The sequence below is a fragment of the Bos taurus genome, chromosome 15 (assembly GCF_002263795.3).
Source record: "Bos taurus isolate L1 Dominette 01449 registration number 42190680 breed Hereford chromosome 15, ARS-UCD2.0, whole genome shotgun sequence".
NCBI classification, from domain to species: Eukaryota; Metazoa; Chordata; class Mammalia; order Artiodactyla; family Bovidae; genus Bos; species Bos taurus.
Genome location: NC_037342.1, coordinates 46,475,474 through 46,617,102, shown reverse-complemented (window position 1 = coordinate 46,617,102; position 141,629 = coordinate 46,475,474). Strand labels below are relative to the sequence as shown.

The window sequence follows — 141,629 nt, the reverse complement described above, 5'->3', positions numbered from 1 at the left end:
CACGAGGCTGTGTGACATTCTGCAAATGTGTTTCATAGTGCCAGGCCCCAGAGTCAGTCCTTCTTCCATTTTCCCAGCTTCCTTCAGGCAGGTGAAACACTCATTTTTCATTCCGCTTGTTGTGCCTAACTCATAGCAACCAAGCCTCATCTGCTGTGATGCTGCCTGAACCCCCTGGACCTACAATTTGAGGACTGCCACAAGAAAGCTGAGCGCCAAAGAATTGATGCTTTTGAACTGTGGTGTTGGAGAAGACTCTTGAGAGTCCCTTGGACTGCAAGGAGATCCAACCAGTCCATTCTAAAGGAGATCAGCCCTGGGTGTTCTTTGGAAGGAATGATGCTAAAGCTGAAACTCCAGTACTTTGGCCACCTCATGAAAAGAGTTGACTCATTGGAAAAGACTCCGATGCTGGGAGGGATTGGGGGCTGGAGGAAAAGGGGACGACAGAGGATGAGATGGCTGGATGGCATCACCGACTCGATGGACGTGAGTTTGAGTGAACTCTGGGAGATGGTGATGGACAGGGAGGCCTGGCATGCTGCGATTCATAGGGTCTCAAAGAGTCAGACACGACTGAGCGACTGAACTGAACTGAACTGAACAGCCCTTCATGGCAGCCCTGGGCCAGTACACTTGGTGCATGCGTAGCCACTTCTAGCCATATTTCCCTATGTCCTGGGGCCAAGGTGTGGTCAGTTATTAGCAGGGCAGAGTCCCTGCTCTGCTTCTTACTTGCTGTGCAAACACAGGGGTTCCTTTCTCTACATTTTTCTCTGTTCCCCTCTTTTTTATAATATTGTTTTTCAATTGGAGGATAATTGCTTTACAATGTTGTGTTGATTTCTACCGTACAGCAATATAAATCAGTCATAATGAGATATATATGTATATATGTATATATATCCCCTCCCTCTGGAATCTCCCTCCCCTCTGTTTCCCTGTCTGGGATGATAGTCTGGAAGAAGCCAGTTTATGACTGGGATTCAGGAATCACCTGTGAAGAAATGAGGTTTGTCCTTCAGCCCTCCCCTCCCTTATCTCCTGTAGCTTTAAGAGCCTCAAAAAGAGAGGTTACAAGCTTCTCAACTCAAAGAAGTGAGATTGTTCCACAACCAGGGCCCTTTGATTCAGGTGAAGAAGCACTCTGGCTTTATTGTGAGGAAACTGGGAGGAGGAGCTGAGCCAAACTCGCATCAGGAGTGCTGGTGGGGAGCGCAGCCCAGGAGGCTGTTCATCCTCTGGGCCTGGGGAAGGTCCTTGGTCTTGCTCAATTCCTCCACATCTTTGTAGCAGTACAGATTGGGGCCTTGGACGAGGTACAAGCCCAGACCATTGGCAGAACACGAGTGGGGGCCCAGAGACTTCTCTGTACACAGGGCCCCATCGACTTTCGTATGGAGCCAAGGAAGCTCTGTCCACGTGGCTTGAGCTCCTAAGTTCAGGTCCAGCCTCCACAGCTTCTGGCCTGGGAAGAGACACCGGATGTAACATGGCTTCCGCGTCACTGGGATCTGCACCTGGCCTTTCTCACACCCTGATGGAGAAACACAGAACCAACCACCCCTCAGCACCCGACACCCCTCACCTGCCATGATGTAGAGCTGAGAAGATCCAGGACAGGTAAAGGCTGCATCCACAGAATGAAGGCAGACCCCATCAGGGCTCCCAAATTCCTTCTCCAGCTGCTTTGGATAATCTTTTACGAGAGTGTAGCCTGCCCTTGTCAGGAAGATATATACCTGGGTACCCTGGAGGACAAAGGACATTCATCAGCACGAGCAGGGTATTCTCCCCAGTCTCCACCTCAGGCCTCTCTCCCATCACACACCTGGATGAGGTAGAGCTTTTTATCCCAGAGAAAGGCAGCATCCACTGTTGAGGGACCTTGGGGCCACAGATGCTCAATGAGCCAGCTGTGCCACCCGTCCCGGCTGCTGTCCAGACGCCAGTAGTGGTTCTCTGTGGGGTAGCAGAGGTAGCTCTAGTGCTGGTGGTAAAAGGCCAGGCCGTGAAGAGGCAAGTGACAGATGCAGGGGTGAGTCCCGAGAAGGGGGAGAGAGTGCATCCAGAAGCCAAGAGGGAAGAGGCTAGGTGAGAAAGTAGAGCAAGCGTGTGGTTGGAAAAGTTAGGCATGGTGACCTGATTGGAACTGGAGGCAGTAGGGGCCTGATGGAAGGGCAAGCTTGGGGAAGAGTGGCCGGGTTGCTAGCTCAGGCCAGCGTAATGAGGTTTGGTGTGGGCTCCTTATGCATCTCAGATGTCCGTGTGAGGAGGTGCTACAATGAGATGGTGGCCAGAAGTTAAAAGGGAAGCAGCGTGTGTGACCATCCCACACTCACTAACTGTCCCTTCCCCCTGGCAACCATAAGTCCATTTTTTATGTCTGTGAGTCTCTTTCTGTTTTGTAAATAAGTTCATTTGCGTCATTTCTCTTTAGAAATGCTATATTTAAAATGGATAACCAACAAGGACCTACAACCTAAAACATTGCTATATTTAAAGTAGATAACCAACAAGGGCCTATTGTATAGCACATGGAACTCTGCTTAATGTTGTGTGGCAGCCTGGATGGGAGGGGAGGTTTGGGGGAGATGGATACATGTATATGTATGGCTGAGTCCCTTCGCTGTTCACCTGAATCTATCACAACATTGTTAATCAAACCCCAATACAAAATTAAAAGTTCAAAAAAAAGAAAAGGGAAGACCACAGCAAGCTCCCACTGGGTGTTCTCTAATCTCATGAGATGGCCAGAGACAGAGGAAGTAGCCAGACCAGCCCCCTTATTTTCCTCTCCCCTTTTCATAACAACTTCCTAAAAAAATTGTCTAAACTTTTATTTACCTTTCCTTCCTCAATCCACTTCACTTATGTTCCTGTTTCCCTCTGCCATTGAAATTTCTCTCTTCAGGGTTAAGTATCCTCTAGCTTGCCAAATCTAATGTCTTCTTCTTACTCTACCTCTTAGCAGCATTTGACTGCTCACAGCTCCCTTCTTTAAATTTTTTTTTTTTTAAATTTTGGCTCCTGTTATTCCAGACTCTTCCAGTGTTCTTACATTTTTGATGTCTCTTCAGCCTGGTATCCCACATTAGAATCCCCCGGTTTGGGCCTCCACTCTATCTGCCCTCATTCTCTAGTGATTTTACCTAGTCCAGGGTTTTAAACCCCATCTGCATACTGAAGACTTTTGATCTGTTCTTTTCACTTCTGATGGACCTTTTCTTTGAGTGTCAGGCTCAAACTCAGCTGCCTACCTGACGTGTCCATTTGGGGCTACTAGATACCAATACTCTAATGTGTCCAAACTCATTTCTGCTCCCAGCAAACACACACACCTTCTACCCTAGTCTTTTCCAATCTTAATAAAAGGAACCATTTGTCACCTAGTTGCCCAGTTCCCCAAAGCTAAGTCATTCTTGAAACCACTCTTTTCCCTTCCCGACTCTGACCAATATCCAAGGCATTGGTTAATGCTATGGACTCGACTTCCAGAATACATCATGATGATTGCCCACCACCTCTGTGCTGTTATCCCAATCCAAGTTGTCATCACCTCTAATCCAGACAGCTGCGAGAACTCTTCGCCTGATTCCCTGCTTATACAATTATAGCTCTGTGACTTACATTCCATAAGAAATAAGGATGATCTTTTAAAAAATTGAGTCAGAACAGATCATGGCCCAACTCAAGATCCCCTCCTGGCTTCCTTTTACAGTTGAAAATCCTTACCAGGCCCATGATATAATCTTTTTTCTTTTTTGGTTGGTCCATGCACAGCTTGCAGGATCTTAGTTCTCCGACCAAGGACAGAACCCTGGGCCCTCAGCAGTGAACACATAAGAGTCCTAACCACTGGACCACCAGGGAATTCCCAGACCCATGTGATCTGGCTCCTTTCTCCCTCTTTTCAAGCCACTCATCTGCTCTTTCCCAACACTCGAGTCATACTGGCCTCCTTTCTTGACTCCTCAAAGTATTTGCTGTTCACCTTCCCTAAAATGCTTCTCCTCCATTGCCTTATGGGGCTAATTTCTCTTTATCACTGAAATCTCAGCTCAAAAGTCATCTCTTCAGGATTTCTCTGGTGGTCTGGTGGCTAAGACTCCATGCTTCCTATGCAGGAACCCGGGTTTAATCGACCCCTGGTCAGGGAACAAGATCTTACATGCCGCAACTAAGGTTGGCGCAGACAAATAAATGCTGCTAAGTCACTTCAGTTGTGTCCGACTCTGTGCAATCCCATAGACGGCAGCCCACTAGGCTCCTCTGTCCCTGGGATTCTCCAGGCAAGAATACTGGAGTGGGTTGCCATTTCCTTCTCCAATGCATGAAAGTGAAAAGTGAAAAGTGAAAATGAAGTCTCTCAGTCGTCCCCGACTCTTAGCGACACCAAGGACTGCAGCCTACCATGCTCCTCTGTCCATGGGATTTTCCAGGCAAGAGTACTGGGGTGGGGTGCCATTGCCTTCTCTGAGACAAATAAATAATAAATAGAATAAATATTTTTTAAAAATCATCTCCCAGAGAAGGGGCCCATCATTCTCTTCATTTCTATCCAATTATTCTGTCCTATTTCCTTCACAGCTTTTTGACACTTAACATTTTTTATTTTATATTTTAAAATATCAACAACTCACAAATCCATTTATACTAGCTTCAAATGGTATTTGGGAATAAGAAATATTCTAATGTTCCCAGGACATTTCACAGCTATTAACACTGCCTGAAAGTATTCTCTTTTATTTTCTCTTTATCATCTCTCTCTCCAGCAGGTTCTGTGAGGGTAATTGTCTTGCCTGCCATGTTGATCACTGTATCCCAGTGCCTAGAACAATGCCCAGTGCCTATCAGGTGCTTGATAAATAGTCGGTGTTCCCCATGCAGCCACAAGCTCTCTTTATGTGTATTAACCAGGCAAGACTCAGTGACCACATGTCCACCTTTCTCTCCTGATGAAACTACCCTGCTCATGGCTCCTATTTTGAGAATCAGAGCTATGCTGCTCTTTGGGCAGAGGAAATAAGTGCTGAGCCCCCAGTCCATCAATAGCCAATGCAGAGACCAACCAGCAGCCACTTTAATGTGGTCTGGAATAAAACTATGGGGCTGGGCCAGTCCCATTCTCTCTCTGGAAAGCCAATAGGGAAAAGAGCAACCGAGGCAGTTATCGGTTGTATCTGAGGCTAAAAGATCATAACTAGAGAGAAAATCGGGAGGACATAATGGTCCATGTGTGAGCCAAAGTTGGGAAAGCAGAAAGAATAGATTAGAAACCGTGAGCTAGAGACAAGAGGTTTATCAATAAAGGAGAGGGGAGAACTGGCCCTTTGCTGAACAGCTGGGTCATACTGGTGTTTTTGCCAACATAGTGAGTTCCCACCTTGGCTGGGTATTTTTAACATAATGGTGTTCCCTCAACAGCTGTGGAACATCTCTAATACTCTTGACTTAGGATTTCAGCTGCATTCTGTTTATGCACACATGGCCTTGAGATTCCACGATCTCGCCATGGGTGAGTGTTCTCTGTCTATCTCTGTGTGGTCCCTGTAGCCCTAGTTTCTTAGTGTTTCTATCTCCATGTCTTTCTATCGATCTCTATCTCTATTTCCATAGCTATCTCACTTTGTGTGTGTGTTCTCCCAGTGGTGCCTTGCTCTCACCATAGCTGCGTATTCTCCTGAGACGTATGTGTTCTTACTCTGGCAGGTATTCTCAGTACAGGTCTACTTGTTCACTATAGGTGTGTGTTTCATCACGGATGTATGTTCTCATTACAGATGGGGATATGCTGCTATGTTCTATATCCCCCTTGATATGGGGATATGCTCTGCTTGTGGCTGTGTATTTTTCATTATAGCTTGGTAGTCACATCTGATCGGATTTGTTCAGGGGTTAGGAGTAAGGAAGGATTTTTCACTCTGCTGTATTCTAAACCACTGTTTCACACCTGTATCCTGTCATACATATGTCTTAGGTTGAGTGTAATGGGATAGGTCACTCTCTTAGAGCTGTCCTCAAGTATGGATCAAGACTTATCCTTAGGTACTATTAGATGGCTTTTACTAATTAATGGCACAGGTCTGGGGAGAGGGGTCTCCCCTAGTCACTCAGGGGAGAAATCTTATCAGGCTAGTGAAGCTATTGCCTAAAGATCTAAGGAACTGAACACTTCTTGGCTGATGCTCAGCAACGGGAACATCTTATTTCCAGGTAATGCTGGGCCCAGAGGCTGGACATAGGAACCAGGCACCTGGAAAAAGATGGAGCTCCTGGGGATAAGCTTGAGGTAGAGCAGTGTAGAGAGGGTCAGAGACATGCAGGAGCAAAGGGAGTATGAGGAGTCATAGGTTCAGGGGGTCCAGAGAAGATACAAACCTTGCATGGATAGTACTGAGAGGCAGATAGGTGGAAGAAGTTAGAGGCCTGGACAATGAGATAGGTTCCTCAGATATGCATCTGAGGAAATGAGAGGTGAAAAGGAGCATGCCAGGGTGAAAGGATGGGAGCCTTTCATAAGGGGCACAGTGATGAAAATGGAGGAAATATCTCAGAGATGAGAGGCACACATGAAAGAGTAGGGAGGTATGGAGGACAGAGACGGGGGGATTGGAGGACAGAGATGGGGGGATTGGAGGGCATCTCTTACCACTGAAAGCGTAGGTGGCACTATGGTTGTCAGAAAGCAATGCAGACAAGACTAGATGTGGGCTACAGCGCTTATCCATATGCTGGGTTGCATTCCTATGTGCATGGCCTTGGGGGAGAAATAAGCAAGGGAGAACACACAAAGGCAAGAAGTCAGAATGAGGTCTGAGGTGGAAGAAACAGCTGGGGGTATTGGGGGTGCAGGTCTTCCCCATATGAAGACAGTTGGGAAGAGCCGGAATGGAAGTGGGGCTGGGGCAAGGGCCAAGGTATCATTCCATAGGTGAGGGTAGGAGCTGGGGTGTATGGCGTTTGCAGACTCAGGAAAGGTGGACATGTCTCCAGAGGTCCCAGGGCTGGGGCTTTCTCACCTCTGTTAGGGCAGGACATAAAGTAATCTCGGACATCCCGAGGATAAGTGGAATTCACTTCTCCCGTGACGGGGTCGAAGCGCAGGAATTTGTTACCCCGGAAGCAGTAGTAGCGGTTGAGCCATCGTATGGCCGAGGAGCAGTTCCCAACGGCTGGCCAGGAACGTTTCTTTATGGTTTTTGTAGAGAAGTCCCAGAACCACGTGTGGTTGCCTTTGTCCAATCAACCAACAAGCATTCGGTGAGGCCAGACTGTGCCCTCCCTTGTGCTTGCACTGGGCCCCAGGATGGACCAGATGTGGCCCCCATCACACGGAGCTCACAGCCCAGCAGCGCAAGTTCCCAGTTGAGGAAAGTAGTCATATGACAAAATTCAGCAGCAAAGTACACATGATCAGTTCAGCAAGGGCAGTGGGAAGAGTCTGGGGAAACTTCCCAGAGAAGGTGATACTTAAACTAAAAACTGAAGGAGTTACAAAGCAGTCAAGAGTGGGAGATGGAAGCATGAAGCAAACTGGGTGTCTAGGAAATAGCAGAGAGTTTGGGGGGCTTCATATTCAAGGGAAGGATTGAGAGATTAAACACTGGAGGGTCAATAGGCTGGAGGGACTTGGAGAACCTTGTCTGTAAGGTCATGAAGAACTTTGTGAGACTAAAGAACATAGATTTGTCCTAAGGGTCATGGAGGACACGAAGGGCTTTTAGCAAAATTATATCCAGTTAACTTCCCCAGAATGACTTCCTCTTACTTCCCCTACTTAAACTGTGTAGACCTTAATTAGCTTCTCTATTTCTCTTTCTTGGGAAACCATATCATGGTTCTACCAGCACCACCCTCCCTATCTCTACCTCCCTCACCACCATCCCACCGCTACTCCACACTCTCTTATTCCAGCCTGCACTGACCTTGGAAGAAGAAGACACCCTCATGAGAGCATTCTCCGCGGTGACATTCCACAGCTGCATCCAGTGGGAATGGGATTCCAGGAAACTTCTCTTGGAGCAACTTTGGATATTCCTCCCCCTTCTCAGGAGGATATACCCAGAATTTGTCCCCCTACACACAAAAGCATGCTATTTTTAATATGCATGCCAGACACTGCCATTCTGCTCACACAGCACCTTTGATCTATCACACTTAACATAATATTCTTCTGCAGTCCCCCATACTCTCAATCCATCTGTGGACAACAATGTGCTGACCCCTTGCACAAATATACACCTTCAATTTGTGCAAATCCAATCACTGTTACTACACACACACATCTGACTATGTGCAACTAGCACGCCTATGGTACAATTATCTGCAACACCATTGGTTTTGGCAGGCACATCCATAGTCATCCTGCGATCATCCATCCATTCAAACATTCATTTGTTCATTTATTCACTCAAGAAACAGTTGCTGAATGACTACCATATGCCAGGTATTGTGAGAAGCACTGGTCATAAAGGGGTGACAAGACTCTATCTCTGCCTTCAAGGACTTCATTTTTTTTTTCACTGTACAAAAACAGAAAGTGAGCCCCTAGTGTGTCCTAGCCATGTGAGCCCCAAGGTGGAGGCATGTGAAGTGCATTGGGAATAAAGGAGAGGTGCCTAAGTCAACCTAGAGAATTCCTAGAAGGCTGCACAGAGGAGGGAACATTTGGGCCAGGTGTTCAAAACTGAGCAGGAATTTTCCAGGTAGACAAGTGTGGAAAGGGCATTACTAGCAGAGGGAGTAGCATGTACACCGTATACTCATGTGGCTGGCATACAGTGAATGTGGCTGGGGAAGAGATCAACCTGAAAAGATAAGCAAGGGCCAGGTCTCATGACCCGTGTGCCCCTGGCTTACAGGGTGCAGCACGTGGTGGTGCCATTTGCTGAAATAGGGGACTTGGGAGGAGAGGGATTTGTACAGAAGATACTGTGTTCTGTTTGTTGGGTGCTGTATTTGAGGTGTCTACAGAACATCTAAATTGAAGATGTCAGCCAGGAAATTGCAAAGAAATGTCTGGAGCTCTGGGGAAAGAGCCATATCTGGTGTCCACAACGTGGAGAGTCTCAGAGCCATGGCAGTAGTTGAGATCACCCAGGGAGGGTGAATGGAAAGGCTGGGAAGGATCCCCACGGAACATTCAGGGAGTGGCCCAGGATGAGAAGCTGAGAAGAGCAAGAAAAAAAGGCAGGAGGGAAAACAAACCCAGCAGTGAGGGCCACCCAGCCATGCGGCATCTTTGTGTGAGTCAGGAGAAGGTGCCCAGAAGGACCAGACACAAGCTGGGCCAGGACATGGGACCTGATGAGCACAGTGGGCTGGATTTCATCCTCCACTCACCCCTCGGCCAGGTACCGCTGTGCGGCGAACAACCTGGCAACCATAGGAAGAAGACCAGATGCGGGGTCATGGAAGCCAAGGAGGAATTTCTAGGAAGGAAAGGATGGTCAACAGCTTGAGGAGTAGCAGAGAGGTGTGGAGGCAGATTAGGACTGAAGAAGAGCCACTGGATGTGGCGCCTGTCAGGTCCGCATGCATACACACACACACCCCCCTAGCCTGACCTTGCTCAGGAAAGGAAGGCCCAGGAGGAGGAAACCTGGAACCTGTTGGCAAGGGCCACCTAGGGGAGGGTTTCTCATGTTGACTCCAGCATTTCTGGCCTGGCCCTGACCTGGGTCCAGTCGTACCTTGATCAGAAGGACACTGTTACGATCATAGCGGAATGCAGCATCCACGGGACTGGGGGCATCCTTCCACCTCTCTGAGATCAACTGCCGGGCCCAGGCATGACCCTTCCACACAAACTCCCCTGCAAAACACACAGTCACTGAAGGACCCAGAGCAAACTTTTGGCCTACTGAGATAGTTACAAAGAAGCCATGGGTGATGCTCTTAAATAATTCCTAATACCACCAGGATACATCCTGGTGAAGGCAACCAAGTCTGAGGTCCCAAATGCCCCAGTCCCAGCCCCTCCTACCTTTTAAAAACAGCATGTTCCCATGCTCATCCAGGGTGGTAGCATCAAAGCCCCAGCCATCCGAGCAGCGTTCTGGGGAGGAGGCAGGGAGGCAGCAGGTGAAAGATCAGTAAGAGGATACAATGCAGAAGCAGAGAGAGAGACACAGAGAGTCAGGGCCTCACCCGTCACTTCTGGATCCGGCTTGGCCACATTCCCACCTTCAACTCCGTGCCCAAGCTCAGGAGCTCTAGCCCTAGAGAGAAGACACAGAGCTGTCTGGCTCCACAGCAGCTAACCCCTCTTCCTTAGCTCCTGACCCTAGACTTGAAGAAGTGAAGTAAAGTCGCTCAGTTGCGTCTGACTCTTTGCAACCCCATGGACTGTAGCCTACCAGGCTCCTCTGTCCATGGGATTTTCCAGGCAAGGCTACTGGAGTGGGTTGCCATTTCCTTCTCCACAGGATCTTTCCAACCCAGGGATCAAACCCAGGTCTTCTGCATTTTAGGCAGATGCTTTACTGTCTGAGCCACCAGGGAAGTCCCAAGACCCCAGACTTACCCCAGACCTAAAAGCTGGCCCTATCCCACTCTAATCCCAACCCCGGTCCTCCTTCTCCAGCCTCAACTTTACTCACAGAGGGTGGGCTTTAGCCAAAGACCAGCACAAGCCCAACAGCCACAGTGCAACTGGCACTCTCAATGCCCGAGCCATGGTGAGCTGGAGAGGCCCCAGGACAGCGCTGGGCACCTGGCTGAACCCCCTATATAGAGAAGGCAACAGCACTACCCCCACTCCAAGCCTGCTGGGAACAAGATCTCTCAGGACTATGCCAATATTGGCTGATTACATCAGTGCAAATAAGGTCAGGGTCTGAACAGAAATCTGAATCCAAGACTAACTCTTCCCGGCAGGAGGCCCCATCCCCCTTCAGTGACTTTTTTTTAAACTTTTTATTTTATATTGGAGTATAGCCAATTAACAACGTTTGATAGTTTCAGGTGGACAGCAAAGCACTTTGGTGACTTTTGAGCGGTGACTGGCCCAGGCCATTGATGTTCAACATGACTCTTCACCTTGTTGATGCGTCTGGGTACCCATAAAGGGTAAGAAGGGGTTAGATTGATTGAGGACCACCTGACCGTGGTTGGACTTGCCTGAACAACGCAGGAGGAGAGAAGAGGAAAGTAACATTTTTGTGAACCGTGCCAAGCCCAGCTCTGAGACTCTTAAAAACACTAACACTTACATATACTTAATAACCACACACACATACAAACAAACTTAGAACTACTCAGAGAACAGTTTCTTCCAAGCTCCGTCAGGGACCTGTTGGGGGCATTCCCAAGTCTCTTTATCTTTGCCCTTGACAGGTCAATAATATTTCACCATTGCTGAAAGTCCAAGTTCCGCCCTTGCCCCCACCCCCACAGGCTTTGCAAAAATCACCTGGGATGGAAGGGCTGGAGGAGGTGTCTCTTTCAGAGAGACCTACTAGTAATCAGACTTTCTTCATAGTTTCTATCCTAAGGGGAAAGTGCTTTGTTTACCTATCACAGAATAAATAAAACTGTACTGGGGTTTCATAATATTTATAGCTGATTCTTGCTTAAATGCTATCTTTTCAATGAAGCCTTTCTTGTCCACCTCATCTAGCTATTTCAGAATCTCGCGGGTTTCCTTTATGTTACTTAATAAAACTTGAAAATATTTTATTTGTATATGCTTTTGCTTCTGCTTGTTTATGCATTTTTTCTTTGCTAGTTTTGATTTGCTTGTCTTATGTACCATTATATATTTTTCAAAAATTTTTTAAATGTTTTTTGGCTGTGCCATGTAGGATCTTAGTTCCTCGACCAGACATTGGAAGGGTAGAGTCTTAACCACTGGACCACCAGGGAAGTTCCTGACCCATTACATTTTCTCTACCTAAACTAGTACCGGGCATGTACAGGCATACCTCAAAGATATCTCGAGTTTGTTTCTAGACCCTTGCAATACAGTGAATATCGCAATAAAATGACTAACACAATTTTTTTGGTTTCTCAGTGCAAATAAAAAAGAAGTCACTGCAGTGAGAAGCCTGCACACCACCCCTAGAGAGTGGCCCCTGTTCACCACAACTAAGGAAAGCCAGTGTGCTGCAGTGAAGACCCAGAGCAACTAGAAATAAAATAAGTAAATTAGTTTAAGTTCAGTTTAGTTCAGTGGTTCAGTCGTGTCCGGCTTTTTGCGACCCCATGGACTGCAGCGTGCTAGGCTTCCCTGTCCATCACCAGCTCCTGAAGCTTGCTTAAACTCATGTCCATCGAGACAGTGATGCCATGCAACCATCTCATCCTCTGTGGTCCCCTTCTCCTCCTGCCTTCAATCTTTCCCAGAATCAGAGTCTTTTCCAATGAGTCAGTATTTCGTATCAGGTGGCCAAAGTATTGGAGTTTCAGTTATAACAACATTATATTGTAGTCTATTAAGTATGTAATAGCATTAGATTAAAAAAAAAGTACATATCTTAATTTAAAAAATAATTGTATTTGTTTCTCTTTGGCTGCACTGGGTCTCTGTTGCTGTGTGGGTTTTTCTCTAGCTGCAGAGGGTAGGACCTACTCTCTTGCTGTGGCGCATGGGCTCTGGAGCGTGTGGGCCTCAGCAGTTGCGGCCCACAGACTCCACAGTTGCGGGTTGCGGGCTCCAGAGCACAGGCTCAATAGTTGTGGTACAAGGGCTTAGTTGCTCCACAGCATGTGGGATTTTCTCAGGCCGGGGTCAGAACAGTGTCTCCTGCTTGGCAGGCAGATTCTTTACCACTGAGCCACCAGGGAAGCCTCTATACCTTAATTTAAAAACACTTTATTGCTAAAAATGTTAACCATCATCTGAGCCTTCAGGGGGTTGTATCTTTTTGCAATAGTAACATCATAGATTACTGGAACAAATATAATAAAACTGAAAAAGTTTGAAATATTTCAAGAATTACCAAAATGTGACACAGCAACATGAACTGAGCAAATGCTGTTGGAAAAAAATGTGCTAAAAGACTTGCTCAACCCAGGGTTGCAACAAACCTTCAATTTGTTACAAAAAAAAAAAAAAAGTACTATCTGTGAAGTGCAATAAAGCAAAGTGCAATAAACTAGGTACGCCTGTAATAGATGTTAAATAAATATTTGTTGAATGAAAAACATTAATTTCAAGTATTGAATAGTGTTACTAATGTTGCCAAATTTCTGACAGTTTTTCTCCTTTCCAGGTAAGGAGAATATCAGGATTGGGGGTGTTTTATTTTGGAGACACACTGATCTAGGGGTCATAGGTCTCTGTGGCACTGACCTTCATCTTGTGGTCTTGTTTCATTCTCCAGTGTCCAGCCCTACATTCCTCTCCTCCTCTCAGCTCCACCATCTCTAGTATCTGCTATCTTCAGCACTCACTGGGGTCTGCCTGTTTCTGAGACGTAGCTGCAGGAGACAACTATAAGGAGTTGTCTGTTCTGGGCCAGGCTGAGGTTCCAGGATCCCTGTTCCCCAATCCAGCCTGAAGGGCCCCTGATCCCTCTCAGATGCCCTCCACATCCCCTTAAATAACCTCAGCAAAGGCCTCAGATCCTTTATCTACTCTGCAAAGGTTCCTCCTGACAGGAAGACAGATTTCTGGGACCCCTGGAACGTGTTACCAGGCCTCTGCCGTCAGGTTTAGCGTCCTCTCCTGACTTACCATGAAAACATGTCATGTTAACATTGTTCCTCCCCTAAGGTTAGTGGACAAAGCTGGACTCCTCAGGCCCTTGGCAGCATGGGCAGCACCTCGACTCCCTCAGCAGATACCTGACACCCGTTTCTCCCACTGCAGGGTATCTCTGACTGGGCCCTCCTCCCAGCTGCTGGGCACTGGGGGCTGCTACTCCCAGACTCCCCTTCTCCTTGTCTTCAGCCTCTAAAGTCTTATATAACCTTCCTGGGACTAGCCCCCCTTGAGCACCCAGTCACCAACCCCTCAACAACCATCTCTAGCTTCAGAACTGTGTCCACGTGTCCTACAGGTTTCACTGAGCCTGCCTGGGGAGACTGAAGTGTTCACACCGAGCAGGAACATCCCCTGGAAAAGCCACTGTGAGGGTCTTCAGTAGTACTGGCAGGGCCCTGCATGGACCTTCTGGTCCAGGAGCAGCCCCCTGTGGCCTAGCAGGGCCCTCTGCTGGGAGACAGCACATGCACTGGATGGTGGTTTCTCAGCTTGGCCTCTTCTTTCCCACACAGCTCTGGTCCCCATCACAGCACCCCTGGATCTACCTATCACAGAAGACTGATCTGTGGCACTTTTCCACTATTGTTTCCTAATTTGTCTACTCTAAGGTGCTTTTGATGGTATTAGTAGAAGCCTTCCTCTTCCTCCGGTACACCCCCGACCCAACTGCCTCAGCGCCCCCGCCCCCCCAACCTCTCAGGGACTAGGCCAACAGTCTTCTGCACAGCAGGCAGCTTGCATGAAAGTTCACCTCCTGAGCAGGGGCTGAGAGGCCATTTGAGAACCCAGGTGTGGATATGTTGGCCATTTCTGCTTGTCCTGAGTTATTCCCAGCGCTGTGTCCTGGGCTGTGTCCAAACTTGGGCCTGAGCGCCCCCTGGAGGCCTCGGGGATCAGTGCACTCCCACCCAGCAACCAGAAGCCACAGCCCCAGTGATTTCGTCCCTGAAACCAGCTCCCCACACTTTTTCCCTTTCACTCTTCTCAGCCTCGCTGTGGGGCCTTAGTGCCTTGTCCCCTCTCTCTGAAAATCTCCGCTGCCCCGAACAGGTGTAGGAACCTTGGTCCCTTGCTTGATTTCTTGGGGATTTCAAGCCCGGAATTATCCAACCATCCCCTTTACCACGTTGTCTTTCTTCCCAACCCTCCTGACCAGCAGCTCTCTGACTTCCCCCTAAGGGAGTGTGAATATGTGCCTACAAACATCTTCATGGACAGAGCTTCCTCTGGCATCTCCAAGGGCTGCAGTTAGGCTGGACACTGCCCTACTGTCCCTTGGACTGGCTGTGTGCAGCCCGCTCTGCCACTGAGTTCTCTCATCCCAATTACTTCTCACTTCCATGAGTGCTGAGTGTGCTGAGCACTCCAGGCAGCAGAGATGGGATTCTCTCTTCTCTGGACTTAGAAGAATTGGGATGCAGCTCCAGGTACCCAAAGTGCTCGCTGCTCTCAATCAACTCCTTCAAGATTTTCCCTGTCTATAATTGGCCTTCCTGCATAGTCCACTCTTACTTCCCCTCTGAATGTGTGTCTGTGTGTGTGCTCAGTCATATCCAACTTTTGCAACACAAGGGACTGTAGCCCGCCAGGCTCCTCTGTCCATGGGATTTCCCAGGCAGGTATACTGGAGTGGGTTGCCATTTCCTCTTCCAGGGGATCTTTCCCACCAAGGGATCAAACCCAAGTCTCTTGCATTGGCTGACAGGTTCTTTACCACTGAGTCACCTCAGGTCCCTCCCTATGAATGACTATAATAATTTGCTTGTATTTATTGGGCATATGTATGTGCCTGGCATTGTGCTAAACACGTAATGTGATTATTTTATCAAATCATACATAACTGAGACTTCCTTATGGTCCACAAGGTGTCCCTTTGATCTCTGAAAAGCCCCTCTTGTCTTCCAGATGTCCATGAATAGGCCCTCCCACCCTAGATCCAGGAATCGTGCTCACTTCAGTTCAGTTCAGTCACTCAGTCATGTCTGACTCTGCGACCTCATGGACAGCAGCATGCCAGGCTTCCCTGTCCATCACCAGCTCCAGGAGGTTGCTCAAACTCATGTCCATTGAGTCAATGATGTCATCCAACCATCTCATCCTCTGTCATCCCCTTCTCCTCCTGCCCTCAATCTTTCCCTGTATTAGGGTCTTTTCCAATGAGTCAGTTCTCCGCATCAGGTGGCCAAAGTTTTAGAGCTTCAGCTTCATCATCAGTCCTTCCAATGAATATTCAGTACTGATTTCCTTTAGGATTGACTGATTTGATATCCTTTCAGTCCAAAGGGCTCTCAAGAGTCTTCTCTAACACCACAGTTCAAAAGCGTCAATTCTTCAGCACTCAGCTTTCTTTATGGTCCAACTCTCACATCCATATGTGACTACTGGAAAAACCATAGCTTTGACTAGATGGACCTTTGTTGGCAAAGTAATGTGTCTGTTTTTTAATACGCTAGGTTTGTCATAGCTTTTCTTCCAAGGAGCAAGCATCTTTTAATTTCATGGCTGAAGTAGTCACCATCTGCAGTGATTTTGGAGCCCAAGAAAATGGTCTGTCACTGTTTTCCATTGTTTCCCCATCTATTTGCCATGAAGCGATGGGACTGGATGCCATGATCTTAGTTTTTTGAATGTTGAGTTATAAGCCAGCTTTTTCACTCTCCTCTTTGACTTTCATCAAGAGGCTCTTTAGTTCCTCTTCGCTTTCTGCCATAAGGGTGGTGCTCCACCAGGGTAAAGTCTTGAGCTTCCCCATGACCTCTTATACTCAACCTTCCCAGAGCCATCACTCCCCAAATTCTGTTGAGTGCATTCTCTGCCAGCTACCATGCTGTGTGCAAGGGGTCTAAGAATGAATGAGCTGCTACAACTTACCAGTTAGGGGTATGACAGCTCCAGATTCAGGACTGGGCTCTGCTCTTACTTAGCAGTAAAAAGTAGCTTCAGCCTTTTGTAGAGAGGGAGAAATCATAGACCATACCTCCCAAAACACTGAGGGCTGCTGGTGTTGGAATTGGCAGCCAAACCTTGACAAATAGAGCTCAGGAGGGGGTGCCAGGACCCTTGTTCCACTGTAGGGAAAGGGCAGCAGTCTTGGCTCAAGAGCAGGAGGATGAAGCAGAGCTCAAAATCTTCGGGACTAAGTTTTCAAATGCCCCGAGTTTCCCATAGCCTCGGCTCGCCCAGGTCCCTAACCCAGGCCTGCGCCTCAAGGATTGCTGTCATCCTTACAACTGTTCTCCCCACAGCTACTGGTTGTGTTTGGGTAAGGGTCCTTTCTTAGCCCTAGAGCAGAGAACCAAAGACCTTCCTATTTCTGCAGGAGACGTGGGCCTAGGGACAGGCATTTAGAGGTGGCTTAGTTCTAGGGGCTCTACTCTCTTCTCCTGAAGCTTCAAAACATCAGGGCACATTTGGACTCTGGGTCTCCTAACCCAGCTGCTTGCCCCTCTTTTCATCAAGAGCTGGTTGTACCCTCATCTCCCCTTCCAAGCCCCATCCCACAAGAAAGCAACAAAACCATGGTGGTGAACACATTTATTTAATATGGGGGGTGGGGTATTGCTGCCTCTGTCAGTGTGTATAGGGTGGTAGGGAGACAACCAGAGGGACTTTCGCCCTGGAGTAAGAGGCTGTTCTGGCCCCAGGCTGGGGGGTGGGGAGCAGACTGAGGAGACGGGGAGGTGTGTAAGGTGGGGAGGGGAGGGTGAAGCTCTGCACACATCCTTGGGACCATGGTCCAGGCCCACCCAGTCACCAAAGCAAGAACCGAATAAATAAAGTGCAACCGTGGGGGGTTGGGAAGGGGGAGAGGGGGGGCACCGGGCACACCCACGCCCGCAGCCCACATTCAGTGCTGCCAGGTCTGGTCCATCTCCCGGCCAGACCATCTTGTCCAATCACCCCTATGTCCGTCCCTCCATGAGCCAGGCAGGCCCCCTGTGCAGCTACTGGAGGTAGCGATAGGCCTTAAAGCAGTGGTTGCCGGCGTCGGCCACCACCACATGGCCATCCGAGGTCAGTGCCAGGCCCTGGGGGCCATAGAGTGGCTCTGCAGATGTGTTGATATAGGACAGGAAGGAGCCAGAGCTGTCGAATACCTGGGGAGGGAGTGGAGATCAGAGGGAGAGGGAGAGGTGAGATCAGGCAGATGAGCGGCATTTGGGGAGGGGGGTGCATGGGGCCCAGTGGGAAACCTCAGCCTCATGCCACCCCTGGGCCTTCCTCACCTGGATGCGGCTGTTGCCCCAGTCGGCCACAATGATATTCCCATTGGAGTCCACGGCTACCCCCGTGGGAGCGTTGAACTGCCCGTTGCCCTCGCCATGGGAGCCAAACTTGAAGAGGAACTCCCCATCGGCACTGTACACCTGGCAGAGAAAAGGTCTGGGGGCTGGGGACCCGGCCTCGGGCAGAAGGCAGGGCCTTGGAGGAGGATGGGGTGAAGCCCCAGGGCGGAGGACCCCTGCATCTGCAGCTGTAAACCAGTTTCTTCTCCCTGGGCTTCACGTCCATGCATCCCACTGCCTACTGGACACCCCTGCTGATGTCCCTTGGGCAGCTCATCTTCCCCAGGAAGGCAGTTCATTCTATTTCCCAGTGACTGGCAACACCCTCGTGGCCACAAGTCACTCTAAACCCCACCTTCTCCTCTGCTTGACCTCTCGTTACTACCATAAGCCGCTGAGTCTGTGTCAAATTTGTACCTTGTGCATACACCGCCACTGCAATGGTGCTCAGCTGGATTACTGCAGAAGACTAATCTTTCTGCCTCTAGTCTCACCCCAGCCAGAGCGCTCTAAGACACATAAGATTGCATCACGTTCCTGCCTGCAATCCTTCAGTGACTCCTCATAACTCTTAGGAAGAGAGCAAGCCCCTTCAGGGAGTGAGCAAGCCTTGTTTCTTCAAACCATCTGAACTACCTGAACTACACGGGAAGAGTTTCCGCCTGCTTGGCTTCTCCTGTCCCCCTGTCTTCTGGTTAATTCCCAGTTGTGCTTCAGGTCATTCTCGGTCTCACCTAAATCAAGGGCTCCTGCTACACCCTCACAAGTTTACCTGCACTCCTGCAACACAGCATCTGCCACATCATATTACAATATCCTGGCACCTTTTTCTCAACCCCACTAGACCAAAATCAAGAAGACAGGGAACATTATTTGCTTTAACATAGTGATTATTCCCAGCTTTGAGCACAGTTCCTGGGACAATGCAGCCACGTCACAAATGTTTATTGAGCAAAGGAATGATCTTGGGGGAGAAAGCAGGGAGGTGACAGAGAGAGGGGTCTTGTGGAGGAGGAAAGGATGCTGGGACAGTGGCCATGGAGGGAGGGAGGGCACTGACCTTCACTGAATGGTTATGGAAATCCGTCACTACAATCTCATTCTTGTTGTTCACAGCCACAAAATGGGGCCCTGAAAATAAAAAGTGGGCTCTCTGGCAGTAAGCCAGGAGACTGAGCGGAGCGGGGAAGAACCTCTGTGATGACAAAGCTGGGCTGTGAGGAGATGGTGGGGTCTCTGGGATGATGGTGCTAGGGTACAGTAGGGACGGGGTCCCCTAGGGCCAAAATATAGGTGAAGGGGTCTTTAGAACTGGGGCATGTAAGGGAGTTCTCTGGGGCTGGGGTTTCAGGAACTAGGTCTCTAAATCCTCCTCCAATACCTGCAAAGTGGCGGTCAGTGGCCCCACGGCCCCCAAAACGGCCCACCAGCTTGCCATTGGGCTGGAAGGTGAAGACGCAGCAGGACTTGTTGTCGACCACAATGATATGTCCATTCCGGTCTACAGCCACTCCCTTGGGGCCCATGAGGCGGCCAGCTCCTATCTTGGTCTGCAGGAAGGGGTTACCTGTTAGGGGCTGCCTGGTGGGGTGAGCAGTCCCAACCTGGCGCCAAAACAGAACCTTAGGCTGAGGATGGATCACGCAGTCCAGGCCCTGACCACCAGGAGGCACTAGAATGGTCACTGCGGCTGGCCACCAAGGCTGCAGGGTAGAGTGACAGCAGGCCTCTCACCTTGAACTTGCCCTCAGGGGAGAAGATGCTGACCCAACGGTTGTCATAGTCTGCCACGATAATGTCTCCATTGGTGTCCACGGCCACACCCGTGGGGCGCTGCAGCTGCCCGGGCGAGCGCCCTCGGACCCCGAAGCGGAACTTGAACTGGCCTTCATTGGAGAAAACCTGGAGCAGAGGACCGAGGGAGGGAGAGGGCAGGAGGGGAGAGACTGTGGGCACAGAGGGAGCGGAGCAGGATCCTGAGGGAGGAGACCCCGCCCCATTCATTCATCACTCAACCAGCACTTCCTGACACCCTGCTTGGGGCACAGGGCAGAATCAGACATGGCAGACCTTAGGGGACATGCAGCAGAGGCGTGGCTGGGATCGTGAGGATGTGAAAGGGGTGAGGGGTGGTCAGGAAAGGCTCCAAGAGCAGGGGAAGTCTGAGTTAACAGCCTCATAATGACGCCAAGAGATGAGCCAGAGCTGGCGAGTAGAGAGAGAGGAGGAAGGTGTTTAAAAGAGTCAACAATATGCAAAAGGCACAGAGTCCAATATGCACACTACTTGAGCCCAGCATGGGCACTACTTGTCCAGTGCGGTTGGACTGCAATGGGCATTTCCGTAAACAACAGAAGAAGGCTTTATTCTGGATACGATGAGGAGTCACTGAAAAGCTCTGGGCAGGAGAATGACAAGATAAGATCTGACTCTGTGCTATAATATGAAATATATTTGGTCTTTGTCCCCAGTGCCTGGCACGGAGCTCTTCAAACCCTGAAAGAATTTCCTAATCAGTAGCAGTGTCTTTTGTCATTCACAAGGAGCCCCTTGTGGGTTTATGCTAATGAGGGACTTAGAGTGGGACCCCTGGATAGCTTCAGGATGAGGCTGGTCACCAGAAAGACCATCTGATTAAAGGGTCAGAACTTTCAGCTCTGCCCACCAACCTCCGAGAAGGAGAAGGGGTGGGGAGCACACATTAAGCTCTATGAATCCTCTTGAACAAGATTTGATGAGCTTCCGGGTTGGTGCCAGGAAGGTGTGTTCCCCAGTTCCAAAGGGACCAAAGCTCCTACACTAGGAGACCTCACCCTATGTACCTCTTTTCTGGCTGTTCACCTGTATCTTTTATAATACCCTTTATACTAATAAAGGATATGATAAACATAATTAAATGTTTCTCTGAATTCTGTGAGCTGCTGTAGCTAATTATTTGAACCCAAGGAGTGGGATGTAGGAGCTTCCAATTTACAGCTGGTGGGTCAGAGTACAGGCGACAACCTGAACTGTCGATTAGCCTCTGAAGAGGGCCATCTTACGGGGCTGAGCCTTTAACCTGTGGGTGTGATGCCATCTCCAGGTAGTATCAGAATTGAGGCAAATTCATAGGATCGCTGGTCAGTGTCCACTGAGAATTGAAGAATTGCTTAGTGGTGCTGGAAAAAGCCCATGGGAGCTTTTTACGAAACAGCACACTAGGGATTTCCCTGACACTCCAGGGGTTAAGGTGCTGCGCTTCCACTGCAGCGGGTGAGAGTTTGATCCCTGACTGGAGAACGAAGATCTTGCACGCCACATGGTATGGCCAAATTTTTTTGAAAAGGAGTAAAAAGAGCACTCTGGCTGCAGGGAGAAGTCAAGACTGGAAACTGCTGACTAGTCAGGTGCTGCAGTGATCCAGGGGAGAACTAATGCTGGCTTGGACCAGGGCACTTGCTGGAGGGAAGTAGATGGACTTAAGAGACATAAGGAGGAAGACTCACCAGGACTTGGTAGCAGACAAGAAAGGGTTAGGTGAGGGTCAGGGGAAAGGACCCTCCAGGTTATGAGGCTGATAAAGTAATCTGGACAGAATAAACCTTTCAACCTCTCACCCCTGCTTCTACCTCCCCCACCTTAGCAACATGGTCAGGTCTCCCCATCCTTAAAACACTACTTTAATGCTCTTCTTCTCTATAGCTAAGCCTTCCTGCTTATTCCTCACAGCCAAAACATCTCTCTCTCTGCCTAAGTCTTTGTTATAACTCTAGGGACACAAGGTAAATCAAAGCCAAGAGCAGCCTTGCAGAACTCAAGTTATAGACCTTGGTCTTGTTCTTGATCCAGACTTCTTCCCTCTTTAGTGGACTGAGGTCCCCACGCCTGCGACATCCCCATTTTTCAGGCCTGCTGGGATGCTTGAATTGGTCCCACCTATGGACATCACTTCTTCCTGAGATGGACCTTGCATCATGCCCTCCCTGTCTGACCAGAACAGCCTCTGGGTTCTGCCCTGGTCCCGTGCTTAGACAGCACTTGCCAGCACAAGAAGATAGGCAGTACGGGCTGAGAGAGACGAAAAGATGCAACCAGATCGGCAGTGAAGCAACACATCTGCGTCCTTCACTCCAAGCAGCTTCGTTTCTATCTCAACACTGAGGCTTTACGGGGGTCTTACTCTTCTCATCCTATCCTATCCCACCCCTTACAACTGGCCAACTCCAATTCACCTTCCAGTTCTCAGAATTCCCAGGTCACTTCTGCAGAGAAGCTTTTAATGGTCAATTCTACTACCTGAATCAACATATACAGTTAGGTCTCCATAATACACATTTTAGCTCTTTTTATAAGAACTGTCACTTCTGTAACTAAATAACTGCTAAGTAGCCTTGTTCCCCTCTAAGGATGTAAGCCCCAGGTGGGGCACGGACTGTGTCTGTTTCGTGTGCTGCTGCACTGCAGCACTGGTGTAGCAACTGGCGCACAGCAGACATTCAACAAACGGATGAATCCATCAGCTCACTCCCAGACCAGAACGGGGAGGACACCTCTCCTCGGGTACTGCACAGTTATCTCAAACTCACCACACATGAACGTGTGAGTTCATCAACTTATTCCCAGGCCCGTTCCTAAAAGGCAACACTACCTACCCAGAGCACCAAGCGCTGCAATTCTTGATCCCTCCCTCTCCTTTGATATCTGATGGCTCATCAAAACCTGTCATATTTGCTTACTTATCTCTAGAATCTACCAGTGCCCTAATTTGACCCTTAACATCTCTCTCTTATGCCACAGTAACAGTAAGCAACTTTAGGACCTGAGTCTACTTGGGCGAGAGGCTAAATAAAATAAAACAAGCAAACCAGTGATTCTAGTAAAGAATGAAAAGGGCCAGGGCCAAAGGCTGAGGGAGCTCAGAGGACAATGTGATTAATATTCTGCCTGCAAGAAATGAGGATGCTCTCACAAAAGAGCTGATAAAATTTCTGGACTCAGACAATTAATTACACAAGGATGTAATATAGCCAAATCAAACCCTTCATTCAAAAATCACAAAATGTTTTTTCTCTCCTGTCAGCTGATGCGGATTCAACACAAGGAGATTTGTCTTGGCCGTCACCATAGCCAGCTCCAAAGGAGGAAAAGTTCATGAGGACTCCAATCCTCATGGACCAAGGAGGGAGTCACAGTCCATCTGGAAGCCTGGCCCATACCAGACCTGAGGACCCCAGAGTGAAAGCAGCAGAAACCCAGCTTTAGAACTCAAAGCCAGGCTCCTAGCAGCTATGAGGTGTCTGTATGGGTGGGGGCAGGGGCCAGGAAGATTGCTGCAGGGGAAGGAAGTATTTGGAGTGAGGAGGGGGCTGCACTAGGCCCTCCCTCTTAAGTTCCCACCTGGCAACAACAGACAAGCACAATCCCTTGTTGGGGAGACAAAGTGACGTGTGTGTCCACCCCAGAAGAAGTTTCCCCAACCTCAACTTTTGTGCCAAAAAGCACCCTTGGCATACAGAGGAGGAACCGAGTTGGAAGGTGGAGGGTACGACAGCAGGCCTCATCACCAGCCCTACCCATCCACCTCGCTCCACTCCATGCTATGCAGGATGGACCCAAATGCCTCCCTGTGCTGACCTGAGCCTCTCCTTTCCTCTGCGCTTAGCAATAGGGTGGGAATAAAGGCAGGCTAAACAGGCTGGGGAATACACTCATGCGAGAGCCCCTGGCTCCTTCAGTCTGCTAGGAGGAAAGCAAGGGCCAGGTGGAGCTGAGCCTAAGGTAACAGACCTTTGCGAGAGCCGTATCTGTGACAGGGGTACTCAGGCAGAGGGTCGGGAAGAAGTTTAAACGTACACCGTGAAGTAAGGCTCAAGGACAAGTTTTGCTGTTTGACAAAACGTTTTCTAGAACTGAAAGTTTATAGTAGGTAGAAGCAATCCTGTGCAGTTATCAAAATCAAAATCCCATAGCTTCTGCTCCCAAACCATTTACAGCGTGACCTCAGATATTTCACTCCTAATATAGTCTCCCTCCAGCCCCTTTCTCCAGCTCCCTGAACAGCCCTCTCCAGCACCTTCCCACCTCCTGGCTTTTGTTTACAGCCCCCACCTGGACAATGATATTGTCAACAACAGCTAACGTTAGAAGGTTCACTCAGTGTCAAGCACAGTACATTATGTCAGACAGCTCTCTGAGGTACTCTTTTCCTAATTTTACACATGAGTTAACCAAAGATCAGAGGGGTCACATGACTTGTCAGTAAGTGGCAGAACTAGGATTCAAGTCCAGGTGTCTGGTTTCAGACCTTGAGCTTTGAACTGCACTGCTGCGTCTAGCACCCTGGTGATTGTCATAGGCTCTGCCCACTCCTAGGCTCACTATAAGGATCAGAGAGAGAAAACCACATTTTCTAGCTTTCTGGAGCCCAGAGTGCAGCAGAGACCACATCCTCTTGAGTGGTGGATGCTCCACTCAGGTGCACGAGGCACTAGGAGGGCCAGGGGCAGGACCGCCTATGAAATGCATTACGTTCTAGCCACTGGAAGGCACCGCTTTCACAAGTTACCCTTGTTTGGCCGTCTAGTCAACTGGACATTTGCAGAGACTAGCACAGATGATACACAGGCACGTTGGAAGATAGTAGGGGAGGGCGGAGCCTGCACCCTGGCCACACGGTGGTGAAAAGGGCAGATGTAAGCCAGCCAGTGGAGCCTCAGGTGGAGGCAGAGGGAAAGGAAGAATGAGCCAGATCTTCGGGGTCCAGGAGCCGGTCCGGCCTGACCACAGCCTGGGAGGTAGAGGCTGCTAGCTCAGTAAACCCTGGTGCCCAACTGTGAAGCTGCTGGTTACTGTTGTGGCCAGTGAGGTTGGGGTGGCAAGTGACTGGGTGAGGGGTGGTGCCATGATTCATTGTTCTTTAAGAAAAGGTACTCTCTGCAGGGTTTCACCTTTCCTTCCAGAGATACTCTGTTTCTGAGTAGGCTATAGCCTGAGAACCTCTATTTGCTGTTAGGGGAGAGCTTACCTGGATACATTGGTTGTTGCTGTCTGCTACGACTATGCGGCCGCTGCTGGCTGCGGACACACCCTGTAAATTGGTGAATTCACCCTTCTCCCTTCCACGACTCCCTGTGGGGAACAGAACAGATGGAACGCAAACAGACCAAAATTCACAGAGGTCATTTTGAGCCTCTGGCCCCACCCATCCCGCCCCGCCCCTTCTGGCTCAGCTCTCGGCCCCGCTGTACCAACTCGGAAGACTAGCTCATCCTCGATGGGGTTGTCCTTCCGTTTGCCGCCCGTGCTGTACATGGAGCTGGGCCTTCGCACAGCCTTCTGGCGCACGTGGCTACCCGGGCCGCCAGGAGACTTGACGCGGCGCTTGACGTCGTCCGGGGAAGGTGGCAGGTCCCCAGGGCGCAGGGCACGCACGCGGAAGGGGCTACCGCGCACCGGCTGTCCGTAGAGCAGCACCGAGAGGAGCAGCTCGCCTTCCGTACGCGCCGTGTACACCAGCTCGTACGTGCCATTCTTGTGGTCCACCACGGGAACCGGCAGGCGCGTGCCATCCGGGCCCGTGATCTCCGCACGCAGCTCAGCGCTGCCTGTGCGCACCAGCCGCCCATCCTTGTCTTTGGTAGTGACGGTGAGCGAGGCGGGCTGGCCCACCAGCGCCTGGCGCAAGCCCTCGCCCGTGGCTACTGTCTCGTGTGCAGTGGCACTGGTAGTGAGCAGTGCGCCCAGATTGAGCACCGATCTCCGCAGCCCGTCGACCTCGAGGACTAGTTCCAGCTGTGCGTTCTCATGGGGCCGCTCCGGAAAGGCCTGTGACGCCAAAGCCGCCAGCCGCTCTCGCATGTGCTTGCGCACCAGCAGCACCTCCGGGGCCGAGCCCAGGCGCAGTGCCTGCTCTGCGAAGCTGCAGCTACTGCCGATGTGTTCCTGACCCTGACGCAGTGTGTCTAGCTGGGTCTGCAACACCTGAGGAGGGGTTCCGGGAGGTCTGGGTGAGAAGACTGATGTGCTGGGGGTAAGGCTAGGGAGGGGGTGTTTCTTGTGATTCCTGATGAACTTGTACTATGGCATGAAAGAAATACAAGAGGGTGAGTATGGACAAAGGACACAGATGCCCGCAGCACCTACTGACCACGTGAGGAGGTGGAAAGCAGAGGCCAGGGGAAGGTGTGCACAGGTGTGGAAAGGCGGGGAAGGCAGCAGGCCGTCTCAGGATAGACAGCGGTGGGAAAGGGTGAGCAGACGCACCTTCTGCTTGGCCCCACAGATGGCCTCCAGGTCGCTGACCAGAGCCTGCTTGCGCTGCTGCAACGCTTGCTCCAGGTCCTCGAAGGCTGAGCTGATCTGGGCCAGGGCCTCTGCCTTGCGCTCCTGCAGCTGCTGGCTGATGCCCCCGACTAAGGCGATAGCTGCGGACAGCTGCGGCAGTCTGGGGAGGGGAAACATCTCACAGTGGGGCTGCTTGAGGGTGCCCGTGCCAAGCCATTCCTTCTCCCTGGGGACCCTACCGCTGTGCTGGGTGAATTCCCCTCCCTGCCACCTCCCTGTATCTCCACCCTCCCCAGGGTCTCTCTTCTGCCTCTGTGAAAGCACCACCCCACCAGCCCTCTTCCGCCAGGTGCCTACCGGCCGCGCACCGCCTCGAGCTGGCGCTGCAGGGCCGCCTTGTGCTGCTCCACCACGTCGCGCAGCAGCACCGTGCCATGCTCCCGGTGCTCGCCAGCTCGGCACTCCCCGCACATGGCCGTCTCACAGGCCTCACAGTAAAACTCCATCGTCTGGCAGCATAAGGACTCCAGTCAGGAATCCACTAGACACCAGACTTCTTTGTCCCCTCCCCTCCCCCACCTGCCCTCCTTGCCTCTCACCTACCAGGTGCATCCCCTTACCTGGACCACTTTACCCAGAGAAATACCCTCTCACCCACAGCCTCTCAGCCCCCTCCCCCGACCGCTCCTGCCCCTCCACCCCAAGTCCTGGCCTCACTGGGCCTGCTTGGGCCCACCTTGCCTTCATGGTTGGGGCAGGAGAGGGGGCGGCCAGCCACTGCGCTGAGGGGGTGGGGGTCCTCGGGGTCGTGGGCCCCATCAGGTGCCTGCTGCATGGCCTCCATGAGGCTGCTGATGAAGAAGTTGTTCTGCAGTGCGGAGACGCCCTGCTCGGGGAGGATGGACGTCTGCCGGCACACCGGACAGGACAGTGTCAAGCTCTGGGCAGGGATGTAGTTCTGGAGGCATCTGGCCAGGGAGGAGGGGGCGTCAGAGGAATGGAGGGGTGAGGTGGCGTCAGAATGCCCCCCCCCCCACCCGCTATGGGTGCCAGTCCCTCTCCTCTCAGGTGTGCTGTTACATTCATTTGGAAACCGCTCTGGCTGGCACACGCATCCTGTCCTGCCAGCAGGGGTAAGAGGCCTCTCTCTCTCACAACTGAGTGGGAACACACCCCTGACGTCTCAGAAGAGCAGACGTATTGGCATTCCTCACAGTGTGCACAAACACAGGTTCACCTTTCACAGGTGTTTACAAACCCTTCTCACAGAAAATGTGCGACTGCCTGTCCCCACCCCCCTGCCATTAACTCATTAAACATTTATTGACTGCCTACTCTTGCCAAATTTGTGCCAAGCTCTGGGAATACAAAGATAAACCACAGTGCTATCTCTAAAATACTTCCAGTTTATAGAGGAAAAAAAGTAACAAAATTAGAGTTTGTAGAAGTAAACAGTGTGATGATTAAAAGCAGGAGTCCTGAAGTTAGGCTGCCTGGGTTCAATTCCCAGGTCTGTCACCTATTACGCTATGTGACCCCTGAGAAGTTACTTAACTTTTTATGTACTAAGGACCCCTCCTTTGTAAGATGGAGACAGTACAGGCTTCACAAAGTATGAAGGATTAAATGTAAAGTGCTGACAACGCCTGACTCACACAAAGTGCTATATAATGTAGACTATTAGTATTTGTTTTTGTTCAGTCACTAAGTCGTGCCCGACTCTTTGTGTCCCCATTGACTGTACCACACCAGGCTTCTCTGTCCTCCATTATCTCCCAGAGTTTGCTCAAATTCATGTACGGGTATTAGTATTACTGATCATTAATATAAGGAACACAAGGACATCCCTGGTGGTCCAGTGGTTAATCCCTAGTGGTCCAGTGGTTAATGCCCCTCACTGTAGGGAGCCAGGGTTCAATCCCTAGTAAGGGAACTAAGACCCCATATACTGCAACTAACCATGGGCACTACAGCTACTGAGCCTGCATGCTCTAAAGCCTGCACGCCACAAGTGGAGAAGCCCATGTGCCAAAGACCCAGCACAGTCAAAACAAATAAATAAATATATGGAACACAGAATATGTAGTAATAAGGAAATTCACAGAAAGGGCATCTGGCCAAGGGTGGCTGGAGTAGGTAGCCAGGAAGCCAGAAGAGGAGGTGACTTAAGCAAAATCTTCAGGGACAAATAATTGTTTATCTGACCAGAGAAAGCAGGGAGAGGAGGAAGGGGGGTCCAGATACAGAAGGTGACCAGAAGCAGCACAGTATGACTAGGACATTATAAGCAGTTCGAGGTGGCTAGAGAGGACTCCAAGGCAAGGAATGGTAAGGGAAGTCTGGAGAGAGAGGCAGAGTCCAGCTCATGGAGGGCTCCTGGGCCACACCGAGGAGCTTAGAAGTTATCCCAACAGCAGGAGGGCGTTGCAGGAGCATGATAGAGCCAGGTTTACACTTTATCAAGCTCCTCTTCACTCTCTCTGTGTGGAAGGTAACTGTGAATATGATGAGACAGCAGCCAAGGGGTGGTAGCATCTTCCTCCCTAGCACCCAGCTACCATTTATTAGGTGCAATGTGCCACTCACTGTATATTTGATGCTTGTTAACAGACTCAGAAAAGTTAAGTGCTCCAAGATAACAAAGCTAGTGAAACACAAGAGGCAGATCCAAGGTAATGCATGTGCTTATGCAAGATATTCTTGTATAGTCTAGACAAGAGGTGAGGAAGACCTGGATTTAGGCACTAGCAATGTAGACCACGGAGAAGGCAATGGCACCCCACTCCAGTACTCTTGCTTGGAAAATCCCATGGACGGAGGAGCCTGTTAGGCTGCAATCCATGGGGTCGCTAAGAGTCGGACACGACTGAGCGACTTCACTTTCACTTTTCACTTTCATGCATTGGAGAAGGAAATGGCAGCCCACTCCAGTGTTCTTGCCTGGAGAATCCCAGGGACGGGGGAGCCTGGTGGGCTGCCATCTATGGGGTCGCACAAAGTCGGACACAACTGAAGTGACTTAGCATAGCAATGTAGACCAAAGGACAACAGAGGATGAGATGGTTGGATGGCATCATTGACTCAATGGATATGAGTTTGAGCAAGCTCCGGGAGATGGTAAAGGACAGAAAGCCTGGTATGCTGCAGTCCATGGGGTCAGAAAGAATCAGACATGACCTAGCAACAGAACAATAACAATGTAGACCAAAATGGAACAAATTTGACAAGTGTTTAAGAAGTGCAGCCAGTGGGAGGTGTTGTCTGATTAGATACAGGGAGTGAAAGATGAGCCTGGGTTGACTCCCAGGATCTTAGCTTAGATGACTAAGTGGATGGTGGTGCCATTCACCATGATGAGAAACACAGAAAGAGGACTAGTTTACAGGGAGGTTCAGCCTTGGCCTGGTTGAGTTTACTGTAACACTGGGACATCCAGGCAGAGGGAATCAGTAGACAGCTTGGGGAGAAGGCAGGTTAGAGAGGGAGGGAGGCCACCAACATTCAGATGGCTAAGGGGATTACAGTGCCAAGAGCAGGACCCAGAAAATACTGAATGAGGAGAGCAAAGAGGAACGGGCAGAGAGACAGAAGGAGAGACGGTGTCAGGGTAGCCGAGTGGAGCAATTCCAGAAGCAGGGAATGAGTAGTCATCAGTGTCAAAAGCAGCTGAGTCAGGGAAGGCAAGGATGGGAAAATGTTGCCAACTGAAGAGTGAATGGGAGGTTGGAAGTTTGAGTAAAAAGGAGATTGAGGGGTTGGATGGCAGCTGGGAAGGACAGAGGGACAAAGCAGAGTTCTTATCTGTAATGGGAGGCTTGAGCATGTATAAATTGATGAGCCAGCAGAGGAGGGAGGCAAGAGACTAGAAGACATGGGACAAGGTCTGGGGATGGGAGAGTGGCTCAGGTTGGCTTGAAGAGGAGGAGCAGATGGATAGAGGGAGGGGGAATGGAGGTGGCTGTACTTGAGCACCAGGGGACAAATTTAGGATGCCTAACTTGCTTCAAGGAGAAGGCAATGGCACCCCACTCCAGTACTCTCACCTGGAAAATCCCATGGACAGAGAAGCCTGGTAGGCTACAGTCCATGGGGTCCCTGAGAGTCGGACTCGACTGAGCGACTTCACTTTCACTTTTCACTTTCATGCATTGGAGAAGGAAATGGCAACCCACTCCAGTGTTCTTGCCTGGAGAATCCCAGGGACGGGGGAGCCTGGTGGGCTGCCGTCTCTGGGGTCGCACAGAGTCGGACACGACTGAAGCGACTTAGCAGCAGCAGCAGCAACTTGCTTCAGGCAAGGTTAGCGGCTGAAAGCAAATGAGTGGGTGAAGGCGGGTCCAGGAGGACAAGGAGGCTAGGATTCAGCACTGAAGGGAGGAGGAGAGGGGTCTTGCTAGAAACAGACTGATGGCGCTGTGTTTGCACACGTGCTAAGTCGCTTCCGTCGTGACTGACTGCTTGAGACTCTATGGACCATAGCCTGCCAGGCTCCTCTGTCCATAGACTTCTCCAGGCAAGAATACTGGAGTGAGCTGCAGTATCCTCCTCCAGGGCATCTTCCCAACCCAGGGATTAAACTGGCGTCTCTTAAGTCTCCTACATCGGCAGGCGGTCTCTTTACCACTAGAGCCACTGTGTTTGGAGACCACCAATTTGTGGAGGGAAGATCTGACTGGTGCAAAGTTTCCCATATCCTCAATCTCCCCTCTTAATGTTGTCTACACCTCTTGATCTGAATTAATTATCTTATTCATTTAACAAACACCACGTGCCAGGCACAGTTCTAAGTGCTTCACAAATATTAACTTATCGGTGACCTAGTTTCCCCTTCGGGTGGTTTTGGTCTCATACTCCACATTCCTCGGGGCCAGAAGGTGGGGTTGAGTCCTCCCCACCCCCAACTGGAACACTGCTAAACTCTCCTTCTTCAGCTCCTTGGAAGCTCAGGCCTTCTGTCTACAACACCCCACCTTGCTGTTGTCTCTGCTGACTTAATGGTTGCTTCCCCATAAGTCTTCCTCCTGGCTCACTCTCTTCTTCTATTACTCACCTCCCACCCTAACACACACTCCTGCCCTTATTCTCAATGACTCTGACATCCACAGAGTAACCCACCCACCATCAAGATTTCTTAGTTCCAGGGACTTCCCTGGTGGTCCACCGGTTATGACTTTGCATTCCCAATGTAGGGAGTATCAGTTCAATCCCTGGTCAGAGAACTAACATCACACATTTGTGCATGACGTGAGGAAAAAAAAAAAAAAAGATTTCTTAGTTCCTAAGCCTCTGTACCCCCTTATCCCCAGGATTTTTTTGTCTACTTAACCTCAACCATCTACTCCCATGTTCCCAGCACCACTATGTCTCATCAACTGTGAAGTCTGCATTTCAACCATTCCGTTTAGTTTCCCCTGTAGCTCTCTTCCAAGCTTGCTGAATCTGGGGTTTACCCTGCAGAATACCTTTGAACTCATCAAGAACCCCATCCTCTGTGTTGCTCATGCTTGGCTTACGAGCGCTTCCTAACTGGTTTCCTGTTTCCACTCTTGCTTCTGTAGAACCCACTCTTCCACAGCAGCCAGAATGAGCTTTGAAAAACCCAATTTATGTCACATTATTTCCCTGCTAAAGAAAATCCTCCAGGGTTTCCCATTGCATTTAGAACAAACTTCAAACACTTTCCTAAAACTGCCAAGCTCCCCCATGAACTGTTCTGACTCTTTCCTACCTCACTTCACCCCACTTTCCTCCTTATTCATGCACGATGGCTTCTCCTCCAGTCTCTGAACATGCCCCAATTACTCCTTCCTTAAGGCTTTTGCATGAAACAGTGCAAAGATGATCCCCATGCCTGGAACAATCTGCACGTGCCTGTTTCCTTCTCATCCTCAGGTCTTGGATCAAATGTCACTTCCTTGGAGAAGCCTTCCCTGATGACTCTCTGTAGACTAGCCCCTGGCCCAACCACCCTCACCTGCTCCCTATTTATTTCCTGGAAAACAGTCCAAACTGTGACTCTCCTGTTTGATTATTTGCTCGCCTACTGTCCATCGCTTCTCACTAGAGCATAAGTCTTTGAGAGCAGGGACCAAGGGATAAGTGAATGAGTGAGTGGTAGTTGGTAGAGAAGACTCTGCAGTCAAATCTGGATTCAGACCTTGACTATTTAACTTGCTGCAGAGCCTTGGAAATATTTCTTAATTACTTAATGACTCTGAACCCTAGTTTCCTCTTCTTTAAAAATGGGGATAATAAAGTATCTGTTGGAAGGATTAAGTAAATCAATACATGTAAATCACTTAGCCAGTCCCTGGCAAATAGTGAGCAATCAATACATGGTAGCTATTGTTATAATTTCTCAGGCACTGATTTTTTTCCAGGAGTGCTCAGTGATCTGGGTGTAGGAGAAGGTGTGGAGACATCTAATTACAGCTCAGATCCAGGATTGGGCTTCTGCCACATGGGTTTGGAAGAGGACAAAGGTGTATGGTCTGCATAGGATTCAGAATGGGTAGGAAAGACAGGGAGTCCAGGAAGGAGCGGGTAATTGGGAGAAGAGGGAGCCGTCAAGGGCATTAGATATCTACCCCCAGTCAAAGCTGGTGTACTGAAAGTGGAGTGATGGGAGCCAAGAGTGGGATGCTGGAGCTTGTGGCCACAGAAGAAGTGGCATTATTTTGGGTGATGGCAAGATCCAGGGTGTCTTTGGGAGGGTGTCTGACTGAAGTGGTATGGAGGGCATCCCTGGAGAAACAGTCAAGAACTAAGGGGCATAGGTAGGTAGTAAAGTCAGCCAGGTTGATGTAAGAATAGACAGGAAGGCTGAGACTGCTTCCAGCTGATGAAGAGGAGAGACAGCAGTAGAGCTGGAACCTGAAAGAGCAGGACTGGAAGGGAAGAGCATCCCTGGGGCAGAGCTGGGCTCAGTGAAGGGGCTGGGAGGGTGGGGTGGAGGCAATGGTGACAAGACCCAGGGATCTGGTAACTCACCGCAGAACAATAAGGGATAAGAGAGAGACAATACTGTCAAAATACAGATGTGATCATGCATGAAACCCTTCAAAGGCTTCACGTGGCTCTCAGGCTAAGAACAAAATTTCCCAAGTGGTCAACAAAGCCCCTCTCTGTCTGAGTTCCAGCTCTGTCCCAGGCCACTCGCAACTGCACTCACTATGCTCCAGCCTTGCCGGGCTTCCTCTAGAGCCTCTCACCCAATGCAGGTACCCATGCCACGTGGCCTCCCTGTGTTCTGCCTTCTGCCTGGAAGGCTTTGACCACTCCCTTCACTCAGTTAACTCCCATCCAGCCTCTGGATCAGACCTTAGGGAAGCCTTCTCTGATTCTCTAAATTCTAACAGATCCCATCTTAGCACTTTATTTGCAGCACTCATTCAGGGTGCAATATTACATTTATCTGTATCAATATTACATTTATCTGCAATATTACATTTATCAGTAGTCCGGCTGTATGATGATTTGATTACTATCTTCCTCTTTCACTATACTGTCAGCCCTTTAAGAGCAAGGATCATATCTGTTTTTGCTTATCACTGCTTGCCCAGCACCTGGGACAGGTCTGGTTCATAGTAGTTGCTCGATAAATAAATATTTGTTGAGTGAATGAATAATAGATAGAGGCCCAGAGGCTGGGAGGGGTTGCCTTCCACTCAGTACCTCAGGATGACAATGAGGATGGGCAGGGAGGATAGACCTAGCTTTGAACATCCTCCCACTGGTCAGAAATTTCTGGTGCCAGAGCTGGTTGAGAGCCTCAGTTCTGTTTGATTTCTCTGGTGATGTCGAAGGCTGCCTCAGGGTTTGGGCAGGGGCACAGAAGGCCCTGTTCTCGGCAGGAGGCGCCACCCAGTGTTAGGAAACCACTGGTCCTCTCGCAGGTCCAAACCTTCATCTTCTGTAGGTCAGGGTTCATCTGCTCCCCTCCACGTGTGCACACATCTCCCTCACCTCTTACAGGTTTACACACGCCACTCCCTTCTCCAGAGGGCCTGCAAGGTCCTCATCCCTCCCCAGTACACACCCCCTCACCTTTCACAGAAGGTGTGCAGACAAGGCAGGACCTTGGGGCACCGGTACCGATCCAGGCAGATGCTGCACACCAGAAACTGCTTGTCCATCGGCTGGACCTCCGGGCCAGGGCTGTCCTCCCTTTTCGCCATGGTGCCCACGGGTGGCTCCTGCCACTCACACCAGCCTGTACCCAGAGAGATGGTCAGCACCAGGGAAGCCAGCACTCCCTTCCTCCGCGTGATCCCCACCACCCACAGTCCCTGAAAAGCACTAGCCCCATTTCTTCCCTGCCGGGAATGGAGCAAGGTGAAGTAGCTGGACTGGGGACCCTCTGAGCCTACTGCTCTGGTCAAAAGCACAGGCATCAGGTTAGACTGGACTTCAAACCCAGCTCAGCCTCTTCCCAGCTGTGTGACCTTGGACAATTTATATATCCTCTTTGTGCTTCAGTTTCCATAATTTGCAGTTATGGGAATACTGATCCCTACTTGAAATGGTTGTTTTGAGGATTCACACTTGTGTCGGTCAAGTACAGTCAAGTGCACAGTACAGGGATGTACACTTTCACTGACACACCCGCCCTTTATCTCCTTTGCCTGCCCTAAACCCTCCCCCAGGAGGCTTTTCTGATAGAGTGTCTCTCCTCTGGCCACCTACAGCCCCTCTAGCAGTGCTCTGATCCACCTCCCAGCACAACTGCCCAGGGTCACATTCTTCTCCGCATCCAATCAGTATCCAGGTCTCATGGATTCTGCCTCCCCAATATCTTATCCCCTTTACTCCAAATGCACAGATACCACCCTCAATTCATGCTGTCACCAGTTCTCTCCAACAATACAGCAACAACCTAACTGGTGTCCTTGTCTCCTTGCCTGCTTGTCACCAATCCCCCTTGCAGCCAGAATGAAGCTTCTAAACACGGATTCCATCTAGTCACTAACTCCCTGTTTAAATTCTTTCAATGGTTCTCCATTGTCCAGAGGACAAAGTCCAAACTCCTTAAATTGGCCAACAAGGCTTAGCTTTGTCTGGCCCATACCTCCCTCTACAACCTCACATCTCATGATTCTGTGAGCAGTCACACTGGTTTCTTTTCAGTTCCTGGAAAACTCCTTGTTCTCTTTTGCTTCTGGGCAGTCACACATTCTGTTCCCTCTGCCTGAGATCCTCTTCTAACCCCTACTTCGTCTGACTAATTTCTTGCTTATCTTTCACGTCTGCGTGTAAATGTCACTTCCTCCAGAAGGCCTTCCCTGATTTCCTGAGGTCTGGATGAGGTGCTCCACCTTTGTGTCATTCTGCACCCTGTATTTCCTCCATCCTGGCCCTTATACACTACACTGTAATTTTCTTGTTGTTTCTTGGTTTCTTCCACTCTATACAGAGTTCTTGAAGAGAGGTATTATATTTTATTCATTTTTAATCCTAGCACTTAGCACAGAGTCTGACATAAGGATTGGTTTGTATTTATTGAAGAAATTCAGTAATTCAATAACTATTAAGTGCCTACTTTGTACAGGCACTGGGGATAGAGTGATAAATAGAACAGATATGGTCACTGTCCTTGTGGTGGGGAGGTGGTGACAGATATTTAAAAAGTAAATAAATGAATATATATATATATAATTACAAATTTGGGGAAGGGAGTGCTATACAGAAGAAAGGGTGCTATGAGAAAGTTATGAGGTTTCAGTTGGGTGATTGAGGAAGGCCTTTCCAAGCAGGTGATTTTTAAGCAGAGTTTTGAGGGGCTAGAAGGTAAATGGCAGGGATGAGGGTAGAGGCATTAGGGACTGAGGGAGGGAATTTATTCCAGGCTAAAGGAACAACATGAAGGAGAGCTCTTAGGCAAAATGGTCATTGAGAACCCGAAAGGACCACATGCTTAGAACAAAGGAATAAAAGACTGGAGGTGACTCTGGGAATGAGATGACAAAGGACCTTGATGTTAAGAATCTGGGTTTTATCCCAAATTGGGAGGGAAATGATCCAATTTATAAAAAAAAAATAAATTAATTAAAAAGCTATTCTGGTGGCCACGAGGATTGAAGAAGAGCCAGGTGGAAGCAGGAAGACCCCTTGGGAGGCTACCCCAGTTCTTTAGGTAGGCTGATGTTGGGTATTAGCAGTGTGTTAGTTGCTCAATCGTGTCTGACTCTTTGTGACCCCATAAACTGTAGCTCTCCAGGCTCCTCTATTCATAGGAGTTTCCAGGCAAGAATACTGGAGTGGGTTGCCATTTCCTTCTCTAGGGGATCTTCCTGACCCAGGGATCGAACCCAGGTCTCCCAGTTTGCAGGCAGACTTTTTACCATCTGAGCCACCAGCCTATAAGCAAAAAGGTGGACTGAGCTGAGAAATAACCATAAGGTTGAGTCAAAAGGATATCATGATTGACCAGATGTGGAGAGGAAAGGAATAAGGCAATAAGGACTCACAGGTTTCCCGCCTGAGCAGATGGTGGACTGTGCCCAGAGACAGTGAAGCTGAGGAACTGATTTGGGCCGTTCTATTTTAGCCACATTATGTCTGAGATGTGATAACCCAGGTAGAGTTGTCAAGTAAGGAATAGAATATAGGAGCTCAAGGGAGAGGTCTGGACTGGTTTTGGACTTGGAAGCACTGGCATATTAAGGATACTTAAGGCAATGGTGGGGCTTCCTAGGTGGCTCAGTGGGTATAGAATCTGCCTGCAACGCAGGAGATGCCAGAGACTCAGGTTTGATCCCTGGGTTGGGAAGATCCCCTGGAGAAGGGCATGGCAACCCACTCCAGTATTCTTTCCTGGAGAATCCCATGGAGAGAGGAGCCTGGCGGGCTACAGTCCATAGGGTCACAAAGAGTCAGACACAACTGAAGTGACTGAGCATGCATGCATGCACAGCAATGATAATGGATGGGACCATTTAGAGACAGAGAGTGAAGAGTGAAGGAGAACCCAGAGGGATGGGAGGAAGACCAAGAGTGTATGCTGCTGCTGCTACTAAGTCACTTCAGTCATGACTGACTCAGTGCGACCCCATAGACGACAGCCCACCAGGCTCCTCTGTCCATGGGATTTCCCAGGCAAGAGTACTGGAGTGGGTTGCAAGAGTGTATGGGATCAAGGAAATCCAGGAAAGAGATTGACTCAAGAAAGGAGGAGCAGTGGAAGAAGATAAAGACTGAGGGTATCCAACAGATTTGGATGTGGTGGAATGGAAAGGGCAGAAGCCAAGTCAGAGTGATGGAAGGATGACTGGAGATGAAGAGATTAACATAGTGGATGCAAACCATTTAAGAGAGAAACATGGGCATGCAAGGAGGCAGAAAGATAATCAGACTACTTCAAAACAGGCAGTGACGAGGGGCAGGCCATCCCTTTCTGTGCCCAGCTCAATGCAGCATGGGCCTCTCTAAAGACGAATGAATGAATGCAATGGGGCCAGTCCAGAGCCCTCTTCAGGTTTGTGGAGGGGCAGGAGAGAGGCTCGGCTGCATGTGTCTCATGTTTATGTGAGGGTGGGCATGGGCAGGGTGGAAGGCATCCCTGTGAGCATCCTCCCTGATGTGGGCACTGGGATTCTGAGGTTCCTTCTCCAGAAATGATGGGTTCTGAATCTGGAGATTTAATACAAAGACAATAACCCAGCAGGAAGAGGACAGATTGAGGGTTGGCGGAAGGAACAGGAGGCCAGGGCCAAGCTGATGCTTCTGTTTGGCAAAGGGCAGGGCTGGGAGGAAGAGTAGGAGTGGTCCACCCGGCCCTTCTTGGGCAGCTGGAAGTCAGGCTCCGCCTCTCTCCAAGCCCAAGGGGCTCTCCCAGCCTGTCACACAGGGGCGGGGATTGGGCTCCATCCAGGCACTGACAGCTCCTCCCTCCCTTCCCCTTCCTGCTTCAGTTCCCCACCCAGACATGCTGGGCACGCAGCCGCTTAGGTCATACCCACTCCCCAACTCCCTCATCCCCCGCCCTCGCCTAAATCACTAGGCTCCCTTCCTCTCCTGGGCTTCTGCTCCCACCACTCCCATCTCATTGCCCCCAAGGTCCTATAGGCCATGGTTTAAATGAACTGTTTATCACAGCAGACATTTGGAAGATCTTGAACTCAGAGCTGAGATTTCACCCTGCTTCCTCAGGCTGCCTACTGCCATCTCTGCATCCCTTATCCTTCCCATCTTTTAACTGAGGTTCTAAAGGTTTCCTCTTTCAGCATTCATTCAGCACCTCTGCTAGGTCTGGGGATACAAAGATAAATAGTCACAGCTTAGCCTTCATGGATTCCACAATCTAATAAATAAGAGTAGGTAGCGGTTCCTTTCTCCAGGGGATCTTCCCAACCCAGGGATCAAACCCAGGTCTCCAGCATTGCAGGTGGATTCTTTACCGTCTGAACCTCCAGGGAAACCCAATAAATAGATTACTGCAGTGCAATATGGTGAGGGCTATGATGGGGAAGGACAGATTGCTAAGAGTCACCTAACCTAGATCCTGGGCAGGGGAAGAGGGTACTAAAGGTTGGAGGTCAAGGGAATTCTCCAGAAGAAAAGGCCATTCAAGAGCTCCAGGATGGGTAAGAGTTACACAGAGCATGTCTTTTGCAACAGGAGACTGAATCAAACACTGTGACAGGGGAGGGCTAAGAAATGAGATGGAGTAAGCAGCAGTTAGATCACAATGTTTTGTTGGTCTTATTAAGGAATTTAGACTTGACTCTACACTGGTAGGGGGTTAAGCCTTTATCCAAAGAGCAAAGGAAACCTTTTAGGGGCAGGGTGGGGAGGTGGAGAGAGTTTAAGTACAGGGTGAGGGAGAGAGGAGAGTAAATTTTTGACTGCAGTGTGGAAAAAAGATGAAGGGTGTCACAAGTAGAAAGTTAAGAGACTGCCATGATATTCTAGAGGAGAGATGAGAGTGACCTTCATTAGTGGAGTAGCAAAAGGGAGGTGACAGAAGTGGATTTCATAGCAAGAAATCCCAGAACTTGGTGACCAGTTATTAGATATGAAGAGCAGAGGGAGAAGAAAGAATTAGAGATGATTCATAGTTTTCTAGCTTGGAAACTCTGAAAGACAAGCAGTTTGAATGGGAGGGTGACAGGCTCAGTGTTTAGTAAAAGGAATCTGAGGTGCCTACAGGACTTTTGAGTGGAGAGATCCAGCTGGCAATTGGAAAGATAAGCTGGAGCCTAGGAAAGAGGTCTGGCCTGGAGATAATGAATTTGGAGTCCTTGGTGTAGACATGGTGCCTGAAGCTATCGAAGTGGATGACATCATCCAGAGAGGGTATAAGATGAGAAAGGAAAGCCTGTGACTGTGCCCCAAGGAACTTCAACATTTAAGGAAGCAAAGCCTGCAAACAAGCTGAAAAGATGTAGCCAAAGAGGCAGGAGAATCAGGAAAGATATCCTGAAAGCAAAGGGAGAAGACAGCTTCATGGATAAGAGAACAGTCTTCACTGTGAAATGCTGCAAAGAGTTCCCATGATCTAAAGCTCTAAAAGAGCTGGTATTAACCCCAGGGAGTGTGGTTTCTAAGGGCTGGAGGAAAGGATGCCAGATCCAGGGGGCTGAAGAGGAAGTTGATTGTGAGCAAATGAAGACAGCCAGTGCTGATTCCACTAGATCTCTGACATCTGCAAAGGATGTATTTCAAGGCTTTTCAGTTTCTCCAAATTCTCAAGCAGCATCTAATTTCCTCCAGGACTTCCCCCTACAACCTCACAGGAGTCCCAGTATAACATTACTTATACAGCTATGAGTAAAGGTGGGTGACCAAGGCATTGTTAAACAGTGGCTGCAAGAGGCCAGTTAGGTTCACTCACTTCTGAAAATGACTTTCTCCTGTTCACTAGCCTCCAAGTCTACTCGATCATTTGAAGCCTCAGCAAAATGACAAATGCTGCAGGTTACTATCTCTGGGGTTTCCCTGGAACAGTTGAAACCTTGGAGGAGGTAAAGTCCTCAAAGCCAAGGAACCCTTGCAGTAAGATTGGCAAGGAAGGAAAGTGATGAAATTTGCAGTACCACTCTCCTCGCCCCCTACTGCTAGACTGAGTAGGTGAATGAACCATTCAATCAGCTGATCAACCTATCAAGCAATCAAATTTCCTGGGCACTCTGGACAAGGCCCTTAAAACAGTTACTGGAGAAACAATGCTGAAACAGACACACTCCCTGTCCTTTACAAGTTCTCAGACTAGGGTGGGAATCAGACTTGTAAATATATAACCTACAATGTGATAAGTGTCATGATATTAACATATTCAAACTACAGTGGCAGCAAAGAGGAGGAAGTATCTAACTCTGAAGGTAGGGAAGGAGAATAAAGAAAACTTTCGGAAGAAGGGATATATGAACTGGATCTTGAGGGACAAATAGGATAAGTACATTGGGAAAACAGTGAGTCAAGGAACAGAAGCATGAAAGATTAAGAAACATGGACCAGTTGGGCAAGAGAGCAAGATTCAAAAAGACAGTGGCTGTACTTGATGTTATCATGACCCACTTGATGTCAGTTCTCTACTTGCCTCTCTGGCTGCTCCTTCACTGTCCATTCCTTATCTGTCTAGTTCCTCAGGGCTTTGTTCTAGGGCCTTTTCTCCCCTCACTTTCATACTCTGGGAGATCTCACCATCTCCCATGGTTTCAGTTACCATCCACTTGCTAACGACTCCCAAAGTCTTATTTCCTATGCAGAAAACTTTCTTGAACCCAGACCTATATATCTAGCTGTACCTAGGACATCTGTACAGAGATGATGCTAGAGACTAGTCTAAAACTGACTTCACTTTCCCCTAACCTATTCATCTTGCTGCATCTCTCATCTCAATAAAAGCCACCACCGTCCATCTAGCTCCATCAGCCAGAATCCTGGGAGTCTTCTCAATTCCTTCTCGTCCAGTTTTCAGATATAGGCTATGACTATATCCTTGCTTCTGTTCCTAAAATGTGTCTTGGTTAAAGGTCAGGAGATTCAGGGGCTAGTCCTGACTCTAACTAACCTCACTAATGCAAGGTAAGACTCTGGACAAGTTCCTACTCCATCCCCTTACTTGCAAATTGTGTGTGTGGGGGTGGCATATCTTTCTCTTCCCCAGATCTGAGATTCCCAAGGTTCTCTGTCCAGCCAAAGGTCTCTACAGATTGTAATATGTGTCCATGATCAAATTCAACCTTGTACAACCTTGAGTATTTGATTTCTGGTTTTCACAGCAAGGCTAGGTGTGTTAGATAGTGGTTGTAGTTGTCTACCTCTCTTACTGAGTTGAGGGCACCAATGACACTCCTTCTGAACACCCTCTACCCTAGCCTAGCAAAATGATTTTGCTCTGTTTTTCTAAACACAAATACTATACAAACTATGGGCCTTTGCTCAGGCTCTTCTCTCAGCAAGAATGCCATTGTGCCCTGAGTGGCTGAGGCAGCACCTGGCACACAGAGGTGCTCAGTATATGTTGGTGACAAGAGAGCCATGTTTAAATCACTGCAGTTCCCTCTCACCAGACAGAGAGGCAAAATCAAAGGCAATAACAAGACAAGGAAACAAAGTTCCAAGGAAAAAGACCTCCACTCAACATAAAGAAGCTTCCCCATAGCAGAAGGTAGTAAGTGCTCTGTCACTGGAGGCATGCAAGCCAAGGGAGGCAGGGCACCTGTCAGGCCTGCAGCTGATTCCAATTCTGCAGCAAATCACAGCCCTGCTTAGGGGATGAATGGGCACTGATGAGCTGGACAGACAGGCAGGGAGAGACCTGTGAAGACCTCTGCACCTGCTCCAACCTCCCAGATCTCATCTTCCTCCAGGGGCCAGTCCTCGTTTATGCTTTCCACATCAGAGACCCTCGCACAGGAACAAGCCCAGGACCTGCCTTAAGCGGACTGACCTCCCTGGGGTGCAGCCTGCCCCTCCAACCTGCAACCATCTGTCCCTGCAGGATTGCAGCCCATGATCTGAAGCCAAGTCCAGAAGGGAGGAGGCCAGAACCAGGGAGGAGCCTGGGGTCCTCCAGGCGGGGCTCTGGCTGCATGGGAAACAGAAGAGTCCTTTCCAACAAGAAACAGCCTCCGGATGAGGCTGCCCGTCCTGAGGCCAGGGCTAGAGGAGGAAACGTTGTCCTCTATACCCGCCGATGGGCCTCTAGGTGCCTGAGGACGGAGAGGGTAGCAAGGGGTGGAAGTGTCTGCACCAGGGAGAAAGGAACCCTCAGACAAGCTGGGCCACTAGATTCCAGAGTCCCACTCAGCAACCCCACCCGCGCCCCCACCCCCCATCATCCTCGGCCGCACTGTTCGACACCCTCCGCCAACATACACAAGCTCCCAAACCCTGCGCTCTTCTAAGGAACCATCACCCATCCACCCGCGCCTCCCCCCTCAAACATGGACCTCACGTGAGCAGCCACAGCCCGAAGAATCCCCCTACGGCTCTCACGGACAGGGACACGCCTCACGTGGACAGAGACAGGCACAGCTTTTGAAAAGCATCTATGCCCCCACCCACAGCCACTCGGACAGACACATCGCCGCTCCGACCCAGACCCGGACCCGGGCAGACAGGAACACAAACGCACCCCTGGGGGCCGCCCGTCGCACTCACCGCGGCCAGGCAGGATGGGAGGGCCAAGACCAGGACTGCGGCCACTCCGAGGGGCCCGCGGCGCTGCCCCTGCTGCCAGCGCCCGTCTGCCCGGCCGTGCCCGCGGCGCCGCCCCACGTCCCGCGCCTCCGCCTGTCCCCGCGCCGGCGCCGCCGCCGGACCCGCCGCACAGGCCGGAGGGAGGGGCCGGGGCGGGGCTGCGGACCAGCCGGAGGAGGGGTCGGCTGGGAGACCGAAGACCCACCCACGCTCCGCCCGCCGCCGCGGAGGCCCCGCCCGCCCCTACCCCACCCGCTCAGATCCCCCGACTCCCCTGAGGCTCCTGCAGGCGGTGCCTCTGCGGTCGGGCTGGGCAACCCTTGAGCCAGATCCCGGATCCCGGATCCTCGATCCCCGCCAGCTGCCTCTGAGTCCTGACGGTTCCAGGAAAGGGCAGCTTAGTCGGTCTCAGGGACTGGGCGGACGCTTCATTACGAAAAGGCGTCTGGGCAGCAGGGTTTTCGGACTCTGGGAGCGGGTAAGGGCTGCCTCCCGGAGGTGCCCTTCCAGGCTGTCTTGGGGGGCTCCTACGGACTATGCTAGTGTGGTCTCTGCTGAGCCGGGGAGACAGGGATCGCCTGTGCCTCGGCGCGGATCTCTCGGCGACGAAAGAGCCCCAAAGTGGAAGGGCAGTACCCAGAGCTCTGGGAGAAGGGGCTGACGGCCGAGAAAGATGGGGCTTGATTTGGCTCAAAGTGCCTGGCTCTCCCTCAGGAGCCCCCTCGCGAGGAAATTATGGTTCAGACCATCTAGCGACTCCCTTCCACCATCCAAGACCAGAGCGATTCTCAGAATCATCACATTGTGGAAAACCAGTCCCAGTGGAAAATAATAAAAAGTGTAACTGTTAGCAGGGACTGCTTATTATGTGCCAGACACATAACGCATCACCTTAAATATATGATCTTCTTTAATACTCATCATCTCAATAGGTAGCTTCTTTCATTAGCCGTGTTTTGCAACGGAAAGAACTGAGGGTCCTCGGCTCCCCAGACAGTAACCCTGTTCACTCAGGTAGAAAGGGCTGGAAACAGGGTTTGAGTTCTGCTTGTAGGTCCTGGCTCCAGTCACTTGGAGCCTCAGAACGTTTCATGTTGAAGTATCCCAGTGACCCATAAGCTGGGGGGCCACCACTCAATAATCAAATTTGTCAGATAACTGCAGCTTTTGAGGTAGAGGACCATGCTGAATTCTGGAGCATTCCTTGGCTAAGGGATATAGGGCAATGGTACCTGGACCCTCACTAAATGAAAATGCTGTTAGGGAACTTTCTTGCAACACACAAGGTTCAGGTTTGGGCTCAACATCTGGGTGCAGCAGGGACCCTGGGAAGTGCCTTGACTTTCACCTGCCTCAATTCTGGCACAGGTGCTCTGGTGTCTGTGAATGAGCCTCAGGGTTCATGATTGCTCTGTAATTTGGGGCCAGGGCTAGGAGACTACCCAATATGAGGTGACTTGGGTCTGTAGAACACTATTTTAAGCCTCACAGGCTTCTTTCCTCAACCCTAAATGTCCTTCATGCCATCAAATTTCTGTTAAGGCTTCAACAGCTCTCTGTACAAAGGGCAAGTCCTTAAGCAGCCTGAAAACGCTCAGCATGATCTGCTACCTTGCCTCTGTAGTCATCCTCTAGCCATTCCCCCTTCATTTCTGCCAAGCTAATTCCTCCCAGTTCCTACTCAGGGCCTTCACATACACTGGCATCTTTGCCTAAGATGCTCTTCCCCTTACTCTTTACCTGGTCATCATTTAGTTACCCTCAGTTCTCAGCTTTCAAGTTGACATCCCCACCTCTATCCATCTAGGCTCCATCCAGCATCCATCCTCTGTGCTTCTGTATCCTAGTATTTATCACTGTATTGTAGTTGCCTAGTTACTTGCCTCTATCCCCCACTAGGCCGTAAGCACTGTGGGCAGGGACCGTGTTTTATTCTCTGATGTCTCCCCAGGGTCTAGCAGCAGCAAATAAAAGCATTCAGTACAGTAAATATTTGCTGTATGAATGAACAGATGATGGAGGCTGGTAGGCCCAACCCGCTCTGGGCCCTGTGTTTTAAGATACGTTGCTATCCTGGCACAAGCCTAAAGGGCAAATAAAGCTTTGGCTCCTACTGGGGCTGGGGGAGGGGACTAGGCTCTCCAGAAACCTGTGACTTCAGCTATCTGGCCCCAGCTCTCCTAAAATGGCAGGATTTTGATGTATGATTAAACTGAGCATTTCTCCACCCAGACCACCCTCCTAGAATCCCCCACAAATTGACCTCACTGGGCCTGCTTTTATGAAAGGTTTATTCCTAGTGCTAGGTCCCAATCTTCCAGGGCTCTAAGCACAATTAAACTGGGTGGGCAGGTGAGGGGAGACCCATTCAGATGCACGGCCAAAAATGGGGCTCCCCATATCCCCACCCTTTTGGTCCCAGTCCCCTTCTCTGCAATGGGCACGCATTGAGGAGGGACAAAGGGTACTGGAGGCAACATCATTGGCCCAGGGGAGCCCAAGAAGAGCTGCCATTGGCTGACAGGGCCTTTTGAGGCTCTGCCATTGGTCAGGGGGCACACCCCAGAAACTGGGGATAGGCCTGAGGAGTGGTGCCATTGGCCAGGGAGTGGTTTTGTCATAGCCTTTGGCTGTGGAGTGAAAGGAAAAGATCTGGGAATGAAGCCCAGTGGCCAGGAAGATAAAGGACAGGGCTGCAGCTGCTGGGCCTGCAGGCCCCCTGTCAGGCCCCAGCCAGGGATAGGGAACCCAAGCCAGAGTGCAGGTGGCAAGGGATGTCCCATGTCCAAATCTCCCCCACCCTGGGACTACCCCTCCCGATGTCCTTCTTGATAGCCAGGTTGGGCTGGAGTGGCTCACTGCTCCTCTAGCCAGGAGGGCTTCTCAGCTCCTGGAGGCCGCAGCTTGATGTTGAACTGCTGCAGGGTCTGCTCCAGTTGTTTCTGGTTCCCAGCAAAGTAGGCGGACACGGCATTGTGGAAGAGCAGCAGCTGCTTGTGCATCACCTTGATCTGGGGGTCCAGCAGGGTCAGCTGAGACTGGACTCAGACACCCTTTCTGAGGGGCTATGATCCTGAACCCAAATCAGGGGCACATGGACTCTGCTCTGATGGTGCTTTTGGAGTGGGGGCTGAACTCCACCAAGAAAGTCAAGGGATAAAAGCCTTGTAATAGGAGAAACCTAACTTGACTGGCTGGGCCAGGGGTTCTGGCACCTAAGCTCAAGGGGTGGTTTTTTCCCAGTGGTGTTCTTGGGATCAGCAGCCAAATCCTCTAATAGAAAAGCGCCAGGGATCAGAGGGAGGGTGATAGGGAAAGGTCCAGGGATTGAGTGGGCTGGGGAATGTTCCTACTCCTTAGCCAAGATGCATTTCCCCATTCAGTGATGGGGAGTTTGAGGGGAAGGTCAGTGGTACAGATGGAAAGGTGGGCTGGGTCAAAGGGGTGGGGTTAGCACCTTGTTTTCTTCCAGGAACTTGAGCTTGATGGCCACATCTCCCCGCAGCTTCTCATATTTGTCCCGATGGGCCTGGAAAGTGGCCTGGGCACTCTCGAGTCGACCACGCGTCCCTGCATCCCGGGGGCCTAGGCTCAGCTCCTCTAAGTCTGTCCGGTAGGCATCATATTCCAGCCTGGGGAGGGGGTGATATGGGCTGGTCTCCACCCCTTTGCCCTCCACACACTCTCCTACTTTTCTCAATTCTTTTGCCCCTAAAGCTCAAACTTTCACCCATGCCAGCCAACTCCCAAAACCCTAGGCCCTGCCAGTGCCCACACCTGGCAGCCTCATACTGTTTGACAGTCATGAGAGTGTCTTCCATGGTCTTGGTTACCAATGTGTTGATGCTAGAGACAAAGAAGTTCACAGCCCCTAGCAATGTCTCTCCGTTCTTGCACAGCAGCTTCTGCGTCTCTGCATTGTAGCCAAATTCCTCCTGAGGGCAGAAGGAAGGGACAGGCCTGAGTAACAGTCACCACCTGACTGGAGCTAAAGGGCCCTTCCTCCCCCTCCTCTGCCAGGAGGAAACAGCCAATGACACTGGAACAAGTCAGGACTGCCTCCAGCAAGGCTCTCTTAGCCAGAAAGTTAGTGGGGCCACCCTGGGGCTGCCTGGGGCAGGACTGTGGGAGTGGGGGGTCTGTTCACAGGACTGGAATAGGGAAAGCTAGTGCAGCAGGCAAGGGAGGGGCTCTGATTAGGCTGAGCACAGAAGGCATTCTCGTCAATGCAGAGAAGGGTTACTTGTGAGGCACCTAGTGTGCCGCCTCCCCCACCGCCTCCCACTTCTGGACCTCTGTACAAACCCTTAGGCTGCCTCCACAGGTGAGTGCTGCTGGGGGCGGGGCTGGGCCCACCCTGGAGGGGTTCTCCCTCTGGGCTGCAGGAGGGAGGGAGGGAGGGAGGCTGAGGGGTGACTGCCTGGGAGGGCCCCGGCCCAGTCCCCCCACCCTCTTTGGCCTGGCCGAGGCACCTGGAGCTCTGGGGACTTCTGGCTGAGGTCAGCAAAGGCGTCCCCCAGTGCATGCTGGGTCTGCAGCAGGCTGTAGAGGTGGGCTGTCAGTGCCCGGCCCAGCTGCAGGACACTCTCATACTTGCGCTTCGTCTCACGCAGCAGCTCAATCTGCAGCTCCAGCTCCAGGTCCACAGTCCGGGAGCCTCGGCCAAATCGTTCTGATAACAGCTGTTTTGTGCACTAATGAGAAGTGGGAGAGCAGGTCAGAGACCCTAGTACCTTGCCCCCGCAAAAGGCACCTACCCCAGCATCCCCAGGCTTCCGAGTCTCAGCCATAGCTGGGATATTAGGATCTGGAAGATGGGGAAAAGGTACCCAGGGCAGTTTGGGGGAAGGGAGAGGTGACTGAATCCCACCTTATATGTATTGATGCCCCATTTCTTGACGATGTCGAACTTCTCTCCAGCGATGCCCCGAGCCACCTCATCTCCAGGACCAGCAGGAGTAGCACTGTGAGATGGATGGCGGCCAGACCCTAAAGGACCAAGTTCTCTGACTCCAGTCTCTCTCAGATACAATCAGACACCTCTGTGGTTCCCCCCCAACTCCCCTCCCAGCACATGAAAATGACTTCCCTGAAAGAGCAGAAGCTAGAGACAATTAGATTCTCTTACTCACTAGGAGAAACTTATACATCGTGCCCTGAGACCCAAATCCCAATACACATTGGCCTCTTCTTAAAGTGAGGGTTGGAAAAGGGGGGAAGAGGGAGTGGCATGTGTACAGGGGTAGAGGAAACAGCAGGAAGTAGGCCCAGTATGGGGAGACTGATCATGGATGGGGAGACTGATCATGGATGGTGAGTCCAGCAAACAGAACACCCGGTTGACAATTCCCATGTTGATTCTAGTCAGTGTAAGATTCACAACTGTTTGTTCTTCTAAACGTTAAGAGTCAAATTAAAACTCTGAGAAGTTCCTAATCAGATTCAGGCTCTAGAGCAGGTTAGGGGGAAGGAGAGCTGTGAAACAGAGTTCTTTGCTTGTCTTAGGTAGTGACAGCAGGGAAAGGTACAAGTGGGGCTAAACTCCAAGTGGGAGCAAAAGCACAATTCTGGGAGCTGGCTTCGGGCTGAGATTCCATAAGGCTCATACTAGCAGAGGTTCTAGTTCAAGGATCAAGGTTCAAGGATCTCCAAACAAAATGCAAGCCTTCTTAGACACAGTCTATGCTTCCATAGTCTAGGGCTTCCCTGGTGGCTCAGACGGTAAAGAGTCTGCCTGCAGTGCAGGAGACCTGGGTTCAACCCCTGGGTCAAGAAGATCCTCTGGAGAAGGAAATGGCAACCCACTCCAGTATTCAAGCTTGGAAAATCCCATGGACAGAGGAGCCTGGCAGGCTACAATCCATGGGGTCTCAAAGAGTCGGACATGACTGAGCGACTTCACTTTGAACTTTTGATGCTCCCTGGAACCATCCCTCTCCCCATCTCCGCTCAAGCAGCTTGTCCTGTTCTGGTCATTCATACCTGTGGGGATGAGTCCATCACCAGAGCCCCCATAGCCACCAGACACAATGCTGGTTTCATTGAGGTTGGGTCCTGACACCATCACCTGCTGGAGGTCCTATAGGCCAGAGAAGAGGGGGCTTCAGGAACATAGGGGCAGCTGAAGCATTTTGGGGGTGAAAACAAGCTTGGATTGAAGCATCATAGAGAGAGCACACAAGGGAAGTCTGCACAGAATCAGAACAAAGATTTGTAAAAAAATTGAAGGGAGTTAGGTAAGTTAGGGGAAGGCTACTGGAACAGAGGTGAGAGTTCAGGGTTTATAAGTTGGGATTCCTCAATTGAAACAATATGAAGAATCAAACAGAAGCACCTGCTCCAGCCCATCATCCTCAGGAAGCTGCCCAGCTTCACCGTTCCCGTGGATGGGGATCTCCATTGTGGCTGCCTTCCCTAGGATCCCGTCCGTCATGGCGAGCGAAGGGACTGGAGTCAAGGTCTCCACCCCAGCGCCCTGCAAAGCCCAACACAGACCGCTCTGGAAACTGGCCAGTACTCCAAAGAGGAAGGTCTCCCCTACCATTTCAGAGGTTGTCCCAGGGCTTCAGAGTTCTGGGGTTTGGTACCACTCTTCTCTGAACTCTGTGTCTTTCTCCCCTCCAAGGTGCATATTTGTACAAAGACATACCCAGGCCTCAGGTGTGCGTGACCTGAGGTCATGTCCCCATGAACCCCTCACCCTAGCAGAACTTCGCTGATTATTCACGCATTCAATCACTCCACAGACATTTAATGAGTGCCTACTATGTGTCACACACTATCTCAGACAATGGAGATACAGCAGCGAACAAGAGAGAGAAAGTCTGTGTTCTCAAGAAGCTCATCCCCATGCAGGTGTTTCTCCCCATCAGGAGATTAACCCCCTTCCCGGAGCTCAGGTGTCTACTACCATTCAGGTATGTTCACCACTGTTTGGCTGTTCGCTCTCCTTTCGTGTTTCTTCCCCTTTCCTGCAGGTGGTCTCCCCCTCCTCCATCCCATGCACCTCCTCTTCCTCGGGCCCTGCCCCCCCAAGGCCTTAGTTGAATCAGTTGGTCTAAGTTCTCGACCTCTGGGAAAAACCTCTTTTTTCCCAGGACATGGGTAGGTGATCCCTTCCACAGTCATTTTAGTTTCCCCAGGTGTGTGAGTCTCCGCCCTCCCCCCCATACACCTGGGCATCAGGTGTGTCCTCATCCGTCCCCAGGGCTCAGAGGCATCTTGCCCTCTGGTCAGGTTCGTGCATTCACCTTGCCCTCGCCCATGCATGTCCCTCTCACCTCGGGCCGGGCCGCTCTTCCCCTCAGGGCGCCAGGCCCGGGCCGCGCGGGGACCTCCGGCTCCAGTTCCCGTCGCGATCCTAGCAGCAGGTCAGGGATTCGGCGGAAGTGACGTCCCCACCCGGGCAGAAGAAGCCGGCCACGTCGCCGATTATGAGGGCGGAAGTGACGTTAAAATCTGGGGGCGGGGCGATCCTGGAGCCAACCCTTCTGTCCCCGGGGAGCTACGAGATGTCACTTCCGGGGCGTTACCAAGAACCTGAAAAGGAAATGACCTAGAGCTCACGCTGCTGGCGTGATGGAGCAGCAGCAGCAGCAGCAGCAGCAGCAGCAGCAGCAGCAGCAGCAGCAGCAGCAATTGAGAAACGTGAGTGGGAGCTAAGTCGTCTTAGGGCCATGCGTTCAACTAGCATCCTTGTCTGCATAGCGGGAACCCCAAATAGCCAAGCATCTGAGGGCTGGGAACTTCGGGCCGTGGGGCGCGGTCCTGGGAAAGCTCGGGCGGCGCGGCCTTGAATTAAGATGTGGCCCCTCTTCGCTGAGTTTCTTGTCCCCCTTCCTCTCAGCTGCGGGACTTCCTTTTGGTCTACAATCGGATGACGGAACTCTGCTTCCAGCGCTGCGTGCCCAGCCTGCACCACCGAGCTCTGGATGCTGAGGAGGTTAGGTGGGGAACTGAGTAGGGGAATTACCCTCGATCCTCAGAGTTAACAGTAGACTGCTTCTCTCTTCCGCCACTTCCCCTACCTCTGGCCCCGGCCTTTCTATGACCCTCGCCCCTAGGCTGGAGTTGCGGCAGGACCTGACAGGACTCCTTTGACTTCTGATTCCATCCTGTCTTCCTTCCAGGAGGCATGTCTGCACAGCTGTGCCGGGAAGCTGATCCATTCTAATCACCGCCTCATGGCCGCTTACGTGCAGCTCATGCCTGCCCTGGTACAGCGCCGCATGGCAGACTACGAGGCTGCCTCAGCTGTGCCACATGCTACTGCTGAACAACTGGAAACCTCACCATCCGGCAGCTCGCCATCCGGAAACCTCGGGAAAGGAGGCGCTGGATGAACCCTCAAATTAAAGGAGCCAGTGGACCTAGGGCTGGGTGCAGCCTGTGTATAGCAAGTGAGGAGTTGTCCGAGAGCTGGGTACTGTTGCTCCTCTTCCTGGAGCTAATAAACCCACTTTTCCTCTGTTTGGTTTATATTCTGGGCAAGGAAGTTTTGCCCACATTGTTGGCACCATCTTTATTATTCTGTCAGTTAGTGCTTCAGCCCTGGAAGCATAGAAGTTGCCTTCCGAATGTAGAAGGAAAGCCTATAACCAGGCATCTGGTTAAAGCAGGGTCTAAGGGTAAAATTTTAAGATTGGTAATAGCAACAAGTTGGTTGCCCTGATGAAAGAAAATGGGAACTCTATCTAGCTGTCGTTAAATCTGTCTGACTGAATGGATCGCTTGGAGATATCTTGGAAAACAGATTAAGAATCCACAGGGCTTTTAGGCATTACCTCCTGGGAAGTCAGTAGCGTCAGACAGAGATGAAACCTTGTAAGAATTCAGTGGAACATCAACCACTTGAAGATGTTACTCGCTTAATATTTTCTGTCTTCTTAGGATGAGCAGTTAAATCTTTAAATAAAGAAAATCTGTGTTCTTGTCTTCAGGAGCAGTCAGAAAGGGGAAAACTCGTGGAACCATATTCTGCAATACACTCAGACTTGAGGGATAAAAACCTAAGGGAAAAGTAGGTGGTGATGGTTATGAAAAGAAAAGGGAAGAAAGTCAAATCTTCAGGACTTCTTGAATGTTACCTTATGTCTCACTTCTTGCCTATAATCTCCCAACTCCATCTCTTCCTCTACCCCTACGTGTTCCCGCTGTACCTGTTCTGTGATTTCTAATCCAGCCCCTCTGTTCTTTCCTTATTGTTGCCCTCCATGGAATTTTCTTCTGTATTCAACAATATGAATGGCCTGTCACTCCATCACTGAGTTTTCTTGCCATTCTTGTATCCTTTCTGTGTCATTCTGGCTGTTTTAACTTTTCTTCTGTTCCTCCATATCAAGTGACCATGTTTTATTTTTAAAATGGAAGTAGTTCTTAGACACTGGCTCCCACGGTAACCATTTTTTTTAAGTACAACCACCCACAAAGCAGATATTTTCACCCCTGTACATATCAGGATGTTGAAAATACAGATCTGACTTTAAAATCCATGTTTTCTTTACTCCACCAGGCTGCCTTTCAAAATATCTTTTGAGTACCCATTTTGTATAGGTTCTGATGTAGGTATTGCTAAATTGCTTCAGTCGTGTCCGACTCTGTGCGACCCCATAGACGGCAGCCCATCAGGCTCCCCCGTCCCTGGGATTCTCCAGGCAAGAACACTGGAGTGGGTTGCCATTTCCTTCTCCAATGCATGAAAGTGAAAAGTGAAAGTGAAGTCGCTCAGTCGTGTCTGACTCCTAGTGACCCCATGGACTGCAGCCCACCAGGCTCCTCTGTCCATGGGATTTTCCAGGCAAGAGTGCTGGAGTGGGGTGCCATTGCCTTCTCCGATGTAGGTATTACCCTCACTCAACAGGTGAGGAAGCAAGAATTCAGTATGTACCAGAAGCCCACCTTATACATGGTTACTTGTGGAGAAAAGTAGCTCTCTTTATTGGAACAAATCTTGTACAGGTTTATTAAGAACCTTTCTTAACAAAAAGTTGTTGACCAGGAACTTTCCTATTAAGTGGCCTCATGCTTGCCCAATAAAGTCTCTTGGAAAGTATAAATGCAGATGAAACCACTTGTGAATTTCCCAAGTCCCAAAGACGGAAACAGGGACCGGGAATACTGTGGTGATGGTTGAAAGATTATTCCACATCAACATTTATGTATATCCTTGCAATAAACTTCTGATGTGAATTATCTGTGTTCCCATGTCACATAATTGAGTAATTGCTGGAGAAGGGTTAACAACACAGATCTGACTCTTAACGCCTATGTTCTTTTTTTGCCCTTCTCTGGGTTCTTAGTTCCCTAACCAGGCAGTGAACCCCTGACCATAACTACTAGACAACCAAGGAATTATGAAGTCTATGTTCTTCGAACTTCCGAAGTTTGTTTGCTCATCTGCAGTCATCCTTTCCCTAGGCATGGAAAAATAAGTGTTTCTCAATCTGATCCACCAATTAGTTCCTTAACTTTTCAATCTCTTCTGTGTATAAATATATTCAGTACTTATGAAAAGTACTTATTCCTACTATCCATCTTCTGTTGTCACTGAAGTCTCCCTCAGGTCTTGGCATAAAAAGTGTTAGCCATTGGCATGAGAGCAATGTGACATTTCAAGCACAACACAATGATAAACATTGATAAAGCTTTATCATTTTTTCACAAACATACTTGAGACAGGGTTATTCTTGCCATTGTGGCTTTAGAACTTAACTGCCCGCTCATTTGTCAAGTCTAATTCCTTTGGGCTTTTTCAACTCTACCACCCTCTATTAGAACTTATCCTTAATAACTGCCACTCTCCTACTTTCCTCTAGTTAGACCTTCATCTTCCTATCCATCCCTTGATACTTTAAATGTTACGCAGACAGTCCATTCGGTGTTTTTGTCTCTTAGTTCCTTGGCCCAATCTCCAATGATTTCTGCTCTGTCTTAACACCCTTAGTTATATGTCCTTAGTTATAAGTTCCTTAGTTATATTGTCACCACCCTAAACTGCTCCATCTCAAAGCACTATTGCATCTTATTCACTGACTATTCCTCCCACTTTGTTTAATAAACTATTCCTCTACCATTTTTTCCCCCATTCTAGTCATTCTTTTGGAATAGGCTGAATTTCCTTTCATCTCTTTGTTGGACTTTGATAAAAATGAAACATTTGTGCCTGCCTTTGGACATCTAAAAACTGACCAAGGAGGACTTCTCTGGTGGTCTGGTGGCTAGGACTTGATGTTCCCGATTCAGGGAGCCCAGGTTCAATCCCTGGTTGGAGAGCTAGATCCCATATGCCACAACTGAGAGTTCGCATACCTCAACTGAAAAATCCCACATATTAGAGTGAAGATCCAAGATTCTGCATGCTGCAACTGAGACCCAGCTCAGCCAAATGAAAAGCTATGGGAAGGGTTAGGGTTAGCCACCCCCTGCCCATACACACCAACCCCAGCTGTGCTACCTACCACCTATAGGGGATTCTGTCTTCATACTAAAGAGCAGACACAGAGACTGGGGACAAACTGCAGAGATAATGTTCATGTCAAAAGAATGAGTCTTAAAAAACTTCCCAAGGAAGTCACTACAGAGCAAATTTTTATCACTGAATCCATGTGTGCTGTGTGTACTTAGTCGCTCAGTCGCATCCAACCCTTTGTGACCCCATGGACGGTGGCCTGCCAGACTCCTCTGTTCATGGGGATTCTCCAGGCAAGAATACTGGTGTGGGTTGCCATGCCCTCCTCCAGGGCATCTTCCCAACCCAGGGATTGAACCCAGGTCTCCCACATTGCAGGTGGATTCTTTACTGTCTGAGCCACCAGGGAAGCCCGTGGCTAACTTCAAATGGAGCCTCTGCCCCTGTAATCCCACTAGATTTTTCTAGTCATCTCTCCTGTTCCCTTCAGTGACTATTTCAAACCAATATTCTTAAGCCTCTTATCCCCACCATTCTGTTCACTTTCTGTAAGTAACCTTATATATTTACTTCACAGGCAAAAATGGAAGCTATCAATTAAGAGCTCTGATAACATCTCGCAGCTTGGTCACCCATCTCCATCTGCACCATTCTCTTCTTTCCCTCCCATCTAAACAGGACAGGCATCCCTCTCAAGGCCAGTGCCAATGCGTGGGCCCTGAATCCTAGTCCTTCCTTCTTTGGAGACCTCTGACTTTTCCCCACTTGCCACGAGCCAGGGTGAGGAACTCCGCCGTGGTAAAGGTCATGAGGAAGGAGGCTTGGCATACGCAAAGGCGGGATCGAGCCTCAGGAGTCCCCCTGGAAATTCTCGAGCATCTACCCCCATAACCAGAGTCTGCCTACTTTACTGCTTTGTGCTCTCACCTCTGACTTTGCGGGGGCTGTCCCCCACCACCATCTTGCTCTCTCTAAAAAGAGTTAACTTACAGCTCCAGTTAATAAAGTTCCTGGGCATTAGGAGTGTTTAAATCCAAACCCCTCAGATAGCTCTCTAACTCGCCTGACAAGTTTACGCGGACTCCTACAGCTATGCATACGATTGTTTACAGTCTCCCAGCCTCGAGAGGCACGGGAAGCTTAAGATATTCAAATAGCTTAGAGCCTCTCAGAGAGTTAGAAACTGTCAGAATAAAACTAGTAAAAGATTTCATTGATGAGCCAATGCTTGCTGCCAAGTTTCCACATCCCCTGTATTGTATCCTTGAATGTGTATTAATTAATATATTTGGTATGTAGAAAAAATAAGTAGTGGCCTTGGTGTTAGCAACTTTAGACCCTTAAGGTAATAAATTCTTTCCTTTGTTGTAAACCCACTGCACCTCTGCCCTATAGGAATGCAACTTTATCTAACACCTTTGGAGTATGGTGTCAAACTTTAAAATAATTACTCTTAGAGAAAATAAGGGAGGAGGGTTCAGGATGGGGAACAAATGTATACCTGTGGCGGATTCATTTTGATATTTGGCAAAACTAATACAATTATGTAAAGTTTAAAAATAAAATTGAAATCAGAAAGTAAAAAAAATAATTACTCTTAGAGAAAATAAGTCTTATAGTTGACAAATTTTGTCAGAGTCATAAAATGTTAATAGGCCTTCTGGCCAGAAAATGATGTAAATCACCTAAACCATTGGTATACAATAGATTTGCAGGAAAGAAACCCTGGTTTCGATAAGGATCAAAGACTGCTGACTTTGCATGATTTCACACCTCCTATTATCCTCTATGTACAACTTACGGTATAAAAGCCCCTATTGAAAATAAAGCTACAGGCCTTGCTCACCGAAGCTTCGTCTCCCCATGTCATTCTTTCTTTCACATTCTGGCTGAGTCTCTATCTGGAGCGCGGAGGTCCTCTGCGACCATTTATTTGCCTGGGCTTCTAAGACCCACTCGAGAAGGCGCCTAAGGTGGGGCACCTTCTGCTATTTGAGAGGGCACCTGCGGCCTCCGTGGTCAGAGCTAACCTGATGTCACAGGTTATATTGATTTTCCGCGTAAACCAAGCTACTCAGCCTCTTTTCTCCACAGAATTTTCCTACTGAGCTATCCTCATTCTATTACTCTTTATATCTCTAATGAATATTTAAATAAAGCTATTGTATCCTGTTTGCCGAAGCCGTCTCCCCTTCGAATTCCCTGGATCAGCCGGGGCTGGATCTCGGCACCCACTTTACTAAATTCTTATCATAAGCATCTAAATATGCAGAAGGCTTCTGTTAAAACAAACAGACCCCTCTATCTCCCAGGTACCATGTACTTTTTTCCACTTTACAGCTGAACTTCTCAGAACAGTTGGATATTAATACTTAGGTCCTCTCCATTCCCACTCCTCCTCCCACTCTATTTTGACTTCTGTAACCTTTATTGAGGAGAAGAAAATGGCAACCCACTCCAGTATTCTTGCCTAGGAAACCCCATAGACAGAGGAGCCTGGTGGGCTACAATCCATGGGGTTGCAAAGAGTCAGACACGACTGAGCACAGCACAGCAGCCTTTATTCAAACAGTTTGTGAGCTCACCCTAGCTCACCAAGTGACCTTCATATCCCTGAATCCAGTGGCTATTTCCCCAGCTTACTTCATTTTTCAGTGGCATCTGGTAATATTGACTAGTTCCTCTGGCTATATTGACTAGTTCCTCATTGACACTCTCACTGGTGTCTGATTCCACTCATGGTTTTACTACTACCTCTGGCCACAGCTTCTTAGCCTCCTTTGTAGGATTACCTGCCTCCACCCATTAAATCTAAAAGTTTCTCTAGGTTCTGTTCTTTCTCAGTCTAATTTTTCTGGGATTGTTTCATCCTCACGCTGAGCCCTAGTTACTGATGACTCAGATCTCTCCTCTGAGCTACTTGATTGATGTCTCCATTTAGGTGTTTCAAAAACATCCCAATTCAACATGTTTTCTGATAAATTTTTCCTCCTATGCCTAGTACTCAACCAGTTGCAGAAACTAGAAACCTCACTCATCCCTTCACTCAACTGCCAAAATCCTGTCCAATTAAATTTCTAAAAATCGCTTGATTCTGTCTGCTTCTCTTCATCATCACAATCTCTCACCAGGATTATTGCAATTCCTGTGTCCCATACTCACTTTTGCAGCCCTCCAATCTATTCTCCATGTATTAGCCAGAAGACACAAACTGATGCTTAAGACCTTGCAATAGCTCCCTATTTTTAGACTAAAAACACATTCTGTACATGATCCAAAAGGCCCTGCATGATCCAGCCCCGGCCTATCAGCTTAATCTTGTCAGTAACTGTCAACCACTGAGCAGTTAATACTGTTTGCTGAATTGAATTGAAATCAACCACACACCTCACTCTCTGTGTGTTCTAACCACTCTGGCCTTTCAGTTCCTCTAACCTGTCATACCTGATTCCTCTGTACCTGTTGTTTCCTGGCTTGCAGTGCTTTCCCCCTTTCCCCACCTCATTTCTACTCATTCTTGAGTACTTAGTTCAAATACTTTCCTCAAATAACTGATCCCAGACTCCAGCTCCCATAAATGCTCTACTTCGGCTTGTAGTGCTTGTACACTTGGTAATTATAAACCCCATGAGGTCAGAGTCCTTGTCTGTATTGCTCACCATTGTATCCTTATCACCATGCCTGGCACATAAAAGTGCTTGATAAATATTTGTTGGATGAGTATCTTTCAGTCTCTTCCTAGCTCAATCAACTATTTATATAATAAGAGAAAGGCTTTTAATCAAAAGGAACAGCAATGAATCTGCATTTGACATTTTGCCAATGATTTTGAAGTTTTTTTCATTCAAAATTTCACTTTTTGTATCTTCCTCCCTTAATAAGATAAGTCAACACCCAAAAACCTCTGTCTGCAGCAAATTATTCAGATATTATGTGGGAGGCTGGGAAATGTTACCTTTAATCTTACTAGTCATTTACCCAGTCAAAAGTGGGAGGTTCTGGGGCTTCCCTGGTGGCTCAGTGGTGAAGAATCTGCCTGCCAATGCAGGGGATACGAGTTTGACCCCTGGTCTGGGAATATACCACATGCCACAGGACAACTAAGCCTGCATGCCACAACTACTGAAGCCTGGGCACCTAGAGCCCATGTGCCACGACAAGAGAACTCACTGCCACGAGAGGCCTGTGTACTGCAACTAGAGAGTAGCTCCGGCTCACCGCGACTGGGGAAGACCTGAGTGCAGCTACAAAGACCCGGTGCAGCCATGAAAGTACATAAATAAATAAAGCTTTTTTTTTTTTTTTTTTTTAACTTTGAGGTTCTGTTACTAAGAAGGAAAAGAATGGCTACTGGGAGGTACTGCCAATCCACTTTCCATACTAACCAAGAGTGATTCTTGTAAAATAGAAATGTAACCATGGTACTCATCTACTTAAAGCCTTCCATGACCTTCAGACTCCTCCTCACAACTGAAGCTTCCTCTGATGGGCTCTGGCCTCATCTTCAGCCAGCTTTTGACTCTCTTATCCTTTGTTATAAAAGAATCAATTTACTTGTAGTGTTCAGACACATCCTGCTAACTCTGGACTCTTTGTTTTCCTGGGTATGCCCCACATTCTTCCATATATTTATAATAATTCACAAATCCTTGAGTGACTGCTTTTACCAACATTGTTAAGCTCTGAAGATACAGAGGTGAGTGAGAAAGATGCAGTCGTTTTCTTGGAACTTAATGTGGGTGAAGGTCAATATAGAACAAGTAATCACAACTGTGATGTATGTCACGAAGAAGAAATATGCATTGCAGTGAGAACAGACAGTAGGACTAACTTAACTGTGTGTGGGGTGAAGAACTTCCCTGGGAAAGTGATTCTGAAGCTGAGACTTGAAAGATAAATTAGAACTAACCAGGCAATAGACAGGGGCAAGTGCTGCCCTCTCTTCCACCTTTCCTTTCCTGTTTAGATGCCACCTTTTACTAATTACCCTATTTAAAATGGCAACCCATCCTCTCCTCATATGGCCTTTACTGAACCTTTTTATGTCTCATTCACCATTATGTCCACAGCAGTTGGTAGAGTGCCATAAACAACAACAAAAATACATAGTTTGCACAAATCAGTTATATCACATGCTTATTATCTACTGGGCTCTAATGTAAGCATTTTATATAACAACTCATTTAATTCTCACAACAACACTGTAAAGTAAGTACTATTATTAACTTCATTTTACACACAGAAAAATGAAACTGCAGAAAAATATCTCACAACTAATAATTGGAGTCAAGTTTTCAGTCCAGTCTGACTTCCAGAGTCTGACCTCTTTCTCACTAATGAAGATTGCTGTACATTTATGCATTTGTTCCACAGATATTTTCTGGTCACCTACTCATGGTGCCTAGCACTAGAGAGAGCAGAGAGCAGTCAGAATCTGTCACCATGGAGCTTAGACTTCTAGTCAGGGGAAACAGACAATAAGCAATTAAGTATGTACTGATATGAGATGGTAATAAGTGCTATGGAGAAAATTAATGCAGAGTAAGAAGGACAAGGATGATGGGGATACTGTTGCTATTTTATGCTAGGTTGTCAGAGAAGAACTCACTAATGAGGTCTCTTGAAGCCAAAACTCGAAATGAGGGAGCAAGCCTTGGGGACATCTGGAAGAAGAGTGTTCACTGTGCTATAGCCTCTAGTTGTCCCCAGCATCCATTGTCCCCTTCTTCCTTTACTAATTGAACCCCTGACTTTAACCCAGATAGATGGTTGCTGAAAATAAATATCAAATTCTGTAGCTTTCCTTGCAGTTAGGTGTGTCTGTGTGATGAATGACGTGTGCGTTGCTAGATTGTGCCCTTAAGGGTAAGGGCATGCCTTCTGCGCTTTCCCCCATCTCACTACTTGGGATGGGGCTCAACACACATGCTGGTGAACTCTCTTGGACTTTGAAGACAAGGAACACTTCCTTGAACAAGGCAGAATAACTCAAAAGCTGCCATTTAAGCCCTGGAGTACTTATACTTGGACAGGTCTATAAGAGAAAAAATAAACTTCTATCCTGTTTAAGCCCTTGTATTTAGAGGGTCTTTTTGTTATTACAGCATATATGTAGTAGACAGAATGTTAACATGGTGCCCAAGATTTCCCACCCAGCTGTGTACACACCATGTATAAGCCCCAGGACTGAATATGACAGGTTTTGCTTCTCTGATTAGGTTGTATTATATGACATACTTGACTGTAAGAAAAGGAGATTATATGGATAGGCCAGGCCTAACTGCATTTTAAAAGCAGGGAGTTTTCAGGACTTCTCTGGTGGTTCAGTGACTAAGACCACGCTCCCAATGCAAGGGGCCCAGGTTTGATCCCTGGTCAGGGAACCAGACCCCACATGCTACAACAAAGACCTGGCACAGCCAAATAAATATATAAAAGGCAGGCAGAAGAGAATGTCAGAGAGATTTGAAACATGAGAGGGGTTTAAGGCACTGTGCCTGATTTGAAGATGAAGATACCATATGGCAAGAAAGACCAATGCCTCTTGGATGGAGCGGAGACTGGCCCCTGATGCCCAGGAGGAATCAGGGACCCCATCCCATAACCACAAGAAACTGAAAAATGCCAACAACAAGAATGAGCTTGGGGACTTCCCTGGCCATCCAATGGTTAAGACTCTGCACTTCCATACACACACACATGCACACAAAAACAGAATGTGCTTGGAGGAGGATCTTCCCCCAGAGCCTCCAGACAAGAACTCAGTACAACCAACAGCTAGATTTCAGGCTTATGATATCCTGAGCAGAGAACCCAGTCAAGCCATGATGAGGGCACTGACATACAGAACTGTGAGATACTAAATGGGTGTTATTTTCAAGCTGCTTAGTTTGTGGCAGTTGGTTATACAGCACAGAAAACTTGTCTGTCTCTTAAATGATTGGTAGCAGAGATGCACTGTACTAAGGCTCTGGGGTGGGAGCATGCTGGGTGTGATTCTGTGAATGGGGAGAGAAGGACAGAGTTCACAGAGGTAGTAGTCAGCTGAGCAGTAGCAACTTGTAGGCCTTGTAAGACTTCCTGAGGGAACGAGATGATACAACATTAGTGAGTTTGAGCAGAGTAGTGATACGATCTGCCTGTATTTGAAAAAGGCCACAGGCTGGTCTAAAAAAAGCAGATTGTATGGGCAAGGGTGGAAGCCAAGAGATGAGTTAGAAGGTGATGGAATAATCCAGTTGAGAGGTGATAGTGGCCTAGACCAAGGTTTAGCTCTTTGGTGGTGTTCAGTCACTCAGCCATGTCTGACTCTTTAGGACTCCACGGACTGCAGCACACCGGGCTTCCCTTTCCTTCACCATCTTAGTGACTTAGTGGGTTTAGCTCTTAGTGGTGAGAAATACTTGGATTTTGGACATATTTTGAAATCACAGTTTCACAGAATTTTTGCTGAACGATTAGACATGGGATGTGTGCAGGGGTGGGGGTGGGGAACTATCAAGGGGACATTTCATGCAAAGATGGGCACAATAAAGGGCAGAAATAGTATGGACCTAACAGAAGCAGAAGATATTAAGAAGAGGTGGCAAGAATACACAGAAGAACTATACAAAAAAGATCTTCATGACCCAGATAACCACAATGGTGTGATTACTCACCTAGAGCCAGACATCCTGGAATTCAAAGTCAAGTGAGCCTTAGGAAGCATCACTACAAACAAAGCTAGTGGAGGTGATGGAATCCAGCTGAGCTATTTCAAGTCTTAAAAGATGATGCTGTTAAAGTGCTGCACTCAATATGCCAGCAAATTTGGAAAACTCAGCAGTAGCCACAGGACTGGAAAAGGTCAGTTTTCATTCCAATCCCAAAGAAAGGCAATGCCAAAGAATGTTCAAGTTCAGTTCAGTTCAGTCACTCAGTCATGTCCGACCCCATGAATCGCAGCACGCCAGGCCTCCCTGTCCATCACCAACTCCCGGAGTTCACTCAGACTCACGTCCATCGAGTCAGTGATGCCATCCAGCCATCTCATCCTCTGTCGTCCCCTTCTCCTCCTGCCTCCAATCCCTCCCAGCATCACAGTCTTTTCCAATGAGTGAACTCTTTGCATCAGGTGGCCAAAGTACTGGAGTTTCAGCTTTAGCATCATTCCTTCCAAAGAAATCCCAGGGCTGATCTCCTTCAGAATGGACTGGTTGGATCTCCTTGCAGTCCAAGGGACTCTCAAGAGTCTTCTCCAGCACCACAGTTCAAAAGCATCATTTCTTCAGCGTTCAGTTTTCTTCACAGTCCAACTTTCACATCCGTACATGACCACTGGAAAAACCATAGCTTTGACTAGATGGACTTTTGTTGGCAAAGTAATGTCTCTGCTTTTGAATATGCTGACTAGGTTCGTCATAACTTTCCTTCCAAGGAGTAAGCGTCTTTTAATTTCATGGCTGCAATCACCATCTGCAGTGATTTTGGAGCCCAAAAACATAAAGTCTGACACTGTTTCCACTGTTTCCCCATCTATTTCCCATGAAGTGATGGGACCAGATGCCATGATCTTCGTTTTCTGAATGTTGAGCTTTAAGCCAAATTTTTCACTCTCCTCTTTCACTTTCATCAAGAGGCTTTTGAGTTCCTCTTAACTTTCTGCCATAAGGGTGGTGTCATCTGCATATCTGAGGTTATTGATATTTCTCCTGGCAATCTTGATTCCAGCTTGTGTTTCTTCCAGTCTAGCGTTTCTCATGATGTACTCTGCATATAAGTTCTACCGCACAATTGCACTCATCTCACGCGCTAGTAAAGTAATGCTCAAAATTCTCCAAGTTAAGCCTCACTTGGATCAAGGAGTTTGTCTTACTTGGAATTTTTGTTAAGGGTGTGATAGTCTAGATGGATACATGCAAGTGCATGTTGGGTGGGGTGGGGTGTCCCAAAATACCCCTGTTGTAAGTGCCCATAGCAATTTACAGGCTCAGTAATAGATAAACAAGCATATGGACTACACCTGCCCACGATACCCTCAGGATTGCTACTTTCCCAAATCTCCCAGGTTCAGTACCTGAACCGAGAACTTCCAGATGTTCAAGCTGGATCTAGAAAACACAGAAGAACAGAGATCACATTGCCAGCATCTATTGGATCATAGAAAAAGCAAGAGAGTTTCAGAAAAACATCTAATTCTGCTTTATTGACTGTGCCAAAACCTTTGACTGAGTGGATCACAACAAACTGTGGAAAATTCTTCAAGAGATGGGAATACCAGACCACCTTACTTGCCTCCTGAGAAATCTGTATTCAGGTCAAGTAGCAATAGTTAGAACTGGACATGGAACAACAGACTGGTTCCAAATTGGGAGAGGAGTATGTCAAGGCTGTATACTGCCACCCTGTTTATTTAACTTATGCATAGAGAAAATCATGCAAAATGCCAGGCTGGATGAAGCACTAGCTGGAATCAAGATTGCCAGGAGAAATATCAATAACCTCAGATACGCAGATGACACCACCCTTATGAAAGGAAGTGAAGAGCATCTTGATGAAAGTGAAAGAGAAGAATGAAAAAGCTGGCTTAAAACTCAATGTTCAAAAAACGAAGATCATGATATCTGGTCCCATTCCTTAGTGGCAAATAGTTGGGGAAACAATGCAAACAGTGACAGAGTTTATTTTCTTGGGCTCCCAAATTACTGCAGATGGTGACCACAGCCAAGAAATTCAGATGTTTGCTCCTTGGAAGAAAAGCTATGGCCAACCTAGGCAGCATATTAAAAAGCAGAGACAGTACCTTGATGACAAAGGTCTGTCTAGTCAAAGCTTTGGTTTTTCCAGTAGTCATGTAAGGGATGTGAGAGTTGGACCATAAAGAACTGAGCGCTGAAGAATTGATGCTTTCAAAATGTGTTGGAGACACATTTGTTGGGACTCTTCAGAGTCCCTTGGACTGCAAGGAGATCAAACCAGTCAATCCTAAGGGAAATCAGCCCTGAATATTCATTGGAAGGACTGATGCTGAAGCTGAAACTCCAATACTTTGGCTACCTGATGTGAAGAACTGACTCATTGGAAAAGACTCTGATGCTGGGAAAGATTGAAGGCAGGAGAAGGGGATGACAGAGGATGAGATGGTTGGATGGCATCACTAACTCGATAGACTTGAGTTTGAGCAAGCTCCGGGAGTTGGTGATGGACAGGGAGGGCTAGCGTGCTGCAGTCCATGGGGTTGCAAAGAGTCAGACACAACTGTACAACTGAACTGACTGAAACTTTGACCCAAGCAACTGGAAAAACAGACTTGCTATTTACTGAGATGTGGAAGAAAACGAAAGAAACAGGCTTATTTGGGGGAGGAGGCAGTTAGGACTCAGGTTTTGGACCTTTTAAGTTTTTAAGTTTGGGATTCTTATCAGATATCCAAAGTGGAGCTGGGACTCTGTCACATGCTGAATTTCTATTTATTTTAATCCTTCAGGCGTTTTCCCTTGCCCTCCCACTATCCCAAAACCCCCAGATTTTGAGCTCCCCTGTGATCAAGGAGTTTGTCTTACTTGGATTTTTTGCTAGGTGTGGTGGTCTAGGTGGGGTGGGTTGGGGTGTCCCAATGACCCCTGTTGTGGGTGACCGTAGCAACTTACAGGCTCAGTAATAGATAAACAGGCAATATGGACTACACCCGCTCGCGACGCCAGCAGGATTGCTACTTTCCCAAATCAAACAAGTCGTTCTTTTCCAAACCCAACCAACCAGACTGCCTATTCCCAAGGCCTGCGAGCAGAGGGCAGATTTGGCCTGGGCCCGCTCCCTCCCCCAGGGCCCCGCCCCTTCCTGGCCCCGCATGGGGCTCTCACCGGAGGCTCGGGCCTCAGGCGACGTGCTAACTGTTCTAACAGTTGGGAGGGATGGGGCCGCGGGTGAGTCCGCTGCTGGGGATCCCTTCCTTTCGCAGCACTGCTCCCAGACACACAGACACACACATTCTCACCACTGACCCCCACCCCGCCCGGAGTGTCCCGTTCTCCCACACCCCCTCCCTTCCTCTCCCCTTTCACCTCCTCTTCCTCCCGCACCCAGCCCAGCAGTCTCCGCTCTTCCCCCGCCCCCGCCTCTATCCCGCTTAGTAGTCCTTTGTACCCTCTCCTCTGGTTTCTATCCTCAACACGTTCTCTTAGTCCACGGGAGGGCAAACGGGACCGGGCTTTGCTGCCTGTCCGTGACGACCTGTTCTCCTTCAGGCGATCGCCAGGCTCCAGTCCCAGTGACTGTTCCCTGCTATTCTGAGGTCCTCTGAGTGAGCCCTTTTAGGTGCGTGAGCCACTTTGCCTCTACCAGTGATCATACGTGTGCGTGTCAGGCTCTGTTTTGGGGGTGGCTGTGAATAGAGCGAGCCTGTGCCGGAGATCCAAGTCTTACAGTGATCATACGTGTGCGTGCCAGTCTCTGTGTGGGGGTGGCTGTGAATAGAGCAAGCCTGAGCCCAAGTCTAAGTTCATCCGTTTCTCCTACAGGCACTTCCCCATGAGACCTCACCAGCACATCCCGCTCTCTTCCCTTCCCTTGCCTTCTGTGCCCCATAGCCCAGGTGAGGGGATGGTGTCGGGGGCAGTGGAAAGGGACTCCTGTGCAGGGAGGGGCCTGGCCTCCGTCCTGGGCCTGCTTTTCACCGGTCTTAAGGGGAAGCTGTAGGGTTGGTTGAGGGTCTCAGGAAACTGCAGCTCTATCCATCTCACTGTCCTAAGTCCCTCCCTTCCCCGTTCTCCCAGTCCCCTTGACACTGCCCAGAGCCTAAGCCCCCTTCTCTTGCCTCTCTTGCGCTGCACCAAGCAGGTGAGATCCATCAACCAGGAGCCTGGAACTGGCAGTTGGATCCTGAGCAATGGGCAGGAGCAGTTCGACGGCAGTTGAATGCCTGGCTCCTCTTGGTCTCAGATGAAGAGGCATCATCTAAAGCCCTTGAATCTCCACGCTCCGTAGGTGTCCTGGACAAAGCAGAGCAGCGCCAAGCCTGTCAGAGAAAAAAGAGGCAGTCTCTGAAGGCAGTGACTCGGTCTGAGCGGCCCACAGTGCTGGAGCTCCTGGTAGCTGAGCTCCAAACCCTGTTCTCGAAAGTGCTACAGGATGGCAGCCCTGCGGCGTGGAACTACCTGCACGCCGTGCTGGGTCTGCTGCCCCCATATCGAGCGCTGCTGGTCGGCCGCCTTGACTTGCTGCCTTTCCTAGAGCGGCTATACCGCTGGGCACCCTGGGTTCAGGCCCAGCTCCACTTGGATCTGCTGGATGCCATAGACCAGGCCTTTCCCCGAGATACCTCGTTGTTAGAGGGCACCTCCCATGTTGACTGCTATCCCCAGAAGAAGAGGTTCCATCATGGGACCCCATGCCCAGCATGCCCTTTTGTGCAGGCCCAGTGGGAAGGGCAGCAAGTCGAGGACGATTTGGCCACATGGCTGCGACCACTGACCCTGCCCGAGCTACAGCACAGCCTGGGTATTGTCGGTGCGGAAGTGGCCATGGAAGAGACCCAGTGGCTAGATGGCCTCAGGCTTCTGCCCTTGGCACTGGCGACTGACATCCCAGTACAGTATGAAAGCAGGGACACTGACAACGCAGAGGAGGAGCCTGTTGGAAGAACAGAGACTAAGTAAGTGAGGAACCTAGTCCAGGGCTTTGAGCCAAGGAAAGAAAAAAAACCTCTTCCTTTCTGTCTGCTAATAATCCCAGTGGTCTCAGTGTTAATCCCCTTAGGAAAATGCAGAAATTAATGAAAATCACAAGGCAACCTCGAGGAAGCCAAAGCTTCAGGAAACAGCCTGAGTTTCCAAGAGTTTCTAGAGTTCTTTCTCATGTAGCGCTTAGTTGTTTTTCTCACTTGTTCCGTAATCCCTGAATCTTGCCCCTAGGCCTACCTACTGCAGGATACTCAATCTGGATCTCTTTCTCCAGATGCTCCTAGGTGAGTGCCTGTCTGGGGGCCCCTCCCACTCGTCTATGCGGGAGGGGCCCCCTCCCAGTCTTGGAGCTCCCATGTCTTGGAGCTAAACCAGCTCCAAGGCAGACTAGAGTTGGCTGCACTGCCAGCTAAGACTTTTCATTCTGATCCTTCCAGAGTCTTTTGCCCTACGAGTGAGGGACTCTTGGCCCTTGGGGTGATGATTTTCTCCCCAGTGTGGCTCTTAAGCTGCTCTCTTAGGATTTCAGAATGCCTACAGAGACACCCTCTTCTCAGAGTTCTCTAACTCTAGTCTTGGAATTTCTCCCTGTCCCCTGGCCAGCTTCTCTGTGACACATTCTGGAAACTCAAGCCGTTTTCTGTTTCATATTCTCTAGGACTGGCTTGCAGGCATTCATACATTCACTGTCTGGGAAGAAGGCTAGGTTTACCTTCAATCAACCTTGGCGTTCTCAATTTTAGCTCTGTTTATGGCTGGGTCAGACTTCCCTGGTGGCTCAGATGGTAAAGCGTCTGTCTACAATGAGGGAGACCCGGGTTCAATCCCTGGGTTGGGAAGATCCCCTGGAAAAGGAAATGGCAATATACTCCAAGACTATTGCCTGGAAAATCCCATAGACAGAGGAGCCTGGTAGGCTACAGTCCATGGGGTCGCAAAGAGTTGGACACGACTGAGCGATTTCACTATATCACTATATATGGCTGGGTCAAGTTTTTCCTAAAGCCTTAGAGCCTTAACAGTGGGCAGATAGGTAGGCTCTTGGAGTCCTGATGGAAGGTGGCCAGTGCTTTCATTGTGTATGCCTTCAATTGCCCCACCAGATGCTTTTTTTTCAATGATCTGTCCTGTGCCCTGAGTATAAGTCTCCTTTCCTAGGGGAGCAATCTAGATTGAGTGAGAATGGGCTGAGATGCTGGCAAGAAGTCAAGTTCTTGGTCCTCTTTTTGGAGCTGACAGTAAACCTCTGAGGCCTAGTTAATATGGCTTAATTTCACCATATTCCCCAGGACTGGCCTCCCAGGCATTCATACGTTCAAGAAGTATTATTGAATAAACAATATATATCAGGAACTGCTAGATGCTGAGGATAAGAGAGATTCAATGTCTTCCCTTGGGTTTTGCTGCTGCTGCTGCTGCTGCTAAGTGGCTTCAGTTGTGTCTGACTCTGTGCGACCCCACAGATGGCAGCCCACCAGGTTCCTCTGTCCCTGGGATTCTTCAGGCAAGAGTACTGGAGTGGGTTGCCATTTCCTTCTCCACCCTGGGGTTTTACAGCTTAGTTAAGGGAGATAGATGTTAAATTAGTTGATTTAAGTAAAATAGCATTACAATTTGTGTTAAATGCTACAAAATCAAAGAACACTGCCTTTTCCCTGGCTCTTCCTCTAGGGGTATGTGTTTGTGTGTGTGCATGCACATCAGAATTAGGAGAAAGCACATCAGAGGAGTTTGGGTTTAAATTTGGGTTGACAAAATACCTTGAAGGTCAGGAAGTGAAATAAAGTGGAAAGTTTCAAAGAGGAGGGAGTAGTCAGTGTTAAACTCTATCAAGACAATTAAGAAAAATCTGAAAAAATATTCACTGGATTTAGCAACAAGGAAGAGGTTGGTGAGAGCAGTTTCAGTATAGTTTCTTGATGAGGAAGGCAGACTGTAGTGCATTCAGAAGTGAATGGAAGGGGAAGAAGTGGAAATCATGTTTCATTCTTTCATGAAGCTTGGCTTGAAAGAGAGTGATTAGGACAGCAGATTGAAAGAACAGTGGTGTCTGAGTAGGACTTTCAAAAAATGGAGAGGTGTTTATAGCCCTCAAGACAGTCTTTGAGAAGTTGGTGCTCAATAAATATTTGTAGAGTGAATGAATAAGTATAGGCTAACAATGGAAGAAGAGGAGATTAAAAATACATCATGAAGAGGGAAGAAGGGATCCAGAGCACAAATGGAGGAATTAGTCTTGGAGAGAAGAAGGTCACTCCTTCCACTCAAATTTGGAGGCAAAAGTAGAATGGAAATATGTACAGATAAATGTGTGGGAAGGCAACTGAACTTGAGGGAGTTATTTCATGGCTGAGAGCCTCAGTTTTTACTGGGCAGGGACAGAGGCAAAGAAGGGGACTGGGAGCTCAGCAGGGCTGGGCGTGGGAGTGGGGAGGTGGAAGCCTGCAAAAGCAGTCAAGGAGACTGCAAGGGGTAGCTGCCTGAGGACTTGTACTAAGACATCAAGCAGAGCAAGCCCACAGATGAGAATGGACTCCAGGAGTCTATACAGGAGATAATATTTCTGTTCTGAGATCTTCTGAACCTGCTTAGTACAAGTAGGGCTTTAATTATCAAGGAAATGAAACTTTAGTGCAGTTACACCATTAAGATGTCCTGATCTAATGTCAAAATCACAAACCCTGTTGTTGATGTGAACTTCACTTAATTTAATTAATTTATTTATTTTTGGCTGTTCCGGGTCTTCATTGCTGCCAATGGGATTTCTCTAGTTGCGGAAACCTGGGGCCACTCCCTGGTTATAGTGCCAGGGCTTCTCGTTGCGGTGGCTTCTTTTGTTGCAGAGCACAGGCTCAGCAGTTGTGGTGCGAGGGCACAGCTGCTCTGCGGCATGTGGAATCTTCCAGGACCAAGGATTGAACCCGTGTCCCCTGCATTGGCAGGTGGATTCTCAAGCACTAGACCACCAGGGAAGTCCCGATGTGGACTTTAGGGATGGCATTGTAGCCCTGGGGTAACTTGTTCTGTTGATCTAGATTTGGGTTAATTAATGGCATGAATATACTTGGACTGATTAAGTCTAAACTGAATTATTCAGAGGGTTTTTGGTTTGTTTTATTTTTGTGCTCTGAGTTTACTCTAACCAAATTTGTTAGTCCAGGTAATTGACTTTTGGCTTCTCTAATAATTAATTTTAATTTAATTTTAATTAATTTTAATTTTATCAGCTGGAATGGTAGAAGGGTAGGAAGACTGATGGTATTGGTGCAGGCTTAAGGGTGCTGAAGGATGTATAGTTGGATCCCAGCTGGGAAGAGATGGATGTGAAGGTGGAGTTTGGGTGATGATGGAGAAAGAGCAAGAAAGAACCCCCAAGCATGGAGATCATGAAGAGTTGGAAAGGAGGTATAATGGGGACAAAGATAAGAGATCTAGAAGGCTAGGAACATTGCCAGAGAGGAGATATCTAAGACTGTGGACTTGCAAGGTGATGAGTTGGGACAGCAAAGTATTCCCATGACTTTTACTGAGTATTACGTAACACTGATGTCATAGTAATCACAATCAATCAGAACGACTACTCATTTATCAGAAAGGGAAGGGTTCTTCACACACAGAACTGAATGACTGCAGCTGCCTGGGCTGTATTTGCTTAGCATGTAAACCTTTGGGTGTAGATGGTTGACAGGCTCTAACAAGGCCACATCAGGCCCTCTCAGGCACCTAATCTAGCTCCTTTGTTCACTGGCAGACAGAGGCCACCTGACTGCTTTGCTCTGCCTCTTCTCTCCTGACTTTGTATCATACAGGTCTCAGCTGGACTTGGAAGTTCCTGAGGAGAAGACCCACCAAAAAAGAAGCACTGGCTTCTTACCACAGATTTCCCTCCCGGGTAGCCAGATAATGGCTGTTATGAAGACAGAGAGATACCTGAAGAAGATCCACTTCCTTTATCTCAACGTGGCTCCCAGCCGTTACTTTACGTGAGAGCCCACGCCCAGAGCCCTGACCTGCTCCTCCCACTCCCTGACTTCCCCCTACACTATCTTCCCCTCCTCTCCAGACCTGCTACTTTCCCGTCTTTCCTCTCCCCTCTCATTTCTTCTGTCTCCCGGGTTCCCTCTTTCTTCCCTTCTCCGCCTTCTCTCCACTCTTCACTTCCTCTTGCTCCCCTTTGCTCTCATGGCTTTTCGTGTTAGTCATTCTTTTCTACTTTTTGCTCTGTTTTCTTTATTTGGTCATCACCTCAGAAGGGAATTTGATGGTGAATTCTTCTAACTCCAGTGCAAGAATCAGGTGTTCATTTAAATCTTTGTGTTTCACAAGGCATCATTTTCCTTAGACTACTTTCCTTTAACTTTTACCTTTTGGTCCTCGTTTTATCTCTGTGCTATGAAAACAAGTCTTCTTCCGTATGACTCGAGAGTCATTCATTCATTTTCTTCCATTAGATCAAAATCTTAGTATTTTTAAAAGGCCTATTCAAGTCTCTTCTCTTCCCAGAAATATCAGTAGTAATTACCATTAATCAAGCTTTTTTTTTTTTAATACCTGTGTCATTTAATCCCCACCTACCAGTTAGGTGCCATTATTATTCCATATATGAAATGAGTAGACTGATGCATAGACAGGTTATGTGACTTGTCCAAGACCACATAGTAAGTGGTAGAAACAAGACTGAAACCTGGCACTGTCTTAACTCAAAAGTCCATACTCTTGAGCAGTATCTGATATCTATTCCCAGGAATCTATATATCCTGCATACACTGACCTCTTTCTCCTGAACTTCAGTGGGACTAATGATCTGTACCATCCACTGATTTACTGATCAATTCATTTAACAAGAGCTCACTGAGAGCATTGTGCTCGTTATTAAGCAATTGTCTCTTGGCTCTAGTTCTGCTCTTCTCTCTTTGCTTTGTAATGCTGGGGCTGGGACTCTGTAAACTTCATTTCTCTTTTTTCAGCTAGCTTCCTATTAGGTTTGATTAACAGGGGGTGCTAGAACGAGACCGGATAGCAGGATAAAAGGAGAAGGGACTTTGTCCTTCCTCTGCTTTTCCTTCATATCATTGCCCCAGAAATGGTCGTTCACTCTGCCAGCAGCAGGCACTTTCTGAAGCAGCCTCTTCCTGATCCTGGCACTGCAAGAGGGATCAATGCCAAACCAAGGGGTAGCGCCTTCCCATCAGAGTTCCGAATCATAGCTCTCCAAGACCCCTCCTCCGAACTCCTCCTCTGAACTCCTTATTTACTAGTAGCAGCCAGGTGGCACTCCTTAGAAATCCAAGTCCCTGTACTACAAGCCCCTCCTCCAAACCCATGGCTTCTGAGAACCCAAACCTCTTTCCTTTGTTCCTCTAATCTCAGGGCTGGCATCCATTTCCTGTAGTTATTGTCTCTGCTCTACCTTAGTTTTCCCTTTTTGCTTTTCAGGTGTCCTCTGACACCTTTTCTGAAACACAGTTTCTTTATGGAGTTCACTTTGTTGAAATGCTGAATGCAATTTCTGTTTTCCTGACTGGACTCTGATATAGTACTTGGCATCATGAGTGGTCTCCGGAAACAATCCTCAAATATGGGTTTCTGATATTGATTTGGTAATGTCCTTGGCCTTGGACAGTACTAGGCTTTTTGCTAATGGGAAATAGCAGGCTAGTAATCCATGACCTGTGGTGACATCACAACTGACTGAATTGTCGCTGTAGTTGAAGATGATGAACTACCTACTGACACCTAGTGGCTGCTACACTTAACTGTCCAGCTGTAGTGACAGTAATGGTAGCAATGTGGGATGGGAGCCCTGTTGACAATGGTGGAGAGCCTATAGAAAGAAAATGACAAGCTTAGGGCTTTCAACTATCAGCTCAGTCATAATCAGAGAAGCAACATATTCAAAGATAATTAGGCACAGAGAGAAACAAGAAACCATGAGCAAGAGAACTAAAAAAGCAGTGAATAATTACAGGGCCCGCATCTGCCCAAAAAGAAACACAGTGAAGTAAGTTTTGCACTTGTTGCTGCTTTTCTCCAAACAGAGATTCCAGTAGAGCAATGGTGTGTCAGTTTTACTATATGCTCCGGAAAGATAGAGAAGATCTGACCTTTCATCAGACTCAGAATAGTAAAGAGCAGAAGTGGGTTTAAAGCAGATTTGGTTTTAAAACAAAAGAGCTGGGGGCCCACGCCAAGGAGGGAGGTGTTTTCTGGTTCAACCTGTGTTATAACCAGAGTCCCCTCTGGAAGCCCAGGGGATTTAACTTGTGAGTTCTCTTAATGATTTTCACGTTTTATCTAGATACTTTGCCCAGTTTTTATAGCTGTTCTCAAGGGGAGTGTTGGTCCATATTGCTAGTGCACCTTCAGTAAAAGTGGAAACCTGGCATTTTTTGTTTCACTTTGAGGTTTTCTTTCAGTGTGTTTGCAATTATCAAAATTTTCTTATATTTGTCCTAGATTGCCACACTTGCAAGGATCTCAGTTCCCAGGCAGGGATTGAACCTGGGCCACAGCAGTGAAAGCCAGAAATCCTAATCTCTAGGCCACCAGGGAACCCCCTGTCCTAGATTTTGATTTATACTTAGGGAAGACTATATTCCTTCACTTCCTTAGGGTCTTTGCTCAGCTCTCCCTGACTCCTGCCCTGTGCAGGAAGAATAGCTTCCATTAAGAAGGCCACAGGGGAAGGAGCATCCCCTTGGGAAGTCAGGCCTCAGTTAGGATAGGTAGCTATCCTGTGGGATGCTGCGTAATCCAGCGGTTAGGAGAGGGGGGCTTCAGTCAGATAGATTTGGTTTTTAAATCCTGGGCTTCCCTGGTGGCCCAGTGGTAAAGAGTCTGCCTGCCAATGCAGGAGATGCAGGTTCAATCCCTGGGTGGGGAAGATACCCTGGAGAAGGAAATAGCAAACCACTCCAGTAGTCTTGCCTGGGAAATCCCATTGACAGCGGAGCTTGATGGGCTAGAGTTCATGGTGTCACAAAAGAGTTGGACATAACTTAGCAGCTAAACAACAAAAATTCTTTCCTTAACTGCCTTGTGCAAACTTATGTCTTCTTTTTGTTCAGTTTTCTCATCTGTAATTTGGGGATAATAGTATACTTGAGAAGATCTAGTCACTTTGTCAAAAATGAAATAAAGTTTTTATATGGTTTGACTTACTGAGTTTATTCTGATATCCAAATATATGCCCTTGAGTCATTTGCTTAATAATATATGGGGGGAGTGATGGGAGAGAGAGAGAGAGAGAGAGAGAGAGAGAGAGAGAGAGAGAGGAGGTCGGTTTTACCTTTTAGGCATTATAGGCATTGGACCTGGGACACACAGCTTTTAAAAGGCTAAACATACTTTTAGTGCTTACAAATATTACTGACTCCAAGTTATGAAAAGAAAACCACAGGATAAAAATTAATAAATGCTTTATTAAATGTGCCCAAGCATGGCATTATGGCAACTAGTTTACTTCAACTAGATATAGCATATAATTTATATGTTATATACTTACATATAGAGTGTATTTAATGTGGGATATGGGAGCATTTTCCTGAAATAAGACAAGTTACTGGGATTAAAAGATGGCTCTGGAGGAATTTATCTGGTTCACTAGATGGCAGTTTTCTGCTTTATTGGCCTGTGTCTAGTGTTCTAGTTACCCTTGCTTTCCCCCGGTCCTCAGTTACTCCAAACAGCCTTCCCTGATTATCTCTGCATGTTATTTCAGCATGTAGGATATACATATTTTATCATTTCTAAGATGTACATTTTTTTCACATTTCAACATTTCTGAAATTGTCATGCACCTTACAAATTGGTGGCATATCATATTGATAGCATTTTTTCTTTTAGCGTTTCATAAAAGAATGCTGCAGCTTACAATTGATAACATCTTAGATTTCATGGGATGTAAGTTCTCTGCATCTGGAGATATAAACTTCTTGGAACTGGCTAGTAGCCTTTTTCTTTCTTCCCACCTGTTTTTGGCTTCCTTTTTCTTCTTAATATCACATCTTTCTGGCTTGAAGAAAATTCTGCTCTCTTTCCCCTCTTCCCACTGTCTTCCACCTTCCTTTCTGCCTCCTGGTTTCCCCTTTCTGCCCTTCTTTTGTCCCTCCCTGGAGTCTGCACAAGTTCCCAAGGCCCTCACTGATCCGTGCTCTGGTTCAAAGGCCTTACAGCCTGATGGTGGTGCCAGCCAACAAGGTGAATCCCGAGCACTACATCTTCTCTCCCTTTGGGATCCTGCACATACATCCCGTGGAGGGCAGTGAGGCGATGACACTGGGTACCTGGCACCACCACTCTGTCCTCTGGCAACAGCTCCAGCTTATTCCATTCTTCAAGTATTGCCTCTTACGCAAGGCCTTAGCCAGGTGGGTGATGGTGGCTATGGGGTTTGGGAAGAGGCATCACAAAGAGCCACGGTACACTGTCACTTCCCTCTGGTTTGTAGCTGGAAGAAGGGTGTGAAGTTGCAGAGGCTGCACCAGCATCGGTCTTTCCTAGAGAAACACCTGCTCCTGGCTGTCCCCCACTTTGGAGCTGGGCTGCTCCATGTCAGCAGGTGAGTCTTCAAGTCACAACTTCTATAGACTTTTTAAAAAAGTATTTATTTATTTGGCTGTGCTGGGTCTTAGTTGATCTAGTTCCCTACCAGGGATTGAATCTAACCCCACTGAATTAGGAACACAGAGTTCTTAGCCGCTGGACCACCAGGGAAGTCCCTGCAGTGGACTTCTGAAAAGTATTTTATAAGCAGTAATATACATGATCATTTTAGAAGATTTGGAAAATACAAAAAGAGCACAAATGAAAAACTCTTCAGTGTCACCATCTACAGATAACCATGACATTTTGTCACATATTCTTACAGTCTTTTTTCCCATCATATATACAAATGCAATCATACTTTACATAATTGTTATGTAACCAGTTTTTTCCTCTGAAAAATATATTCTGAACATATCCATGTATTAATAAATTTTTGTATCAACTTTCTCCAGATTGTCCAGTTATTAAATATCAAATCTGAGGATGTAATGTAGGTATTTGAAACTCTGCTCTTACCATGGTATTACTTGAATTCTTTTTTTTTTTTTTAAGAAAAAGTTTCTCCCGTTTTCAGTTCTTGCTTACTTTGTCTGCACAACTCCTCAACCATTGCAGTTATCTTCTGTGATAGGAGTTGCAAGCTCAGATGCCTGCAGGGCCCAAGGAAGAGCTGTGAAAGAAACACAGTGGGCTGCTTTCAAGACATTAGGGACCATGGCACTGCAGTCAGCTTGGGGATTGCACCTGAAGAGGACAGTCACTACTCAGTTCCAACTGATTCTTACCATTAGGAATATGGATCCAGCACGTCAGCCACGTTATTTTTTCAGGATGACCTAGGAATCCACATTTTGTTGTAAAATCTCTTAATTTTATCTGGTTATCTTTTAATTTTTATTAAAACACCAAAAAAGTTTTATTAAAACACTGTGCTGGCCAACTCTTAGTGGTACATACAAAAACTCTTTCATTCTGAATTTGGCCCATGTGCTACCAGTTCACAACCTCAGCTCTAGATTTTCTCCAGTCTAGCTTAATCATCATGGCATAATTGGATGCACAGATCCAAATTTAAGTCCTAAACACTAGCAAGAGACCTTACTCTTTGAGCCCCAGTTTCCTGATCTGAAAACAAAAGATTTTTGCTACTCAGTTCAGTTCAGTTCAGTTTAGTCGATCAGTCATGTCTGACTCTTTGCAACCCCATCAACTGCAGCACGCCAGGCCTCCCTGTCCATCACCAACTCCTGGAGTTCACTCAAACTCATGCCCATTGAGTCGGTGATGCCATCCAGCCATCTCATCCTCTGTCGTCCCATTTTCCTCCTGCCCCCAATCCCTCCAAGCATCAGAGTCTTTTCCAATGAGTCAACTCTTTGCATGAGGTGGCCAAAGTATTGGAGTTTCAGCTTTAGCATCAGTCCTTCCAATGAACACCCAGGACTGATCTCCTTTAGAATGGACTGGTTGGATCTCCTTGCAGTCCAAGGAACTCTCAAGAGTCTTCTTCAACACCACAGTTCAAAAGCATCAGTTCTTCAGCGCTCAGCTTTCTTTATAATCCAACTTTCACATCCATACATGACTACTGGAAAAACCATAGCCTTAACTAGATGGACCTTTGTTGGCAAAGTAATGTCTCTGCTTTTGAATATGCTATCTAGGTTGGTCATAACTTTCCTTCCAAGGAGTAAGTGTCTTTTAATTTCTTGGCTGCAATCACCATCTGCAGTGATTTTGGAGCCCCAAAAAATAAAGTCTGACACTGTTTCCACAGCTGTTTGAAAAAAAAAAATCACAGTCATAACCAACTCTTTGCAACCCTTTGGACTGTAGCCTGCCAGGCTCCTCTGTCCATGGGATTTTCCAGGCAAGAATACTAGATTAAGTTTCCATTTCCTTCTCCAGGGGAGCTTCCTGACCCAGGGATCAAACCAGCCTCTCCCAAGTCTTCTGCTTTGCAGGCGGATTCTGTACTTGACGGCTTCCCTGATAGCTCAGTTGGTAAAGAATTTGCCTGCAATGCAGGAGACCCTGGTTCTATTCCTGGGTCAAGAAGATCTGCTAGAGAAGGGATAGACTACCCACTCCAGTATTCTTGGGCTTCCCTTGTGGCTCAGCTGGTAAAGAATCTGCCTGCAATGAGGCAGACCTGGGTTCCATCCCTAGGTTGGGAAGATTCCCTGGAGAAGGGAAAGGCTACCCACTCCAGTATTCTGGTCTGGAGAATTCCATGGACTATAGTCTATGGGGTTGCAAAGAGTCGGACATTACTGAGTAACTTTCACTTTAACTTACTTTCACTTTCTTTACTCAACGAACCAGCAGTGAGAATTAAATGAGATGATGAATATAAAGTACCATGTTCAATGCCTCAGTAGGAACTGAGTAAATGGTACCCATATGATCATCCTCTGTTTATCAGGGAGTCCATTTTTTCAAGGATATTTTGAGATGTAGATTTTTCAGGGTGGTTGTGGGGGGAATAAATAACAGAAGTGGGTTTCTTCAGGGATGGTCAGCCCATAGAGAAGATGGAGTTCCTTCACCTCTGATTCTAAAACCTGTCTGTCCGTCTAGACTGTAAAGACCTGCGGCTTTCCTTATTCCAAGGAAGAAGCCTCTGCAGTCTCTCCTTCTAAGTCAGACCCTAGGATCTCTTTGACCTTCTTTCCTGGCAGAAAGGGTTACCCAGTGTAAACATTTGTGCATACCCCAAACCTTTGCCAAAGAATTCCACAGTCAGGAACGCCCTGGGCTTAAACTCTTCCAAAGAACCCTCAAGAGGAGGCTGTCACTGTCAGTCACTGGGAACATTATGCTGTCTCTAAACCTTTGTTCATTCTGGGGTGAGCTGGGCTAGGAATACGTCAAAAGAGTCCAAGGAAGGAGGGCAGAGTCGCCAGCTCTGACCAGTTTAGCCCTTGATTCCAGACTTCTGCAGGAGCTACACTCTGTGTCCTGGCTCCCCCATGAAGCAGATCAGTGCTACGAGCTGCTGGACCTGAGGCGGGCTCTAGCCAAGGAGAACCACAAGGCTCTGCGGCTGCTCTATCGCTGCCTGCGTCTCTGCACATCCATCCTTCATCTGGTAAGAGGCTCCCATTTATGGTGAGATTTTTCTCCAAGCTGAACACGCCAAGGTTTCAGCTATCTCTTGGCTTAAGCTTCCCAGTGTGTTCTGGACTCTGCAGTGGGCTCAGAGTCTTTGTCCTGTTTACCAACAGCAGCCTGTACTCTAGGTGGATGGATTAGTAACAAATAGGCAGAGGCTTAGAGTCAATCTTTTCCTAAAGGCTTGAGCAGAGTCGAGAAGGAACATAACAATGTCTGATTTTCAGTCATTTGTGCCAGGAGCAGTAGAGAATTTGAAAGTTGGGATCCTGATCTTATGTGTTTCTGGGCTTATCTCGGAACCTCTCAAACTTTTGATAGGTCACCGTGGCTGATAGAAGCATCCAGTCATGGAGTCCTTCCTTCTTGTGCCTACTTTACGTCTGCGGTACATGCCCCCTGTGCGTGCGTGCTCAGTCTCTCCGTCATGTCCGACCCTTTGCGACTCTTATGAACTGTAGCCCACCAGGCTCCTCTGTCCAGGGGATTTTCTAGGCAAGAATACTGAAGGAGGTTAACATTTCCTACTCCAGGGGATCTTCCTGACCCAGGGATTGAACCCACATCTCGTGCATAACAGGTGGATTCTGTACTGCTGAGCCATTGGGGAAACCCTTCCTTATGTATACACCCATATAATAACTACCGGCAGATCAAGATATATAATGTCTATAGAACCTCAGCAAGTTCCCTGGTACTTTCTCATCAGTGCCTCCACAAAGGTAACCACTGTTATGACCTCTGTCACCATAGATTAGTTTTGTCTGATTTGAAATTTCATTTACTCTTTTTTTGTCTGGCTTTTTTTTTCAGTTCACATTATGTTAGTGAGATTTATCCATAGCACCATAGGTGGTAGCAGTTCACTCTTTTGTATTGCTGTGTAGTCTTTTACTATACAAATGTGCCACAATTTCCGGAGAAGGCAATGGCACCCCACTCCAGTACTCTTGCCTGGAAAAATCGCATGGACAGAGAAGCCTGGTGGGCTGCAGTCCATGGCATCACGACTGAGCGACTTCACTTTCACTTTTCACTTTCATGCATTGGAGAAGGAAATAGCAACCCACTCCAGTGTTCTTGCCTGGAGAATCCCAGGGACGGGGAAGCCTGGTGGGCTGCCATCTATGTGGTCGCACAGAGTCGGACACGACTGAAGCAATTTAGCAGCAGCCACAATTTATTTGTTAATTCTCCTGTTGATGGATATTTGTGTTAGTTCCAGTTTTTTACTATTGTGGATAATCTTATGAAGTTTGTATGTTTTTTGATAGACTTAAACCCTCATTTCTTTGGGGTATATATTCCAGGAGTGGAATTGCTAGAATAGGGTTTAGGTATGTTTAACAGTGCCAAACAGGTTTCTAGAGTAGTTGTTCCAGTTTATATTCCCATCAGACTTCTAGTTGTCCTGTGAGCTCATCAGCACTTGAGAGTGTTGAGGTTTTTAATTTTAACCATATTGGTGAGTGTACGGTTTTAGTTTGTGTTTCTATGATCACCAGTGATGTTGAGCATCCTTTCAAATGTTTATTGGCCATTTTGGTACTCTTTTCTGTGACGTATTTAACTCTTGTTCAGTTTTGATTGGGTTGTCTATTAATTTGTAGGAGTTCTTTTATATATTCTGCATATAAGCCTGGTATCAAATATATAAATATTGTGGACATTTATCCCAGTCTGTGGTTTGCCTTTTTAATGTTTTAATAGTGTCTTTTGATGAGCACACGTTCTTATTTTCTTGAAGCTCATTTTATGATTATTTTTTGGTTAGTGTCCTATCCCGTATTCGCCTATATTTTCTTCTAGAAATTTTATTACCTTATCATTTACATTTAGTTGTATGATCTATTTCAAATTAATTTTTCTGTATGGTGTGAGGTAAGAGTCAAGTTTCATTGTTCTCATTTATGGAAAAGACTGTCCTTTCCCTACTAAATTACAGTGGTGTCTTTTTCTTAAATCAGATGATTGTGTATGTGTGGGCCTGTTTCTGGACTCTCTTCTGCTCCATTAATCAATTTGTCTATTTTAATTATTGTAGCTTAATAATAAGTCTTAATATCTGGTATTGTAAGACCTACAGCTTTTTGTTATTCAAGATTTCCCTAGGTTTCTTAGTTCTTTTAATTTCTATATACATTTTCAGATCAGCTTGTTAATTTCCACAAAATACCTTACTGGAATTTTTTTTTATTCACTTGCTTTAAATCTATAGATCAATTTGGGGGAGAATTGATATCCTAACAATATTTAGTTTCCTAATCAATGACATAGATCTATTGATTTATTTTTATTTCTTTAATTACTTTTGACAAGATTTTGCAGGTTTCCTGTAGAGGTCTTGAATATATTTGTGTTCATTAGATTTATTGCTAGATACTAGACACTTTTTGTTGCTATTATAAATGATATTTTAAAACATTGCTGTTTTGTGATAGTTGCTATACCATATACAAAAATTAATTCATGGTGGGTAAAAGACACAGTAAGTGCAAAAAGAAAATTTAAAAAGCTTTCAGAAGGTAACATGAGATAATATTTTTATCATCCCAGGGTTTCTTAAAACAGAAAAATTAAAAGCCATAAAAAACGTGTCTATATTAAAATTAACTTTTTAAAAATCACCATTGAAAAAATGAAAGGACAAGCAAATGCAACACTTGCCACTTCCTGTGCTGCTGTGTGGAGTGGAATGGAACCAGTCCCTGTTGGCAGTCACCCCAAAGGTGGGGTGCAAGGGCAGTAAGGCAGAATCAGTGATCATCACAGCTGGCAACTGAACTGTTACAGAACCAAGCTTATAATCTGTGCTGAATAAAAGCATGCTGCTGTCCATTAAAATGTAGCATTATTGAATAACTCAGATAGATTAGAAACAAATAGTGATGTTATATGTGAGTGTTTTAGATACTCATCAATTTTTAAAGAAGTTTCCATCAACTCCTAGTTTGTTAAGAGGTTTTTTTCATGAATGGGTGTTGAATTTTGTCCAGTGATTTTTTTTTTCTTCTTCTTCTATTTAGATGATCATGTAATTTTTCTCCTTGAGTCTGTTAATGTGGTGAATTGTCAGTGTTAGACCACCTTTGCATTACTGGTATAAACCCATTTCCTTCCTTTCTTCCTCCTTCCCTCCTTCAGTAGTTGAGGTGTGGGCTTAACTGTTCCTTGGCATGTGAGATCTTACTTCCTCGACCAGGGCTCGAGCCTGCGTCCCTGAATTGTAAGGCAGATTGTTAATCACTGGACCTCCAGGGAAGTCCCTTAACCAGCACTCCTGATTCCTTGTTTCCTGTTGTTTTTTTTTTCACAGCTCTCATAATTTTTTCATACAATATAAATTTACTATTTATATGTTTATTGTATATTATTTATTATGTTTATGGTATGTACTCCAACAAGATGGTAGGAATTTTTATCTGTTTCATTAACTAGTATGTTTCTATTACTTATTGTAGTGTATGACATACAGTTGGTGCTCAGTGAATGTTTGTTGACTGAATAAATGCCGGGTTTCTATCTATATCTTTCTCCCAAGCAGAATAAAATCTTGGTATTCTTCTAATTTTCTTTTTCTCCTCTTCCTACCTTTCACCCTTCTCATTATGCTTTTTCTGATATCTCCTGGAATTTTAGTCCTACATTGTTACAAATATTTTTGTTTTATAGCTTCTCATTTAGAATTAACAATATATTTCACAATTTTTTTTTCTCATTGCAACTTCTTGTAGACCACTTTATCTTCTTGTATTCATTTTCTTCTGTCAGAAATATACTCCTTTTTTTTCCAGAGAGAATCTGTGGATGGTAAATTTTTAGAGTCTTTGTATATCTAAAAATGTCTTTATTCATCTTCAAACTTCAATGATACTATGGCTAGATATGGAATTCTAGGTTTTTAAAATCTTCTTAGAACTTTAAAGATATTGCCCCTAATGGTAAGGTTTTTAAAATGTATGCTGATTATGTTCTGTTGTAGTTATTATTGTTGTTACTTTGTTTTTTTTTAATAAGAATCTCCATTTTCTCTCTATTTTTATTATTTTTTTTTGAAGTATAGTTGATTTACAATGTTTCTTTACCAACTGAGCTATCAGAGAAGCCCCATTAGAAATCTCCTTAGAACTTTAAAGATAATGCCCCTCAGTTCAGTTACGTCACTCAGTTGTGTCTGACTCTTTGAGACCCCATGGACTGTAGCACACCAGGCTTCCCTGTCCATCACCAATTCCTGGAGCTTACACAAACTTATGTCCATCAAGTCAGTGATGCCATCCAACCATCTCATCCTCTGTCATCCCCTTCTCTTTCTGCCTTCAATCTTTCTCTGCATCAGGGTCTTTTCTAGTGAGTCAGTTCTTCGTATCAGGTGGTCAAAGTATTAGAGTTTCAGTTTCAGCATCAGTCCTTCCAATGAATATTCAGGACTGATTTCCTTTAGGATTGACTGGTTTGATCTCCTTGGAGTCCAAAGGACTCTCAAGAGTCTTCTCCAACACCACAGTTCAAAAGCGTCAATTCTTCGGTGCTCAGCTTTCTTTAATGGTCCAACTCTCACATCCATACATGACTACTGGAAAAACCATGGCTTTGACTAGACAGGCCTTCATTGGCAAAGTAATGTCTCTGCTTTTTAATATTCTGTCTGGATTGATCATAGCTTTTCTTTCCAAAGAGCAAGTGTCTTTTAATTTCATGGCTGTAAGTCACCATCTGCAGTGATTTTGGAGCCCCTAAAAATAAAGTCTGTCACTGTTTTCATTGTTTCCCCATCTATTTGCCATGAAGTGATTGAATCAGATGCCATGATCTTAGTTTTCTGAATGTTGATTTTTAAGCCCACTTTTCCACTCTCCTTTTTCACTTTCATCAAGAGGCTCTTTAGTTCTTCTTCGCTTTCTGCCATAAGGGTGGTGTCATATCTGAGGTTATTGATATTTCTGCATATCTGCATATCTCAGGTTATTGATATTTCTCCCAGAAATCTTGATTACAACTTGTGTTTCATCCAGCCTGGCATTTCACATGATGTACTCTGTGCATAAGTTAAATAATCAGGATGAAAATACGTAGCCTTGATGTACTTCTTTCCCGATTTGGAACCAGTCTGTTGTTCCATGTCCAGTCCTAACTGTTGCTTTTTGACCTGCATACAGATTTCTCAGGAGGCAAGTAAGGTGGTCTGGTATTCCCATCTCTTGAAGAATTTTCCACAGTTTGTTGTGATCCACAGTCAAAGGCTTTGGCATAGTCAATAAAGCAGAAGTAGATTTTTTTTCTGGAACTCTCTTGCTTTTTCGATGATACAACAGATGTTGGCAATTTGATCTCTGGTTCCTCTGCCTTTCCTAAAACCAGCTTGAACATCTGGATGTTCATGGTTCACATACTATTGAAGCCTGGCTTGGAGAATTTTGAGCATTACTTTACTAGCGTGTGAGATGAGTGCAATTGTGTAGTAGTTTGAGCATTCTTTGGCATTGCTTTTCTTTGGGATTGGAATGAAAACTGACCTTTTCCAGTCCTGTGGCCACTGCTGAGTTTTCCAAATTTGCTGGCATATTGAGTGCAGCACTTTCACAGAATCATCTTTTAGGATTTGAAATAGCTCAACTGGAATTCCATCACCTACACTAGCTTTGCGCATAGTGATGCTTCCTAAGGCCCACTTGACTTCACATTCCAGGACGTCTGGCTCTAGGTGAGTGATCACATCATCATGGTTATCTGGGTCATGAAGATCTTTTTTGTACAGTTCTTCTGTGTATTCTTGCCACCTCTTCTCAATATCTTCTGCTTGCATTAGGTCCATACGTTTCAGTCCTTTATTGAGCCCATCTTTGCATGAAATATTCCTTTGGTATTTCTAGTTTTTTTGAAGAGATCTTTAGTCCTTCCCATTCTATCGTTTTCTTCTATTTCTTTGCATTGATATAATGTCCCTAGTGGTAAGGTTTTAAATAGATTATACTCTATTGTAGTAATTATTGTTGTTGTTAGTGTTTTTTTTAGAATCTCCATTTTCCCTCTATTTTTATTATTTATTTAATTTTTATTGATGTATAGTTGATTCACAATGTTGTGCCAATCTCTGCTGTACAGCAAAGTGACTCTATTTTACACACACACACACACACACACATATATATATATATACATTCTTTTTAAAATATTATTTTCCATTATAGTTTATCCCAGGATATTGAATATAGTTGCCTGTGCTATACAGTAGGACCTTGTTGTTCATGGTTTTATCCTTGGTGTCACCGGTAAGTCCTCTTACAATGTGAGATGATACCTTATTTTTATAAACATTTACAATGGAACTAACCATGCCAGACTCTGTGTTAAGCAGTTAGGGTTAAGTGTGACAGAAGCAAATAAGGAGTAAATTCCTTGGAGAATTTACAGTGTGGTGGACGAGTCACATGAATTGATAATGGTGCACTGGACTAAGGATTATGGTATAGGAACTACTGGATGTTGAGGGCATTGCTAGAGCATGGAAGAGGACACCTCGCCAAGTATCCAGGGCAAGTTTGTATACGACATGCCTAGCTTAGGTTTTAACTGCCTTGTGTCTGGGTCTCAGAAGACTAGGATCTGAGCTCAGGGTGAGCAGAATTCAATTCATAGCTACCTCATAGTTCTCACCACAAGCTCTGTTGATCATCAAAAAGGATAGGAGAGCACAGGGACAAAAGGGTCCATCTGGCCAAACATACCTTCCTGGTGTCTCCCCTCTGTTCCTCATCAGGACAGGCCAGAGAGGTGGCAACTATCAGCACTCTTGTAGGCTGAGGAACTTCCCAGCTGTGAGATGAACCTACAAAGAAGCTCCCAGGCTTTTATCCCACATTTCCCGTCCCCCACTAGAAAGTCTATGTCAGTAGCCACAGAGAGCTTCTGCTCTCACAGAAGGCTATGTTATGCTGGTCAGCATGCCATATCACCCAGGCCTAGTGACTGGACACCATAACCTGGAATAATTACTGAGCCTTATTTGTTGAATATCTTTTTTTTTTTTCTTTGTCTAATCTATGCATGGCAAATCTCTCTATTTACACACGCACAAACTTTCTATTTGAGTTCCCCGCCGGGGGCATTGGAGGAGACCCTGGTTTGATTCCTGAGTTGGGAAGATCCGCTTGAGAAGGGATAAGTTACCCACTCCAGTATTCTTGGGCTTCCCTGGTGGCTCAGATGGTAAAGAATCCACCTGCAATGCAGAAGACCTGGGTTCAATCCCTGGTTTGGGAAGAACCCCTGGAGAAGGGAACAGCTACCCACTCTGGCTTAGAGAATTGCAAAACTGAGCAACTCTCACTTCACCGGGAGCATTTGGCAGACAGGCCTGGCCTATCAAATCAACTTATTGTAGCCTCTCAATATATGTTCTCCATTTCACATCTTCTCTGGTCACTTAAAGATTTCCAGGGCCAATCTCTACTAAGAAGCAGCCCTCCATCTGCATATCTAGGGTCAAGGTTTTAGACTCTGAGACCCAAGAGCTTTGCAACAGACCAGTGGGTGGCCAGTTTGGTCTCCATCCCCCTTTCTCCAGTGAACTTTCCACTCTCCTGACAGATCCACGAGGATACATACCACATGCAACAGGGCCTGCAGAAGCGGCTGAAAAACTGCAAGAGGATCAGGACAGACCAGACCTCCGTGTACCTTCAGAAGGTGCAGTGCGAGCAGCTGGAGCAGAGGCTGAAGCAGGCGGAGGCCTGGTTGCTGCAGATGGGACAGCTGGCCCGCTTGGTAGACTATATGATCTGCCAGAACCTCGTGTCCATCATAGAGGAGGAGATAACCTCTTTTGTGGCCAACATCCTGCAAGTGAGGTGGTGGATAGCATGGGGGAAGGTGGGCAGGCAGTCAGGGGCCGACTGGTGGGGAGCAATACTGCCCTCTGGCCCCACAACCTCTCCTGACCTTTCTTTACAGGCCCCAAGGCAGAAACCTTTACTCTCAGCACAGCTGGTCTTTGACAGTCGTGGTCAGCTGTCTCATGAGCCCTGTATTGAAAATATGATCCAGATTTTAACTGTGGGCCTAAGGTCTACGAAGGCCTCTGCCCTGAAGGTATTATGGCTTGGGCAGGGGGCTGGCTGGAGGAATTTCCTACAGGGAATACCCTGTTCCTATTATCTAGAATCAGAAGCCCTCAGCCTGGTCTGAACCCTCATTGTTTGCTCTTTCTGCCCCTTCTTTGCACCTTGGGATGAAGGTAATGCAGTCTACAGACCTGAAGGCCTTCTGGGAGTCCCTGTATATTGAAGGTATTTAAGGAGCCCTAGGCAGTGGTAAGGAAGGGTGGAAGGAGGGAGAAGGGCACATGCAGTGTCCTCATGGCCATAGAGTCAGGCACTGGACATGGATGGAGCAGCTCTAACCTGGGTCTGAACATGTGTTGGGAGGTAGGAGGGTAGAGGCATATTTTTGCTCCTCGTGAGTGTGCCAATGGGATTTTGTGATGGGTGGGTGCTTTGTATGTGAGAGAAGAGAGTCAAAGATAACTTCAAAGTTTTTGATTGGACAACCTGGAAGAATGGAGTTCCTGTTTACTGAAGTTGGAAGACTGCATGAGGAGCAATTTGGAGGGGAGTGGGTGGAGATCAGAGCCCATTTGCAGCTGTTAAAAGTTTGAGGTGCAAGGTAGACATCTAGGTAGAGGTGTGGACTAGGCAGTTGTTTAAATGGGATTGGAATTCAGGGAGAGATCTGAGTTAGACACAAATTCCAGAGAAAATAGATGGTGTTTAAAACCATGAAACTGGGTTAGTTCTAGAAAGTGAGTCCTGATGGGGAAGGGAAGAGATCTGAGGACGGGCCCTTGGGAGGGGGCACCGTGGTGTTTACGTGTTTGCTGTATGAATCTAATTTATGAACATTTTGATGCCTCTTCTCCCTTTTTGTGCAAATCTTAAATACCGAAGTTGGCAATTAACCAGTTTCTAAGAATTAAGGCGTGTCTGACTCTTTGTTACCCTGTGGACTGTAGCCCACCAGGTTCCTCCGTCCATGAGATTCTCCAGGCAAGAATACTGGAGTGGGTTGCCATTTCCTTCTCCAGGGGATCTTCCCGACCCAGGGATCGAACCCAGGTCTCCCGCATTGCAGGCAGACGCTTTAACCTCTGAGCCACCAGGGAAACCCAAGAATTAAGGTGAAGGCTGGGTTCAAGGATATTCCTTAAGACAGGTGCTGAGGACTGGCTTGCTCAGCTTCCTTCCGCACCTCCTCCTCTGTTCTGCATTTCTGAGACTGCGTTTCTCAGACCTCCTCGAGGCTGGGAGTCATAGGTTATTTAGAGCTATATGTGACTTCAGTTCAGAATTGAGGTAAGTAGGGGAGAGAGGCAGGACGCATGCCATCTGTTCTGCTGGTGGGGCTCGTAATCATTTATGATCATGTGTTTATGTAGCTGGTGGTATGGCAATGACATCCCAATTTGCCAGGCAGCACAAATCCCTGGACACATGGCCTAGGGTGGTTTTGTTTTTCAGTTCTTGCAGTCATTCACAACTCATGTAATTTTATAAAAGAATTGCTTATACTGGGCTTATACTGAGCTACTTATACTGGGCTTCCCTGGATTGGGTAGATCCCCTAGAGAAGGGAATGGCTAGCCAATCCACTATTCTCGCCTGGAGAATCCATGGACAAAGGTGCCTGGCAGGCTACAGTCAATGGGGTTGCAAAGAGTTGGACATGACTGAGCGACTAATGCTTTCACTGCATATGCTAGCTGGAGTAAATTTTGCTGTCTGCATCTAAACCCTAACAGATTCCCTGACACTATGCTTATGATATAGATGTATGTGTAAACTCACTCTTGAATAGAGAATGTGTAAGGTGTGTAATGTGTGTGTCCACACTCAGGGTAGAGGGAGAGGTTGTATATGGTCCCTGGAGGGCACTCATGGACAATCGTGGTATGTCCCCCACTAGACGAAGATGAAGAAGACTACTCAGACTCAGACTTCATGATGCCCAAGTTCCAGGGCCAGCCCAGCGATGCTGTGGACGTCTTCTGTGGCCCGAATATAGGATTGGTGTGGCCCTGGAAGTCTCGCACAGTTACTGAAGCCCTGGAGGTCCATGGGCACCGGCTTCGGGGCCAGTACTTACCCCTTGATTATAAGCAGCTGCAAGAGGACCTGGACAACAGCTCCCAAATCCAGCAGGCACTGGCTGTCCAACAGGCCCTGCTGGAGGTGAGGACAGAGGTTTAAGGAATGGGATGGTGGCCACCAGTTCCTGTCACAGCTGCCCGCCTCTGCCCTAACCCCCTTGTCTGCCTCTAGGACATGCTGCAGGAGGTGCAGGAATTCTGCAGGGATTATCACTGGATGACAGGCGTTTATGAGTTCCTGCAAGCCTGGGGGTGTCAAAAGCTGGAGTCTATGAGAGGTTATCCTATTAAGAACTACGTGATGCTGGTGACCCGCCTGAACGCTTGGCAGGCCCAAGTCTCCGGGATACCCATGGAGTTGATCACAAGAGGCAGGCTGTTGCTGCTGAGCTGCCGCAACATACGGGCGGAGATGGGTGAGTGCTGCTTAGCCTCCGTTCTTGGCTTTTAAAATTTTTATTTATTTATATATTTGTGGCTGCACTGGGCCTTCGTTGCTGCATGCCACGGCCTTTCTCTGCTTGCAGCGAATGGGGACTACTCTCGCGTTACGGTGTCCCTCGAGTAGGGGCTTCTCGCTGCAGTGGTTTCTCTTGTCGTGGAGCACAGGTTCTAGCCATGCGGGCTTCAGTAGTTGCAGCGTGCGTGTGTGCTCAGTTGCTAAGTCATATCTGACTCTTTGCGACCTTTATGAACTGTATTCTGCCATCCTCCTCTGTCCACAGGGTTTCCCAGGCAAGCATACTGGAGTGAGTTGCCATTTCCTCCTCCAGGGGATCTTCCTGAGCCAGGGATCGAACCTGCATCTCCTGTCTCCTGGGTTGTCAGGAGGCTTAACCACTGAGCCACCTGCGAAGCCTGGTAGTTGCGTCCTCACTGGTTGTGGCACGTGGGTACAGTTGCCCCATGGCATGTGGAATCCAGGGATGGAGCCTGTGTCCCCTGCACTGGCTGGCGGTTTCCTAACCACTGCATCACCAGCGAAGTCCTATCCTCCCTTCTCTCTTTCGCCTTCTGTACCGTATCCACATGGCCCTTTGGGCCTTCAGCGTCCCCCAGAGACCTTTGGTGCAGGAACTAGTAGAGCCTCGCAAAGCCCCAGGTCCCATCCTTCCCTTTGCCAGCTGTCCGCTACAGGGGACGGCCTCTCCATCTGTGTTGGCCCAGCTCATCCCCCACACTTCTCAGGAAAGGTGTCTCTGTCACCTGACATTTTCTCTTCTTATGGTGTGGAAGGAGTCAGACCAAATGTGACTGAGGAAAATCTTTGCTTGCTCCTTAGGCTAGAAGAATTCAGTTTCTTTACTGAGACCCTCAGGAATCAAGGGTGCCCTCTCTCCACATGTAGCAGTCAAAATCGACACCACGATTTGTATGTATAAAAAGTTACTCTCTTTAACTGATCTTGGCTTGTGCTGTAGCCTTAAATTCTGCTGATGGTAAAAGAACAGACAGTTGGCCCTCCATATCTGTATGTTCTATGTCTGTGGGTATAATTCCAGAAAGTCTCAAAAAAGCAAAACTTGAACCGACAACTGTTTATATAGCATTTACACTGTATTTACAACTATTTACATAGCATTTACATCGTTTTAGGTGTTTTAAGTAAACTAGAGATGATTTAAGGCGCTTCGCACGTGGCGCTAGTGGTAAAGAATCTGCCTACCAACGCAGAAGACATGAGATGCAGGCTCAATCCCTGGGTTGGGAAGATCTCCTGGGGGAGGGCATGACAACCCAATCCAGTATGGTTGTCTGGAGAGTCCCATGGACAGAGGAGCCTGATGGGCTACAGTCCATGGGGTCACACAGAGTCGGACATGACTGAAGTGACTTAGCACACAGCACAGAGATGATTTAAAGTACACAGGGGGTCATGTATAGGTTATAAACAAATACTATGCCATTTTATAAGGGAACTGAGCATGTGTGGGGTTTGATATCCTCAGAAGTCCTAGAACCAATTCCCCTAAGGACAACTGTATTCCAATTGAAAGTGAACACATTTTTTTTTTCCATTTAAAGTAGGACTTTTGGTCTAATTCAGTCTATTTGGGGTAATTGGTCAATTCAAAATTCATACTACGGTTCTGGGTTGTTCTGTTTCTCAAGCGTCCTCAGCTCACTTTCCTCCCAGGGTGGCACCTGGCATTGGAGGGGGCTTCAGGGCCGTGTGCTCTTCTTGGCTGGCTTCTGTTGACTTCCCTGAGGCCTCTGCCCTCCTTCTGACCTTGCTGCTTCCGCTGCAGCTGCGTCCTGAGCTGGAGTAGCTGGCCGGTGTTCTCTCGGCTGGTAGGAGCCCAGAGGGTCTGCCCTTGCTGACCTGGCTCTGCACTGGCTCCTGTTGACACCACATGTCCTGGCGTTTTAGTGAACCCTTCATCCAGTCTTTGTCCTAGGCTGGCCACCCCCATAGCTTCTGCTGAAGGGCCCCTCGCCCCTCAACCCAGGAACACCATCCACGCCTGCTGGCTATCAACTCTCCACTGTTTCCTGTGTCCACTGCCGTCTGGGAGCTGTGGGGTGTTGGGAACATTAACTTTGATCCTCTTTCTCACGCCCTGGTTTCTGCTCTGCTGTGACTGTCTCATGTCACACGAGTATAAGGGCACCCTGCAAGTCATCTCCCCAGAGTGACTACATGGAAAGTGGAGCTCAGGCCCACTTGCTATCTATTCGCCCCTCAGCCCATCTCAGTTTCCCACTTCAGGTGTCTACCTACCCACACGAGCCCAAGGCCCAGTTGTTGGTCTCCCTGGATCTCTGAGAAGTCTGGTTTAAGACGTAGCCTCGTTCCTCTTTTCTCTTCTTCCCTTCCTGTGGGAAGCGTGTCTCACACTACAGTTTGCTGGCTAAATGCCTCCACCCAGGAGATGGCTGTGGAGAGACACAGAGCACAGTAGATTGGGAAGCTGGTTCCTCCAGGAAATTGAGACGTTCTATTTTGTGACCTAACATCCCCAGATGGCAATGTCTGCTTTCTGCAGAGATTAGGTACTTTCAGACTCATACCCTCTAGGCCTGCTTGGTTTATGAAGGTGGGAGGCCTTGGAGCTGGGCCTCAAAGTGCTTGCTTGCCTAGCTCTCCCTGCCTTTGCCCCTCCACAGATGAAAGCACAGGCTTCCTTAGGTATCTCCTAGGTGACAGAACTCCCTACTCCTATCCCCACCCTCCCTCCTAAATGTACAGAGGGTTCAGGCTGGCCAGGCAGAAGCAGGAGGGCATGTGATTGGCCTGCCTTCTTTCTGACCCTGGTTGCAGTGGGCTTTGCTCCACTCTTGCTCAGGAAGTCGGTGTTCTTTCTAATTTGTTGACTTCTTTGTCCTTAATCCAAGGTCAACTGACCTCTTTAAGAGGAACAGATGGAGAGAGAAAAGCGCTGGGTTCAGAACTGTGGCTCTGTTTTTACTGGTTTGCATGACTTCATATCACTGAGCTTGTTTCTTTATTTGTAACATGGACATAATAATGTAGCCACTCACTGGGTTATGGGAAGGAGGATTAAATGAGATACTATTTGTAATATTCCTAGCATTGAGTATGGCATGCAGCAAATGCTTAGTTTTTTTTTCGTTTCACCTTGTTCTCTTCTGTTCACTTTCATCCTTCTTTCATCCTTCTAGTCTTATGTATTTATCCTGCGACTTTGCTCCTCTTCTATCTGGGCTCCCTTTAATAGAGAATGATAATGAGTTGGCCTCAACAGAAACTTGAGTTCGTACTTTTCTCACCCATCTCCCTAACTCCACCACATCCAACCTGTCACCAAATCCTTTCCATTCTTCTGCCTCCTAAGTATCTCTCAAATGTCTTTTCCCATCCATCTCCAACTTGCAACCCGGAGGAACCCTGGTACTTTATCAGTCTACTGCTCCTTCTTACCACATGGTGTCACTGTTGAGCTCTTGGTCTTCACCAACCTGGTGCTGCTGCTCAGAAAGCAGCACCATTGCAATGGTCCAGCTACTGTCAGAGGCCAGTGGGACAGTTTGGAAAAGGATAAGTTCACATCTTTGTGTTCTGCTCAACCTTGAGTACCCCTTGGAGGTTCTCTGGTCTTGGTTTTCTCAGTTTCATCTCTTGGTGCCAATTCCTATTGGTTACTTTCTTCAAAACCCCATCAGATCCATTCCTTGTATGTCTCAATTATATGCCCCTGGAACTCACTATCCTACTTTCCCTTGTCTTGGTTTTCTCAGTTTCAGCTCTTGGTGCCAATTCCTATTGGTTACTTTCTTCAAAACCCCATCAGATCCATTCCTTGTATGTCTCAATTATATGTCCCTGGAACTCACTATCCTACTTTCCAGTTGCAGAGATGCTCATGAAAGATGAGTCAATTTACTTTTAACCCTTCAAAGCATAAAATATAACAAGATGGAGCCAGGCTGCCAGCGTTTGAATCCTTGCTCTACCATATGACCCATCATATTGGTATTATTCCTGTCCTTGGCGACAGTGGAGTTGTTCATATTGCCAAAGCCAGCTTCCAAGATTATCTTCCGGCTGCAAATCCACCTGACAGCTTGTTTTCTTTAATCCTTAAAAAACAAAAGGCAAAGTGCACACTCTTCTTGGTCCTTCTTCTGCTAGAGCAGATGCAGTAAGACTCCTCAGACAGAAACTGTTTATCTGGTGGGCATTCTGCTTATCAGGGACATGGCGTTCCCCTGCCTTTGCACATGCTTTCATCCACTGGGTGTGCCCCTGGGAGCCTTAACCACCTAGTGCAGTCGGCTCCAGTGCCCCCTGCCCTGAGGACGCCTTTCCCAGTCTCTGCAGACTTCCTTCCTCTTCACTGAGCCAGGTTGAGGGCTGGCTGGAGAGCATTTATTGCACTGATACGTGATTGTCCATTTATATATTTGTCTCTACTGCCATATTGTGAGCCTCTCTGGGTGAGAACCTTTCTGTCTCACTATCACCCTTGTCTGCTGGTGCCCAGCACGGGCCCCAGTGAACTGCAGCTAATGACACCAGGCAGGGGTCCAGTACGTGTTCAGTGACTGAGGGAACCAGTTCATGCTCTGGCTTCCCCTTCAAGCTGCTCTCACTCCAGCCTCCCCTGGATGCTCCCTGGGCACTGCAGCCCCTCACGCCTCACTCTCTCCTGTCTTCAGAATCCAAGCTGGTAAACATCAGGAAGGACATTCTTGAACAGGTACAGAACGAGTGCCAGAGCCGCAGTCAGCAGCTGATAACGGAGCTCACAGGTTTCATGAAGGCCTTCCAAACCATCAACTCAGACATCCACTCCATTGCATGGTGCTCCCAGAAGGTGGGCGCTCCCAATCCTTCCTCCCCGGCTTATCCAGGGCCATCCCGCTCACGTGCTAAGCACACTCCCTTCCGGTCTCTGCTGAGCTCCCAGTGGGGCTTGATGCCCTTAAACTGCATTCACCTGTGTGACCTGCCCTGGCCAGTTCTCATCCTGTTCACATGGCCCTCAGTATCCTTATGATATGGGGAGGCCCTGATGTGATGAGAGAGGGACAGTCCTGCTTTCAGAGACAGAGTTCTGCTCTCTGTATGCTTAAGTAGAGATCCATTGCCCTGTCCTCAGGGCAATGACTCGATGGGGGAGGAGCTGTGCTGTCTTCAGGGAGACCTCGGTCAGATGGGGGTCTGATCCTGGGCTGCCCTGATCTCGGTGGGTTAAAAGGCAACTGCTGGGACCTGGAGCCTCTAGCAGGAGGGAGTGCCCCTCAGGATGGGTGCAGAGAGATGCACAGGGCTATGAGGGTGCTGGTCTCATGCTGTCATCCCTGCAGCTGAATGAGGCCAATGAGCGGTACGCTGAGCTGGAGGAGCAAATGGAATACACGCGGTCACTCTATGAGCTCATCCGCAACCACTTTGGCCTCTTCAGTGCTGAGAATGAGGCACTGGACATCTCGGTGAGAAGGCATCTCCTCTGCCCCTCCCGCTGCTCCTCCCCACCACCACCAGCTCTGCTTGACCACACTTCTGTCTGCCCCTCAGCTTATGGACACATGGGAGTCATTCCAGTATGAGAAAAGCCAGGCCTCAGAGTTCCTGCTCAGCAAGCGGCATGCCATCGTGCCCAAGCTGCAGCAGCTGATGGCCACGGCACTGGCGGAGCTGGAAGGCGTGATTGAGAAGGCCCTGTCTGGTCCGTTCATGGACCCTGCACAGGAGCAGAGGAGCACCGAGCGCCAGCTCATCTCCCTGGAGCGTCAGTACCAGAGCACAGTCAGCAGCCTCTGTGACCTGCACCATGCCTACACCACCTTCACTGGTACCCAGGGCCCCGCCCCCTCCGCCACCACCACCCTTGGGTGGTATGATCCTGGGTGGTGTGATCCTGGGTTGTGTCCTGGGTGATCCTAAGCAAGTCTTAGGATTCACATACCTTCATTTTAGTCTCTTTCATATGCAAAGATCGCAGGACAAAATCTAAATCCATTGGGTATGTCAAGTGTTGTGCTTAGGGTGGGGATAAACGTTGTGCTTAGATGGGAGCTCATGGTCTGGAGGAGAAAGCAAATAGGTGAGTGTTCCATCAGAATGTGATGGGATCGGAGGGCTAAAAGCCTGTGCAGAGAAATGTAAATGTGTTCTCGTCGTAGTCCTTAGCCGTTGTGTAGCCCTGTTCAACTCAGGCCTACAGCCGGCAGCAAGTCCCAGATAAAAACGGGTGTGGATGCTCCATGGCCACTGCTTCCAGCCAGTGTGGTGGAGAGAGGTGGCTGCTGAGGGCTTCCCTGGCCCCGAGGAGGAAAGCTGGACCGAACTCTTGGTCTTGGCCCTTCTGTGCAGTGTGCAGCTAGGCTGCTTCCCTTCTGCACTGGAAGGACTTTGTGGGCTGCAGGTTCTTTTCACAGGTGCGGTCACTTCTGTCGCTCACTTGTATCCTTTGCAAGGGCATATTGCTTCTGAGTTGACTCTTAGCCAGCTGCCAACTGTTATCATCTTTGACTGTGAGGTCCCCAATCCCAGGGAGGAGATGCTCTGGGACCATCCTAAAACAAGGGACTTCCTTTGGTCAAGTATTGGGGGACCCTCATCCCATGCTCTAGCTGATGTAGACCACAGACCTTGGCCTTTCCTGCTAGTGGTTGGATGTTTGTGGAAAAGTAGAGTAGGGGACTCTGGCCTTGTGGGGTTTTACCTGGAAAACTGTACAGCATTGATTTTATTTCCTTTTTCCACCCCTGTCTCTTCACCAAACTCCCAGTTTTTATTATTAATACAACAATCTAGGATCTTAGATCTAGACCATTAATGCTACAGTTTATTTTCTGTTCTGTGTCTTTAATTTTACTTGCTATCTTTGACATTTGCTTTGTTCTGTAACCGTGTTAACAACTATTTTGACATCTAAGGTTGCGTGGTTTTGTTTACCCACTTCCAGTTTTAAAAATACCACATCTTTTTAGTTTTTTTCACCTCTTCCTTGGATGGCTGCAGTAACTTTTTGAGTAATTGTTTTTTTTTTTCTAAGAAGGGAGTTGGAGGTGTTAGAATTTCTAAGGTATTTATGACTAAGAATGACTGTATAATGTCCTTATATCACAGCTTGGCTAAATATTGGATTCTGAAGTCAAAAAATTGGCTCCTCTGTCCTTGGGATTAAGAGGAGTCAAGAATGTCAGGGAGGGTGGATAGCAGTTCTTAATGGGGGGGGGGCACTGCCTAGGTCTCATTCAGAAACTGACGTTTGATCAAGGACTCCAATGTGGTAAGGGAGTGAGCCATATAGTTCTCTAGAAGAGAGTGTTCCAGAAAGAATGAGCTGCCAGTCAAAGGCCCTCATCAAGAGGGAGCAGGGCTGGAGTATCTGAGCAATAGTGAAGGGTGGTGTGGCTGAAGTGGCATAAGAGAGACAGACTCTAATCAGTAGAAGAGGACACCTTCCCTTTCATCCCTATCACGTTTTCCTAGAGTTTCTTTCCCTGGACTAACTCTCCCTTCGTTTATTGTACTGAACAGTTTTGGATACTACGCCCCCACCCCCCAACCTCGTCCCCTGCACTTTCAGGACCCTCCCTTCTGTCATTATGGGATCTTGACTGATCATGCCCCCACATGACCCCCGGGCCTATTCCACAGGGGACGAGAGTCCTGTGCCCTTGCCAGTCTGTGGGACCCGCCCCATCGTGCAGCAGCAGCACATCTGGCACCTGTACAGAGTCATCTCTGAAAACATCAGTGAATGGAAGTGCATGGCTTTTGCCAAGGTGCTGACGCCCTCCTTGGAGCCCCTGCCCCGGTGTAAAGCATTTCTGGGGCTGGGGGTGGGAGGGTCTCCAGCTGCCGGTGTGCCTCTCCCCCCACAGTTCAATCTGGCTCTGGCCCAGGAGAAGACAGACGGCTGGCTGACAGAGGCGGCCCGGGTAAGTGCGACCCTGGGGCTGCACAGCCCAGTGCTGCAGCGCTGCATGCACATGCTGGAGGAGTTTCGCAGCCTCCTTCCCCTGCTGAACAAGCTGGGCAGCCTCCAGGTGCAGAACCTCAACTGCCAAGCACTCCTGCGAGGTGGGTTTGGATAGAGTCAGAGGGCTGGGGGAGGGAAGGACATAGGGGTAGAACAATGGGACAACTCACTTCTCTATGGCTTTTTTGGAGAAGCATCTTTCCTCCCTGGGCTGCCCTGACCTTTCCCCATGGACCACAGCCTCCTTCCGCTCACTGAGACAAGCATGTTTAACCTCCCACACTACCACGTGGATCCTCTCTGCTGCCCAGGGCTGGACTTAGGCTGGGGTCTTAGTTCTGGACTCTGAATTGTGCTCTGGACCTTGGGTTCTGGGCCCCTGCCTCTATGTCATGCTTTGAGATGTGCTGTCTGGGCTGGGCTAGGTTGGGCTCTGCCAAAGACCGAGTATTGCTCTGACTCGCTGTCCCTCCACCTCCAGCCTTAGGGCTAAGCAGTCTCTACAGCATAGAGCTCCTAACAGTGGGCCAGCTGCTCTCTTGTCCGCTGCTGGAGTTTACAGATCGAATCAATCAGGTGGGCCCTCCCCAACAACCCCACCGAGGAGGGGTAGCTCAAGCCCAAGGCCTGTTTGCTAAGCTCTAAAAGAGCTAGTTAAGACCCAGCAGCCCCTTGAGACAAGGGGGACAGCAGATATTGGTCTGTGGGGAGGGGGTTGAGATTGCTAGCCTCCTGGGGAGTATGGGGATCTGATGGGTGGTTCCAGACTCTCTGTGACTGAGAGTATGTCCCTCCTCTACAGGGGAAGGAAGTGGGTGGCAGCCTCTAAGTGGTGGGCACACAGGATGGCAGGTGTCCCCCAATACTTACCCTGTCCCCAAAGAGCATGAGTTGATTGATGTATTGTCTGCTCGGCCAGAGCTTTGCAAAAGAGTGGGTTTCAGGGCAGCAGCCCTAGGTCACAGTGTGATGCTGGCGGCTTGCCTTTGAAGCCAATGACCTCGGTCTCCCTCTCCGAGACCCGCTCTCTTCTGAGCCCTGGACCTCGAGTCCAAGCTCCAGGGCTATCCCCTGAGCCATGCCCCAGTCCCGGCTCCTAAGTCTCCGCTCTTCCAGATCTGGAGGACTGAAAACATACGGACTCATGCCCACGAGGCGCTCCTGAGGCTGCGGCGGGCCTGGGAAGCACGCCAGCTGCGACTGCTCAACTTCATCCTGCATGTGCCCTACGAGTCCCCAGTCTCTGAGCGCTCCAAGAGGCAAGCAACCCGCAGCCCTCAGTGGCAGGTAGTGGGCAAGGACAGCGGCACCTTCATCCTCTCAGGTGAGGAGGCCCTCTTAGGGCTCAGTGATAGCCAGACAGGGTGAGGGGCATATTCATCCACCAAGTTCTGCCAGATCTGTCTTCTCTAGCCAGGGCCCCTGCCCTCCTGGACAGCCTGAGCCATCTGTCTTTTCTGAGACAGTATCTTCCATGCAGCTCCCACACAGTCTTAATCTTCTTGGGAGCCCCTCACTCCCTCTCTCCTGCCCAATGTCTGGCCTCTTCAGCAAAGGTCTCCCCTTTATGGTCACATCTCCACAGTGTTCAATGCTCTGTCCTCTAGGCTGCACCAGCTCATTCATTCCTTTGTCCTTCCCTCGTCAAACTCACCTGCCTCTTCTGAGCCAAATTCAGGAGACTCTTGAGATTATCAGACCAAAGTCCTGTCTCCTGTGAACTCCCAGACAGGGACAAGAGAACAGAGATGGGTGTGCGATGGAGCAGTGAAAAAGTAGAAGTGAAAGTCGCTCAGTCGTGTTTAACTCTTTGCGACCCCATGAGTGCACAGTCCATGGAATTCTCCAGGCCAGAATTCTGGAGTGGGTAGCTGGTCTCTTCTCCAGGGGATCTTCCCAACCCAGGGATTGAACCCAGGTCTTCTGGTTGGCAGGCAGATTCTTTACCACTGAGCCATCAGAAAGAGGAGCAACTTGAAACAAGCAGGAGACTGAGAGAAGTCTTCCGATTCCTTAGGAAAAGGCCTCACGCTGACTTCTGAAGGAGTACAAGTTTGCTAAACATGCAAGGGCAGAAGGGCTTGCCAGACAGAGGGCGCAGTGTATGTCCAGGCACCGAAAATGGAATAATTAGGGAACTGCCAGTAAAGGAGAAATCCTCTTATCCGGTCTAATTAAAAACAGCCAGCGGATTCAAAAAGTTAAATAGGGCAATCAGTCATAAAATATGCATACATGGCTTAAGATTTTTATGTTAGCTTAAATCATATAATGTACATGTATTTACTAACCTTTTAACCTGAGGACAAGAGCTTTTCTTTGATTTGCAGTCAACTGATAGAGGTTCCGCACTGCCTTTGTAGTATTAATACTTTGTCTGCTATTTCCACTTTCCATTTCTGAAAGTTGAGAAGTGACACGAGGACACTTATGAAGCTGAGTCCAGAATTTTTCTAGAGTTTTATTATAATTTCACAGTTTAAAAAAATTGACTTGTCTATACCTAATTTGGGCTTCCCAGGTGGTGCTAGTGGTAAAAAAAAGTCCACCTGCAGTGTAGGAGATGTAAAGAGACGTGGGTTCAGTCCTTGAGTTGGGAAGATCTTCTAGAGGAGGGCATGGCAACCCACTCCAGTATTCTTGCCTGGAGAGTCCCTTGGACAGAGGAGCCTGGCAGACTACAGTCCATAGGGTAGCAAAGAGCCGGACAAGACTAAAGCAACAGCATGGATACCTAATTTAATATCATGCCTTTATTTTTTAATAGTTTACCTTTACTTCTGAAGGCTTCCATAGTTTTTATAGAACCAGCAACTCTTTCCCCACCTGTATTTCAGTGATTAACATAATACTAGATTAAATTCTATAATTAAAATATAACTCACATAATAAACAGAACTCACATAAACAGTTTTGCAAACACACTCTGACTGTTGGTGAGCATATGGTTCAACTAGTGGAGGAAAAAATGTTTATATCTTCCAGAGAATAGTTTGAGATCTGTGCGTTTCAGCGTGTTTTGGGTATCAGTTGCCTGCGCCCTTGCCCCATCTGACTGCTAGCTCAGCTCAGCTCAGCTCAAGTCCACTCTTCCTTAGATTACAGCAGACTGCAGGACTCTATCCATGAAAGCCTTCAGGTGTTGTTCAAGATCCTGGCCATCCAGAAGTCAGGAGACTTAAACAGAATTGCTCTGGAGTGGGTGACCATCATGCACGGCCTGAGTGAGTGCAGGCCTCTAGCTGGGCTCATAGGTGGGACCTGACGGGAGATGACGGGGAGAGAGGTGCGGGTTGGGGAAGACAGAGTGAGCACCACCTTCAGAGCCATTTTTTGGGCTAAAGTGACCAGGTCTTTATTCACGTTGCAGGTTTTCTCTCCTTCGTGCAAGGTCCTGGGGTCCTACTAAGCAGCTTTTTTGGGGGTAGGGCGCCCCAAGAGGGCAGGAGGAGGCTGGTCCCTTTTGCAGAAGCTAGAACCCTAGTCTCCCTCCATTGTTCCCCTGACTGCCCTCACAGGTGCCCTGCTGCAGGTGTGGGTGACTTTCCAGCAGAAGTGGATCTTCCTAAATAAAGTTCTGCATGAGATGCAGATCCAGTTTCCGAGTCCTGAGCTGGTAGGGAAGTGGGTGTGGCAGGGTGGACCAGTGCTGCTGAGCAGCAGGGCTCTGGGTCGGAGTGGGGGCGCTGCCCTCACCTTGCCCTCTCTTACCACAGAGCACCCGTTTCGAGGCCATGGATGCGCAGTATCGGACCCTCATGCAGATCTCTGTAGCTGACCCCCTGGTTCTGTCACTCATAGTGCCCAGTGCCAAGCGGAACCCTCTTTTCCAAGGCCAGCAGCTGCAACAACTGCTGCAGGAGGGTTCCATGGACCTGGAGGGCATCATCATGGCACTGGAGAGCGTGCTCTATGCCGTGCGCGCCCACTTCCCCCGCCTCTTCTTCCTCAGCGACAGTGAGCTTGTGGCCCTGCTGGCTGCCCCACTGGAGTCCTGTGAGGCCCAGCTGTGGGCTCGACGCTGCTTTCCTCATGTGCATGCCGTGAGCTTCGAGTCCAGTGAAACTGCAAAAGGCACGGATGACCCGGAGTCAAGCCCAAGCATACAGACTCAGGTGGAGGCGCTCGCGGTGTTCGGGGTGGGTGGGGAGGAGGTGCAGCTGCGGGGGCCCCTTCCTCTGCATCCCGATCTGCCCAAGTGGCTGGCTTCCCTGGAGGAGAGTCTGCGTTTGGCACTGGTGCACAATCTGCAGGACTGCGTGGCTGCCCGTCTTGCTCTGGGCCCGTCCCTAGACAAGGCCTTCAAGCAGGAAAACCAGTTGCCCCAGGAAAGCCAGTTGCCCGTGAAGATGTATGTCCAGCACTGGCTGGACTTAGTCCAGGCCTTCCCGTGGCAGTGTGTGTTGGTGGCGGAGGAAGTGGTGTGGTGGGCCTGCATGGAGGAGGCTCTGCTTGAAGAGAGGACCCTGGCCATGGTCCCCATGCATGTGCGCAAGCTAGAGGTACTGGTGCATTTTCTCCGGGCCCAGAGGGCCTCTCAGGGTGAGCAGCCCCTGCCCTCTGTCCGCCAGACCAGCCTGCTCAGTGCCCTGCTTGTCATGGCGGTGACCCACCGGGACATATCCCAGCTGCTGCAAGAGCACCAGGTCAGTGGATTGACAGACTTCCACTGGGTCCGCCAACTCAAGTATCACCTGGGTTCCCCTCACACTGCTCCGCAAAGCCCCCTGCAGGGTCTCAAGACTGCTGTGTCTACTGAGACCTTTCTGTCCCCAGCTGCATGCTGGATAGATGTGCTGGGTCGATCTTTCTTGTACAATTATGAGTACCTGGGTCCCAGACTGGGGTCCCTACCCAGCCTGCTGCCTGAGCGGCCAGCCCTCGTACTATTATTAGCCCTGGAAGAGGTGGCCTGCGGGACCCTACTGGGCCCCAGTGGTGTGGGCAAGGCAGCCATAGTAAAGAGCCTGGCCCAGGCCCTGGGGCGCCAGCTGGTGGTGATGCCCTGCTTGCCACAGATGGAGGCCCGCAGCCTGAGCAACTACCTGAATGGTGCCCTGCAGGGAGGTGCCTGGCTGCTGTTAGAAGCAGCTCAGCACTTGCCCCTTGGCTTGCTCTCTGCCCTGGGCCAGCGCTTGGCCAAACTGCGCCACCTCTATGCCCCGCTGTACCAGGAAGCTTCCCGAAGTACCAGCACCATTGACCCCACCCACCCCTGGCTCCTCGGCAGCAGCTTCTTTGAGAGACATCATGTGGACATGCGCCTTGGCTACGGCTGTCTCCTGACGCTGCGGGCCCTGAGCCCTGCCATGCCTGCCAACCTGCGCCAACTGCTGCGGCCCGTGGCGCTGACCCTGCCCGACCTGCAGCAAGTGGCAGAGCTGACCCTGCTGGGTGCAGGGATCCGGGATGCTTCCCGCATCGCAACCCGCCTATCCAAGTTCTTCTCCCTAGAGCGTGAGCTGGTGTCTGGGCCCCTGCCCTGCCGCCTGCCCCTCCTCAGGAAAGTGCTAGAAGACACGATACAGGCTCTGAATGTGACCAAGGAGGACCCCGAGTCTGAGCAGTCCCGCAGCCTAGCCACCATGGAGGAGGCCACCCTGCTGCGCACCCTGCTGCGCTCCCCACTGTTCAGCCTCCTGGAGGGGGCCCATCTGCAGGACCTCCAGAAGCTGCTCTGTGGGCTCTTTCCCACCGCCTCCCAGGTGCTGGCAGAGCCTGTGACCCCCAGGCTGAGGAAGTCACTGCTGGTGGAGGAGTTACGGCAGGGAGGCCTGCATCCCAGCCCTGATATTTTGGGGTCCCTAGATCAACTGAGCCAGGCCCTGGGCCAGGCCTCAGGCATTTTGCTCCTGGGCCCAGCAGGCAGTGGCAAGACCATGTGTTGGCACAGCTTATTTAAGATCCAGAATCGGCTGGCGGCCATGGAGGACCCCACAAACCAGAGCTGCCAGCCTGTGGAAATTAGTCACCTGTATCCAGGCGTCCTCAGCCCTCAGGAGTTCCTGGGATGGCTGGAGGGCCCCTGCTGGCACAATGGTGTCTTCCCCAGGCTATTGCGTGAAGCCAGTCAGTGTAGGACCATGGGCCCGAGGGGGCAGGTACAGGAATCAGTGGGGATTCATCACTGGATAATATGTGATGGAGCTGCCAGTTCTTCCTGGCTGGACTCTATCACTTGCCTCCTAGGTGACCCCCCACAGCTTAGCCTCCCCAATGGTCAGCAAATAGCACGACCCCCAGGTACTTTTCTTTTGATGGAAATGGGCGATACCACAGGCATGTCCCCCACAGTGGTGGGCCGTTGTGCCCTGGTGTGGTGTGGGGGGGAGCAGACTTGGCAGGGTATACTGAGCGTCCTGATGGCAGCCTTGCCCCGTGAGTACCGCCTGCAGCCCCAGACTGTCACTGAGCTCAGCCACCTGGCTGAAGGGCTGGTGCCCGCAACATTCCAGTTCCTCACTTGCCAGGGTGTTAGCTCTCTGCTGCAGGTACATGGACAGCGGGCCATTTGCCCAGGTGTGGCTGAAGTCACCAGCCTGGCTCGCATCTTGCGTTGTCTGCTCAACCCATACCTGCGCATAGATGAGGAGGAAAAGGCACATATCCCAGGTGAGGGCAAGGACTGATTTGAGAGCTATATGGCCTTGAGGATAGAGGGGATATAAGCTGAAGCTTGTGGCCCAGGTTCTTAGGTGGACTAGGGTCTTGGGACTGAAAGTGAGAAGTGATAGCCAACCTCTACTCTCTTTCCCACCCCCTCCTCTTTTTTCCTACTGGGGCTCCTTTCCTGGCCATGGTGACCTTCATAGAGGACCTCAGCTATAGTGATTCAAAGTGTATAGTGGCTCGAAGCATCAAGGCCTCAAAAAACAGCTGTCTGCACCAGAGCCAGATTGACAGTGATGCCGTGCCTAGTAAGCGCAGGGAGCACTTGCTGGCCATCAGCAGCTTTCTTTTTGCTGTGATCTGGGGCTTCGGAGCCCACCTTCCCTCCAGGTATCTACAGGGCTGGAGGGGGGAAATGGAGAGGGCGGAAATGGAACGACCCATGGGTGTCCAAACCCTGGCGCCATTGCTGGAGAAGGGTGGGCTGTGTGAGTGTATGGAAACTGAGTGTAATGGGACTGTTGTAACCATATGACACTCTCACCGTATGTTCATTTGAGCAGGCTCTGGCCCCTCTATGACACCTTCCTGAGGGATTCTATTAGTTGCCTCTCCAACTACTGTGAGCTGCCACCCTCAGACTCGGTGTTTGACCTACATGTATGCCCCGAAGATGGGACACTGGCCCCCTTCACTGGCCAATACCTGGGCAGCCGCATCAAGGGGACTCAGGGCACCTTCTACCCCTCTCCCCAGGTGTGAGGACAGTGGGGCCGAAGCTGGGGTTGGGGCTCAAAGAGATATCCTGGGTTGTACATGTCCTCGGCATAGCCGAGGGCTGCCTGCTCCCATTCCTTGAAACGTTTTTAAAATCACAAGAATACATGAAGTGTTCTGCAAATACAACTTTAATGTAAGCCTCCTAAGACCTTTACTTTCAGCTAGATTACTGTGCTAACCAGGAGCTGCCACAGTAAGCCCTGCTCCTGTCCTGCAGACTGAGCGGCTCTTGTACGTGGTGGACCTGCTTCTGTCAGAGGGACACCCAGTGCTGCTGGCTGGAGAGGCAGCAACAGGGAAGACAACCTTTGTGGAAGTGCTGGTGGAGCCACAGCACCCTTACATAAACAGCCCCGTTCACCCCGCTGTCAGTACCACCCACCTTCGCCTCCTGCTGAGCCGGGAGGTCCAGGGGCAATCACAAGCCAGCCCATGGACTGCGCGGCACCTGGATTCTAAAGGTTTTCTCCTCTTCCTGCTGGAGGATCTGCACCTGGCTGCTTCCGGTGAGGAGTCGGGAGGGAAGGAGTCATCGTCCTTTCTTTTGACTCTAAAATCCTTAGCTGTATTTATCGACTCTCAGACCTATATCTACAGTCCAGACTTGAGTGTTCCATTCTTAATATCTTCTTAGTCTACATATGCTCACTGAATAATCTTGTCCCTTGCATCCCTTGCAGTATTGACCATATTGACATTTAGAGAACATTATATCCACTGACTGCAAAATGTACTTTTTTTTCAAGTGCACATGGAACATCCACCAAGATAGACCTTATGCATAAAATCAGTCTCAACAAATTTCAAAGGATTAACTTTTACAGAATATTTTCTCTGACTTTAGCAACAAAAACCAGTAAGATACTAGAAATTCCCCAATTTTTGAAATTAAACAGCACACTTCTAGATAACTCACGCATAAAAGAAGAAACTCAAAGGGAAATTAGAAACTATTTTGAATTGAATAATAATGAAAACACAATATATCAAAATTTGTGGAATGTAGTTAAAGCAGTGCTCAGAGAGTTTAAATTCCTAATTAGAAAATAAGAAAAATTTGAAACCAGTGATCTATATTTTCAGCTTAAGAATCTAGGAAAAGAAGAGCAAGTTAAAATACTTAGAAGGAGATAAATAATAAAGATCAGACCAGCAATCTATGAAATAGAATAAAAAGCACAAACTATAGAAAATATCAGCAAAGCAAAAATTTAAAAAGATAAATGAATCCCTAAGTAACACAAATCAAGAAATAAAATAGGAAATATAAATGATCAATATCAGGAATGAAAGAGGTTTTATTTTAAAGATATTAAAAAGAATAACAAGGGAATATTGTAGAAAAACTTATAGTAATAAATTTAGTAATTCAGATGCCTTGAAAAACACACCTTATCAAAATCTAACTCAAGAAGAAAAAGAATAGGAAAAGAATAGCCCTATAGATCTATTAAAAATTTGAATTCATAATAATAAACATTCCCAGTCCTGGATGGTTATTACACAGTTCAATTATATCCAATATTTAAGAAAAAAATGGAAACCTACAGTTTTTCAGAAAATGGAGTAAATACTTTTCAACTCATTTGATAAGGCCACCAAACCCTAATACCAAGTTCTGAAAGATATTTCAAGAAAATAAATTATAGGCCATGATCTTTCATAAATATAAATGCAAAACAAATCCTCATGAGATATTAAGTAAAATTTAGCAACACATTATCATCAAGTGGGGATATATCTCAAGAATGCAAGTTGACTCAACATTCAAAAATCAATTGGTATAATGCATGACATGAGAATAACGGAGAAAAGTATAAGATCATCCTAGTAGATAAAGAAAAAGCATTTGATAAAATTCAACACTATTTATGGTAACTCTCAGCAAACTAGGAATAGAAAGGAATTTTCTCAATTTGGTGAAGGATATCTATTGGAATCTATAGCTAATTACATACTTAATTGTGAAATATTGAACATTTTTTCCATAAGATCAGTCACAAGGCAAGAGTGTCCACGCTCACTGCTGCTTTTTAATAGTGAACAGAGACTGCTATCAATACAATAAGAGAAAGAAGGAAAAGCCTTTAAAATTAGAAAAGAAGTACTATCTCTACTAGCATATAACATGATTTACTACATGGAGAGTCCTAAGGATCTACCAAAAGCAAAAACAAAACTACAGAACTATCAGAATAAATAAGTGAATTTAGCAGGCTCACAGCATACAAAGTCAATCTATTGAAATCATTATTATTTCTACATCCTAATGACAACCAGAAATTAAAAATTTAAGTATCATTTAAAATATCATGTAAAAGCTTAAAGTATTTAGGAATAAACTTAGTGAAAGATACACACTGAAAATTGCTAAATACTGCAGAGATAAAAGAGAATTAAGTAAATGTAGAAATATATCATGTTCTTAGATCAGATGAGTCACCAGTGTTAAGGTGTTCCTTCTCCCAAACTGATCTACAGATTCAGTGCAGCCCCAGTCTAAACTAGAAAGTCTTGTTTATTTTGTATTTTTTTTATTTTTTATTTTTTAGAAACTGACAGACTGTTTCTGAGACTTACATGGAAATGCGAAAGACCTAGAAGGGCCAAAACAACTTTGAAAAATAAGAAAGTTGGAGGGCTTAAACTAGTGACTTTAAGACTTACTGTACACAGTTACAGTAATCAAGTAATAAATACCAATATCAGTATAAGGACATGGATACAGCCTAATGGAACAGAATCATGAATCTGCTATATGGTCATTTATGGTCATTTGATTTTCAACAAGTGCTCCAAGATAATTCACTGGGGGAAAGTATAATTCTTGGGGTAGAAACATCTGTATGTATGTGTGAGGAAAAAAAAAAAGAATCTTGAATCTTACCTCACAACATTCACAAAAATCAATTATAAATAGATTATAGACAAGTATAAAAATTAAAACTATAAATCTTAAAAAAATATTGAAGAAAAATCTGTGTGAACTTGGCTAGAAGCAATGATTTCTTAGGATACAACTATATTTCAACAAAATTTAAAACCTATGCCCTTTAAGAGACACTTATGAAAACGAAAAAAAAAAAAATCCATAGAAAAAATTCAAGATACATATATCTAACAAAGCTCTTGTACCTTGAAAACATAAAAAAGCTCTTACAACTCAGTAAGAAAAACTCCATTTAAAAAATGGACAAAAAACTTTGAGTAGACACTTTACAAAAGAAAAATATGTGAGTGACGAATAGCACATGAAAATGTGTTTGATACGGTTATGCATCAGTGAACTCCAAATGTAAAACCTGTGAGACAGTACTTCACATGTAAAACCTGTGAGACAGTACTTCACACCTACTGGAAAGATTCTAAGTAGAAAGACTGATAGTAATTGTGAAATGTGGAGCAACTGAAACCCTCACACTTTGCTGGTAGGAAAATGATACAACTATAGGGGGAGAAAAAGTGTGACAGTTTCTTCCCTATTTAATGTATGTTTACTATATGACCCAGCAGTTCTGCTCACAGGTATTTACCGAAGTGAAATGAAAGCACGTGTATGTTCTCAAATAGCCTTGCACATGTATGTTCATAGCAGCATTATTCTGAATAGTCAAAACCTCAAAACAACACAAAAGTCCATCAGTGTCAGTGGATCTACAAACTGTGATATTTTCATCATGGAATATCACTCAGCAAGGAAACAAACAAATCACTGATACACGCAAAATAGGATGAATCTCAGAATCACGCTGAGTGAACGAGGCCAGACGTGGTAAACCACATACTGTATGATTGCCTTTGTATGAAGTTCTAGAATAGGCAAAGCTAATCCATAATGATAGACGTCAGATCAGATAGAAATTCCTGGGACGGTGTGATAGGTGATTGACTGCAGCGGGGCAGGAGGAAACTTTCTGGGGTGATAAAAGTGTCCTAAATATCACTGGGGTGCTGGTTACACGGACATATACATTTGTCAGAAGTCACTGAACTATCTACAATGTGTACATTTTATTTTATAGAAATAATTTCTCAATAAAGTTGACTTTATAAAAGCCTGCATGAGATATAACTCCATTATCTTTGACTGTAGTGACTGCACTTTTCCCTCTACTGTGGTCAGATCAGGTTTCCAAACCTTTCTGTTCACTAACCTTCACTTAATGAATATGTAATTGGTCTTAGAGGTAGGATTCAGGGAAGAAGGAAAAAAAAAATCACTCACTTCTAGGGAGAGAGAACAATGTACTCAGACATGACCCAGTCCCAACATCCCAGATGCATAAGCTTCCTCAGAACCCCACGTGTGCCAGGAGCAGACCCACAGAGGCAGGGAGAGGAGCAGGGTGACACTGTTGTTCGGCCTCACGCAGGTTTTCTCTGTTCATGGCCCCCAGACCCAGAGAAGAGCTGTCAGCCACTGTTGGAGACTCTGCGTCAGGCCATAGATGGCACTGTGTACACCCACAGCACCTTGGAGCTGCAGACGCTGCAGCCTGGAGTCAACTTCCTGGCCACTGCCACGGTGCCAGGCTTCTGTGAGCAGCTGCTCTGCCCGCGCCTCTCTCGGCTCTTCACAGTGCTGGCCCTGGGCAGTGTGACCCAGGCCACGCTGCTGAGCAGGCACATGCCCAGCATACAGGCCTGGCTCGAGCGCTTCCCCTCTGTGGAGCGGGAGAGTGTTCTAGCAAGAGCCCTGGTTCGGGCCTCATTGGAGGCCTGGGAGGCAGTGGGCAACTGCTTTATGCCCTCACCCCTCCGCCCACACTACCGCTTCTCCATGCATTCTGTGAGCCAGCTTCTGGGCAGCCTGCAGCTGCTGCCCATCAGGGTGGGCTCCCGGGGTTTTGTGGACTGTCTCAACCATCAAGAGCACCTGCGCCGCGTGTCCGGCTTACGTGGCACCCGCCTGATGATCATGATGGCCACGCGCAACATCGTGCGCCTCTGGTTGCATGAGGCACAGAGAACGTTTTGTGACCGGCTGGACAGCCTCAAGGAACGCTCCTTCTGTGCCAGACTGCTCCTAGAGGTAGCTCAGAATGTCTTCTGCTGTGGGCCAGCACCCCAGAGCCTGGGCAAGGGTTATGAGGAAGAGGAGGAGGAAGAGAAGGTGCCTGAAGTGGAATCTGAAGGGGAGCTGGCTCAGTGGGAGGACCTGAGCAACAGCGGGAGTGAGACGGAGGAGGAGGCCCCGTACGACCTTCCGGTCATCACAGGCTCACCATGCAATGATTCAGCACCACCCGTAGCACCAGTAAGGAAGATGACCATAGGAAACATGAGTCAGAAGATAAGCCAGGAGGAAGGCACAAGGACCTCCAGCTACAAACTCCAGCCAAATAAATCTAAGAACTTGGGTCAGAAGGCAGCCCAAGAAGACATGGTCTCACCCTTGTTGCTCCCAATGCTGCTACTCCGGCCCCAGGAGAAGCCCTCAGACCTGGTCTTCAGTCAGGAACTGATACTAGAGTCCAACTCTGAGAGCTCCAACTTGTACCTGGAACGCCAGTGGATGAGCCTGGAGGAGCAGCTGGCCACCTCAGCTGCTCAGCTGCGGCTGAACCCCCACCTTGCCCGGTGCCACTCGATGGCCCGGCACGTGGCCCGCCTGGTCCGGGTGTTGGCCAGGCCCCAGCAGCATGGCCTCCTTACTCGCAGGGGCTCAGGGGACTGGGCGCCGTACTGCCATCACTCTGGCTGCTGGCATTTGTCAGACCCGCCTCTTCCGTCTGCCGTGTGGATCAGAGGAAGCCATTCTCCGGTGTCTAAGGGAGGTCAGCTGGCATGCTGGCATGTTAGGCCAGCCAGTGGCCCTGCTGGTGCCCAAGGGTGTGGATCTTACTACCTTTCATCACCTGCTGGCCCTGGCAACCTCAGGCAGTTTTCCTGACCTGTACACAGAGGCAGATCTGGAAAACATTGAAGGACATCTCCCCAGGGACAGCCTTAGTGTCAAGCAGAACATCAAGAAGGAAATTCTGTGGCAGAGGTGAGGCCAAGACCCCCAAGCCAGGGGTCGCTCTGCTCTGGTTCCACCCTGGCCAAAGGCCAAAAGCCCCCACAAAACTTAAGGGCTACTGAGGGGGCACGGAAGAGCAGGGTTGAGGGGTCGGGTTGGGGTGGGGACCTGTGGGCAGACAGGGATGAAGGAGAGGACGGCATCACAGAAGAGCAGGGCTGAGGGTCGGGTTGGGGTGGGGACCTGTGGGCAGACAGGGATGAAGGAGAGGATGGCATCAGAGCTCCGGCCCCACAGGTTCTGCCATCAGGTGCGGAGTCACCTGCACATGTTCATCCTGATCGGAGATGACCAGGCCCGCAAACAGCTACCCTCCACCCTTTTCCTGAGGCTCCTTCAACTGGCCATCGCCTGCACTGACCGCTATGAACCCTGGGACCAAGACTCCCTGGTCGCTGTGGCCCAGCATCACCTGAAGGGCGCTGAGAGCCCACCCCTTGATAACGGTGAGCCCTCCTTACCTGCCCTCACCCCTCATCTAGACCAGGTTCTAAAGAGGACTGATACTTGGGTCAGTCTCTCTCTAGAACCTGGTTGAGCCTCCCTTCACCTTTTCTGCCCTCCTTCCTGAGCAAGGAGAGAGGGTCCCTTTCCTTTCTTCCCCTACAAGCTCACAAGTCCAGGCTAAAGTCATGCCTGTTGCAGACTCCTTGAGGTTCCCAGACATCCAGGCCTCAGTTCCCAGCGTGGCCAAAGCCATGGCTCTCATCCACCTTTCGGCTGCCAGCTACCAAGGGCACCTGTGCCCTGAATTGTCACTCGTCACTCCCAAGACCTTCCTGGACTTCCTGGACACCTTCGTACTGCAGCGGCAATGGATGACCCTGCACATTAAGAACAGGGCCCAGCAGTGAGTGACCCCCATTCCCTCCCCTGTATCTCCTTCCACTCCCTCAGGTCCACTCACTGGCACACTGTGTCTTCAGGATACAGAATGCCCTGGAAAATCTGAAGATGCTGATTGAGAAGCACAGTGCCCACACCACCCTGGTCTTCAACTTGGAGGAGCAGCTGAAAGGCTCCCATAAGGTAAGGGGGAGAGGAGTTTGAGGCATGTACCGTAGGTCAAAGCAGGAGCCCAAACAATGACTTTGCAGAAACCAACCAGACTGAACCTTAGTTCTGGTCTCCTGAGAGCCCCTCTTCCCCCAGGGGCTGTCTCTAATCCCTGCTGCCTCCTCCTCTAGAGCTCAGGCTCAAACTTCCCTGTGGCACATCTGAGATCAGGCTGATTCCTCTAAATGCATGAAACCCAAGTGTCTGCTTCTGGTTGTCCCTAGTACCTTGACTGTGTGAAGTTCAGTATGCTCCCAAGCTCTGCAGAGATTCCCATTGGGGATGGGGCAGGATTACATCCTCATGGTCCCCTCTCACTTTAATCCTCTTCTCCTGGATTCTCTATTGCTCACTGCTGGTTGGCACACCTCTTGTAGCTGTCCTCTCTTCCCATACCCCTTTGTTCCTGCAGCATGTCCTTCCACAGTACACCAAATATACAAATTTATACACTCTGTATACAAAAATGGACACTGTCAGGTACAGTGGGGAAATGCAGATGGGTGATGGCAGTGGGGGCAATTTACATTCTCGAACAGAACCAGAAATAGGTTTAAATGCTTTACTAGATCTCAGTGTCCTGTTTTCCTGTCACCTTCCTCTACAGGGCATTTCCTAGTGACAGAGTTTTCTCTCCCTGTCCCATCTCCACAGCACTGCTCCCAATGCTGTTCAGTCACCCTATTTTTCCTTTAGTGCTTCCCAAAGGCAATGCTTATGTAACAAGAGATTTTTTTCCCAGTCCTTACTCTAAATCCTGTTGCTTTCTTATACAGAGCAATTTCCTTCTTTGAATAAGCAAACCGCTCATATCTAGCTAAAATTGGTAGCAGTGGCATCATTACATGTTCTGTAGTCAAACACTCTTAGTTAAAAATGCTTTCCTAAAATAGACATTTTTTTGGTTTTTGTTTCATTTTTAATAAGAGGAATTCTGATATTGCATTTTTTCCCCTTTCCTGTTTACACAAAACTTTGATGAAGGTTCAGGAGTAACTACAGTGAGATAGTTACTAGTGATCAGTCCACAAGCAGATACTATGACTTGCTTTCTCCTGGGGTTTCAGGTCTTCCAGGTCCCCATGCCGAACCCTCCTCTTCTGATGGGTCAGGGCTATCCTTCGGCGTGGCACAGCCCCAGGGGCGTGGCTTACATAGTATCTCCATACGTGGTTTTCATTGTGTCCTGTGGAGTCCTCGTAGTACTGTTGCCCGCCTACCATTCACCATGGAGGATCACTAGCTTAGATTAAAAATTAAGACTCGGTTGAGATGCAAAAAATTAAGAAGTTCATTGATGAACGGGAGTCCTCTTTCCCATGATTTCCAAATTCCAGTTGTCTATCTCAGGTCTTGCTTTTTCTCCAAATGATTAATACCAGGGATTTTTTATATAGTTTAGGGGAGCTATTATTCTCTGATCCTTGGATCAGAACATAAGAAGCCCAAAGCTGGATAAGAGATGTTCATAGTCTCAGGGGCATTCACTTAACAGCCATAACCGTGTGTACTTGTTTCAGTTGCCCACTGCAGGAAATGGCACCGCCCTCCACTTAGTCACTTAAGCTGAACCCCAGGAGTCATCTTGGACCCCTCCATCTCTTTTCCCTTTCATATTCAGTTGGTTCATTTATTTATGACTGTGCTCAGCAAAGCTTAATTGAATTCCGTATTTTTTGTGTGAGCACTCATTAATACTTTTGTGCATATCTACATCTATCCTGACTTCTTCCCTCATGGCTCAGTTGGTAAAGAATCCGCCTGCAATGCAGGAGACGTTTATGTTTACATCTGCTGCTGCTGCTGCTAAGTTGCTTCAGTCGTGTCCGACTCTGTGCGACCCCAGAGATGGCAGCCCACCAGGCTCCCCCATCCCTGGGATTCTCCAGGCAAGAACACTGGAGTGGATTGCCATTTCCTTCTCCAATGCATGAAAGTTAAAAGTGAAAGTGAAGTCGCTCAGTCGTGTCCGACTCCTATCTAGGTAGATAGAATTCTCACCTCCACTTTCCTAAGGAGGCCATTCTTTCTTCTATTTTACAGATGAAAAAACTCAGATCCAGAGGGGTTAGGATGAGGATTAAATGAGGCCTTTACATGTAAAGTACTTCAAAGTGCTGGCACGTAGCAAAAGCCCAATATGTCATCATGTACTGATGGTAGATGACCTCCTGATAAAGACAGGCGCTCTCCTTGTCCTTCATGGTACCTAGTTTGCTGGAAGATATAGGCTCGTGCAAGTAGTTACAAAACAATGCATTATGACAGAGTGAGTCCAGGATGCTCTGAAGTGTCAAGAAAGACTTCCTAAAATTGTATAAGTCTTGTGTTGAATTGGTTCATAGTGCTTTTCGGGACTACTGTATCCTTATATTTCTCTGTATAATTATTCTATTAATTTTTGAGAGCTTGATGTTGAACTCCAACTAAAAATCTTAATTTATCTACTTGAAAAATAATTGAAATATATAGTAGAACTATATGTACCATTGTTCTGTATTTTCCAAGTTTCTGGTAAATGTGTTATCATCTTTTCATAATTAAAAAAATAAAAAAGAAGTAAAAAAAAAAAAAAAAACTTCCTAGAGAGAGCATAGTACCACACTGTGTAGCACAGAGGCATTGGTAAGCACCAAAAGCATTCGTTAAATATGTAAACACAAGGATGAAGTACATCAAAGTTGATACCTGAAGGTCAGGTGAGATTTGGTATGAAAGGGGGTGGGAAGAATGTTGCAGGCTGAAGTAACAGCAAGTGCAAAGGCCCAGAGCAAGAGTGTGTGTGCCAGGTTGGAGGAACTGAAAGTCAGGAATGGCTGGAGAGCACGCTGCTGGGAGAGGAAAAGCAAATGATGTTGGAAAGATGAACAGAAGCCTCCTGGTCACGGAGGTACTGTAAACCAAATATAACAGCAGCGAGTGTTAAGAGACATGATGATTTGCTGTTTGCCTTTGAGAAAACCAAATAGGCTTGCAGCATGAAAAGCAGATTAGAGGAGGGGGAGTAGGAGTTAGGAAGCCAGTGCAAAAGATCAGGAGTGAGAGCGCGTGGGTGTGAGTCATGGTTTTGGGGATGGAAGTAGACATGAGAGACATACTGCAGATAAAACAGAAAGGCCTTGCTTGAAGATGGGTTTGATTTGGGGGACTAGAAGAGGTGGAGTCAGGGTAACCATCAGGTTTCTTCCTTGGGAAACTTGGATGTATTTTGCCACAGATCTCTGAGGAAAGAATACATGAAGAGATGAATAGGATTGTAAGAGATCTGAGGAGCCATCACCAATACATTCATTTCTGAATATGTGGAGTCTGAGGGGTCTGTGAGACACTGAAGAGGAAATTCCCATTAAGCAGATGGATATGGAGGTGTGGGTCTTGGGGAAGAATCTGGCTAGATATAAGGATTTGGAGTTGTTAAAATATAAGTGATAATCAGAGCCATGAGTTTAGGGAGGTACACAGAAAGATGATAAGATAAGGGGGCCCTGAAAACTTTTTGAGAAATATTTAAGGGATAGCAGAGGAAGAGAATGAGGAAGAGCAGCCACAGAAGCCAAAGAAGAACATGGTCTGATGAAAGTCAAGAGAGGAGAATGTTTCAACAGGGAGGAGCTTCTTCTGTGACAAATGCCACTAGCGGGTCAAGTAAGATAGAGTGTCACCCAGTGGTTAAGCACGTAGGCTTTGGATTCAGATCGCCTAGGCCTGTATGGTAGGTCAGAAGCACCCAACCCACAGGCAGTGAGGCTGCCTGACTAGATGTATAACTCACAGACTGGGGAATGACAGTTTCAGAGCTCAGCACGTATCTGTAGCCTACTTGGAGTTCAACTGGGTCACCCTAATGGTCAACTTGGTCATACAACTGTCAGGAGTATGGCTGAGTCCAAGCCCATGTGGGGTCTTCCCTTGGGGTAGTCCCACCTGGCCCAAGATCTGGAGCTGCAGAGCCTAAACTCTGTTCACAGAGCCTTGGCAGACTGAATCATCAGCTAGACCAAAGCAAGATTCTGTACAAGCGGCAGCTGACAGAGTGTCGGCAGCAGGAGAACCTCATTGAGAACCTGACCAAGCAGCGGGATGCCCTGCGGGCTCAGTATGAGGCTTTCCTAGAGCAGGTGCGCTCTTCCCACCACCTGCCCTGCACTGATCCGCTCTTGGAAGGGAACAACCTCTCCTAGGATGCCCAGAGGAGAGGATGGGTTGGCTTGTCATGGAGTCTCCTGGGGCAAAGGTAATAGGATGGCTTGGGGTGTGGTCCCTTGGAGACCCTAGGAGAAGATGGTCCCTCCTGGAAATACCTTGAAGGAAGAAAGGACATTCTGGGAGCTCACTGCAACTGCACGTCTCTCCTTGTTTAGATGGGCAAGGCATTTCTGGGGCCCCTGAGCCAGCTGCAGGTGGCTGACTTTGAGGAGATAAGAAGCTATCGAGCACCACCAGAGTCTGTGGTCCAGGTGACTGATGCTCTGTGCGACCTCTTCCACCGTGAAACAGGCTGGGCCAGTGCCAAGCAGCTGCTATGCTCTGAGGATTTTTATCAGGTAAGAAATGTGGGGCTCCACGGAGGAGGAGAAATGCAGGCATAAAGCGGCAACTTGGCAGAGCGAGGCTGTTGGGACAAGGTCAGAGCATCCGTGTCTTCCTCCACCCCTCTTAACACAAACTCCCCCAGGAGCTGGTGTTCTTCCCCAAGGAGAAGATGACAGACGCAGAGATAATCAAGTTAAACCTGGCTCTGAAAGCTCCAGGCATGAGCGATGCAGACTTGCGGGCAGTGAGCATACCTATAGCAAGCCTGGCAGCCTGGCTCTGGGCCGTTCTGTGCTATGGGCTGGCACAGCGCCGAGGACTGCCCACGGGCCTGCTACTGCGGCAGGTGGAGGCGACACTGGCTCGGGAGCAGGCCCGCCTGGGCCAGTATGAGTTCCAGGCCCAGGAGATTCTAGAGCACAGTTTGGCCCTGTCTAAGAATCTGGAAAATGCCCAAACTTCCCACAAGCTTGTGGTCGAGAATCTGGGGCAGGCTCAGTGTGGCAAACATCACAAGTGGCCGGTTGAGGCTGCCCTGCTCACGCCTATGCATTCCTGGACTACGGAGCTCCAGGTAACCAGCTCCTTCTAGATTGCCCCCTAAAGCTCATTTCTGCACTGCAGACCACTCCTCTGCCCCTCCCCATGCCCTCACCGCCTCCCTCTGTCCCACTCTGCCCTCCTTGCCACGCTTTCCCCCACACCCTGCCTTGCTCCCTCCCCACCAGACCTTCTACCTGTACCCTCCCCGCCAGCCCACACACTGTCTGGTCTTCCCTTCCACACCAGAAGTTGAAGGGTCACTCCTCCACGGTGCTCGGAGATACCCTCTTGTGTTCAGCTGCCATCAACTACCTGGGTCCCTTCCCACCAGTGCGACGCCAGGAGCTGTTGGACAAGTGGCTGGCTCTCTGCAGGGGCTGTCAGGAGCCGCTGGGCCCAGATGACGTGGCACAGGCCCTGAAGCAGATGCAGAAATCTGTCGCTAGGTTGCCAAAGAACCCTCTGCTCTCCATACGCTCTCCCTTCAGCCTTGTGTCCTTGCTGAGCTCCGAATCTGAACAGTTCCAGTGGGACCGAGACATGAAGCCCCAGGCAAAGTCAGCCCGCCTGGCGGCGCTGCTTTTGCGAAGTTGCACTCACTACTTCAGCTGCCGTTGGCCCCTGCTGCTTGACCCCGGCAACGAAGCCCTCATCTGGCTGAAGCCGCTGCCTCTGGAAGAGGCTGGACGCTTGGCCACCAGTCCCACCAATGGCACAGGTAAATCCAGGGATAATAAACTGATATCTGAGCTGCTCAACACTCTCAGCCACATGCACTCTTCCCTTTCACAATGAAGACACTAAATATTCATGGCCAGGGTATCCCAGATTTCTTCAGCCAATATGATATTAATAAATCAGGTCACATGTATATTTTTGGGCCCATACTGCAATGATTGTGAATCTATGTGGCTGACCATAATCTTCCACTTCCTGGTCTGCTCAGCACTATTAGAACCTTGGACTATGACTCAGAGTTTTCCTATTCAAATTTATCAGGAATTCTGGGGAAATATTTCCATTGTTTCTGCTTAGATCAGGGACCCATCTGAGTAGAGCATCAGAAAGAGCATTTCCTAGGGGAAGGAAGGAAGAGTGTTTATTTCCCAGAAGAAGGGGCTGAGGGTTGTACTGGTAAAAATAATAGATTTCTAGAACAGAAGGTATATAATAAAGTAGTCTGTAACTGGGGCTCTATAAGCAGACTACCTGGGTCAAATATTTGCACTTTGCTAGCTGTGTGACCTAAGGCAAGGTATTTAATCTCTCTAAAGCCTAAGTTTAAAAAATATTAAAAAGCAGAGACATTACTTTGCCAACAAAGGTCCATCTAGTCAAGGCTATGGTTTTTCCAGTAGTCATGTATGGATGTGAGAGTTGGACTGTAAAGAAAGCTGAGCATCGAAGAATTGATGCTTTTGAACTGTGATGTTGGAGAAGACTCTTGAGTGTCCCTTGGACTGTAAGGAGATCCAACCAGTCCATCCTAAAGGAGATCAGTCCTGAGTGTTCATTGGAAAGACTGATGTTGAAGCTGAAATTCCAATACTTTGGCCACCTGATGCAAAGAGCTGACCCCTGATGTTAGGAAAGATTGAATGCAGGAGGAGAAGGGGATGACAGAGGGTGAGATGGTTGGATGGCATCACCGACTCAATGGAGATGAGTTTGGGTAAACTCTGAGAGTTGGTGATGGACAGGGAGGCCTGGCGTGTTGCAGTCCATGGGGTCGCAAAGAGTCAGGACACGACTTGAACAACTGAACTGAACTGAAAGCCTAAGTTTGTTTGCCAATAAAATCAGGGTCTTATAGCCATCTCATAAAGTGTTGTGAGAATTAAGATAATTCATGAAAAAAAGAGTTTACACAGTGCCTAATGTATAATAAGTTCTCAGTCATTATTTGTTCTTGTTGCTATTTAGCCACTGAGTCATGTTCGACTCTTGGTGATCCCATGGACTACAGCATGCCAGACTTCCCTGTCCTTCACTATCTCCCAGAGTTGGCTCAAATTCATGTCCATTGAGTCAGTAGTCATTATTACTACCAGTGTCTTACTGCTATCGATACTACAGTCCATCCCTTGGCTGTCCAGTACATGACTTTCTGTTGTGCCCATACACCGTTGCAAAAACATCCACTATACCGCTAGCACATGTGTAGCTATAAATTAATTTACCCCCTCTCTAATAAGAGACACCCTAAAGAAACATCCAGCTGCTGTATCCAATTCTGAGTCCTGAAACTCTGAATAATCTCTTGATCAGATCTGGATATGGCTTTTCATGGTGGTTCTGTAAACTATCCTAGATTAAGTGAATCTCACCTTAAGAATACACCTGATAAGCAAAGAGAAGCAAAATCAAATCAAGATAACTATAATAAACTTCTGTTTAGAAACTTGGAAAGGGTAAGAAATACACATTATATTGGTCTCTAGCAGATACTGTGCAATGCCAGACAGAAGGTAAAAGATTAGCATCATTTCACTGGCTAATTGAATTCACTGGAGTCAGTTCCTGGACAGCCAGTTCAGCTGCCCTGAGTTCTGATAAATAGTATAATTTTCCTTGCCCATTGTCCCCCAGAAGTATCTGTGAGAGGAAGGTCAGGCAAGAGTACCCTGTTGGTAGCCGTTATACTGTAAATGTCCACTTCCTATTGGAATGGGTATGGGGGCTTAGAATGTGCTGTAAAGTTAAGCAAACACTTATTACCAGAGGGGGGAGTTTCTGGTTAATCCCCTAAAATCTCTCATCTTTTCCCCTCCAGATTTCATTTGTAAAGATCCTATTAAACTGATGCCAGAACTCTTGATATATTCTCGTTGTTGAATTTAAGCCCCAACTTCTGGCTTCTGTCTCTTAACATTGGTTCTGGGGACTCCACCAATTCCACTAAGCCTTAGTGTAACTGTCATCCATCTAAACCTTGGCCCTTAACTCAGGGCTGTAGTAAGAAAACAGTATTAGGGGGGAGCTTAGGCTGACTGGCCATGGAATGCAGCCCCTACTTGGAAGTATGTGGATCAAAATGGGGAGAGAGACTACTCAGGCAGGGAATGCAGGGAGAAAAGTGCTTGCGATGAACCTGGAGGCATCCCTGATTTTCCAATAGCCCGTGAGTTCCTATTCCATGTGATATGATGTACAGAATCATTTTTTAGAAGTCAGCAAGGCTCATGAGTATCTGATCATGTGTGATCTAACACTGCTTGATATGAGAAGAAAGGAATTCCCTTAAAGTTCTTTCTGGAGATTGTTTCACTAAGAAGAAGTGTAGCCAGCTTGCTCCAGCATCTTCTACTAAGTCCACTAAAGTTCAGTGAGCACAGGGGCCAAGTCCCATGAGATAAGCCAGCTTTTTAGCTACACATAGCTTAGCTACCTTACCAGTAAGGAAAAGAAAAATCCTCACTGCTGCTTACTGCCTGTAACAAAAGTCCCACTCACCATGGCTTAAACAAATGGACTTATTTTATTGGATAAGTCCTTTTTAACCTATAAAAAGGACCGGGATAAGCAGGTATAGGGCTTCAGTGTTGCCTCCAAGCACCCAGAATCTTCTAGCTTTCTGACCTATGACCCTTGGTATAGTCATTTATCACATTGTAGTAGGTTGGATGGTGTCCACCCAAAAGATATATCCTCATCCTAACCTCCAGAACCTATGAATGTGATCTTTTTTTGGAAAAGGAGTCTTTGTAGATATAATTAAGTTAAGGGTTTGCAATGAGACCATCCTAGATTTCCAGGGTTGGCCTAAATCCAATGATAAGTGTTCTTATAAGAGATAGAAGATAAGGCATAGGTGCACAGAGGAAGGCCATGTGAAGGGAAAGACAGTGGAGTTATGTAGCCACGAGCCAAGGAACTCCTAGAACCACCAGAAGCTGGAAGAGGCAAGAAAGAAATCTTCCTTAAAGCCTTCAGAAGGAGTGCAGTCTTGCCAACACCTTGATTTTGGATTTCTGGTCTCAAGGCCACTAAGAGAATAAATTTCTATTGTTTTAAAGCCACCATATTTGCTATCAAATGCTACTATCCCTCCAAGCATCATGTCAGAGGTGCTCCTAGCCAATATCTGTCCCTTTCATCAGAAAAATAAAAGATCTTCCAGAAATCTGGATAGCCAGATGCACAAATAGCATATATCACTTATATGTGGAATCTAAAAAAAAAATGATACAAATGAATTTATTTACAAAACAGGCATATTTACAGAAAATAAAGTTATGGTTACTAAAGGGAAAGGAGGGGGAGGATAAATTAGGAGTTTGGAATTAACAGATATTATTGTATACTACTATCGATACAATAGATAAAAAACAAGGACCTACTTATAGCACAGGGAACTATATTCAATATCTTGTAATAACCTATAAAGGATAAAATCTGAAAAAGAATACACCTATAGATATCTGAATCATTTTGCTGTATACCTGAAACTAACAGCACTATAAACCAACTGTACTTCAATAAAACAACAAACAAAACCCATAAAATGGTAAGCCTGGAAGAACACACAAGTCCCAGTTGAGCAGTGCAACCCATGATTTTAGTCTCAATTTTAGCCCAGTATAACTCTGAGCAGAGCGTCTGGTCAGGTTTCTAACCTACTAAACTGAGAGATAATAAATGTGTGTCGTTTTTAGCTGTTTAGTTTGTGGTAATTTGTTAAGCAATAGGAAACAAACATTGTGGGTCTGGCAACCTCTACTTGCCGATTTCTTAAACACTTAATTTTTTAAAAAACTTATTCTTAAATTTCCCAACATAAAACAAAACAAAACACTATTCATCTTTTCCAGCTCCTGCAGTAGAGGAGGCAAAAGAGAAGGGGACTGCAGATAGCTGTTGGTTACAACCACCCATGTCCATAGCACTGCCCATGTGGTGGCCAAGGCCACAGTTTATGGACTTTCTTTTACAAATTGATACTTCCAGGCACTGATCTCTATGCTAGTGGTGACTCGTATAGTTGTTAGTGACAGAATTAGCTCAGGCAAAAAGGGAAATGCACTGACTCTTCGAGCCAACCTACAGAAAGGCAGAAATGGAGCTAGTTTCAGGGGTGACTAGAACCCCTCCCTGGAATTTTATAGTTACTGAGAGCTGCCCTCTACTGAGTGCTTGCCAGGCGCCAGCGGAGTGCTTTCTGTGCATTGTTTCACGTCATCTTCACAGGAACCCTATGTGGTGTTAGTAATGCACTCATATCAACCCATTTTGCAGATGAGGAAATTGAGTCTTAGAGAGCTTAAGTGACTTTCCTAAGGTGTCTTCCTGCAGACCAGACCTTCCTTCATGAGCTGGAGTCCTTGGGTGAATAAAGCTCCCCAGGAGCCTGATTCCCTCCCTGAGAAGAACACCTCTTCATCTTCCTGCCACAGGGAAGGGCTTTAAGAGAAATAAAAAAGAGTCTAAAGAGGAGAACATGGAAGATGAAGATGATGATAGTGATGAGTGTGATAAAACAAAGGAGCAGAAGGCAGAAGAAAGGAGAATCAAGGAGACAAAGGAGGAAAAGGAAGGGCAACAGGAGCAAGAGGAGAAAGAACAGCAGGATGAGGAGGAAACTCAGTCCTCACCCGCTCCCGACCTCCAAGTCTTCTCAGGCGCCAGCCCAGAGTTGGGGCCTCGGCTCCAGGAGGCAGCTGCCCATGGTGAGAATGCAAGCCCTCCGCCCAAGGTCTCCTGTGTCCTGCCCTACCCAGTGGCCCCACAGGCCTCTCAACCCCCAGTCTAACCTCCACCCCAGGCACTAATCCTCTGGAAGAACCCTGGGTTGGAGCCAGATTTAGTGCATGGGAGCACCCAGGTGCTGACATGGTGGGTAAGGTGTCCTTGTCTCCCCTGCGCAGGCCTGCCCGTGCTACTGACCAACATGGAGCTGGGCCTAGACTGCCCAGAACTGCAATGGCTACTTCAGCGGGAACAGCTAAGCCCACCCCAGGTGCAGCCTGGCTTCTGCCTCTATCTGAGTACTACTGTCCCCCTCAATGCCTTGGAAAAAGGTGAGGCCCAGTGGGTGAGTTGCCAGCACACCTTTGTGGACATACCAGGGCCCGAGCTTCACTCAGTCTGACCTAGAGCAGGCTCAGGACCATAGCTGGTAGCCACACTCTCTGGGCCCCTCACCCCTGGCTCTGCCAAAGGGAAGGGGTTAAGCATTTCTCCTGTGTGACTCCAAGTGCTAGGCTGTGAATTGCTGAAGGGGCTGAATGTGCTGGACCTGGGTGTGAATACAGAAATCCTAGAAGAACGGATGCTGCGGGAAATCTTATGCACGGAGCGTCCTGAGCTTGAGACCCACTGGTGGGACCTGACCGTCAGATTCCTGGACTCCTGGGAAGCTGCAGGGGCTGTTGAGGTGCTTGGAGATTCAGTCTGTGGGTTGGGATGGGGCCCAGTATGGGGGTGGAGATGAATGTCACTGAGCGGGGATCTACGTGGAGAAGGACCAGGTCCATGCAATAAGTAACTGTTTGTAGGAGCGGCTGCTGACGATGCTACTGCTCCAGGGCCCACGGCGTCAGAAACCAGACAAGTTCCTGCGAGACGTGGTGAGGGCCCAGGCGGAGCTGTGTCAGCTGCATGCCCATTTAGAGGACCTAGAAGAGCTGAAGCTGAAGGAGGTGGCACTGTGGGCACCCTATCGGCGTGTGGTCTGGCATGGCATGACCATCATAAAGGCTCTTAGCTCACTGCAGAACTTACTACCACTTTTCCGTTTGAGTCCAGAGGATTGTCTGGCTGCCACCAAACGGGCTCTGCACAGCATAAAGGGTGAGATTCACCAGCGGGAGGAAGTAACCTGCCGTCTGCTGCAGCTGAAGAGACAGCTGACCCACCAGCTACTAGGTACAACCATGGCTACACTGGGCCTGACCCGAGTACCCTTGGTGGGTGTCTTGGGTGCTTTGGCTCTGTTGCGAGTGGCAAGGAAGGCGCCGGAGCTGGAGAGGCTGGCCCTCTGGCCTGGACTGGCAGTCTCTCCCAGCACAGGCTGTGAAAAACCAGTCCCACGTGTGGCTCGACCGGCCTGGCTAGGGCTGAGAACCTGGCACGAATGTGAGATGTTAGAGGTGCTGCCCCCATTCGCTGGGCTGTGTGCATCCCTGGCGGGCCATGCCAGTGTTTGGCAGGCTTACCTGTCGCTATCATCCAGTGTGCTGGGCCCTGCACCAGGGCCGGGGGCTCACCCACTGAGCCTCCTCCAGAAGCTGATCCTGTGGCGTGTGCTGCGACCTGAGTGCCTGGTCAGCACCCTGGCAACCTTCACCACCAGCCTCCTGGGCCGGCCCCTGGATGAAAACCTGAGTGCCCACACCATCCCCATTGAACACACTCAGGCTACTCAGCCCATACTGATCTTGTTACCACCACCTGGTCATCCCACTGCCACCCTGCATCACCTGACCGTTATCCAGAAGCTGGCTGCCAGACATAAACAGGTTTGAGCCCAGCCTCTGGGCCACAGAGTGACGGGGCTCTTAGGGCTGGGGTGGGTGGTACCCCCCTGCTCCCCCAGAGCATTCTCTTTCTGGATTACTCAGGGACTTTGGGTCATCTGTGGCATTACTCTGGGTCCTCTGGGTCATCCTAGGATCTCTTTGAGTTACTCTGCCATTTTGTTGTTTGTCTCCAGGGAAAGAAGCATCTGAAGGTGATAGCTCTGGGCTCTGAAACCTGGGACCCAGTCTCCATCGTGATCAGCTCTCTCCACAAGGCTATGCTCAGGGGGGAATGGCTGGTGCTGGAGAACTGTCATCTTATGCCTCACTGGCCAAAAGAGCTGTTGCAGCCCTTGCTGGGACTGTTGGATGGAGCCAAGGGTGGGTTTGCTGTCTAGAGATGGCTTCTAGGACTTTATCCTGAACTTGGGCCTGAGCTTGAACTTGGGTCTCATGGTCTATCCCCTCATCCCCTTTGTATGACCCCTTAGCCTCAAGTCTGATCCCTATCCAGAAATTGATCTCAGCCCCATGTCTGACCCCTAGAGGTCTCGGACCTGGAGTTAGAACTGCTTTTTGCTCAACAAGCAAATGGGAATGTGGCTGCTGTCCACAGGGATTTCCGTCTTTGGCTTACTGTGTCTGCAGAAGCTACTGCTTCCTTACCAGGTGAGGAAGGAGCTTCCCCATAGGCTCTTGGATTGGAGCCCAGAGGGCAACTGCACTGTGCTGACTCAGCACTTTCCTTCCTCCCCAGCCGTGCTCACTCAGCACTCCATGCCTGTTTTCTGGGACCAGTCCCTGGAGCTGGGCCATGTCCTGGTCGACAGTATGGAGCTAGTCCAGCAAGGACTCTCTGTGCAACCCCCAAGCAGGGTGCTGCCTCTGCTTCTCCTACATGGCCTCCTGCTACACCGGCAGCTCTATGGAATGAAGCTGCAGGCTCACAGGGGGCACTGGTGAGGGATCCCCACCCATCCTGCTCTGTCAGTCGCTCAACAAACACTGAATATTTTTCACATGCTGGGATTCATCTCTGGGGAGCTCCAAAATATGAGGGCAAGGAGAAGTCAAGGAAGGCGTCGCCAAGGACTTTGGAATCTTGCTTTGAATTGAGTCCTGATAGCAGAGGCAGATCAGGAGGAGATGAGGCCTTTCTGAGCAGAGGGAACTAAGCTTAGCAGGAGAGAGAAGGCTTTAGTGTGGCTGAGGTGGACATGCTAGGGGTCAGGCTTGTGGGACTGATCGGATCCTGAGGACAGTGGGAAGCCACTAAAGGGCTTTAAATAGAAGAAACATGATCCCATTTGTTTGTTGGAAAGATCAGTCTGACAGCAGTGTGGAGAACGGATCAGATGGGGTGGGCTGGAGGCAAGCAGAATAGTTTGGGGAGGCTCTGGCAGTATCGAGAAATGAGATGGGGTGAGGAAGAAGTAAGAGTCAAGGATGGGTCTCAGATTTCAGCACTGGATGACTGGGTAGCTGGTGTGGGGGGAAATGATTTCAGTTGAAAGGAAATTAGAGGTGCCAAGTGGCAATGACTAATAAGCCTCATGGGTTTGGAGCTCAGGAGAGAAGTCTGGGCTGGAGAGAAAGATGTGAAAATCCTCAGCATATAGACAGTTTTGAAACCCAACTTCCTGCTCTCCACCCTCAGGAGTCAAGCGACCCTGACCCACGTCCTGCAGATCCAAGACCAGCTGTGGGCCAGCCTTAGCAATCCTAGTGTTGCCATGAGGGAGCTGGCCGGTGAGACTCCTCCTGTCCCCCATGTGGTCACCAGCCCCCAGGAGAACCCAGAAGGGAGTGGGCTGGGGGAGCACTGAGATGGGACATAATGTACTACTTCGGTTTGGGAGGTGGTGGAAATGGAAGGGACTGAAACTGAGGGGCTCTGACCTCACCCTCAGCTTCAGTTTTCTATGGGGGTCCTGTGGGAGATGACAAGGACAGGGAGGTCCTGGTTAGCCTCATGCGAGCCTGCTTGAGCTCCAGCAGCGGGAATGGAGCCCAGCCACACACACCTCAGTATCTGCTGGCCACTCTGATGCCCAGCCCAGGTGAGCTGCAGTCAGGTATCTGTGTTGGGGCGGGAAGCAGCACAGTAATGCCACCTTGCTCAAGGGAATATAACAAAGGTACCAATAAAGGTATAGAAAGGAGGATATTGACACAGTTATGGGATAATGATGGGTTCAAATGTCAGAGGAAGGCCTACTCCTTGGGTCTGGGGTGGAAAAAGATGGTCTTTATCTCTCACCCCTCCTCTCCAACCCCTAAGAACTAAAGGAGCTGGATGCTCTGGAAGAGTGCAAGGCTCAGATGCACCTACTGCCCACACCACCTGAACCCCGGATCTGCGGACTGAGTGCTGGCTCCCAGACATGGCTGTTGCGACGCCAGAGCCGCGCCATCCTGAGTGCGCTGCAGCGATGTTCACCTACTTGGGTGCCCGCGGCCCGCGGGACCTCGCGGCGTGCCGAAAGGCGGCTGCGGCAACGCCTAGCGCAAGCCAAGCGGAGACTGGAGTCACTGCAGGCTCAGCTGACCGAGACCACGCGCCAAGAGGAGTCTGGCGTGGGGTTCGGGGAGCTGGGGTTGAGTGCGCCGCTCCCGGTGGAGGGCTTCCTCAAGACGGAGGTGCTAGAACTGAGCCAGCTGGTGGGCGCGCTGCAGAGGGACCTGGATTGCCTGCTGCAGCAGCTGAAGGGCGCGCCCCTGTGTGCCGCCCGGCGCTGTGCCGAGGTGGCTCAGGCTCTCTGGACTGGCCGCCTACCCCCGCCTTGGCGACCCCATGCGCCTGCCGGGCCGCAGCCACCCTGGCACTGGCTGCGACAGCTGTCGCGCCGTGGGCAGCTGTTGCTTCGCTACCTGGGTGTGGGAACCCAAGTACCAGAGCGCATCTTTCACCTGTCAGCCTTTTGCCACCCGCGCCGCCTGCTGCTGTCCTTGCGATGGGAAGCTACCTTTGCTGTGGTCGCCCCGACAAATTTCCTAGCTTGCCAAGCCTCCAGCTCCTGTCAACTCCCCCACAAACGTCAGGAGCTGATCAGTCCTCTGCACTTCCAGGTATCTTCGTGCTACCCCTTCGTTTCCGCCCCTTCAAATTCCTGGTTACACCTCGCAGTGTAGCTAAGCCCCTCACCTTAGCTCCTCTTGGTTCTACTTCCTCAGTAGCTCACCTGCTTCTCTGATCTGACTCCACCGGGACCCCTTAGTTTCTTAGCCGTGCCTGATCAGTTTCTGGCACCCCCAGGTGGCAAATGGCCCACATCCCACAGTTCCAGAGATGGGGCTGCTGCTGATTGGACTACAGCTTCACAATGCCAAGTGGGACCCGGTAGCAGGGGCCTTGCAGGACAGCTCCTCCAGTCAACCCAGCCCTCTGCCTCCTGTCAGCGTCAGTGCCCAGGCCCCAGGGGCCAATGACCTGCCACCCCGAGGCGGCCTGGCAGTGTATTCCTGTCCTGTGTACTTGGAAGGGCCCCTGGGCACCACTAGGCTACACAGGAGGAAGGTCCTGATGCACCTGCCCCTGCCCACCAAGCTGAGCCCTGCCACCTGCATCCAAAGGAGGGTCCACGTATGCAGCCCTCCGTTGTCCTGAGCCCACAGCCAAAATAAAGTTGGACTGATGTGATGAAATGCTTCTGAGACTTATAAGGGTTGTAGATGTGTGCACACAGACAAAGTGACACACTGAGGGGACAGTGTGTGCATCCGAGAAAGAGGAGGTCTGTTCACACTGAAGGTAGAAGAGGGTGTGTGCCTGGCCCTTGGGGAGAGGCAAGTGTGGGGACACCGTGGGGAGATGGACCTGGGGTTAGTCCTGTTTCCAAGGGGCTAGGCAGATCTCAGGATGGCTAACACATAGGACTTTGAATCCCTGCCCAGCTCACAACTGTGCTCTCAGCTCTGTGCTAAACCCACAAGGGATATTTTTAAAGGGAGAACATTAGAACTCAAGATCATTTCTTCAGGCACTTAGTAGTACTACTGGGAATGCCCCAATTCTGCCCAGCTAGTCATCACCGCAAGATGTATTCTCAGCACACACATGAAGAAACAAAAGCAAAATAACACACAAGGTCCTATGTTCATTCAATGGTCATTTATGAGCCCTCTTCGGAATGAGGTGCTCTTCCAGGCACTGATGAGGCTATTCTAATGCTGGGAGACAATAAAAAGGCCAACATATAAATGAGTTAAGTTTGATGATTTTTAAGTGCTATAAAGAAAACAAAACAGGCTGATGTGTTGGAGTGTGAATGGAGGGGAGCAGTTAATCTAGTTTGGGTGGTCAAGGAAGGCTTGCTGAATATTTGAAATGGAGCTATTTGAAGATCTAGGAGTAGATCTGCTAGATCTAGGAGGAGAAAATCTAGGAGTACCTATCTTTCACATAGAGCCTTCAGTAGATGCGAAGAGCTTGAGGCAAGAACAACCTGGGGTGTTCAAGGAACAGAACATGCAGCTATAACACTGTGAGTGAGGAGCGAAGTGAGCCGAAAGTATGGAAAGGTATAAACCGGAGCAGATCGTGATGATGAGCTTGTATTTTTAAAAGTGTAAGACAGAATCTACTGGAGAGTACTAGCTGGGAAATTATCTTTTTCAAAGACCATTCTGGCTGTTCTATGGCAGGTGGATGTGTGTATGTGCTCAGTTGCTCAGTTGTGTCTGACTCTTTGCGACCCATGGACTATAGCCCACAAGGCACCTCTGTCCATGGAATTTTCCAGGCAAGAATACTGGAGTGGGTTGCCCTTTTCTACTCCAGGGGATCTTCCTGACCCAGGGACCAAACCCCGTGTCTCTTGTGTCTCCTGCAGCGGCAGGTGGATTCTTTACCACTGTGCCACCTGGGAAACCCATGGTGGGTAGATGGATGGAAGGTAATCCAGAGTAACAAGGGGGAAGATTTGTTTGGAGGTTATTGAAGTAAATCAAGTGAGAGATGATGGGAGTTTGGACTAAGATCATAACCATGGAGATGGAGAATTGATGGATTTAGGAAATATTCTGGAGGCAAAGCCAGTAGAACTTACCGACGGACTGAATGTGAGGGAAAAGGGCAAATCTAGGATGACTTGAGCAACTGGGTGGATCATGGTGTCATTAAGTAAGATGAGAAATTTGAGAAAGAGAGAGACAGGTTGGAGGTAGGGAATCAGGAATTCTGCTTTGATATGTTCCGTTATTATTAGTTTCATGATTGCTTTCTACCCCAGCGCAAACCTCTTGGATAAAAGTTGGGTTAGAATGTAGCAGACAGTACCAGTTAAAAGCCAACACCAGCTCCTCTCCTTGCCCCCAGGCACCAGAATTTACTAGGTACAAATTAATTCCCTTGCTGTATGATTAGGTACGAGCTACATGGTGGGAGGAAATGCAAGCAGAGATGTATACCGAGCATCAGTGCATAGGCTCTTCAGTTACCCCACTTGCTAGTGACTGCAGTGCAACTGATGTCCTAACAAAGGCTGAGCAAAGAGGCAAAAGCTCCCTCTTTCTTCAGAAACTCTTCCCTTTTCTTTTCTATAACCAGGGGCATGGCTATCCCTTTAGGTGAGGAGATTAGCAGAGTATTAAAGAAGTCCTTTTGGATAAATGAACTCTCTGTCCATATGTACCATCAATACTATTTTCCCCACTGGGAACAGGAACAATAGTGATACACAAGTAAAACCATCTGCAATTGGTTAGACCAGAATATTTTCTATAAATCCACATCATTCTCTAGACCAAAATGTATTCTTTTTTTAAACCTAGAATTTCTTTTTTTTAAATTAATCTTTACTGATGCATAATTGACTGAAATTCATTCTTGAATTATGCACAGCAAACTGTTTTTAAACTTAGACAATCAGAGGTTATAAGTACCAACTTAGACAAGTAGAGGTTATAAGTAGCAAGTGACAGTGTAGCCCAAATACAATGAGTCTAAAAATATTCCAGATTCAACAATTTCACAGTTGAAATTGTCTGTCAGATAAATTAAAATCTCAGGGGGAATTCCCTGGTGGTCCAGTGAATAGGACTGTGTTTTCACTGATGGGGCCAAGGTTTGACCCCTGGTCAGGGAACTAAGATCCCACACGTCCAGTGGCATGGCCAAAAAAAAACCCCCAAAAAACCCAAATTTAAAAATTAAAAAAAAAAATCTCATTAGGGAAGTAAAGTCTCAAACAATGAAAGGAAGGAAGAAGTAAGACATGTGACAAAGGGAAGAGATATGTCCCATCCTGTCCTGAAAGATCAGGTGGTGGGGGAGGGGTGGGGGATGAAGAAGTGGAGTCAAGGGAGGGAGGAATATGATAAAATAAACATGATCTGGGACTTCAGAAGTAAACTGAGGTAGTGAGGGCAAAGAGGCTTTTCCTCTTTTCCCTACCTGTGATTTTAGAAGGGAAATGCTCTGCAACACTGACCTACTGTGGCCACAAGAGCAATAAGAAGGCAGAGTGGCATGGACAGGAAGAAGTGTCCCTTGATCCCTGCGTAGTGTAGTAACTGAATAGAGATCTGTTAAGCTCAAGGGAATATGAGGCAGAGAATCACTGAGGTCTGCAGCAGCAAACAAGAGTTGTTGAGAGGAGGCCAAGTTGGCAGGCAGGGGCAAAAGGCTCCAACAGCTGAAAAAGACAAGACCACGAATTCATGAGCTTTAGAAGCAAATTCTGGCAAGACGCCCAGGTGTGGAACTAGGCCAACCCTACCCAGAGGATTCCAGCGTGTGCATGCCCAAGAGCCAGTATTAGGCCAGGGATCCATTTCTTCTGACATCAAAATGCCACACAAGCCCTTCTCGCAACACCCAGCTGCCACTTTGGAGAGGAACAAAGGTAGAATGCTCAGAATTTTAGAATGTATTTCAAAGCGAACAAATGAAACCTAAAGAGACTGAACAAAATTTATTTCTAGCCTCTTCTGGGAGGATGGGAGTGCGACTTGTGAGGGAAATCAGATCAGTAATTGAGAAAGGAGCTAAATTTTATCTGCATATCCAAATTTGTGAGGAAATTTGTGATCTGGCTCTGTACTATATATGCATTAATAATCCAAAGACCAAAAATTTCATTGACTAGTACTCTGCAGCTCACCTGAAACATATTTTTTTCAGCTTTTCAATTTGAAAATCCTTATTCAGAAATAGCATATATATGGGAAATGTTTGAAACAGAAAAGAAGAAAGTGCCAGTTTATCCACTAATGCCTAAGGAGCCCTGGTAGCTGTAAGTTAGGTACTATAATATTATTATTCCATACCACAGGTCAGGAAACTGAAATACAGATTCAGTCAGTTATTCAATGTCACAAAGTTAGAGCCAGTTTGTTTTTTTACCTTTGTTGTTTATATATATTTCTTTCTTTAAGAAGATTTAGTCTGTAGTATTACAACCAAATAATATCTGGGTCTTATTTTGAGTAAAGTGTGCCCTTACTCAGTTTTGAAGTTCTCACTCTACTTGACATACTTTTCTCACTTTGTGAGAGAAAATTGGACCCATTTTAGACCATATGACTATGAGCCTGTGCTTGAGAGCCATGCAAGGAATGGTATTTTGAATACCATTTAATACCATTTAAATAGAGTGCTTTTTAAAACTACAAGATGACAAATCCTCTTGCATGGAAACTAAGACAGCATTACCTTACACTGGAATTTTTTCTGCATGGAAGAACAGAGTAAGCATCCAGCACAGTCACCATCAGTATCAGTACTGAATATTCATCGGAAGGACAGATGCTCCAATACTTTGGGCACCTGATGCGAAGGACTCACTGGAAAAGACCCTGATACTGGAAAAGATTGAAGGCAGGAGAAGAAGGGGATGGCAGAGGATAAGATGATTGGATGGCATCATGACTCGATGGACATGAGTTTAAGCAGGCTCCAGGAGTTGGTGATGGACAGGGAAGCCTGGCGTGCTGCAGTCCATGGGGTCACAAAGAGTCAGACACGACTGAGTGACTGAACTGAAGTCACCATCAACCCTGAGGATCTGAGCCATTGATTAGAAGGGGATTCGAGTGTCCCCTACTGAATATAGCTTTCTCCAGATGTATGTGAATCGGGTGAAGGAGGCCCCTCTTTGGTCATGGATGAACGGTTAGCCCATCCCTGGGCAGTATGAGTCTGATGGAAGACTGGTTGGTGCCAGCACTGGATGTAGAGACATGGGTCTTTTGAGTGTTTAGTCCTTTTAGATGAACAGATTAACCCATTTTGGGGAGCAGATCCTACATGCCTTATGCCAGGTACTGGAATAGTCACTTTCAAATTGCTTATCTCTTTTAATCTTTTTAACAATCGTGCAAGTCAACCCCCCGCCACCAACACCTTTTTTGCACTTTTATAAACTGAAATATTGCTGATGTACAATATTATGTAAATTGCAGGTATATAATATAGTGACTCACAGTTTTTAAAGGTTATACTCCCTTTATAGCTTATTATAAAAATTCAGAGCCAGTTATGGAATCCAGGCATTTGTCTCCAGAATCCATTCTCTCTGTGGCACTCTTTTTGCTTCTAATGTAAGAAATGTTGAGTAGACAGTGGAAAACAAGAGTCCTTATGTATTGTTGGTAGATGGGTATACTGGTGTATTCTGGGGAGCAATTTGGCAGCACTTAGTGATATTAATTAAATACAATATGTCCTAGTAATTTTGCTTCTGGGTTTGTCTTAGGCTCACACAAAAGGACTTGGGAAGTGTTCTGTCCTACTCTGCTTACTAAAAGAGTTTGTGTCAGATGGATATTATTTAAGTGGTTGATATAATTTCACATTAAAGCCATCTGGGCCTGGAGATTTTGTTTTGTTTTGCTGAGGAAGTTTTTAATAACAAAGTCAATTTCTTTAGTAAATATAAAGCTACCAGGTTTTTGACCCCTGAGTTTTCAGTTATTTATATATTCTAGATACTTCTTTGTCAGATACGTGGTTTGCAAATATTTTCTCTCAGTCTGTAGCTTCCTATCTTCATAGGGTCTTCCACAGAGTGAAGGTTTTAAATATTGGTGAAATCTCAGCCTATCAGTTTTTTCTTTTCTGAATTATGCTTTTGATGCCAAGTTTAAAACTCTTTGCCTCACCTTAGACACCAGAGACTTTCTTCTGTGTTTCTTTTCTAAGAGTTTTATACTATATATCATTTTACACTTAAGTCCGTGATCCATTTTGAGATAATTTTTGTACAAGGTGTGAGACTAGGTCAAGACAGATATGATTTACGTGTGTATGAATATATTTATTTTTGCCTGTGGATGTTCAAGTTCTCCAGCTCCATTTGTTGAAAAGACTCTCTTTCCCCCATTGAACTGTGTTTGCACTTATGTCAAAATCAGCTGGGCATGGTTGTATCGGTTTGTTTCTGGGTTCTCTGTTCTATTGATTTTGTATCTATACTCCCCTCCAGCAATACCACACAGTCTTGATTACGTACCTATGTAGTAAGTCTTGAAAATGGGTAAACTGATTCCTCCTACTTTGTTCTTCTTTTTCAAAACTGCACCTATTTTAGTTCCTTTGCATTTCCATACAAACTTTAGAATCATCTTATCTACTACAAACAAGTCATGTTGGGATTTTGATAGGAATTGTGTTTAAACCATGAATAGTATGAAAAGGCAAAATGATAGGATGAAATGAAAATGAAAGGGGAACTCCCCAGGTTGGTAGGTGCCCAAATTGCTACTGGAGATCAGTAGAGAAATAACTCCAGAAAGAATGAAGGGATGGAGCCAAAGCAAAAACAATACCCAGTTGTGGATGTGACTGGTGATAGAAGCAAGGTCCGATGCTGTAAAGAGCAATATTGCATAGGAACCTGGAATGTTAGGTCCATGAATCAAGGCAAATTGGAAGTGGTCAAACAGGAGATGGCAAGAGTGAATGTTGACATTCTAGGAATCAGCTAACTAAAATGGACTGGAATCGGTGAGTTTAACTCAGATGACCATTATATCTACTACTGTGGGCAGGAATCCCTTAGATGAAAAGGAGTAGCCATCATGGTCAACAAAAGAGTCCAAAATGCAGTACTTGGATGCAATCTCAAAAACGACCTGAGAATGACCTCTGTTTGTTTCCAAGGCAAACCACTCAATATCACAGTAATCCAAGTCTATGCCCCAACCAGTAACGCTGAAGAAGCTGAAGTTGAACAGTTCTATGAAGACTTACAAGACCTTTTAGAGCTAACACCCAAAAAAGATGTCCTTTTCATTACAGGGGACTGGAATGCAAAAGTAGGAAGTCAAGAAACACCTGGAGTGACAGGCAAATTTGGCCTTGGAATACGGAATGATGCAGGGCAAAGGCTAATAGAGTTTTGCCAAGAGAACGCACTGGTCATAGCAAACACCCTCTTCCAACAACACAAAAGAAAATTCTACACATGGACATCACCAGATGGTCAACACAGAAATCAGACTGATTATATTCTTTGCAGCCAAAGATGGAGAAGCTCTATACAGTCAGCAAAAACAACACCGGGAGCTGACTGGGGCTCAGATCATGAGCTCCTTATTGCCAAATTCAGACTTAAATTGAAGAAAGTAGGGAAAACCACTAGACCATTCAGGTATGACCTAAATCAAATTCCTCATGATTATATAGTGAAAGCGAGAAATAGATTTAAGGGACTAGATCTGATAGATAGAGTGCCTGATGAACTATGGACGGAGGTTCATGACATTGTACAGGAGACAGGGATCAAGACCATCCTCATGGAAAAGAAATGCAAAAAAGCAAAATGGCTGTCTGGGGAGGCCTTACAAATAGCTGTGAAAGGAAGAGAAGCGAAAAGCAAAGGAGAAAAGGAAAGATATAAGCATCTGAATGCAGATAGCAAGAAGAATAGCAAGGAGAGATAAGAAAGCCTTCCTCAGCCATCAGTGCAAAGAAATAGAGGAAAACAACAGAATGGGAAAGACTAGAGATCTCTTCAAGAAAATCAGAGATACCAAGGGAACATTTCATGCAAAGATTGGCTCGATAAAGGACAGAAATGGTATGGACCTAACAGAAGCAGAAGATATTAAGAAGAGGTGGCAAGAATACACAGAAGAACTGTACAAAAAAGATCTTCACGACCCAGATAATCATGATGGTGTGATCACTGACCTAGAGCCAGACATCCTGGAATGTGAAGTCAAGTGGGCCTTAGAAAGCATCACTACGAACATAGCTAGTGGAGGTGATGGAATTCCAGTTGAGCTATTTCAAATCCTAGAAGATGATGCTGTGAAAGTGCCACACTCAATATGCCAGCAAATTTGGAAAACTCAGCAGTGGCCACAGGACTGGAAAACGTCAGTTTTCATTCCAATCCCAAAGAAAGGCAATGCCAAAGAACGCTCAAACTACCGCACAATTGCACTCATCTCACACGCTAGTAAAGTAATGCTCAAAATTCTCCAAGCCAGGCTTCAGCAATATGTGAACCGTGAACTTCCTAATGTTCAAGCTGGTTTTAGAAAAGGCAGAGGAACCAGAGATCAAATTGCCAACATCCGCTGGATCATTGAAAAAGCAAGAGATTTCCAGAAAAACATCTATTTCTGCTTTATTGATTATGCCAAAGCCTTTGACTGTGTGGATCACAATAAACTGTGGAAAATTCTGAAAGAGATGGGAATACCAGACCACCTGACCTGCCTCTTGAGAAACCTATATGCAGGTCAGGAAGCAACAGTTAGAACTGGACATGGAACAACAGACTGGTTCCAAATCAGGAAAGGAGTGTGTCAAGGCTGTATATTGTCACCCTGCTTATTTAATTTATATGCTGAGTACATTATGAGAAACGCTGGGCTGGAAGAAGCACAAGCTGGAATCAAGATTGCCAGGAGAAATCTCAATAACCTCAGATATGCAGATGACACCACTCTTATGGCAGAAAGTGAAGAGGAACTCAAAAGCCTCTTGATGAAAGTGAAAGAGGAGAGTGAAAAATTTGGCTTAAAGCTCAACATTCAGAAAACTAAAATCATGGCGTCCGGTCCCATCACTTCATGGCAAGTAGATGGGGAAACAGTGGAAACAGTGTCACACTTTATTTTGGGGGGCTCCAAAATCACTGCAGATGGTGATTACAGCCATGAAATGAAAAGACACTTACTATGACCAACCTAGATAGCATATTCAAAAGCAGAGACATTTCTTTGCCAACAAAGGTCTTTCTATTCAAGGATATGGTTTTTCCAGTAGTCATGTATGGATGTGAGAGTTGGACTGTCAAGAAAGCTGAGCACCAAAGAATTGATGCTTTTCAACTGTGGTGTTGGAGAAGACTCTGAGAGTCCCTTGGACTGCAAGGAGATCCAACCAGTCCATTCTGAAGGAGATCAGTCCCGGGTGTTCATTGGAAGGACTGATGCTAAAGCTGAAACTCCAGTACTTTGGCCACCTCACGCGAAGAGTTGACTCATTGGAAAAGACTCTGATGCTGGGAGGGATTGGGGGCAGGAGGAGAAGGGGATGACAGAGGATGAGATGGCTGGATGGCATCACCGACTCGATGGACATGAGTTTGGGTGAAGTCCAGGAGTTGGTGATGGACAGGGAGGCCTGGCGTGCTGCAATTCATGGGGTTGCAAAGAGTTGGACACGACTGAGCGACTGAACTGAACTGTGTTTAGACCTCCATACCCATGCGGGTACACAACTGACGTCTTTACTGCTTTTGCAATCCAAGAACATGGTGTGTCTTTCCGTTTATTTGCTTGCATGCATGAAGTTGCTTTGGTCGTGTCCAACACGTTGCAGCCCCATGGATTGTCCTCTGTCCATGGGATTTCCCAGGCAAGAATACTGCAGTGGGTGGTCATGCCCTCCTTCAGGGGATTTTCCCCACTCAAGGATCAAGCAGCATCTCTTACATCTCTTGAACTGGCAGGCAGGTTCTTTACCACTAGTGCCACCTGGAAGCCCATTTTTTTAGATCTTTGATTTCTTTCATCACCACTGTACAGTTTTTAGCATAGAAATCCTACAAATGTATTATTTATAGGTAAGTATTTAATTTCTTTTCAAGCAAATGTAAATGCTATTTTAAATTTTAGTGTCTACGTGTTTCTACTGTACAGAAATGCAATTAATTTTTGTATGTTAATCACTCAGTCGTGTCTGAGTCTGTGACCCCATGGACTACAGCCTGCCAGGCTCTTTTGTACATGGAATTCTCCAGGCAAGAATACTGGAGTAGGTTGCCATTTCCTCCTCCAGGGGATCTTCCCCACCCAGGGATCAAACCCCAGTTTCCTGCATTGCAGGTAGATTCTTTATTGTCTAAGCCACCAGGAAACGGCATAGATATGCAGTTAACTTCTGTGGTCTACTTTTTATGTTGTTATGATGTTCAACTCACTTATTCTAGGAATTTTTTGTAGATTCCTTGGGATTGTCTATGAATAAGAATGGTAAAAGTGGAGACCCTTGCATTTTTTTCAGTTTTAGGGGAGAAACATTAAGTTTGTTTTTTTTTTTAACCCATTAAATATGTTAGCAGATTTTTTAGATGCTCTTTATGAAGTTGAACAAGTTTCCCTCTATTTGTAGTTTTCTGAGACTATGAATGGTTGTTGAATTTTGTCAAATCCTTGTTTATCATCAATTGATATAATCCTGTAATTTTTCTTTAGCCTTTAAATATGGTGGATTACGTTGACTGATTTTCTACTATTGAACCAGCCCTTGCATTCCTGGAATAAACTCTGCTGGGCCATGGTATATATTTTTATATATTGCTGGATTCTATTTGCTAACATTTTGTTAAGAATTTTTACATTTATATCAATCAGGATTTTAGTCTGTGTTTACATTCTTTCTTTCTGGTTTTGGTATCAGAGCAATAGCTTCTTAAAATGAATCGGGAAGCGTTCCCTTCTATTTTCTGAAAAAGATTATGAAGAATCAGCGTTATTTCCTCTTGAAACATTTGGTCGAATTCCCCAGTGAGACAATCAAGGCCTGGAGATTTTTTTCGTGGGAGGTTTGGAATTACAAATTTAATTTCATTAATCTTTATAGGGCTATTTATTTTATACTGTATGAATTGTATTCTGGTGTCCTTAGGGGGAGGAGAATTGTTCCATTTCAACGAAGTTGTTAAATAAACCTCCAGAGAGTTGTTTGCAGCATTCCTTTATCTTTATGTATCTGTCTACACAGTCTGTAGTGCTATTTGTTGCTTTATTCCTGATATTGATAATTTGTGTCTTTTCTCTGTTAGTCCTGCTAGAAGTTTGTAATTTTACTGATGTTTTCCATTTGGTTCTTTCTTGTAGTTTCTATGTTTCTGGCAAGGTTCCCCATCTGTGTATTCACTGAGGCCTTAATTTCCTTAAATTTCTTAGACATATTTTCATTATTTGGACACATTAGTAACAGCTACTTTGAACTATGTGATAGCTAAATCCAGTATGAGAGCCCACTAGAGTCAGTTTCTATTGACTTTCTTTTACCTGGAGTATAAGTCACTGCTTATAATTTCATATTTTTATAATTATGTAATTGGGCTATAATTTCCTATTTATTTGCATATCTTGTAATTTGGGGAGAAAACTGGGTATTATAGATGATATGCTGTAGAAACATAGAAACTACAAGAACCAAATGGAAATTTGCATTCTGTTATGTTCTGACAATTTGTTGTTGTTGTTGTTGAACTTTTGAGATGCGGGGGGTGGGCTCAAAACGCAAATTTCATATTTCCTGTAGTATGTATGCAACAGTTGATATACCTGCTTACTTTTTTTGGCTTCCAGCAGCTGCTTTTTCAGCCTGGCCTCAGAGCATCTCACCTGCATTTACACAATTTAGTCATTTGTCAAAGATTTGGACAGATTTAGGGACACATCTCTATGGTTCTTTTGCTTCTGGGACTTTCCTTTTAAATTTCCAGCTTTACTCCATTGCCAAACCCTGTCTTCTGACACGTAAGCTGCCATCCCAAGTTGGACATGGATTGAGGAATGCACACAGGCAAAAAAGCAGCAAATTTGCAAACCTTTCCTCAGTGCATTTCTATCATTCAAAGGTAGAGTCCTCACTGGATTCTGCCAGCTATTTTTGCTCCCCTTGAGTCTCCACTATGCACATGTAATTTAGTGGTCATCCAAGGATTTGGGCTGAGTTTATGTCCATATTTTGGTTTCACCCCTTATACCACTCTCTTCCAGATTTCTGCTCTTACATTTCCAGCAGTTTTACCAGCCCTGAACTCTGTCCTCTGCTATTCTGAGCAAGTAAGGCTGTGGTTTTCTGCTTTTGGAACTTGGGGATAGGGTGGGGCTGGAAAATGGGGTGGGGAAGGAAAGCCTTCAGACAGAAAGACCACAAAGATCCCAATTCTTACCCATTGCAGCTAAAATCTTTCATGGGTAAATTCTCCTCTGCTTTCTGCCTGCTTTTTGTTCACTTTCCAGGGCCTTCAAATAGTTGGTTTTTGTTTGTATTTTGTTCAGATTTTAGAGTTGTTAATTATGGGATAACTGGCCTGACCAATTAACTTGAAATCTGGAACAAAGACTCATATTACATTTAAGAGAACATTTATAAGAAAATCCTTCCCCAAAATGTTTGTAGTCACAAGGACTTGGATAATCTAAAGGTCTTTAGAGGAATGGCTAAGCTAAATGTTCTAAACAGATACACACTGGAACACTAAACAGATATTGGATGCAAGTATGTACTATCAGGGATACAGTATTAAATAAGAGAAGTCCCTGCTCTCTTGGAAGTGCAGGGAAATACACAGTAACTATATAAACAAATAAATACGTAATCTAAAAGGTGAAGAAACACTAAGCAGAGTTAAGGCAGTAGAAAGTACTGGGAGGAAAAATAAGAAGTATTGGCTACAGGGTTAATCTGATAGACTGACATTTGAACAGAGACCTGAATACAGTGTGGAAATGGGCCATAAAGATATCTGTGGAAATAATATTCCAGATAGATGAAATAACGCAACAGCAGGGGCATACCCAGAATATTCAATAAATAGCAAAATGGACAGTATGGCTGGAAGGGTGTGTGTAAAGGCAGTGAGTGTTCAAGAGCTATCTGGAATCCAAACAAGACAGGGCCTTTTTAGCTATAGTAAGAACTCTTACTATAAGATGGGAAGTCATTAGAACATTTGAAGACGGTGTTAAAAGCGAGTTATAGTACACAGAACAATATGAAAAGAACTTAAAAACACTGCATTGTGTGGGAAAAGGAAGATTGCAACACGACTGATCTGATCTGATCATTTATGTTCACACATAAGCACAGATTAAAAAGTCCTATACAAAATATTATCAAACTGATTTCACCAATATGTAAAATGGGTGTAATCAACAAAGTTGATTTTATTCCAAAAAATTAAGGTTGATTTCACATATAAAATAAATAAATAAATCTTTTATTTGCTACATGGACAGAATTTTAAAAAATATATGAGCATCTCAATTCAGAAGCAGCATTTGACAAAATTCAAAATTCGATTCATAATACAAGTAATAGCAAGTAGAGCATATTATTAATCTGACATCCATTAATCAGAATCTCACTTCAAATATCACACCCAGTGATGAAACACTGAAAGTTCTTCCTTCAGGTCTGAGAATGATTCAAAGATTTCTACCAACATCACTTGAACACAGTGATGGACCTCCTGGAGTACATCATGGCTAAGAATAAATGATATAGAATTAGAAAGCATGAAATAAGCTGATATGATAATCACATATTATGAGGATAATATGTGTAGAAAAATAAAAGAATACAGATAAATCACTAGAGTAAGTGAGGTTACTTTGCAAGGGTGCTGCTCCATGGTCAACATACAAAAACTGGTTGTATTTCAGCCAGGTGGCACTAGTGGTTAAGAACACTCCTGCCAGTGCAGGAGATATGAGAGATGTGGGTTTGATCCTTGGGTCAGGAAGATCCCCTGGAGAAGGAAATGGCAACCCACTCCAGTATTCTTGCCTGAAGAATCCCATGGACAGAGGAGCCTGGTGCGCAGTCCACGGGGATGCAAAGACTTGGACACGACTGAGCAACTAAACAGCTCAACCATAAGACTATAAAGAAAAGCAAGGAAATCAGTGTTCTGGAAGTCAGGATGGTGGCAATTCTGTAATGTTGAGAGAAAGCTGCTCCCGTTTGGGATGTGACATAAAAGAGGCTTCTGGGTGTTGTCAGCACTTCGTTTCTCAGTCTAGGTGGTGCCTACCTGGGCACTGGCCTGTGATAAACCATTAGGCTTAACATTTTTGTTTACTTTTCTTTAGGGCCCTGTTTTATTTACTTTTCTGATGTGTTCGATTAAAAGGGATTTTAAAGAAAGATCACTAGTCACTGGCTGAGAAAGATGGAAATTTATTTCTCACTCATGAGACATCCAGAACAGATGCTCCCAATTGGTGGGTGGCTCTCCTCTAAGTGGTGTTCAGGC

The 141,629-nt window shown here is 47.5% G+C and overlaps 5 protein-coding genes across 7 annotated transcripts; 2 read left to right on the top strand and 3 right to left on the bottom strand.

The window, feature by feature from the left end:
- Positions 1-1,132: 1,132 nt before the first annotated feature.
- On the bottom strand, positions 1,133-10,705 carry HPX (hemopexin). Its single transcript, NM_001034612.2, is given in 10 exon segments — positions 1,133-1,468; positions 1,589-1,751; positions 1,832-1,962; positions 6,653-6,760; positions 7,023-7,235; positions 7,929-8,079; positions 9,696-9,817; positions 9,989-10,060; positions 10,153-10,223; positions 10,605-10,705. Coding segments are annotated over 10 exon segments (1,380 nt in total). The 5' UTR covers positions 10,682-10,705; the 3' UTR covers positions 1,133-1,196.
- Positions 10,706-17,230: 6,525 nt separating this feature from the next.
- TRIM3 (tripartite motif containing 3) lies at positions 17,231-43,036 on the bottom strand. 2 transcript variants are annotated; one of them, XM_059874869.1, is made up of 12 exons: positions 42,839-43,036; positions 34,306-34,471; positions 26,996-27,227; positions 26,617-26,768; positions 26,239-26,419; positions 25,224-25,956; positions 25,001-25,104; positions 19,732-19,899; positions 19,379-19,547; positions 19,058-19,128; positions 17,938-18,078; positions 17,231-17,808 (listed from the first exon to the last, which is right to left on the bottom strand). In XM_059874869.1, the coding sequence occupies exons 2-12, from the start codon at positions 34,434-34,436 to the stop codon at positions 17,656-17,658; spliced, it is 2,235 nt and encodes a 744-aa protein (XP_059730852.1). In that variant the 5' UTR covers positions 34,437-34,471; positions 42,839-43,036; the 3' UTR covers positions 17,231-17,655. The 2 variants fall into 2 exon arrangements, with proteins under 2 accessions (XP_059730852.1, NP_001094627.1); NM_001101157.1 differs by having other exon boundaries at positions 42,865-42,962.
- A 2,141-nt stretch (positions 43,037-45,177) lies between these two features.
- ARFIP2 (ADP ribosylation factor interacting protein 2) lies at positions 45,178-50,296 on the bottom strand. 2 transcript variants are annotated; one of them, NM_001034477.2, is given in 8 exon segments: positions 45,179-45,914; positions 46,361-46,535; positions 46,681-46,838; positions 47,376-47,597; positions 47,774-47,892; positions 48,886-48,982; positions 49,238-49,378; positions 50,184-50,296. In NM_001034477.2, coding segments are annotated over 7 exon segments (1,026 nt in total). In that variant the 5' UTR covers positions 49,337-49,378; positions 50,184-50,296; the 3' UTR covers positions 45,179-45,758.
- A 210-nt stretch (positions 50,297-50,506) lies between these two features.
- On the top strand, positions 50,507-51,372 carry TIMM10B (translocase of inner mitochondrial membrane 10B; the record flags this gene model as incomplete). The annotated part of the gene is given in 3 exon segments (NM_001040530.1): positions 50,507-50,550; positions 50,750-50,845; positions 51,033-51,372. Coding segments are annotated over 3 exon segments (353 nt in total), but the record flags the coding sequence as incomplete, so codon positions are not given.
- Positions 51,373-64,902: 13,530 nt separating this feature from the next.
- DNHD1 (dynein heavy chain domain 1) lies at positions 64,903-129,043 on the top strand. The gene is given in 44 exon segments (XM_059875118.1): positions 64,903-65,882; positions 66,128-66,941; positions 70,779-70,952; positions 75,135-75,338; positions 75,419-75,529; positions 78,451-78,607; positions 86,221-86,475; positions 86,584-86,721; positions 86,867-86,918; positions 88,591-88,856; positions 88,947-89,190; positions 93,896-94,053; positions 94,547-94,683; positions 94,685-95,034; positions 96,849-96,976; positions 97,076-97,274; positions 97,655-97,749; positions 98,290-98,497; positions 100,272-100,397; positions 100,692-100,789; positions 100,890-103,785; positions 103,986-104,172; positions 104,346-104,538; positions 104,780-105,068; positions 108,960-110,212; positions 110,214-110,554; positions 110,822-111,030; positions 111,230-111,434; positions 111,511-111,613; positions 115,609-115,758; positions 116,002-116,184; positions 116,316-116,747; positions 116,963-117,434; positions 122,110-122,382; positions 122,581-122,733; positions 122,911-123,089; positions 123,211-124,173; positions 124,368-124,554; positions 124,720-124,842; positions 124,931-125,132; positions 125,831-125,922; positions 126,084-126,233; positions 126,455-127,242; positions 127,430-129,043. Coding segments are annotated over 44 exon segments (14,352 nt in total). The 5' UTR covers positions 64,903-65,818; the 3' UTR covers positions 127,781-129,043.
- The last annotated feature ends 12,586 nt before the right edge of the window (positions 129,044-141,629 follow it).

What these genes read in the sequence shown, in the direction of transcription:
- TRIM3 (XM_059874869.1), bottom strand. Translation starts at nt 34,436, where the DNA reads ATGGCGAAAAGGGAGGACAGCCCTGGCCCGGAGGTCCAGCCGATGGAC. An exon ending in CTGCACACCTTCTGTGAAAG is followed by an intron (nt 27,228 to 34,305) that starts GTGAGGGGGTGT and finishes CTCCCTGGCCAG; the next exon opens with ATGCCTCCAGAACTACATCC. An exon ending in GCAACAACCAATGTATCCAG is followed by an intron (nt 19,900 to 25,000) that starts GTAAGCTCTCCC and finishes CCTCTGCTCCAG; the next exon opens with GTTTTCTCCAATGAAGGCCA.
- ARFIP2 (XM_059874691.1), bottom strand. Translation starts at nt 48,967, where the DNA reads ATGGTGTCAGGACCCAACCTCAATGAAACCAGCATTGTGTCTGGTGGC. An exon ending in TGATGGACTCATCCCCACAG is followed by an intron (nt 47,893 to 48,885) that starts GTATGAATGACC and finishes TTGGTCCTTTAG; the next exon opens with GGTCTGGCCGCCATCCATCT. An exon ending in AGAAGTCCCCAGAGCTCCAG is followed by an intron (nt 46,839 to 47,375) that starts GTGCCTCGGCCA and finishes TTCTGCCCTCAG; the next exon opens with GAGGAATTTGGCTACAATGC.